Source organism: Heptranchias perlo, chromosome 30 (assembly GCF_035084215.1).
Source record: "Heptranchias perlo isolate sHepPer1 chromosome 30, sHepPer1.hap1, whole genome shotgun sequence".
In the NCBI taxonomy this organism is placed as follows: Eukaryota; Metazoa; Chordata; class Chondrichthyes; order Hexanchiformes; family Hexanchidae; genus Heptranchias; species Heptranchias perlo.
Window position 1 is genome coordinate 13,033,444 of NC_090354.1, and position 144,179 is coordinate 13,177,622.

Here is a 144,179-nt window from a genome sequence, read left to right on the forward strand (position 1 = left end):
GGGCCATTTCTTTAAAGGTTGTGTATGCCATTTGCTCCTGTACAGGCAAGAGGCAAACATAGGCACTGGATCCCCTTTCTTTCCTCAGCAGTCCTCTTTTCCATATTTATTTAATTTCTTGCTCTCTAACCCATTTTGCTGCTGTCTCTACTCATTCTCAGTGTCTTTCTACCCTGCCTTTGTTAAGTCTCCCATCATACCTGCTCATTCTCAGCCTCTATGTACTCTATTATGTGTCTGTTGTTTCCCATAGTCTCTGCTAATTTCAGTCTTCTTTCTTTTTTATTATTCATGGGCCAAGAATGAGGCCAGGCAAACTGTGGTGGATGCAGAGGCCTGGGAGCAAGTGGGAAGGAGGAACTGAGGTAAGGTGGGGACTATGCAGTAGGCAAGGGTCAAGGCCCATCAGAGTGGGAGGGCAGGGGATCAAGCAATAGAAAAGGTGCAACCTGGTTGTAGGAGGCCCAGGCATCCTATTGGCAGGGATTCTCGAGGTAAGTTGGGATTTATCTCTTTATTTTTGTATCTTTACTGGGCTGGCTGTAGAAATCAAAGTGGGAAGCTATTTTGGTGGCTGTAACTCTTGAGAAAAAAAGTCTCAACAACCCAAAACAGTAGAAATGCTGATCTAATGAGAAACCTCAGGTATAAACCTACAGACAAACCAACACAAAAAATAGATACATGAGCTTTGTACACTGTCTCTCTCCATTCTGGATCCCAGAAACTTGTTTACTTTTCAACAAAAATTAAAGACAAAAAACAAAAGCAGGAGAGAATAATGAAGGCAAAGAGAAAACGGAGGGTGGGGAAGGGAGAGGATGACTGTTTTTTCAAATAAAAAGAAAAATAGGAAAAGTGAGAGAGAATGAGGGGAAACCAGCAAAAAGGTGCAGGAATAGCAAAATGGGACCAAGAAGAAAATAATGATAAACCAACAACTTGCATTTATATAGCACATTTTAACATGCAAAAATGTCCAAAAGTGCTTCACAGAGGTTTAATCAAAAAATGGACACTGAACCAAAGAAGGAGATATTAGAATGGGCGTCCAAAAGTTTGCTTGAAGAAGTGTTTTTAAGGAGGGTCATAAAGGAGAACCGAGAGGTGGAGGGGTTTAGGGGGAAAATCCAGAGTGTGGGGTCTAGGTGGCTGAAGATATGGTTGCCAATGATGGAGTGATGGGAGATGGTGGCAAGGATATGATTGCACAAGAGGTCAAATTCAGAGGAACAGAGAATTCGGGAGGGTGGATGTAGGGCTGGAGGAGGTTATCAAGATAGGGAGGGGCAAGACCATTGACATTTAAACACCAGGTTGAGAATTTTAAGATGAAAGTCTTTGTGGAATGGGAGCCAATGTAGGTCAGTGAGGACATGGGTGATGGGTGAGAGTAACTTGGTGTGGGATAGGATATGGACAGCAGAGTTTTGGATGAGTTGAAGTTTATAGAGGATAGCAGGTCAGCCAGGAGAACATTGGAATAGTCAAGTCTGGAGATGACAAAGGCATGGATGGATGAGGCTTTCAACAGCAGATAGGTTGAAGCAGGGGTGGAGATGGATATTGTTACAGAGGTGAAAGTAGGTAGTCTTTATGATGGAAAGAAAATGGGGTCAGAAGCTCAGCTCAGGGTCAAATAAGATGCAAAGCTTGTGAACATCCTGAGACAGTGGCCAAGGACGGGGATGGAATTGGTGGTAAGGGTATGAGTGGGGGCCAAAGACGATGGCTTTGGTCTTCCCAATGTTTAGATGGAGGAAATTGAGGCTTATCCAAGACTGGATGTTGGACAGCCTGTCTAACAACACAGAGGCAGTGGATTGCTCGAGAGAGGTGGTGGAGAGACAGAGCTGGATGTTGTTAGCGTACATGTGAAAGCTGACCCCCATGTCTATGGATGATACCGCTAATGGCCAGCATGTAGATGAGGAAGAGGAAGGAACCTAGGATAGATCCTTGGGAATATGGTGCATGGGTGGGAAAAGAAGCCATTGCTGGAGATGCTTTAGAGAAAAGTAAACAGTGGCCTGTGCAAGAACAAGGGATAAAAATTTCTCACTACTCCTACTCACTGATCTGTCCTGAAGTGTCTTTATATATAATACATATGAATATTCAGTCATTGTTCAAAGTGATCATCTAATGATGACCAACTTATCCACTCCTCCCACACTTATCCTGCCTTCTTCACATGGCTGAACTTGCCCTTATTTCTAATAAAGTTTAATGATGAAGATGGGCAGCCTACGCAAGTGTGTTCAATGGGTAGATCAAAGAGTAACTGCAATAAATACCATAGTCTTTTAGCAGAGTTTTGTGGTTTTTAAATGAATGGTGTTGGTGGAAACACATGCCAGCAACCACTGGAAAACTGGAGTTTCTGAACTACTATATGGAAAAGGTCCATCTTGCATCATAATTTAACCCTTAATTAAAGACCTTTTTCAACTTTCCTTGTTGCTTTCATGTGTTATCTGCAAACATTGGCCTGGAATTTGCTCTGAGCAGCGAATGAATGGTGTCCGCCCCTCATTAGATTTAATCTTACCCACAAATGATCCATTGGTTTTCGTGCGGGAACTTCTTCTAATGGTGAGCTGCAAATAGTGCAGCGTCCTCTCCTGGGCATGTGTGAGCAGGGAAAGGATCTCTCTGTCCCTTCAACCAATCAGATTGAAGCATCATTGACAAGCTGCGCAGAGTCAGAACCAGGAAGTGCAAGCTACAACAATTACATCGAAACTACAGCACAGAAACAGGCCATTCGGCCCAACTGGTCTATGCCGGCGTTTATGCTGCATACGAGACTCCTCCCTCCCTTTTTCATCTAACCCTATCAGGATACCCTTTGATTCCTTTCTCCCTCCTGTGCTTATCTAGCAGGCTCGAGGGGCCGTATGGCCTACTCCTATCAAACCCTATTACTTATGTTCTTCCCTTTAAATACATCTATGCTATTTGCCTCAACTACTCCTTGTAGTAGCAAGTTCCACATTCTTACCATTGGATAAAGAAGTTTCTCCTGAATTCCTGATTGGATTTATTAGTGACCATTTTATATTTATGACCTCAAGTTTTGGACTCCCCCACAAGTGGAAACATTTTCTATACGTCTACCCTATCATTATCTTAAAAACCTCTATCAGATCACCCCTCAACCTTCTCTTTTCTAGAGAAAAGAGCCCCAGGCTGTTCAGCCTTTCCTGATAAGGATGTCCTCTCAGTTCTGGTATCATCGTTGTGAATCTTTTTTGCACCTTCTCCAATGCCTCTATATCCTTTGCATAATATGGAGACAAGAACTGTGCACAATACTCCAAGTGTGGTCTAACCAAGGTTCTATACAAGTTTAACATAACTTTTTTGCTTTTCAATTCAATCCTTCTAGAATTGAACCCTAGTGCTTGATTTGCCTTTTTGATGGCCTTATTAACCTGCGTCACTAATTTTAGTGATTTGTGTATCCGTACCCCTAGATCCCTTTGCTCCTCTATCCCATTTAAACTCTTATTATCCAAGCAGTATGTGGCCTCCTTATTCTTCCTACTAAAATGCACCACCTCACAGTTAATTCAATGTAAAATCAGTTAGAGAAATAAAGAGAGGGTAAGAAATATTGAATTAAAAGAGACAGAAAGAAGAAGCAAAAAAAAAAATTTTTTTAAATGTCCAACAGCAATTAAAATCGGAAGGAATGAGACTCCACATTTTTAAAAGTTAATTTTCAGTGCCAGAGACGGTGTTCGGCAGTCATTAAGACTTACCACGCCGTTAAAAGTTAGTTTAGACCTAAAAAACTCAGTGTACCTTTTTCTGTGTAGATTAGTTCATCTCCAGGTGGGCAGGAGAGCAACTTTGCGCTGGTCCATTCATTTTACCAGTGAGCTGCCCTTCCTGCGCAGCTTTCGGAGGAGGCTTGTATCTGGTAGAACATCTTCTGGATTTCCGTGTTTGACTGCGCTTGTGCGCTTGCCGGAAGTTGCTGTACCAGATGCACAGAACAGGTGAGCGCTGTTAGCGTCGTTTTGTGAGCAAATTCCAGGCCAGTGTTTTCCGGTAACCTCTTGTTCTATTTTACATTTTGAAATTGTTAGTTATAGTCAGCCTATGAGTAACCATTTTGTATAAAACTTGCCTTGGCATCATGAATGAGGACAGTACATTCTGGGTAGATTTCCCAATCATAATACCACTGGGCAAGGTTTTATAATGCCACAGGAGGAGAAATTCTGCACAAAATGTCAGCTGCTCCTAATCTGCAATTCTTAAATGAAGAGGTGACGGAGAGATGCTACTAAGTTTAAAGGTATCACTATATTTTTCCCTTTTTAATTTGTTGTGCCTTTCTTCAAGATATTGACTTACATTTGGGTAAAATTTCAAAGACACAGATTCACTGACTGTACCCTCTCTAACCCAGTATTGCAGAGGCCAATTATAGTGCCCTTACAAGGATCAGCTCAGAATAAGTCAAATTGAACATGGATCTTTCCGCTCTGTTAGGTATCTATTTATTTATCATATTTAGGATATTTTTTTTATATTTGTTCTTGGGATGTGGGTGACGTTGGCAAGATTGCGTTTATTGCCCACCTCAAGTTTCCCGGAGAAGGTGCTGGCGGTCTTTCTCCTTGAACCGCTGCAGTCCTTTTGGTGATGTTGCTGCCATGATGGTGTTAGATAGAGAATTCTAGGGGAATTGACTTGGAAATGGCTATACGTCCATGTCAGGATGGTGTGTAACTTGGAGGTGATGGTGTTCCCATAACATTCCTACCCTTGCCCTTCTCGGTGGTAGAATTTGTAGGGGAGGGAGCTGCTTTCAAAATAACCTTGGTGAGTTGCTGCAGTGCATCATGTAGATAGTACATACTGCAGCTGGTGATGAAGGGTGTGGATAGTGGGTCCAGTGGCAAGGGCCCTTGCAGATGGTGGAGAGGCTTTGAGGTGAGCCACTGAGCGCAGTGTTTCCAGCTTCTGCATTGCTTTTGTAGCCATCATGTTGATATGGCTAGTCCAGTTCAGCTTCTGGTCAATGGTTAAAAATGTTGATGGTCGGGGACTTGGTGACGGTGTACTATGAAGGTCATGGGAGATGGCTGGGCTTTCTCTTGTTTGAGATGGTAATTACCTGGCACTTACATTGCGTGAATGTTACCTGCCACTTGTCACCCTAAAACGTGGATATTCTTCAGGTCCTGCTGTGGGCTGGCAAGAACTGTTTCATTATTGGACAATTCAGTAGAATGCATTTGCCCTTTAGACTTTACATTTCTTTCCATGGTATTTTTTTTTTTGCCTTGCTGTGCTTCAGATTGGATGCTGTTGGAGTCAAGGGAAACATGGAGCCAATTCTGATTAAATCTGAATTGGCAACATTATAAATGTCTAAACTGAATGATAGGTAAAATGTAACATCTCATTAGTTGTATATTTTTTTATAAAAAGTTTAAAATGTACCTTTTTGATTTCTGTTAAAATGGAAAATTCTACAGGAGACAAGGCAGTTGATGAACCTTTTAAAAAGTTTGTTCCATAGTTGTGTAGAAAACAGGAATATGTACCAAAACTGAATTGCTGAATTTTAGATTTCTTCCCAATGTATCTGACTTCCTTGCTGTGTCACAGAGAAACAGAAATATTGTAACAGCAGGCAAAGGCCATGTCCACTGTGATACTCGGCCCTGTAGATCAGAAGGTCCTGGGTTTCATTCACCATTTGTGCTGAATTAGCAGATCTCAGCTGGGTGGCACTAAGTCAGTGGATCTCAGCTGAGTCAACAGTTGGGAGGCTACAATTGACCACAATGCCTGTGGGCTAGGGAGGGGGAAAATTAGCCAGGACTTCCGTTCCTCGTCGCTATCTAGTGGCTCCTGTTGGAGAGTGCATGTGTGGATATACGGTGAAAACAGGATTGGGTAGGGCTGTGTTGAAAGATGACCTCTTGGGTAAAGTACTGGAAAGACATCCTCCCCTCTGGAAATGGAAGTCATAAAGAATCAGCACCCTTGGGAGAAAATTGGAAAATAAAACCCTGTAATATTGTTTAAATATGTGTGTGTGTGTGTGTGTGCGCGCAGTAGAACAGACTATTGACAAAAGACATGAGAAATGTAACTTTAACAGCTAAATGATGACTAATAACAATAGACGGGGTGCATGAGATAAAGAATATGGTGCAGAATTACAGCAAAATAATGCACGTGTCACCTAATTCTAACCTTGTGTAAAAACATTTAAAAAGGAGTGTCCTCAAGATCATTGTCACTGTTGTCAATTGGTTAGGAGTGACATCATGGTGTAGAATATATTGCTGGCCTGGTAGAACAAGGGATTAGGCTGCCTGTCACTCCTATCCATCTATCACAATTGAAGTGAGATTCATTAACTCTTGCCTGGGCTGTTTTATTAGACACTGTGTGGAGACAAACCTAGAAGATGTGATGCAACTGACACCCAAGGGGCATGATTTTGACTTGGAGCCAGGAAGAGAGCGGGGGGGGTGGGGAGGGAAGTTTATCAGACGTGAATTCGGAAGTAAAGTTGCTGGGTCAGAATATGCGATCGCCGCCTAATCGAATGATAAAAATTTTACTTCTGGGTTTCGTGCCCGGCAGCTAGCCTGATTGACAGGTTGGCTGGCTGGTGGGCAGGAAGGCCTGCAGTAGCAGGCCAGAGCCAGGAATCAGAGAGGAGGGAGGGAGGAAGAGATCCTGGGCTGTGGAGAAGGTCGGTGGGGAGGCTGTGGAGAAGGTTGGTGGAGGGACTGTTGATGAGGGCTGGGGGTGGGGGGGGGGGCATTAAGAAGATTCTGAGAAGAGGCCTTGGAGGACATCGGGAGAAGAGTTGGTGATCGGAGGTAGGGAAGGGCCTTGGACATCGGGGGAGAGTCGGACATGGGGGGAGAGTCGGACATCTGGGGAGAGTCAGACATCGGGGACGAGGTCGGCTGATCACGGGGGTCCGATCACGGCGGGCATGCTTGTTGGGCCTGGAGGAAACACTCCTGTTCCTCCTGGCCCACAAGCAGTGCAATAAAGGTACTCACCTGATGATCCAGACCTTCTCACCTCCTTTTCACTGGGGAGAATTAGAAGGCCTGGGAAACCCACGCCGGAGAAGTTAAATTTGAACTTCTGTTAAGTTCAATTTTTTAAAAAAAAGGTCCTTGATGTCTCATAACGGTGTTAATTGCCCCACAAACGACCTGCCCGCTGGCACTAATTGGGGATGCGACCTCGGTGAGTACGTTCTGTGCATGCATCCAAACGCGCCCACATTAAACGGATGTGGGTGCATTGGGGCCAGGTTGCGGTCGCAATCAAAAAGACTTCAATTTTCACCTCCCACCAGCCACCAACCCACCTGTTCTTGGGGATTAAAATCCCCCCCCTTGTGTCTTTGCCTGTTGATGAGTCGAGCATTACTGAGGATCATGAAGAGCCCATTGCCCAGAGTAGGTTGGTTGCTTGAAGGCGGGCACACGTGGTACTTTTACCAAAAAATAATGGTGCACTAAGTCCATGATATGTGCTTTCCTGGTTTTGTGCACCATTCTGTGATTTTCTAATCTGCACATCAGGAGAACTATCTGCCTGGTTTATAGGGATAAAATGGCTCTTTCTCTGCTTCCTTAGATATGTAATTGTGATTCTGGTGGCCGATAGCTGATTTGATGTTTTAACTGCGTACAGTTCTGGTCTCCATGTTATGGGAAGGATGTGATTGCACAAGAGAGGGTACAGGAAGAGATTTACAAGGGTGTTGCCAGGACTGGAGAATTTTAGCTATAAGGAAAGATTGGATAGGCTGGGGTGGTTTTCTTTGGAACAGAGGAGGCTGAGGGGAGATTTAATTGAAGTGTATAAAATTATGAGGGGCCTAGATAGAGTGGATAGGAAGGACCTATTTCCCTTAGCAGAGAGGTCAATAACCAGGGGGCATAGGTTTAAAGTAATCGTTAGAAGGATTAGAGAGGAGCTGAGGAGAAATTTTTTCTCCCAGATGGTGGTGGGGGTCTGGAACTCATTGCCTGAAAGGGTAGTAGAGGCAGAAACCCTCATCGCATTTAAAAAGTACTTGGATATGCATTTGAAGTGCCATAACCTACAAGGCTATGGGCCAAGAGCTGGAATGTGGGATTAGGCTGGATAGCTCTTTTTTGACCGACACGGACACGATGGGCCGAACGGCTTCCTTCAGCACCATAAATTTCTATGATTCTATGAACTTCCTGATGCTAATGCCAATCAGAATATACTGCATGGGTGGCTTTCATGATAAAGTGAGCATGGAAGCGGTTTTAATAACCGATACACAGAAAATGACTCCCATAAAGAACAGTATGATTCTTTGCATTGTTTTACTTCATAATCTTTTAAAGGCATATATACTCAATATTCTGTGGCAACAATGCTGGATGAAAACTTTGGTTCACTGCCCTAAATCCGACACTTGAGCTTCTTGCAACAATGAGTTAGTTTGTCCGATATTCAGTCTACAGCATTCTAATAATTAATGGATAACTTGTGGAAATTATAAAAGATTTAAAATCTGGGCCCCAGGCAGTAAAGCGGAACAATATATATCAAAAGAGGGGAGCAGACAATTTGACAATAACATTTAATAAATTCAGAATTTGGAACTTAACAATTTGTTTTTTTAAAAATCCATTTTTTGAACTGTGCCGTTAAATTGATGTTTATTCTGAGCACTGTGCCATAGAGTAAGACTGAGGTTAGCTGCTTTTATTTTGTTTATTGTAACAAACAGGAACAAATTCACCAATAATTTGGCTCCTGTTTACCCTTGTAAATAAGTGGTTCCAGGAAAAACCTGATTCTTTGGTAGAATTCCAAAGCCGTAAGCCAATGCTGACTTTACTTTCCCACTTGGCCATCACTATAAACTGCGGCAGTGCTGAAACCAACTGATACTCACCAGCCTAGAATGGTGCCTCTCTCCTGCTCTCGTATACTTCCTGCAGGGGTTCTTGTCTAGCAATCGGGAGCAGGAACCCAGGTTGATTTCCGTCCCCTCCCCACTTAACCTAAGGGCACTTTAGTGAATTGTAGCATCCCAGGTGAGATCTGTTGGATAACTTTGGCCTGAATTTTTGGCTATACCACTTGGTGGGAATGGAGAGATAGCGTGATGAAAATCATGTTGGCACAGCACTTACTCTAAAGGGGCTGCAGGGACAGAGATCTGGGGGTATGTGTGCATAAATCTTTGAAGGTTGCGGGACAGGTTGAGAAAGCAGTTAAAAAAGCATACGGGATCCTGGGCTTTATAAATAGAGGCATAGAGTACAAGCAAGGAAGTTATGTTGAACCTTTATAAAACAATGGTTAGGCCACAACTGGAGTATTGTCTAATTCTGGGCATCGCACTTTAGGGAGGAAGTGAAGGCCTTAGAGAGGGTGCAGAAAATATTTATTAGAACGGTTCCGTGGATGAGGGACTTCAGTTATGTGGATAGACTAGAGAAGCTGTGGTTGTTCTCCTTAGAGCAGAGAAGGTTTGAGAGAAGATTTGATAGAAGCGTTCAAAATCACGAAGGGTTTAGATAAAGAAAATAAAGAGAGACTCTTCCCATTGGCGGAAGGGTCGAGAAACAGAGGACACAGATTTAAGGTGATTGGCAAAAGAACCAAAGGCGACATGAGGAAAAACCTTTTTACTCAGCGAGTAGTTATGATCTGGAATGTGCTGTCTGAAAGGGTGGTAGAAGCAAGTTCAATCATGGCTTTCAAAAAGGAACTGGATAAATACTTGAAGGGAAAAAATTTGCAGGGCTTTGTGGAAAGAGCGGGGGAATGGGACTAACTGGATTGCTCTTAGTAAGAGCTGGCATGGGCTTGATGGGCCGAATGGCCTCCTTCTGTGCTGTTACCATCCTATGATTCTACTGCTCTTTTCCTGTTGGCACTGGGGCGTTGCTATTTTGGCAGGGTCTCTGATATGGGCAGTCCAGGCACCCACTAAAAACAGGGGTGCGCCTCATTAGCCCATGTAAGTCTGGGTCCTATGATGTCAATAGGACCCCAATGCAATTTTCAAGTACCAATGGATGTAGCATGCACGGTGCAAGCTCCACCCATTGGTACTTGGCATTGAACAGCCTAACCAGAGGTTCTTAAAGGGGCTGCTGCAGGCTGCTCAGAATAATGAGACTAATTCATCGGCCTCTCGCCGGTGACATCTGTCGAGCAATAGAATCGCTCTGCACGCCCCCCCCTTCCAATGTCCATCATAACCGAGAACTAGCTTCTGTACCACTTTGCACTGCTGGTGGGGAGCCTCACCTGGCAGGATCCTACATCAGGAATTCGGACTCCCGCTGCCCACGATTTCCCAATCATTAATAATAATGGATGGACAATCATGCGCTGCACATGTCCAAATTTCCAACATGTGTTTTCAGCAGGTGAGGCTCCCCCGCCAACTGCACAAAGGCACAGAATGACTACTCGTCTTTGCCTGTAACATGATGAAGTACCTTCCACTGATGTCATGAAAGGGGACAGTGGATGTTGAATCTACTTTCCTGTTTTTGTGGCTGGAAGTTCATTCAAGACACTGCACGGGGCTGATGCAGAAGTTTCCAACATGGCAGCTATGAAGTCCTCTCTAGGGTTATAACAATAACATGCAATGACTCCTCCAATAGCTCAGTTGGTAAATACATGACCCACTGTGGAACAGACCAGGAAGGTCCCATGTTCAATCCCTCAACTGTGGTGAGTTAGCCAATTTCAGCCTTACTAGACTTAGTGATAGAGATGCTACAATTGACCTTGACACCCCTGGGCTATGAAAGGAAAATATCAGCCAGACTTGATTGTGATGCACAACTTGATTAAATGACCTGACATTCACTGTCTGGGCTCTTGCATGAAGAATAACCAGTTAAGATGAGGTACTGAAAGGCAGCCAAATGCCTCGGAAACAAACCCCAGCATGAATCAGTCTCTTCGGGGGAGGTGGGGGGAAGAGAAAGTAATCTAGATTGTATCATTGAGATTATTAAAAAATGTCAAACTCCAAATGACAGCAGACTCCACTGGACACCTAAACAAGGCTCAGTGTAGTTTCTGGCCTGCAAGATAATGTTTTCCAAGACAGTAATCTACTTGGATTCAAAATACCCCATGAAACAAAGTCTCAAACTTCTCCCTACAGCTTAAAAATTGTTTTTAATGATTAAAAGATGTCGCTGTAAAAATCGTAGTGGAGAGACAATGTTTAATTCTGGCTGCCACACAAAAATATCTTGAGCTTCTTCCAGTCTCCAATGAGAAATCAATTTACTCAAGTTTATCCTGAAAACCAGTCATGTGGAATGCACTGAAATTCGTTTGATTTGGTCCATAAAATGTGTGTTGTGGAACTGCTCAGGCCAATTTAGACACGTACAGAGTCACAGACAGGAAAACTAGCCCTTTAAATTGGAGTCTGAACTCTTTCCAGCTCATGCAGGATAGTAATATAATCTGTAACAAATTACTGAAAATTTACTTTGTAAAACTATCATTATGTGGATATGGACTAAAACAGTGTTTCCTTTATTGAGAGCAGTGTCTGTCCGGCCAAAACATCAATGGAAAATAATATGGGATTTTAAATGTGTTCACATGCTCTCTCATGGATTAAGTTAAGGATTACTTTTTGGGGGGAAAAAATTGCCCTTAATTGTAAGTGCTTATTTTTTTAAATAACAAATGAATTATTACTTTATCTAAACTGTTTAACTGTACTTTAATTTTAAATCACTTGTAGGTAATAGGACTGATTCCACACTTCCACGCTCACAGGGCGTGCATTGTGGCAAATCGCAGGTGCATAGCCATCATTTGTGCTCACAATTTCCCAGCACTCACTACTTGCAAGCACTGCCCCTGTTGGGACCTTAGGATCACTCCTAATGTTACCACCAGATAAAAGCTTAGGCAATTGAGCAGGCCAAAGACTTTTCAGGGTAGGTATGTTGGTAAACATTGGTTTACAGGAACTCTGGTGCCTCAGGAGGTAAATGCGCTGCTCAGTGGGGACTGACCCATACAGGACAGGTTTGATCCTTGGTTTGTGCGCAGTTAGCTGATATCATCTAGAGCTGTGGTAGGGTTGCTACAATTAGCCTGTGTTCTCTGGGATGGGGAAAGTGAAAATAAAGTTAGGGTCCCTGCACCTGATTGCTGTCCTGTCACTTCGTCTTTGCACCAGTGGAGGTAGAGTGAGGGCAGGATTCCACTCAACTGTGATGCTTGCCACGGTCAAATAGCCTACCAGCACTCACTGCATAGGCTCACACATGAACAATAGCTGCATAGGACAGCTGGCTTCTTTGATCTTGATGTGGAGATGCCGGTGATGGACTGGGGTTGACAATTGTAAACAATTTTACAACACCAGGTTATAGTCCAACAAATTCATTTTAAATTCCACAAGCTTTCGGAGGCTTCCTCCTTCCTCAGGTGAATGGTGTGGAACCTCCGAAAGCTTGTGGAATTTAAAATAAATTTCTTTGATCTTGGTTGAGTCAACGCATTCAGGTGAGGAAATCACCAGGAGATGGGAGGAGGAAGAGAAACAACGCAGAAGAAAAAAAATTAGTAGAAAGCTTGAAAGGGAAATGAATGAGAATGATAGGAAGAAGAGAAGGAATCAAATGAAAAAGAATCCTAACAAAAAGGCTGACACTGGTGATTGGAATTTTAAGAAGAAATATTTCAAACTGACAACTTGAACGACAATTCAGTAGCATCCACAAATGTTAGAGCATATTTAGAACATAATAGTTTCGGAAAAAAGATGTGTCAGCCCCTCCTGGTGATTCAGATGGACATGACACTATTTGAAGTGCTCGGAGTTCCCCTCATATTATGGGCAACATTCCTCCCAGATTAACTGGTCATTTATCCCATTGTGGTTTGTACGATCTTGCTGTGTAATGCATGTTTGCCTACATAACAACAATCTCTGCAGATCAAATGAATTCATTGTATGTGAAGTGCTTTGAAATGTTTCTGAGATGCAACAAAGAACAATATAAATCCAAGTCCCCCTTTTTTCTCTCCAAAATAGCTGATTGATGAATTTCAGTGTTTTGAATTTGAGGAAAAGTGAGATGGTTGTAAAACTCATCTTAAAAACCAACAGATCTGGTAATGACAGAGAGTGTATAATGATTTCAATTTATTGATTAATATTCATTTACAAATGTTGGCAACTACAACATTCGTAGTCTTAGTCAATTCATCGTTCAACTATTTTATGCAAAAATCCTTGAAAAAAAATGAGATTACATTATTTACATTTGCATGATCACTTTATCTTGACAAGCTACTCAGTAAAAGAAATAACAAAGGTACAGAATATCTTAGGCTCATACTATCAGTAAACAGTCAACTTAAATCTGCGTAACAGATATCAACTTCATATCAATCTATTTGGGTGGGGATGACAGTGCTGAGGAATGGTCACTTTCCTCTCCGCGTTCAATGTCAGCATCAAGCACTCCAGATTGAGATACAGCACAGGTTGATGCAGGTCAGAGCTCCCACTAGATCCTGTGCCTTAGCTTAATCCTCAGAACTTCGACTGCATCACTGCCATATTTTTTTTTTTGCCCACAGCGACCACTTTTATGGTTTCTGTGAGTGAAATTGGCAACCTGTGGACTCTGATGACTGGGTAAAAGATTGAGGCTCGTTTTGTGTACGAGCAAGCAGAGAAGAGAGACTTTCAATCCATCAGTATGGGATGCAATTGCATCCAGGACCCAGAAGTAAGAGAGCTCAGGTGTCTGTGATCTAGCCCTCTGCACCAGTCATTCCCTTTAAAAGGCACTTTCTTTTTAAAAAAATGCCCTGTTTCTTATAACAGCTGTACAAACTGTGACAATTGAGATGGAAGTCTACAATATGTACAATGCTACATAGTGACTGATTGCTGTGATATTGCTGCCATTATCCTTAATCAATGTCTAGAAAATGCCTTGTGCCTAAAATAAAATTGTGGAAGAAAATATATATTTTTTTCATGCCAATTTCTTCTCATCCCTTCCTGAAAGCATTGATTCCTTTCTGAGGCAATGTTCCACAGGTGCTGATTGTCCTGATTTATGTGTGAGCATTGACCGAGAATTTCAGCAAGCTATTCAACTGTAGAGGTAAGGCAGCGGAACATAACCTTGTCCTCATACAATACCTTTTACGTACACTTCCAGCAAGAGTCACTGGATAACAGTCAGGTGTGGGGAACTCTGGCTGATTCTTTTTTTCCACCTCCCCTCTCTTCCCAACTCTGGAGGGAAGGAGCTAACTATATTCAGCCTCTAGCACTCTGGCTGAGATTAACTAACCCAGCAAAATTCAAGGGAATAAAACCTGATCCATGTGGCTCAGCTACACACTCGATAAACCCGCCGAACCATCGGGGGAGCTTCACGAAAAATAATTCAGCGATAAACGTAACCAGGGTGACATTAGGAAAGGGAGGGGGTGTGGTGAAGTGGAGAAGAGGCTGAGAGGCCATTTACTGAATTTTCAGATGCCTGTGACTCAACTGTTCAGCTGGATGTGAATTTTACAACCGGCAACTTTGTTCCCTGGTCAAGAGCCACAAAATCTGACCAGAGCAGTGAATGAGTGTTCAGCACTTAGACAGATGCTGGTAACTTGGTTTTGTATCCCAGCACTGCCTTGTTTCTGCTGGTTTATTTCTCTGTCAAGCCCCTGTTGGAACTACTGTCAGATTCTATATAAAACATTCACTAGATGCTGGATAAAGACCCTTTGAGCAATTAGTTATTGAAAAATAAACCACATCATACAATGGGGCTGCACACTCACTGTGGGTTGTATAGTCCAAGGTTACCCTGTGGTTTGTTTTTCATTAAAACACTATGCTGTCATTTATCTAGCTGTCCTTTTAAAAACCTAGGAGATGGCACTCCCAATGCCTGAGTTGGCAAAGATGTGGAGATGCCGGTGATGGACTGGGGTTGACAAATGTAAGGAATCTTACAACTCCAGGTTATAGTCCAACTGTTTTATTTTAAAATCACAAACTTTCAGAGGCTTTCTCCTTCGTCAGGTCACCTGACGAAGGAGAAAGCCTCTGAAAGCTTGTGATTTTAAAATAAAACAGTTGGACTATAACCTGGTGTTGTAAGATTCCTTACATGAGTTGGCAAAGGCAGTTTATAGCTGAACATAGCAACCACAAGGTGCCAGGTTTTATTCTGTCAGCGCTGAGTTAACTGATGTTGACCAGGGTTACTGCTCCTGGATGCTATCAGTGACCCCCACTTGTGGACCTGATCACTCTTGGCTGTGATGCTCCCCCAGGTTAAATGGCCTGCTAACACTCACTGCCTAGGCTCACACGTGAAGAATTGCCACAGCGAGCGACCAGTATCCACCGAATCATATCCCAGCAGTCAATGCTTTCAGTGGCAAAGAGAAAAAGAAACATAGAAAACCATGACAATATTTTAAACTCAGTTCGCCTTTTCCTCCTTTGTTTCTCCTTTTCATTGTGTACATCCACTCCCTGGCATCAACCTTCAGCTGGCATGGCCAGGATAAACTGGCTGAGATCATCTTGCAACAAAAGGGTATTTCAGCTAAGATTACAGTAACACAATAACATTTAATGTAAAATAAAACACCCATTGCGTAGAATACAATGACATTGCATTCACAGTGGCAGTATGCAATTAGCTTGCTCACCTTTCTGGCTACAGGATGCCAGGTACATCAAAGTAAGCAGCCTCGGCCTTGACCTCAAAATAAAGGAAAATTGGTTCAAACACTAATTTATATATTTTTTTAATGGAGATCTTAACTATTGATTGTCCCTGTCCTGCATAATTCAGGTGCAACATGCTTAGAACTTGCCTACAGTGGCAATGTACCTTGGGGAGCAGGATTCTTTAACCGTGCATTATAAACGCTACGCTCCCTTTGCAAAGCTCTCATCCCTACAAATAATAGCAAAACTTACAGCTTATGTCTATCCTTAACAGCCTGTGACCACACTAGCCCTTTGTCCCTCAGACAAGCTGAGAGTCTCGCGGAAATAGGACAAATGCAACAATCAGCCAGCTTGCAACTAATGTGGTCACTGTGGCACAAGCCAAAAGTGATTAGTACATTACTGTGTTAGAAGTAGTCAATCTAGAATACGGAATGAATAATTTATATCTTGCTATATCCATTGCTCAACACAAAAGAAAGCTATAACCATTCCTCTGCCCTATAACTACAAGTACTCCACACTCTGCTTAATCACCTCTTCAGCGATGTTACACCGCCTCTATGTTGCTTAGTGTGCCCATTACGTGAGAGTAAATAAAAGTTTTAAACAAAACCTTGTATCCGGTAGAGACTCTAAACGAATGCTGGCTGGCAGAGTATTTACTCCTTATTTTCTGGTAGCACTCAGACTGCTACGGCTTTGCTCCTTGCTTTCGTGCCCTCAAACCCTCTTGTCCTAATATCTCCTTATGTGGCTCGGGGTCAAATTTTGTTTGATAATGCTCCTGTGAAGCGCCTTGGGACATTTTACTATGTTAAAGGCGCTATACAAATGCAATTTATTTACAACCTGCTGCACCGCTGTCTGCTGTGTATTATCCCATTTTTATGCTGTACTTTTCAATTTCACAAGTAGTTTATTTCTCCCATGAGGCACATGCTGGAGCTACTTAGCAACGGTATGGAAAGTGTGACATAAATAATGTGAGCGGCTCTTCGCTGAGCACACGACCCCATGACCCCGGGACTTCATAACCTGCAGGCACGGAGGGGCGAGCAAACTGACTTGGGGTCAGCCAAACTAAAGCTCAACTTGAGCTGGCTACATGGAAAGTACAAGATAACAACTGGGAACGAACATGTTCAACACAACCAGGAACATGTTGAATTTTGTGCTGATCAAGGTAAGGAATGTGAAGGGAATGGAATACCGTCTGTTTCGGACACCAGTGCCTGCATCAAGCTCTCCCAGGTCACTCGATACTGAGTTAAAGCTCCCTCCGTTCTGCTCCAACAATGGGGCTCTGCCCCAACTTCGGCAAATGTAATTGTTTCCATTTACCACACCAGCTAATCCAGTTGGCTCTCTGAGATTGTTAATTAGTGCCAAATTAGGGACAGTTGTGTGTTGTGGACACGTGCTCACTAGATACATAATGCCCAATGGCTTTTATTTTTAAAACTCCAGTCAGAATACAGATATCAAGGTTTAGCTTTGGCTTGATTCCAACAAATCCCTGAAATAAGAGCTGAGTTCCATGTTCACACCCAGCCAAAGGACTTGTAATTTAGTTTTCAGTGATCGGCTGCTCATCATTATTTATTTCCACATCTCTAATTCTATGTTTAATGTGTGCAACTGTAAAACATCTAACTGTAGAGCTACATAGTAATCACTGATAATAACTGACAAACCCCACAACCCATAGAACAGATTTCTAAGGCGAACCAAAGGTACTCTCCCCAGATTTTCTGTGGATTGTATAGGAAAATTACAAATGCCCAATATTTATACTGTAATCTGTTTGATCCTGAGTCAGGATCATCACAATTTAAAAATAAACTGTGCTTCCCCACTTTAAAAAGGTGTTCACATGTCCGAGGATTGACTAACACAACACCTTTATACGTGAAGTGAAGCACATTGACGGGCAGTCAGCTGATCACTGAGAACATGCACTGGGGGTGCTCGATCAGATTATGCCTTTTAATCATTTGTCTGGACCTGGAATTCTATCTGATAGGAAGTGATTTAGTGCATTCAAATTTCATGCATGGTGTGTTATGTGGAATTTCTACTGTACTTACACCGTTGAGTTAGTCCAGACCAGAAAATCGCCACTTGGTGACTAAGTTGCTTTTCTGCTCACTAGCTGTAGAGGAAAGCAACCCCCCACCCCCACTTTACAAGTAAAAGTTGAGTTTTGCTTTCCCTTTCTGATTTTTTCCAGACCTCTCTTCCATTACAGTCTACTCCTCTTGATTCAATGTTGCTTACTTCAGATTATCTGATTCATTTTTTTCAGCACTGAATTCCTACTTTGCTGTCATTCACATTCAGATGATTAGATAATTCAATTGTTTTAGCGCAAAAACCACTTAGCATTATTAGGATTGGACTGCATCTCCAACCTGTTCAAAGCAGATTGGTCCTCCCCTTTTGAGTAAAGTATTCCTCTCTCAAAATCCATTTCCTTTGGTGTGACTCCAAATTTCAGATTGTTGGTGAGTGCAACATTTGTTCACCAGCCACGTGTCAGCCCTTTCCTGCCACACACACATGTTTTATACGGTCTACAGCAGGAGAACTGTCACTGAGAAAATAACAGGAGACCCCAAAATCTAAAACCAACCCTGTAAATGGCTCTAATTAATGTTGATTAAACAAGCATCTTAATCGTCAAAGTGGTACCAAAGTAAAGATGCTCCCACTACAGAGAGAAAAAAACAGATTGAAGTGAGAAAATATCTGAGCACGCGGCAGTAATGAGCTTTTGAATGCCGGGTCATACCATATCTCATCGTCGAAAAATGCTATGCTGAGCAATCACAAAAAAACAATGTGGTGATGAGAAAATGGTTCTGAATTTACACTGTCCTTAAGTCATGCGATCTTGACTTGCTATACTTATCTTATGTTTAAATAAGTACAGTGGAACCTCCTTTATCCGTACTCCAATTATCTGCCAGAATGTTTGCAAGACTAATCTTGTTTGAGATGTGACTTAATTTCATTGCCTGGAACACCAACTTCTGTCTGATATAAATCAACTTCACAGCCCAAGCAAGATTAAATTCAGTTTATTTATACAGTACTTGTCTTCATTCCTATACTGAAGGGATTGTTTGCTGTACTATTTCTGTAAGACCGAAATGTGGGGATTCTCAATTATTCACCAATTCCCATTATCCACCAAGGGCTTCCCCTTCTACTTTTGCAGATAATGGAGGTTTCACTAGAGACTACTTTTTGCCAACACTAGAATTGCTCTGGTCGCTGTATAGAAAGAAAGAAAGAAACACTTGCATTTATATAGTGCCTCTCATGACCTCAGGACATACCAAAGCAGTTTACGGCCAATGAAGTACTTTTGAAGTGTAGTCACTGTGGTATTGTAGGAAATGCAGCCAATTTGCACACACAAAGATCCCACAAACAGCAATGAGATAACGACTAGATAATCTGTTTTTTAGTGATGTTTGTTGAGAGATAAATCTTGGCCAGGACACCGGAAAGAACTCCCCTGCTCTTCAAAATAGAGCCATAGGATCTTTTACATCCACTTGAGAGGGCAGACAGGGCCTTGGTTTAACGTCTCATCCGAAAGACGGATGCATGTTGCAACATTGTAAATGCATTCAAAAAGAACATATTTATGATTTCACTACACACAACGACCAGTGCAATCCTTCCCAATATGACATTACGGCATATTTCTTAAAATGTTCTGACTGATTTCATGAGGAAACTTAATGAAACTCAACAAAAAAAAAGCACAAAATAACAGTTTAAAAAAAAACACATATTGAAAAAAACAAGCAAGAATTTTTTTTGACGGGCTAGTGTCTTGATCAACTTGATGCTTGTTAGGGACAAATGAGAACTAAAAAGCAGCTCTGCCTCAATCTACAAAAGTAACTTGCACAATGTGTATATGTAGTGGGGGGGGTGAGATTTATGTAAGAAAGAAACACACAAACCAACCAATGTTCTAAAATCATATATGCTATGACTTTATATCCCCAGTTATTTGATATATGCATGTCTGAAGCAACAGATTCTAACTTATAATTACTATCAGTTTCTAATAGTTATTGGAGTGCAATTAGAGAGATTAAAAACCAAACATTCTCCTTGTTGTTGATCAATACATGTATCCTTTGTTATAGTGCTGTGAATTGATGCAGCCAGTGTCTGGCATGTAGGCGGTGTTCTCATCCAGGTGAGACAGGGGTACAGTGTCTTCTTCGTTCACATGCCGATCAAATTCAGACTTCAGCAGTGGCCGCTGATTGTCAGGGAATGCCAAAGAGAAGAGCGCTTCAGGTTCACAGACGAACTTGTACACGTATCGCTCGCCAGCCACCTGCAAACAGCAAAGGCCATTGGAGTACACTGGAGGACACTTATCTGTTTCATACAAGGGCAGCAGCAATGCTTCACTTCAGAGCTTGATGCTGGCTTCAAAGATGCTTTATTTTAATGAATCACTTAATTTGGTTTGCAAAGTGTCTCCCCATCTCCCTTAATAATTCATGCCAAAATACATTTTCCATGACTGCCAGCAGCCATTTTTCATGTGTGAGCTTAGACATGAGTTTTGGCAGGTGATCTGATCATGGAGAGCATCACACAAAGCTTGCTCATGTCCTCAGCCAATTTCCACACAAATGTGCACTTTCCAGGTGGGTCACTAGACAGTGAACAGGAATGAAACTCTGGCTAATTTCGCCCCTCTCTAGCACAGAAATTCTAAGGCCAATTGTAGTGGCTCAGATGAGATCAGATAATAGCACAGAACAGGGATCTAACCTGGCTCAATTCCACACTAGGTAGTGCACGTACTTACTGGAAGGCCACTCAATGTTTCAAACAAGTCTCGAGTGGAAAGGACCTCCACAATAGATTGCAACATTTTGGCATTTGAGCTCAGTTCCTGGGCCAGATAATTGGGTGAAAAGCTTTTTACCCTTTTCCTTCCCCTCCAAAAAAAATCATTAGTGATAAAATTAGGAAGCAGTCTCAAGCAAGTGGATGGGAGCCCATAGAAAATAAAGACTTTTCCACCATATTACCAATTTTCTACAAACTGTTAACAATTCTTATTTCTCGGTAATTAAAAAAAAATGCATTTCTTCCATCTTATTCCCCATCTGATTTCTCACCATTGTCTATTCCTGCCAATTTCTCTCATTGGACTCAGTTAGCCAACTGTTAGGTAAACTGGTTGACTATGACTACGAGCTCCAAAAGGACATGTTAAAAACTGCAAGGGAACGGCAGTTCAGCTGTGTAAAGTCACTTGGTACCCTTGTCTCATAATACGAATGTAAGGACTTGCACAACACCAGGTTATAGTCCAACAGGTTTATTTGAAATCACAAGTTTTCAGAGCTTTCCTCCTTCGTCAGGTGACGAAGGAGGAAAGCTCTGAAAGCTTGTGATTTCAAATAAAGCTGTTGGACTATAACCTGGTGTTGTGCAAGTCCTTACATTTGTCCACCCCAGTCCATCACCGGCATCTCCACATCGTGGCTACTATCATCATAATACGAACACCTCTAACTCTGGAGTTCAAGGGTGTCGGAACATGCTTGCTTTCTTAAGATCACAACTAAAGCTATAGCTTTCTCCAGGAGGTATTTATCCCGACTGCATTCCCTGTCCTCTTTCTTCCCTCCCCTGCCCTGACAAAATGGATCACTCTGCCACCATGCTACACCCCCCACATAAGAGTCCCAGATGAGACATGCTGAGCTTCACTCAATGATGGTATGGAAGATTCAAATATTGGAGATTAAACTGAACGCCATGAGCCACTGGGCTGCAAAGCCAGTGCTCTCCTTTGAGTATACATTGGAGCCGGCCTGTGATTTGGCTACTGGGAATTGTAGTCTTGTTGGGTGACGTGCAACCAAATGCGTTGCAGTTCGAGATGAAGACTGGTGTCAGGAGACCTCCAAATGCGGAGTGTTAGCTGGCTGGGCAGGGACCAGGAGGTTTAGAGGCCCGGTAAGGTGTGTCATGCTAGTTATGGAGGAAGGGAAGAATTTTTGGAGTTAAATTTATAGATAAACATTTTTTGTGAATATTTTACATTATAAGTTTTATTTTTAGGCTATATAGTGGGGGGGGGGGGGTGAGGAACTGTCTTGAACATTTAACCAATAAAGAAGGAGAAAATTGACATACTCAGCAGTCTTGATGCAGACAGTAATCACGATAAGCAAGGAATATCATAAAGATGCTCACTTTAATAAATGGATTAAACTAACCTTTTGCATGATGCCCTTTTCATAATAGTAGCGAAGGGAACGGCTAAGTTTATCATAGTTCATGGCCGGTCTGTTCTTTTGCATTCCCCAAAGTCTTGCCACCTGTAAAATAAAATAAAATCATTGGTATAACATGTGCATAAAGAATGAATGATTCTGGTTTTCACCATCAAATTATGGATGGGTGCTTCAGAACTGTTCTATTGTTCTGTAGACAATGAACCAGAGATTTCATAATAGTCCGCTCTTCTTGGCAGTGCAATTTCGTGGACTCAGAAGTTTGTGTAGGTTTAATCACCTCCCCCTCAGTAACCCTATAGTGCTGCTATTAAATAGGATAACAAAGCATACCACCAGAGGCCTAGAAACAGGCTATAGGAACCAAAGCATCTACTGTGTAAATGTACACAGGTTAGCACTTTGGGTGCAGACTCTTTCTCCGAACATTTGTTCTAATGACGAATCCAACTCGAAATGTTAACATACCTTTTTTCTTTACGGATGTTGATGTACCTGATGTGTATTTCCAGCATTTTTTGTTTTTCATGTTTCCAACATTTTTTAAAAAAAAATCTGTACATTCACTTAGCACTATTGAATATTGTTGCACCTCTGAGGTGGTGAGTACCCACCTAAAAACTTTAGATAATAAGTGTTGGCATTTTCACTCACTTTTGTGGCATAAGTAGAATATTACACTACTGTCATTTAGGGGAGATATCTGCTTGTGGGGTGTGGCCTACATAACCTACCCACATTACCATGGGTGTATGAGGCCAAGTTACTTAAGGGAATATTTTCCATATCCCTCAGATGAATATCCTTAATTTTACAGTACTTGTGCAGAAATCAACAAAACTAGATATGATCTGGAGCTCAAAGAATCAACAAATTGCTAAAACCTTGTCTATTAAAAGCATGGGTGGCCAGCAACAAGATATGAATGTGAATTTTGGGCCACAAGACCATTGATGAAGTCAAATTGTTATAATTAACATGGCAGGCACAAGTTAACAGAGGTACAGTAAGAAAGTAATGCAAAGGGGCTGCAGCTGTTAGCTGATCTGTAAAGGACAGTACATTGGTGTCAGTGCTGCTGGGTTAGAGGAGAGAGAAAAATAAATCAGCTGACTCCTTCTCGCTCTCCAGTGGCACCTGCTGGAAGTGTGGGTGTGCAGGCTTGGCTGTCAAATAGCCCGCTGACACTCACGGTCGAGGCTCACCCATGAAGAGTGGTCACTTGGGTAAGGTACTGGACAGCAACTGACACCTGTAGAACCAGAATCCTGCAAGGAGTTGAGAGCAAGGGACAATATTGGCATGGGAAAAAAAATTACAAAGGAAGAGATAGCCGGATAATCGCTCGGTGGTTAGTAACAGAAACAGCAATTCAATGCTGTCTGAGAAATGGCAAGTCAGGTGAAGTCAATAGTTAGTGCTCACTGTATGCAAAGAAATGGGTTGACGTCTTCAAGAATAATTTTTTCCTTCAAATTTTCTTCCTTGCTTCCGACCCTCTTGAAGGCACCACCCAGGGTACAGTTTGATGGGTACCCACAGCCATCTAATACCTCGTCCAAGGGGCCATTCTACAGGTGTGACCCTGGATAGTGAGTGTTCTAGGATATTTGACCACTGGGCCATTAATATTTCCCACAACTACAATGAACACATTGTAATGTAATTGGTTACATTACAGGTGTAAAGTCGGGTGGTTTGTAAGAATCTTTGGTGAGTAATATTAGGGAAGCAGAGATCAGAATTACCATTCACCTCTACTTGTATGCAGCATTAAGTACAAGTAAATTAGCTGTTACTGTAAAAGGACAGTACAAATGTAGATGTCCCAAGGGTTAAACCCTTTTACTGCATTAACCAACGTACTACCAAAAGCCTTAGTTTAACAATATGCCCCAGAATGTATATTGTTTTTTGTAAGCTTTGAGCACTAAGGGAGAGTAACTTTGTTAAATGGAGTCATCAATTACACATTGACACTAATGGGCATGTCGCTGATCTTATCAGTTTATTGCTTTGATCTAAATGTTATGATTTTTCAACTGTCAGCACCTGGCCCTGGGTAGAGAATGATGCCATTTCCATATCAGATAAAATGACATATAGCCTGGAGGAAAGCAATAACGCATCAACAGTTAAATCTGGGCCCCAGGGCGTAAGTGTAAAGGTGGACCTTGCTATGATAACAGCTTGTGGTAGCTCCCCTACTGGCTTAGTGTGTAGATACAATCACATGGTACGGTCCTGAGTCAAACATGGGTCCAATCGTCTATCTGTGTGAAGATAGTTCATCTCAGTAAGGGTGCTATTCAGAACCCCTGGGCCTGGGCACTTTTCATTGCTATCCAGTGACTACTGCCAGAAAGTGCATGCGTGTAGACAGGATAAGACGTGGCTGTGATGTACACCCACAGGTGAATAGCGTGCCAATGCACACTGTCTAGGTTCACACAATGGCCATTTTTGGTGACATAGCAGCAAGCACCAGCACCTTTGGGAGAGGAAGGGAGAAATCTTAGCACGGGAGGAGAAAGAGCCTGTATATCACAAGTGGTCAGGAGTTAACTAATATGTTAAATGTCAGGCAGTACAGTGATGCCAGTGTTACAGAGCAGTGGGGTGCAGGTCAATTGTCCACTCTGCTGAGTACTCAACTGGGCTGGTGTGGCAGAGTGGAGATCAAACACTTTCCCCACAGGAAAACAGGGGAAAAATTCAGTGGCAACATTGTCATTAAGCCTTTCCTTTGTGCTTTCTAGCAACCACCTCAACAGCAACACAAGCAGAGGTCTCGGGAGAATCTGCCAGCTATAGCCATAGCTGGTAACTGGCCTGGTGAGATGAAAATGGGAGTAAAACTAGGCTATATTGCTTGACGCAGTCCCATGGACATTAGTCATCACTAAGTGGTCATTCTTTGAGTAAGTGTTGCAGGCTGTTTAACCTTTCGGCATCACAGGATAGAGATTAGGACTGAGAACTGTAATTAATTCCCCCCACCACCCCCCCCCCCAAATTATCTGGCTTCTAGCAAGTGTCGCAAACTCAGTGAGTTACAGCAGGTTGGAAAATGCTGCTTTGAGTAGAACTCGCTGGGAGGAGCCAACTGCCCAGAAAAAGGAGTGAGAGTAAAGGGAAACATACATAGTTCAAGAAAAATGACAACTGAATGTCGCTGCTGCACTAATGGATATCATGGGGCAAAGTGTAAATACTTGGATCAGGATTACCAAGAATTGATAGGTAAATATGGAGACGAGTTAGAAGCCAGAAACCAGTTCAAGTCAGGAGGGATAGAGGATTCAGCTTTGATCCCTGGTCTGGGCTGAGTTACCTGGACTGGGCTGAGTTAGCTGATCTCAGTCAGGGCAACAGTGAGGGTTCTAAAATTGGCCTCAGTGTTTCTAGTTTAGGGAGGGAGTAAAAAAAAAGTATCAGCCAAGCTTGTTCCTCCTGATCACTATCCTGCGATTTTTGCTGGTAAATACACCTGTGTGTATGTTGAGTGGGGCAACACAGGGTTCAACTGTGGTCCTCCCAAGGTCAAAACTCATGCTAACCCTCACTATTTAGGCTGAGAATGGCCACATGGGTGAGGTACTGGAGGGCTGTGAGCATCTGTGGAACTGCCCCCGACCCCACAACAGCAAGCAATAGTCAGGAGAGGAGGTTTAGGTGGATTGTGACGAATTAATAGGCAGAGGTATTCTTATGTGCTTAGTTTTTATAGGCAATCCTGATCTGAGCAGAACATTTCTTGACAAACTACTTAAACAGAATCATTTATCAGAATTTAACTCTGTACTTTATTTCATGGTCTGAAAGTTCCTGCTCTATATCTCAAATTTACATTCATTAATAACTGTTTCAGCTATCTCTGTTCTCTCCTTGTCCTGAAGAAATTTATTTGAAACATAATATTATAATGAGTATTATAAATCAAGTAGAAAGCTAACTAATCAAATTGCAGTCTTGGCAAGAGTACCCTCCATAATAAAACTTTGCAAGAGTACCTTTCAATTGTCCTGTTTTAATCAGACCATCTGTGCATTAAACAGCACTACTGGGAAAATCAGCACTGTTGCACACAAATCCCAAGATGGCAAAATCAGCTGCTTTGTCAGTTAATGGAAATTGGCAGATAACCAAGTCTCCAAATTGTACTGCTGATTTCTGCTCTGACTGAATACACTGTCTCACCCTCATCCACCTGGCTCAGTTCTCCACAGCAGCACTCATCCCTGTTGCTCCCTGCCAGTAAGATCAGATGGTGCTGCAACAGTTGATCCATCAGCTGATCTGGTTCATAGATTTCCTCCAATGCACCCACCTGCAACTCTGGCTGATTGACTCTATAATGAGTCCCATCAATAAACCTCCCCTGACACAAAGCATGCGGGTACCCCAGCTGCAGAGGTAGGTGCTAAATGTAGAATGTGTGCATAATAGAAACACAATCAAAGTTTCGCTATAATATATGTGGATCTACAAGGTGGCCAACCTGAAGATTTTTTCCCCCCTTTTCCCTAAATTAAACAGAAGCTAATTCTATTTTCTTTGCTGTCCTTCCAAGAATCAGCAGTGTCTTTACGAGTTTCCCGGTTTACAATGGAAACATTAATTTTAGAAAACTGCACTTCCAGTGGGGAGCCTCAGCTACTAGGAGTGCAAATTGGGAATTCGGGCATAATAGATGGAAAATCTGGGGAATGCGTGGCCAAGTTCCCAAGATGCACTCCCAGCAGGTGTGATTTTATAAAGTCGGCCCTCGATTTGTTTATACTCAGCATTTGAAACCAGAATTCAGTTCATAGAATCATAGAATGGTTACAGCACGGAAGGAGGCCATTCGGCCCGTCGAGTCTGTGCCGGCTTTCTGCAAGAGCAATCCAGCTAGTCCCATTCCCCTGCCCTATCCCTGTAGCCTTGCAAATTTTTTCCCTTCATGTATTTATCCAATTCTCTTTTGAAAGGCACGATTGAATCTGCCTCCACCATCCCCTCAGGCACTACATTCCAGATCACAACCACTCGCTGTGCAAAAAAGTTTTTTCTCATGTCGCCTTTGGTTCTTTTGCCAATCACCTCAAATCTATGTCCCCTGGTTCTTCGCCCTTCCACCAATGGGAACAGTTTCTCTCTATCTACTCTGTCCAGACCCTTCATGATTTTGAACACCACTATCAAATCTCCTCTCAACCTTCTCTGTTCCAAGGAGAACAACCCCAGCTTCTCCAGTCTATGCACATAACTGAAGTCGCTCATCCCTGAAATCATTCTAGTAAATCTCTTCTGCACCCTCTCAAAGGCCTTCACACCTTTCCTAAAGTGCGGTGCCCAGAACTGGACACAATACTCCAGCTGTGGTCGAACCAGTGTTTTATAAAGGTTCATCATAACCTCCTTGCTTTTATACTCTATGCCTCTATTTATAAAGGCCAGGATCCCGTATGCTTTCTTAACCGCTTTCAACCTGCCCTGCCGCCTTCAATGATTTGTGTACCCCCAGATCTCTCTGTTCCTGCAATCCTTTTACAATTGTGCCCTCTAGTTTATATTGCCTCTTCTCGTTCTCCCTACTGAAATGTATCACTTCACACTTTTCTGCATTAAATTTCATCAGCCACATGTCCGCCCATGCCACCAGCCTGTCCATCTCCCCTTGAAGTCTATCACTATCCTGCTCACTGTTCGCTACCCTTCCAAGTTTTGTGTCATCTGCAAATTTTAAAATTGTGCCCTGCACACCCAAGTCCAAGTCATTAATTATATCAAGAAAAGCAGTGGTCCTAGTACCAACTCCTGGGGAAAACAACTGCAATCCAAAAAACAACCGTTCACCACTACTCTCTGTTTCCTATTACTTAGCCAATTTTGTATCCTTGCTGCCACTGCCCCCTTTTATTCCACGGCCTTCAACTTTGATGACAAGCCTATTATGCGGCACTTTATCAAATGCCTTTTGGAAGTCCATAAACACTACGTCAACCGCATTGCCCTCATCGAGCCTCTCTGTTACCTTATCAAAATGGTTAAACACTATTTGCCTTTAACAAATCCGTGCTGGCTTTCCTTAATTAATCCCCACTTGTCCAAGTGACTATTAATTTTGTCCCGGATTATCGTTTCTAAAAGTTTCCCACTACCGAGGTGAAACTGACTGGCCTGTAGTTGCTGGGTTTATCCTTACACCCTTTTTTGAACAAGGGCAATTCTCCAGTCCTCTGGCACCACCCCCGATATCCAAGGATGATTGGAAAATCCAGTACCTCTGCAATTTCCACCCTTACTTCCCGCAGCAACCTAGGATGCATCCCATCCAGACCGGGTGACTTATCATAGAATGATACAGCATGGAAAGAGGCCATTCGGCCCACCATGCCCATGCCGGCTCTTTGAAAGAGCTATCCAATTAGTCCCACTCCCCTGCTCTTTTCCCATAGCCCTGCAAATTTTGGACCTGCCTCAAAATGCAGGATAACTGGTGTCTATGAACACAAAATCAGCGCAAGTGTAATCTATGATTTAGAATTGAACCCCAGAAAGTCTATTCATATAAAAGCTGAATTTTGTACAACTTCTCTTTTAAACTATAATTAAAAATTTAGTTTAAGCATTCTTTGTATATAGTCAGGATTGTGCTCAACTATTTGAGATTCAGGCCAATGATCTATGCGAGATGTTTGACATTGTCGATTACCTCAGTTGCTTTTTTGGCTGATGGTGTGATTTTTCTTGTAATTGATTAATTTTCCAGTGCTAAACTGGTTATAATCCTTCAATCTGTTTTGGCTTTTACAAGGGTGACATCATAACAGATTTAAAACATTTACTTTTAATCATTCTTCAAAATTAAATAGTTTGAAATTCAAACTAGATTTTTTTTTGAGAGTGATATATAGAAATATCTCTCTCACATTCAGAGATCAACACCTGAAACAGATTCTGGGTAGTTAGAGGAAGTACAAACTCTGGAATAATTGAAGAAATTATTCCAGAGGGTGGGGGAGAACTCGAAGTTGTAGGAAAGCCCGACATTATTCGCCTCAGACTGCCTTTTGGCATTTTTATTTGGAATGATCTAACTGCTCACTGTAATGTTATCAACATAGATGATATATTATGGCTGTTCTAAGTCCCTAATGTACCAGCGGTACACTGACTGGCATTGTGCAACTGAGCTGTCAGGCCTTGTTTAATAGTTTCTTTATTATTTCTTTCAAATGTGTATTTTCTTTTCAACCTATATCTGTTTTATTTAAAAGTTTTGCCAATGTGCATATTTCCTGTAAGTGTCACACTTACCTCCTATTACACTGCCTGCTGCACCTATTTCTATCAGTTTTTTCATCATATCTCTCTCTCACATTTTTGTCATGATTAAACTTGCCTATTAATGTTGCTTATGCCTGAGTCCTCCACCGCTGGTCTCCTTTGGGATCTGGAAGCTCCAAGGTAGGGGCTATATTTTTCCACAGCACCCATCTGGAAGCAGCTAAATTTCACCCTGTGGCCCAATGCCTCCTGCCCACTGCCTCGCTCACAGATACTGTTCCCCATCCCTTCCCACTGTTGCGAATGGACCCCTGATCTGATGCAGTCTGCTGTTCTTTCCCACCGCTACCGCTCCCCTGCTGCAAACAGACACTAGTGCCAAGATCACACCCCAACCTCAAGCACTGAGGACCCCACCTACTGGACCAAAAGGGGTGTCCTCAGCAATTGCTGGAAATCATCTTAAAGTTCTTCAAACGTGTGTTGCACACTTGAATTATTTTAAGCTGGTTCCGGGCAATAACCAGGAATGTAGCTTTAGGGGATTGCAGGTGAACGGCTTAGGCCTTGAAGCCTGATGTTGCGGATCTGGGTCCAATGAGGGCAGGGTGGGTTTTGGCTAATGCAAGGGAGGGGTGTGGTGGTGGAGAGGTGTTATTAGCGAGGGAGATGGGGATTTGTTGAAACCGTTCTACCTCAGGACCTATTTCAAATAATACAGGTTTCCCCAGGTCATGCCTTTAATAATTCTGCCTCCCCCCACCATTACCACTCCCCCCACCTCAAACACCCATAAATTTCCCAATCCCAAGATCCAACCTACTGATTCTCATTGCTTCCACTCCCAGCTGAGCACTCCTGCCTTCCCTCGCCCAATGCTGATGTACCCTAGAAAGAAATCGCATCAGCGTGCTTTTGCCATCCCAGTGCTGACACATCCCATGTTCACTCTCCCACCTTGACCATACCCAGTAGACTCTCCAACACCCTGGAACACCCTTCCCCCTGCATTCAAAGACTCTCCCTGGTGCCATATGCAGACGCCCCTTCCACTCCCCCCTAGACCCTGGTATCCACTTCCGAGTGCTCTCACACATCACAATGGCCACTTCCAGTGCTCCTCCCCATTCTCCCAGACTCTTGCACTCTCCCAGTGCTACCACACCCATAACAGTCTCAAACTCCAGGACCACTCTACTAACCTGGGCAGCCCCACTACTGCCATATGTTGTTTCTATAAACTGGATATAGGAGATATAATTGACTATATAGTCAAACTTTTAATGGTAATCAAAGCCAGCGATTTACAGCTTCTACACAAGTACACACATAATGATAGAACTCACAACATCACTAACACTCACAATGCTCTAATAAAAACATAACTTCACTTAATTACTGTGATAAAATTGTATGTTACATGGGATAAAATAGTGACTTGCCAGGAGCAAAGCCACAGGAGGTTTGTCAAAATATATTTTTAAATTTAAAATTTTGGCAGTTGTGGTTCAGCTGAGACTTATACATGAGCTTTCTGATTGGTTCAAGGTAGGCTCATGTTGGAGCTTTCTAATTGGTTCAGTGTTTATACTGTGTTGTTTTTCACAGTAAAAATACTGAACCAAAATAACAGATGTAACAAAATAAAAAATTGAGCTCTTTTCCAAGGAGTTTGAACCTTGCAAATTTCTGCCCCATCTCCAAATAATATATTCACTCAAAAGTCTTTGAATATGTTGTCACCTCCCAAATCTGTGTCACAACTCCCTGTTTGAATCTTCTCCAATCAGGTTTCCACCCTTCCCATTGCACCAAAATGGTCCTAATCAAAGTCACAAAGGGCATCCTCTGTGACTGTGACAATGATGCATTATCCATGTCCTCTCTGCAGCCTTTGACAAAGTTGACCACACCATCCTCCTCCAACGCCTCTCTTCCGTTGTCCAGCGGGGGGACTGCCGTTACACGGTACCACCCTTACTTATCTGATTGTGGCTAGAGCAGCTCCAGCATTGTCGTTTACACCGTCACCTCCAGAGTGCCCCAATTATTCATCTTTGACTTCCTCCCCCTCCTCATCTACATGCTGTCCCTTGGTGCCATCAGCTGTAGACATGGGCTCAGCTTCCACATCTACGCTGATGACACCCAGCTCTACCTCTCCACCCGTGCTCTCTACCCCTGTGCTAATAGACTACATGTTCCACATCCAATCTTCATGAGTTGCAATTTCCTTCAGTTAAACACTGGTAAGATCAAAGCCATTGTCTTTGACGCCCACCACAAATTCCGAACGCTTGCCAACAATTTCCCCCTCCATGGCCACTGTCTCAGGCTGAACCAGACTGTTCAAAACACCCTATTCAACTCTTAGCTGAACGTCTGACCTCATAATTCTCTCCATCACAAAGACCAGCTACTTCCACCTCCATAACATCATCTGCATCTACCCCCATCTCAGCCCATTTGCTGCTACAACCCTCGTCCATGCCTTTGTCACCTCCAGACGTGACTATTCCAATGACCTCTTGGCTGGCCTCCCAACCTCCGTAAACATCAGCTCATCTAAAACTCCGCTGCCTGTATTTTATTCCGCCCCGAGTTCTGCTCATCCGTGATCATTCCTGTCCTCACTGGCAATGCCTCAAATGTAAAGTTTTCACCCTTGAGTTTAAATCCCTTTCTGGCCTCACCCCTCTCCATCTCTAACCTTCTCCAGCTTTTCAGCGCCCCCCCTCCTCCCACTGGACCTTGGTTCCTCTGACGCAGGCTGCTGGTACACCACCCCCCCCACCCCACCCACCATCCCTTTGCCCCATCATTGGTGGCTGTGCCTTTAGCTTCCTAGGCCCCTTCCTAAACCTCTCTGCCTCTCCCGTAACCTCTCCTCCTTTAAGCCTCTTTAAAACCCACTTCTTTGGCCAAGCTTTGGTCACCCCTCCTAATATCTCCTTCTTTGGCTCAGCATTCATTTTTTTAATTACACCTCTGTGACGCATTTCGGGATTTTTTTTACGTTAAAGGCAAGTTGTTGTTTCCCATTTACAGCTCAGCAAACACACAAAACGAAAGAGGCAAGTCCTAACTTATTTGAAGATCACCTGGAAGCCCATTACCAACCCCACGACCACCTAAACTATAGCCGCTCCCTCCTTCAACATCCCACTATCACTTTCCATTTTCTCGTTATCCAGAACTCCCACTCTGTGTGACGGCCTCAACTCTTGCGTGTCATTCATTCCATACCATGCCTATCTTTGCAGCAGTAACCACTCCCTGGTCTCATGCTGCTGCTTGATTCCCAGTCTGCTTCAGCTGCTTCCTCCCGATAGCTTCCAGACATTTCATTCCTTAGCTTATGAGCAATGCCTCAGAAAATGTACTAGTTGTCTTCCAAGAGAAAAAAAAATCTTCAAACCTATCTTCTCACCTCTTCTGGTTCAACAAGTTTGAATTCCATGCCTCGACCTGTCCAAGCAATGAAGTTAGAGTTGGATGGATCATCCAGGAGTGCAACTAGGAACTGCCACAGCTGGAGAGAACCCCGGCGCTGGTATAAAGGACCTTCCCGATATGTATTGATTTCCTGTTTGATATCACCTGTCAAACAAAAACAAAATACTAAGTCCACCTTGCTCAGTGAAACCACCAGACAGATTAATAGAACTATATTGTGAGCTGTCATGTGACTGCTCAAGTAACATATTAATAGTCTATTTTTCCTTTTCTGTACAGGGCTAGGCTATGCATTTTTTTTTATTGAGAAACCCAGGTGAAGGGCACAGGCCCATAATGCAGAACATACTACGGATAAAAAGAACATGAGACAGGATGAGATAGATGAAGTAGTCGTGATTTGGTGACACTAAGCTTGGTTGTTTTTTAAAACCCCGTAGATTACAGGAGAAAAGGAACACTGAGGGATGTAAGGAGTTCCACAGTTTTGAGGTCCTAGGGAAGAATGATTTAGAGGAGATAACAACTTATTGAATTTATATAGTGCTGTTAACATATAAAATGTGCCAAGGCACTTCACAGAGAAATAAAGGAACCGATGCTGAGCCTTGGGAGAAGGGTTAGGAGAGGTGGGAGAAGGGTTAGGAGAGGTGGGAGAAGGGTTAGGAGAGGTGGGGGAAGGGTTAGGAGAGGTGGGGGAAGGGTTAGGAGAGGTGGGAGAAGGGTTAGGAGAGGTGGGAGAAGGGTTAGGAGAGGTGGGGGAAGGGTTAGGAGAGGTGGGGGAAGGGTTAGGAGAGGTGGGAGAAGGGTTAGGAGAGGTGGGGGAAGGGTTAGGAGAGGTGGGGGAAGGGTTAGGAGAGGTGGGGGAAGGGTTAGGAGAGGTGGGGGAAGGGTTAGGAGAGGTGGGGGAAGGGTTAGGAGAGGTGGGGGAAGGGTTAGGAGAGGTGGGGGAAGGGTTAGGAGAGGTGGGGGAAGGGTTAGGAGAGGTGGGAGAAGGCTGGGTGGAAAGAATGAATTCTGAGAAGGTTTTTAAAGGAGGACAGAGAAATAGAGAGGCACAGCAGTTTAGGGAGGAAGCTCCAGCGAGTGTGGCCGAGGTGTTTGAAAGCTCTGCCACCGGTAATGTGGCGCAGTGACAGGAGTGGAATGCACAGGAGGGTAGAGGCAGAAGACCAACAGGTGTGGGAGTGGGTGTCTGGCTGAGGAAGTTGCAGAGGTAGTGGAGGGATTTAAAGACAAAGATTAGGATTTTAAATTGAATATGTTAGGGGCCAGGGAGCCAATGTAGGCCAGCGACGTTGGGGACGATGGACAAGCAAGACATAAGTGTGGACACAGTGCAGGCAACACTTCTTAAATAAGTTAGAGTTTATCGGAGATCAGCGATGGAAGGTCAACAAATAGAACCTCGGAATCATCTGGTGCTGGAGGTGACAAAGAACTTTTAGCATTACAACAGCACTGGGGTAACCTAAGGGTTACAGCAGCACTGGGGCTGATGTTGGGATCGAGGGGGTTAATGTTAGAGAGGTGAAAGTAAGCAATTTTGGTGATGGAGAGGATGTGGGACATGAAGCTCAGCTCAGGGTTGAACAAACACCCTTTTGTTTAGCCTAAGCGAGTAACCCAGGCAGGAGATGGCATCAGCTGAAGGTGATGGCTTTGTTCTTCCCAATGATCAGCTGAAGGAAGTTGGGATTCTTCCAAGATGAATTGACATTAGTGGTGGAGAGCTGGAGCTGGGTCCCACCAGCATTGGAATGGAAACTGACCTCCGGAGGTGATTCTGTAGGGGTGGAAAGAGAAGCCATCGCTAGAGATGCGGTGGCTGCATTGGAACAGGTAGCAGTGGAGGGCAGTCCCACTGAGCTGGACAACATGAGAGGCAGTGGAGGAGGTTGGCATGGTGAACCACGGTCACAGTCAGAGAGGCTGTTATTCATGGAAAATATAGGATACAGCATTAGCTAAATCAAGAAGTAGTGCTTAGGTGATGCCAGGCTTGGTTTTTAAAAGTTTATCAGATGTAGCAGGAAAGGAATAAGAGGGAGGTGTGGCCTTTCATAATTTTGAAGTCCAGGGAAAGTATAGGTTAGAGTAGGAAAATGTGAGGTGCGTCTTGATTTCAATATAGTGAGAGTGCAGGAACGAGAGTGTGCGTAGGAGCTTAGGAAGAATGTACCATCCTTTCATCATCAAATTCAACCACCTACTAGCATCAAGAGGTAGGTAGTGGATAAGTAAATTACAAATTTAGATATCTGGGTTTTAAACCTTTTTCTTCTTATATGAAAGTCTCAGAAGTAAAGAAACAGACAAAATCAGACCACATGTTGACGATCCAATCCGATAAACTGACCAGCAGAGGCCTGGAGGAAGTTTGAAACAGACACTTCCCTCATAGTTTATGCAAAATACAGCAATGGGGAAAAAGCTGAATATTACACAACACAATAGCTATGTTCACACTTCATTGTGAGGCTCCTGTGCTGGACTGCATTCAGTAAATAGTAATAAACTCCATTCCCACTGGAGTCAGATTGAGCCACTGTTTCCAATGGAAAATCCACTTGGGTACATTAAAGGAAATGTGCCCAGCCAGGAATAACTAGGTACAGCTTGGTTTGTGAAAGAGCTGCATTAACAGCTTTTACTTGGATCGTACGCAAGTTATAGGGACGATGGTGCCAAGGTAAAAATCTACTTGCACGACCTCCGCCCCTCCCCCTCAACAAGATTGATTGTATGGTGTAATTGGGCTATAAAAATAAATTAATATCTGCGTCGTATCCCTCTCCCTCCCATTCCTTCCACAATGACATGAACAAAAATATCATGACAACTTGATATTGAGCTTAAGGTAGGCAAGGCACTTATCAAGCTGAGCCAATTAAGCGTTTGATTGCGTTGGCTGACTTTGCATTGTTTGAACTGGATGGAGACACTACTCTAGGCCATTCATTCATTCATTCCCACAAATTAAATTTGATGTTTCAATGCTCAGTGTACACATAGAACACTGTGTTACTGCAGTGCACTCTGGAGAAAATGGAAAATTCTTGTAATCTGTATTGTTTGTGGATGTGATGCCAGAATCCTACCACAGTCCTCAATTCAAGGAGGATTCAAGGTTCCAATTCCAGGGCAACATCACATTCAAATTTGCTTGCCATAGTTCCCTAGTTGGCCATTGTGTGAAATGTTCCACCTCAGGCAAGGAGGGAAAATACTGACATTGTTACTGTGAACTTTACTCCCTCCTGTTCAATAATGGCTGAACACCATTTCAGGTTACTCATTAGATGATTTTTTTTTGCTTTAGAACTGGGGATAACCCCGTCTGAAAAGTCAGGTGTAAATAGCGCTCAATTCTTTGATTTAAACTCATTTGAATAATTATTCACAACTCAAGGTGCAAACTCAATTGGTACAGGGAAGACACTAAGGGGGTAATTTTCACCTTCGTCCCTTGGGTGGAGTGGATTGCCTCCCCTTTATAGAACCCACTGATTTTCTATTTATTTCTGCCAGTTTATTGCCCAAGTAGTGAAGGTGAAAATTACCCTTCAAGAGGTGGAAAATGAGAATTGTGTGTAAAATACATTTAAAAGAATGGGGACAATTAAAGAAGAGTGTCACAATGGGGGGTAAAAATTCAGCAACTTTTTGCAGAGCAGCAAAAGGCCTCTCAGCCCATCACCAGCCTTTGCCAGGGCTGAAGAGACAGACTAAAATGAAGGGAAAGGGTGCAGGCATGAGTCTGCAGACAAGTGACGGAGCACCCCAGCACCTGACCCTTGTTTAATGGCTGCTAAAGTTGAGGTGGTGCTGGCAAAGAGGTGCCACTCCATGACACCACTCCCAGAGGTCACTATTGCAGCATAACTGCAAGGAAGTGTAGCCAAGTTTTATGCCACAGCTGTCTGTTACTGTTCCTGCTAGTGCCAGCCTTATGCTTCAAGGTTTCTGGAAGTGTCTTGCAGCAGATGGCACACCTTTGCATCAGCCTTCCTGCTGACCCAGATCCTGAGAAGACAAGTTCCCAGCTTCTTCTCGGGTAGGTATACCAGGGCCTGACGATAATGGATGGAGGGGGTGACCAATCAGTTAACGCTGGCTCTTGATCACTCTGGCATGTCTTCTTGCAGTACTGTGTGAAATACGACATAGTGTAATTGGGATGTTTCTGTCAGCATAACAGCTAGGCAGGCATTCACATCTCGTAGTGATGTCACCGAGGTCTGCTGGTGCAGCTTCCTTTAGGAAGAGGAGCCTCAGTCAGCACAGTGTCCACCAAAGCGAGGTAATTTCACCTCTCACTGCAGATATGGAATGTGGGTATGGGCAGGAGGGCAAGCAGCAACTCTCGGGCAGCCTGACCCGCTTGGCATCTCGCTGCAGGCCATCCTCCTCTTCTAAACACATCAGTTTGGAGGATCCCTATCGGCAAATTTATCTGTGCCTTTTTAAGGGAGTGGGACAAAAAAATAAAGAATTAAATAAGTCATAAAATAACCCCTGAAATGTTTACAAAGTACTAACTGATTTCTTGTAGTCTACGGAAACACTCTGAGGCCAGCTGAAGGCTAATTGTGGTTGCGGAGGGAAGTTTCTCTAGGTTGGCAGCTGCTTGTAAATCCCTACCTCCTCCCCTTGGATAAGACCAGGTTATCAAGGTCAGAAAAACCAGCAGGAATAATTGTATTTCTCTCTCTTTGAATAATCTTTAATAAAAATATTTTAAGTCAAGTTTGCTGTTTTATGATTATGACATTTGAACTGATCAGATGAAAGTGTGATGTCTGACATCAAGTGTGATGGATGTGTGCTAGACACAAGACTATTTATAAAAATATATATACACATAAATCAATAAAAACTGACATTTCCTGTAATTGAATTGGAAATAAAACTTTTTAAAAAGCACAGTTAAATATTCAGGCTGTGTCCAAACAACAATTAGTCATGTGGTAGTTAGAGGCATAGGTTTCCCATTAATTGAGGAAACACAGTCTACTGCTCCTTATTAATCAAACTAAGGCACAGTGATGCTGAGATAAATCACGATAAACTGCCAGTAATTTTTCTGTAACAGGAGGGTCATTCCACTCAGTTATATGGTACGTTAATTTTTTTCCCACAATCCCAATTAGAGCCAGACTTGTCCCCATACCATAGCACAAAAGCAATTTATATTTACAACCGTAGAACAGTTTGCATGCAAAAGAACTCCTAGTTAATGCACTGGTTTATGGTTTACAGAAAAATGGACAGAAGTGCGGCCTGTGATCCTCAAAACACCAGTAAAAATCTCAGAATCCCAGTAATAAAAATGGAAACTTGGCCCTAATTATAGTGCAGTTATTCTGCACATTTTGTATTATCACAAAGCAAAATTTGCTTTGTAATGACACAAGAATCACAATGCATTTGCAGCTAAACTGGCATCAATTCAGCGTCAGGTGTGAGACCATCTCACACCACTTCAGCTTCACAGTGTAACTGCACTTGGTACAAAGTCAGCTTTTAAACAAAGATCAAAGTTAACCAGAGCACATATAGTCCTGTGGATCATCTTTAAATTGGAAATTTCACCGGCCGTCAGAGGCCAGTGAGTGGAGCTCTGCGCATGTGTTTAAATTATACATGCATACATTGTAAAGATGGACTGCTTTCCCGAGTGGAGAGCGGTGTGAGTGGGCAGTATAAATTCAATTTGTATGTTTGAACAACAACAACTTGCATTTATATAGCGCGTTTAACGTAATAAAATGTCTCAACTCTCCAGAGGAGTTATCAAACAAAGTTTGACACGAGCCACATAAGGAGATATTAGGACAGGTGGTCAACATAAGAACAAAAGGAATAGCAGCAGGAGTAGCCCGTACGCCCTTCGATAAGATCATGGCTGATCTTTGACCTCAACTCCACTTTCCCGCCCAATCCCCATATCCCTTGATTCCCTTAGTGTCTAAAAATCTATCTATCTCAGTCTTGAACATATTCAACGGCAACATCCACGGCCCTCTGGGGTAGAGAATTCCAAAGATTCACAACCCTTTGAGTGAAGAAATGACTCCTCATCTCTGTCTTAAATGGCCGGCCCCTCATCCTGAGACTATGCCCCCTAGTTCTGGACTCTCCAGCCAGGGGAAATAACCTCTCAGCATTTACACTGTCAAGACCCCTCAGAATCTTATATGTGTCAATGAGATCACCTCTCATTCTTCTGAACTCCAGAGAGGTATAGGCCCATTCTACTCAAAGGTAGGTTTTAAGGAGGGTAGAGAGGCGGAGAGGTTTACGAAAATTCTTTAGGGCCAAGGCAGCTAAAGGCACGTACGTCAATGGTGTCCAACCCTACACCTGTAGGATTAGAGACCAACAGTCCAAAAATATTGAGGAATTAAATGAATTAAGAGCTCAGGTTAACATTGTCTATGTACTGTGAAAACAGTACACTTCAATGAAAGATACCCTTAATATTTCTTCAAATGCTTTATACTTAATAAATATTGCTTTTAGAAAATTAAGTGCTGCTGAAAATAGAATTAGTAAAATTTGAACATTTCACATCATAAACTAGAGTTTTTGATTTTCAGCTTATTAAAAAATTTGTGTATCATTCACCCATTGTGATAGAGTTAAAATCCTAACCTTCAAGTTTGTCGGGAACCACAGACGCATCGTCTCTATAAGGTCTCAGCTGTTTCTCGTATGAAAAGCCTGGAATATAAAGCACCATTATCAATTTTATCGTTGTGTGCCTCAATCCAATGCCTTGTCAATCGCAACTTATTTGAACAGTGAAAGCTGATTGGTGAAAAATCAATCTTAGAGACTGACTGAAGACACTGTAGATGTGCTGAGGAAAGATTCGTGGTATCACAATGGTGGAGTGAAGTCATATTGAGTTTCAAGTCAGTGATTTATGCTGTAATACAATAGAATTCAATTGTAGTACTCACTTTTTGTAGTGTTCATGCAGATGTAGTGCTCAACTTTGAAATGTTGATTGCTAATTGTATTTGTACAACCATTTGTACTGCTCAAAACTCAGTAACAAGTACACTTCCAGGGTATATAGATAGATGGACTCGAAGAAATTCTTAGAATCTTGGTAATGTTCCTCTTGGGACATTTAAAATTTTAAGGGGATCTAATTTGACTGAAATGCAAACAATTTTTTTTTTTAATGAGAAGGCCTGGATTGCTGAACTCTTTGGAGGATATAAATTGCTTTTGACTCTGCTCTGAAGATTGAGTTGTGTTCTAATAATGGATTTCAAGAGATAGGTAATGTCATATTTGCGTATTGTGCACTTCAGAATATAAATAACTGGCCGGTTAGTGGCTTAACTTTAGATTTCAAGTCTAGATATCAGACTTCGCTAACTGTATCCTTTATATTTGCTTAACAATTTGTAGAATCATAGAAATTTACAGCACAGAAGGAAGCCATGCGACCCATCGTGTCCGTGCCAGCCGAAAAAGAGCTATCCAGCTTAATCCCACTTTCCAGCTCTAGGTCTGTGACCTTGTAGGTTATGGTACCTCAAGTGCACACCCAAGTACTTTTTAAATGTGATGAGGGTTTCTGCCTCTACAACCCTTTCAGGCAATGAGTTCCAGACCCTCACCACCTCTGGGTGAAATATTTTCTCCTCAACTCTCCTCTAATTCTTTTACCAATCACTTTAAATCTATGCCCCTGGTTATTGACCCCTCTGCTAAGGGAAATAGGAACTTCCTATCCACTCTATCTAGTCCCATCATAATTTTATACACCTCAATTAAATCTCCCCTCAGCCTCCTATGTTCCAAAGAAAACAACCCCAGCCTATCCAATCTTTCCTCATATCTAAAAATCTTCTGTCCTGGCAACATCCTCGTAAATCTCCTCTGTACCCTCGCTAGTGCAATCACATCTTTCCTGTAATGTGTCCAAAACTGTACGCAGTACTCTAGCTGTGGCCTAACTAGTGTTTTATACAGTTCTTGCATAACCTCCCTTCTCTTATATTCTATGTCTCGGCTAATAAAGAAAAGTATCCCGTATGCCTTCTTAACTACCATATCTACCTATCCTCCTACCTTCAGGGATCTGTGGACATGCACTCCAAGTTCCCTCTGTTCCTCTACACCTCTCAGTATCCTCCCATTTATTGTGTATTCCCTTGCCTTGTTTGCCCTCCCCAAATGCATTACCTCACACTTCTCCGGATTGAATTCTATTTGCCACTTTTCTGCCCACCTCAGTCCATTGATATCTTCCTGCAGTCTACAGCTTTCCTCTTCACTATCAACCACACGGCCAATTTTTGTTTCATCTGCAAACTTCTTAATCATGCCCCTACATTTAAGTCTAAATCATTGATATATACCACAAAAAGCAAGGGACCTAGTACTGAGCCCTGCGGAACCCCACTGAAAACAGCCTTCCAGTCATGATAACACCCGTCGACCATTACCCTTTGCTTCCTGCCACAGATCCAACTTGCCATTTTCCCACAGATCCTGTGGGCTTTTACTTTGCTGACCAGTCTGCCATGTGGGAACTTGTCAAAAGCCATCCCAAAATCCATGTAGACTACATCAAACGCACTACCCTCATCGATCCTCCTGGTTACCTCCTCAAAAAATTGCAGTGGTCAATTGCACTCATGATCATTTTTTGCATTTTAAGATTGATTTTGAAATTGCAGTTATTTGACATCAGCACTTCTATAAAAGAAAAATGGGAAAGGGTATGGGAATGGGACAAAATGTCAAGTTCTTCCAGGCAGCAGGCCAGATGGGTTGAATGGCCACCTCCTGTGCTGTAAAATTCTATCATTTTTAAATGAGACCTGATGTATAAAGGTCTCTAGCCTCATAATATCTGAATTTATGATCCATGAGTGGGTCATAGAAGACCGTATTCGGTCAGATATCTGCGCTAATTGCCAAATCAAGCACTATATCCATAGGAACAGCATTAGGCCATTCTGTCCCTTGAGCCTGTCCCGCCATTCAATTAGATCAAGGCTGATCTGTTCCTCAACTCCATTACTCTTGATACTCTTACCCTACAAAATCTATTGATCTCACCAATATCTGTAACCATCAGCACTTCATCCTATTGTTATGGAACTGAAAATGTTCTCTCCAGACACAACCCAAGTTTGGAAGGACAAAATCTGTAATTCTACAGTTGTAGTGGGCATGTGACATTTGCTTACTCTTAACCGAAATGCTAATAAAAAAAACAGCTCCAGAGTGGCTGTATGGAAATTTCACTTATACACTGTTACACTTTAATGCTATTCTAAAGACCACTCTAATATTACTGACTTGGTGTTTCAACTTTCCATCATTATATGGATAGATATATTCCCCTCCTTCAGCTACATCACATGCAACTCAGACCCTGTTTTGTAGAAGTTTATATTAAGAGTCAACCATCAGTGAACTGAGTCACTGGAGTGCGCGTTACCACAATAGGAAGTCTTGTATCTTACTGTTGGTGCCTTGTAAAATTTCTCTAAATTTTTCTGACCACTCAGCAACAATAACAACATGTATTTATAAAGCGCCTTTAACATAGTAAAACGTCTCCAGGCGCTTCACAGGAGCATTACCAATCAAAATTTGACATAGAGCCACATGAGATATTAGGACAGGCGACCAAAAGCTTGGTCAGAGAGGTCGGTTTTAAGGTGCGTCTTAAAGGAGGAGAGAGAGGTAGAGAGGCGGAGAGGTTTAGGGAGGGAATTCTAGAGCTTAGGGCCTAAGCAGCTGAAGGCACGGCCGCCAATGGTGGAGCGATTAAAATCAGGATGCGTGAAAATAACCTATCCTCCTTATAGTTAAGAGAGAAAGAACTTACATTTATATAGCACCTTGCCATGTCCTCGGGACATCCTGAACACTTTACCAACAATAGATTCCTCTCAAAGTGCAGTCGCTGTCATGCAGACAAATGCGGCAGCCAGTTTGCGCATGGCAAGGTCTCTCAAACAGCAAGGAATGATTAAGCAGATAATCAGTTTTTGGTGATGTTGGTCAAAACACTGGGATATTTCTCTGCAAATAGTGTTACAGGATCTTTTACATCAGGTTAAGCAGGCAGTTTTAATTTCTCATTCAAAAGACAGCACCTCTGACCATACCTTTTAATCCTGTTTGCAGCCTGTTGGTTTAATTACCACATTAGTCAAGAAAATACCAGGTGACATTTTCTATTGTTATCTTAAAAGGACCTGTACTATTTATAAACAATGCGATTGCCTGGTGGGCTCAGTCACTATACCTAAACTGACAACCTGCAGTTATATAAATAAATGGTTTAACCACAATCAATTAGGTGGGGCTATATAAAACCTCTCAAGAGTGGAATAGAAATTGAAAACAATGGAGTTGAATTCTAAAAGCATGTTGCATTCCGATTAGATCTCAATAAGCTGGGTGTGTTACTTCTTGGCAAATTACAGATAGTCCAGTTAACCGACCGAGGGACTTGGACCTCAGGGAGGGTTGCAATGGTAGTATGTGGGAAAGGTAGCGGGGGCCTGAAGGAGGAAATTGGCTGCTCCCTTGGCACATTAGCAGCAGCCTCAGAGGAGGTCATGGGGACAAGATTCAGTAAGGGGAAATGATTTGGAAGTTGCTCCACTATCATCAGCTGTTTCTCCAGTTGCCTAAAGATGATGTAGTACTTTCACTACAAACAACTGCAAAGAATATTGTTCTTTATTCCTTTTATTTGTTTTATTAATTTCTTCAAATGTTTTACCTAAACAGCTAACGCTGGCAGGAAGTAGTCAGTAAATTCAATGTTTTGAGCCAACTAAAGTAACGACAAATAGTCAATTTTGTCAGTTTTCTTTCATGCCGTCAGGCTCAGTAATTTCACTACAAATTTTTCCCCAGTGGGGCCATCAACACCCATTATATACACAACAGAAATGTATAATAAAAACTAAAAGAGGTTATTCAATGGGATGCATAACTTTCCTAACCTTCCTCCTGTGGAGTTACAACCACTTTTTAATATTTGTTTCTTTTGTAGTAGTTCCCCTCCAGTTACCGTAATACTACAGATCAGAACTAGATACACACAATCTCCAAGAGGACAGAGCAGCCTACCTCTCCCCCCTGAGTAATGACATACACACATTCTGAGATATTCAGCTTGTTGGGGTTTTCTGTACAATATTGTTTTTCAAAAAATCATCACCCTTGCTAAATTCCCCCAAACACATGAAAAAATATTGCTTTCTTACAAATTATTAGATAGATATTGCTTAAAAAAAATGAAGTTCTTCATTTTCAATAGATACATAAAAGGCCCAGTTATAAATAACAACCAATATATAGCTTAGCGTTGATTTGATCAGTAAGCAAATTCTCTTTCGGGTAAACCAAAGGAAATCTTTCTGTCAGCAACAATGTTTAAAAAAAGATTTATCTACAGTGTAAGCTCTATTATCCATTTACTTTACTTTACCCACCAGAATTTTTGCAGACTAAGCCTTCTGAGGGACATCATGTGCTTACATAAATGAACCTCACAACTCAAAGATTAAATTCATCTGTTATTTGTATTATACATGACTTCATTCCTATGCCTAGATTATTGCTGTACCATTCGCATAAGACCAAAGTTTGGGGACTTTTGACTATTCATCAATTTATATTATCCACCGGGGGCTCACTCCATTAGAGCAGGTAATGGAGATTCCACTATAACCGTTTTTAATAGATCACTGATGGAGACTCTAAACTCATGGCTGATGGAAAGAATGTAGTGTTAGGATTTAAACTGTGTCTAGCATTGTTGCTTGTGGGTTGTTACTCTGCATCCTCAGCCATGTCCCTCTCCCTCAGACAGTACTCTGTTCTGTGTGGTTGCCAGGATACTGATTTTTGCCAAAAAAAATGCATGAACTTGGAGATCAAGTGTAGGATGTCTGTGCTGGCAAGTGGGGCACTTCTGCCAGTTTTGTCATCCAGTGTCAGCATCAGCCAGCCAGCTGCTCAGCAAAGCACTCTTCCACTCTACGCCAACAATGTGCCTTGAGCACAACTTAGAAGAGCATCAATGTGAATTTTTACAGTTCACGTTCACAGTCTGTGTAAGATTGACAATTTTGTGCCAATCAGTACCAGATTAAGGGTAATTTTGTGCTGTGGACTAACTGACAGGGACTGAATTGAGTCTGCCCAAACTCAACTTGACTTTCATTCCATCAGTTTGGGCTGGATTTAAAACTGAGCTCCAGAGCCAAAAGGCCTGTATCTAACCCACCAGTTGCCACAGACTGATATTTTTAAAAAGTGGACCTGCTTGGACAATCTGATTTTCAGGTACCATCGGGTACAACTGCCAAGGGGAACCATGGATTGTGCCATCTTTATAGGCTAGTGAGGAGTTACGCTTCACGTGTTCTCTGACGAGTCTAATTTACATGGTAATGGATAATAAAGCAAATTGTGGCCCCTGATCAGAATGCATAGAGACTTTGAAATGATGTCAACAGTCTCCACCCATTGCTGTTAACGGTCGGACAAGTGCTGAATGCAGAGTACAGAGTTATTCTATTGCAAGTTAAGAAAAGCTGAGACATAAGGCGGTGTACTGAATCTACTGCTCAACATTAACATTCTCCTTTTATAATATGTTTATATGCTCCCCAGAAGCTCATTTGATAAATGTACTGTTCATGTAGGAATGAACTACACAAGGTACGATCACAGGTCTGTGCAGATCTCTGTTAGAACAGCAGTAGAGGTAGTATAATTGGCCTCATTAAGCTTGGGCCAGGGAGAGGAACAAGAAAAGCTAGGGTTCCCGCTCCTAATTACTATCCAGTGTGTGGACGCCAGTTGAAGAAAGGAATCAGGCTTGGCTGTGATGCCCCTTCGTCATCATGTAGTCTGTCAACACTCACTTTTTAAACTGATACTTGAAGAAAAGTCACTTGATCATTGGATACATGAGGCAACTCCTTCAAAACGGGAGGGGAGAAGATTGGAAAAAGTGGCACTTGTACATTTGGTTTGTTACAGAAATGATTGCACATCTTCAAAAAAAAAAACATGATTGGTTGGAAATATGCAGGAACCCATATTAATACAGAAAATTCAAAAAGAAAATTCATGAATGAACTGAAAGATTGCCTCAGTCGGGAGATTCACCACACCTGTGTCTATTAGTTTCACAAGTTAATTTTATATCATTCCTTCACATATGCCAATGAGCTGAAACACATGCAACCTTCTTATTAAATCCTATATTTAAAGTAGCACCTCCTTGAACAATGCATTTGTGTTAAATGTTAGAAAAATATTAGTCACTCTCTAACCAGCGAAACAGGACAAACGTGTATTGTTGAATAAAATTAAACAATACCAGCAGACACCAAATATTTACTGAGAGAAGAACAATAGTCAAAAATATTATACAGGTACATAGGAATGTACAGGACCAGAAAGGCCCATTGTGGTCCATCTGGCTGGTCCCAGTGTATATATACACATAAACACACACAATATGACACATGGATGCTGGACATTTGACACAATTTACAGACTGGTTCATTGCTCGACTGTGAAATGGCCATTCTGATTTTGAGAAGTTAGTATTCTGACAGAACATTCATTCCACTGAGTGTATCATTTTACCTTCAGGGTTGCTGGACTGAGTTGGATAACCTTCACTAGGCACATACATGGAAGGACAGCCAGGAATATCTAGGGGAAAGAGAAAGCATTACTGGTTATAATGAAGTCCTGCAGTTTCACCAGCAGGTCAGGAGCATGAGTAACTTTAAACCTGTCTATTTTAACAGACTGATCAATACACTGCATCTCAAAGTGGACTCTATAGTGGCTATTAATTCAGATCAATCTAAAGCAGTATAAAGGTGGCAAAAAGACAATCTATCATTAACACACAAGCAGTAGAAACAAGATACAAAATTGTTAGGTGTAAATGAATTGTATATTATATAATTCCACCCTTATTAAAAAGCTCCATTATACAATGAGAACAACTTGAGATTTTTATGTCATTGCGAAGCATTGTTTTGCTCATGGTGATGGTTATTTGCAATTGTGTAATTTTTTTTTGTTCTGGAGCTACAAGCTGTACTTGAGTGGTTTAGGTGTTTAACCATGCATAAAATCACTACTGGTGACTCACCAGCATTTTCCCCCTCGTAACTATGGAGAAGAAGCCCACGTTCTATGCCTAAGCATGTCTTTCATTTCCCCCTCCCCCACCAACAACGTGACCAACACTAGGACCTGCTGTGTGGGAAACTGTGGCTATAAACACATGTGACACAACCTCAACAAGACTGGACACTGCGGCTGTGCTGCAGACAGGAATCAGTCAAATATCTGAATGTGGTGAAGGAAGGAAGGAGAGAGCTGCTCCCACCCCCAGTCCGAAAGGGCCGATTGTATCTCTCTCTTTATGTCCCCCCCTCAACAGATTCTGAATATCCTTTGCAACTTTTTAAAAATGAGCAACTTCTCTGTTATAATATCTGATGATTTTTTTTTTGTTGAATGGTACAAAGCATAATGAGGCTCACTTGATGAATCAGCTAGGTAAGACAGTGAATACTTGAGCTGTACTGACCAGGAGGTCCTGAGTTTGATTACTGGTCTGTCTTAACTGCAGCAGTAGGGGTGTTTATAATTGGTCTCAGTACCCTTTGGTTAGGGAATGGGAACATAAACCAGGATTTCTTTGATTATTATCCAGTGATCCCAGCTGGAAATGCATTTGTGTGGATGTCAGGGTCAGGATCAGGATCTGCTGTGATGCCTCATGAGAATGAATAGCCTGTAGTCGCTCACTATCTAGGCTCATATGTGAAGAATGGCCACGTGGGTGAGGTACCGAAGGGGCCACTGCACTAGTGATTTGTGGAACCATAACCCAGCAGAGTCAACACCTTCAGGAAAGGAGAGGGGAGAAAGTTGGTAGAAAACGAGGGGAGTAGGGGGACAATAGTCTTTGTATTCCCTGAATAAACCCAGTGCAAATAAAAGCTGCTTTGATTTTATTAGCCATTTTAAAATTGGTTTCCTAAAAGTAACATTAGAATTAAACATTAAAGCTGTTTTTTTTTTAAAGTATTGAAATTCTTAAATTAGAATGATGAGTCCTGTACTTCAATTATCAATTTATTAATCTTAGTTCAGGGGTAGCACTCTCACCCCAAGTCAGAAGGTTGTAGGTTCAAGCCCTGTTTCAGGTACTTGAGCACATAATCTGAACTGACACTCCAGTGCAGTACTGAGGGAGTGCTGCACTATTGGAGGTGCCGTTTCTCGGATGAGACATTAAACCGATGCCCCGTCTGCTCTCTCGGGTGGAAGTAAAAGATCCATGCCACTATTTGCAGAACAGCAGGGGAGTTCTCCCAGTATCCTGGCCAACATTTATCCCTCATCCAACATCACTGAAACAGATTATCTGGTCATTATCTCATTGCTGTTTGTGGGACCTTGTTTTGTGTAAATTGGCTGCCGCGTTTCTCTACATTACAGTGACTACACTTCAGAAGTACTTCATAGGCTGTGAAGCGCTTTGGGGTGTGCTGAGGTCATGAGAGGCGCTATATAAATGCAAGTTTCGTTCTTTCTTGTACTGTAGCTGCTTTATAGGCTCATCTGTTTGAAGCTTGGTGAAACTCAGTCACATTAAAACTACAATGCAGACAGAATAAAATTGAGTTTGATTTAAAAAAATGAATCATAAAAAAAAACTAACCATAAATTGAAGTGATAGGTGAGAAAATACATTTAAGCACAATGGGGTACTTTTTACGAATCCAGAGGGGAGCTTCGACCACTGGCAGTGCATATTTCAAATTTGTAAGCGCTATTAATAATTTCTCAACAATTAAAATTAATGGTCAGAAAACCATTGTCTGCATTAGCCCCATTTACCAATATGCTCTGTCTGTAGGAGATACTTGTGAAATCACCCAACGTGTACTTCCCTCCTAATTTAATCCTTTTCCTCATCGTCTCCTGAAGGCAGTGACACATGCTATGAAATGGTGCCCACTGCCCACTGGGACATCACCGAGGTGGCCATCTTGATGTCCAAGCTTGGAAAGTGAATGATGGTGGGCTATCTGAGCGGGCTGGGTGGGGGTAGCACAGTGGAACTTTATACTCGTCTTGCCTAGTGTTCACGAATGCAAGCGTTCCAGTGGGCTTCAGTGAATAATAATCAGGAGCTAAATAATTGACCCATCCTGAGATCAATTATAACATATCTGCCACTGCCCCAGGTAAGCTTGGTTAACTCAGCACAGAACAAAACTCAAAGCTGAAGTTGGCTGTCAGTATGGTTCAGCACCACAATATATGGTGCATTTGTTTTCTAAGCCATTTGGGGTGCATATACCATGTACTTTTTAAAGCTCAATTTACTACAGTTTTTCAAGACCATTTTATTACTTTTACATTCCCAGTTTTATCCCTTCCTCTTCCGAGGAAAATAACTCATGCTGGGGTCCGTTTCCAAAAGCACTGACACCTTCAAGTACCGTGCCCAAGTGGCCCCTCTTCAAGTGGGAGCATTGGACAATGAGCATCAACAGGCTATTTAACAGAGGAAAGCATCAGAGATGAGCCCGATCCTGTGCTCTACCAATGCCCAAATACTTTCCTACAGGAGTCTCTCGATAGTGATTAAGAGTGGGGGGAGCTAACTGATTTATTTCTGAGGGACACTGGGGCTGATTGTAGCACATCTACTACTGCTCCTGATTGAAATCAGCTAGCTCAGCACAGAACAGTGATCAAACCTAGGAACTTGCAGGTCTTAAGGCTCAGGTCCATGTAGGGTAGTGCACTTACCATCTGAGCCAATGGGGGAACCTGAATTTACATTGATTAACAAAATAAATAGTCCAGCCCTATTGTCATCAAAGAGTTAACCAAGCTGTGAAAATTGAAGAGTGTTTCCGGACTAAAGTTGGTGTATAAACAGATGATGTATCCATAAATTCAGACCATAAAGGGAAATTATTCATTGCAAAGGTCACACAATAGGAAATTCCCCTCTAATAGCTCTCCATTCATAATGATTTTTTCTGCTAAGGCATAACACTGACCACAAATCAAACAATCAACTTGTGCTAGATTTGTATATCATTAAAATAAATGCTGTGTCCTGAAGTATAATTATGGAGCACTGTGGCTTAGTCATCGCACAATTATACCATCAGTACCTTCCAAATATGAGTCTGGAAGAGTTCCATTTGCACGATTCACTCATTTTACGTGGGATTGCAGGAAGAGTTCTAGTATTGGCTTTACAACAACAAAAATTTGCATTTATATAGCTCCTTTAACGTAGTAAAACGTCCCAAGGCGCTTCACAGGAGTGTTATCAAACAAAATTTGACACCGAGCCACATAAGGAGATATTGGGACAGATGACCAAAAACTTGGTCAAAAGGGTAGATTTTAAGGAGCATCTTAAAGGATGAGAGCGAGGTAGAGAGGCGGAGAGGTTTAGGGAGGGAATTCCAGAGCTAGGGGCCTAGGCAGCTGAAGGCATGGCCGCCAATGGTGGAGCGATTAAAATCGGGGATGTGCAAGTGGCCAGAATTGGTGGAGCGCAGAGATCTCAGAGGGTTGCAGGAGGTTGCACCATCCCTGACTGAGGAAGGAAAAAAGATGTTAAGGTTTCTGTTATGTTCCTAATCACTATCCAGTGACTCTTGCTGGCATTGGGGATGGAATTTTCCCGAGGTCCTGTGCAACTGCAGTGGGAGGCTTACCTTTTGGGTGCACAATCTGTGATTTTCCGTCCATTAATGGATGGTAATGCACCTGGGATTTTCTGATGAGCCGCTGGCTGCATGCGAAAAGCCCCTCCCCCCACCCCATATGCAGCGTCTCGAAATATTCTGTCCAAGAGTGGGCTTAGCCATAACCGTTGAATAACTTGCTGCCACACACTCCCTAGGCTCACACATGAAGAATGGTCGCTTGGGTGAGGTTCTCGGGGGGCTGTTGGCGCTAGAAGAACCAGCAAGGGTCACCATTTTCAGGGGGAGGGGTGGAGAGAAGAAACTGGGAAGTGTGGAGGGAGGGAAGACACTCAGGAACATTTTTAATGACATTTTGCAGGAGCATTAAGCAGAAATTATGTCCAAGTATTCCCTTCTCTGAAGCTGGTTTTTTGGGACCCAATTCTTTTGGGTAACAGTGCAATATCACAAGATCCTTAGAACTTGATGCACCTGATCTGGTGCAGGTCCCAGCTGACATGGACGATGGGAAAAGATGTAATATGATACGTTCCTGACATCAACGTAGAATTTCAACATGCCCGTCAATATTTGGGCAGACAATGTCCCTCACTTCCAGCGGGAAGTTCCAGAAGTGGCAGTGGGCCAACCAGAGCTGAAGATATGGCTATCTGCCACACTTCCCACCCCTGCCCGAAATTGGGCAACAGCAGAGCCTAAGGTCTTCTCTATGTGGCTTATATTGCAGAAATCTCTAGAGTGCATTTTTACCCTTCTGATTTTATCGTTTCCTCTCTTGGGGGTAGTAACTCATGTTGGAGAGTCTGTTAATGCTCGAATCAGTAAATGCAATAGCAAAAGAAAGCCATTACACCCACCAATGTGAATCTAGGTAAATGAGTGTCATCAGGCTATTCAACTGTGGAGAGCACCACTGCCTACCCAGATCTTGTCATCACCCAACATCCATGGATGCATATTCCAGCACAGGTCATTGAAAAGTAACCAGAAGCGGCAACTCAGCTTGATTTTATTTCCCTCTCTAGCCCTGAGATGTTGAGGCTAATTATAGAAACCAAACTGCTGGTCGGCTGACACCAGCTACCTCAACACAGACTGGGAGAGAGGAGGGGGAATTTTTGTTTGGTATGGGTTATGTTCCCTTCTTCCCTTACAGAAAACTCTGTAATGTCCTTCATATTCCTCCCCCACCCAAATTCTTAATATATGGCCGTGCTTTTTGTAGGGGCACTACAATTGGCTTTAGTATATCTGTGTTAAGGAGGGGAAAATCAACCGGGGTTCCTGCCCCGATTGCTATCCAGTGACTCCTGCTGAAAATGCTTTTGTGTGGACGGTCGGTGACTCGGGCTCTGCCATGATGCCTCCTGCGAATGAATAGCCCGTAGCCACTCATTGTTTAGGCTCACATGTGACGAATGGGCACTTGGAGGTGGTGCCAGAGGGAGTCTGGCACCTGTGCAACTATGCCCTAGCAAAAGTCAACACTTTCAAGAGCGAATAGGAGAAAATTGAAGGCGGCAAAATTGTTTTTATAAAGGAAAGCCGAAGCAAATCAGCTCCAGTGGGCTGTAGCTAAACTAACATCTGGTCAAGTCTTTAGTAGCTGGGCTGTTTAGTACCGTCTCCAGTTTCACTGGGCATGCTCATTTAACCCTGGTGAAGTCATGTGCTCTTATAGAGGAAACGTCTGGTGAAATACTACACCACAGAAATTCCAGCTGGGAATTCTAGTCTTTCAGCCCTCCATTTTATGAATGAAATGCTGCTGCCTCCATTCACAGAAAAACAAGCTCCGACTGGCTGGTCCCAGAGGAGGGGCAGTCTTTGAGGGCAATGTAACAAGAACTTAGTGGAGTGGATAAGTGCTGCAAGCTTCCATTACCTGAAGGGCATCAACAGCAGACAGACAGGCTGTCTGTTAACAGGCTTTCTAATTAAAGTGGCATCACAAATCTGACAGAAAACAATGGTATGCATTCCCTTAAAAAGGTGAAAAAATACAAAGGGATCAAGAAATGAAACCACAATCTTTCACCAAGCATAAACCTAAATATGTTTAAACCATAAACCTGGAGGTTTTTCTATGAATCTACAACATATGGATTTGAAGTCACCACTTTTGAGTACACAGGATAGAAATCAAATCAGAGCCACATTTCCCCATATTATCAGGACAGATAACAAAGAATTCTGAAAAGAATTACAGATTAAAAGACGAGAGCTACATGGTAATAACCGGCTGGCAGGGTGTTATAAACAGCAATTTAACAGAGCTGGGCTGATGACTTCACAAGTTACAAGAGAGAAGTTTGAGTGTTTTATGTCAGCAGAACCCTTGGATTAAATTACTACATAAACGGTCAGCCAGCCTTTTGATACTTTGTGAACAAAACGGACTAGGCATATCAGAGTGTGCAAGACACTGCTTTTAAAAAAAAGTATTAAAGGTGATCATGTGGTTGTTGATGGTGTTTGGCATCGTTTGAAATCAGATACATTTAGCTCTTATGTCACTAGGCACCATTATCAGCAACAACTGATTGCTGGTAAACACACCAGGCCCGAAATTCCACCATGTTCCACCTCCTTTGGCCTTGAACAAAGCATGTCTGATTCAGGCACACTTTGGTTCCCAACATTACACACTGGCAGAATTGGGGCCCATATTGCCCATTTCCTAGTGGCAACTACAAGATGAATCATTTTTAAAAGCACAATTTTCTGTTCGGCCAATTTTCCCGCCACCTTTAGAGTGACAAGATGCTGCTCTGGAATTCCGGGTCCAACCAGGGGCAGATGCCAGGTAATGGCATGTGTGGCTGACCCCTTTAATAACCTCGCCACTGTGAAATGGGGCAGGGTCAGCGCTGGGACAGGCTGGCAAATGTAAGCCTCACCCCGCTACACTTTCAGTGGCGCAGTGGCCTGCCCGGAATTTTGGGGCTGCTCATGGCGTCAGCCTTGGCTCGGTGTTAGCGCTCAGAAGGTTTAGTTCAAGCCGCATTTCATCTAGGCTAACACTTCAGCGTAGTACTGTGGGAGGTGCCATCCTTTGGTTGAGATGTTAGACCGAACTGATGTCTGTCCTCAGGTGGACGGAACAGCTCTTATGGCACAATTCGGAGAGGAGCAGGGGATTTGTCCCGGTGACCTGGCCAATATTTATCCCTCCATCAACATCACTAAAAAATAGTTTTTCTGGTCATCTATCTCATTGCTGTTTGTGGGATCTTGCTGTGTGCAAATTGGCTGCTGAGTTTCCCTACGTTACAACAGTGACTACACTTCAAAATACTTCGTTGGCTGATAAACATCTTGAGACGTTCTGAGGTGTGTGTATATATATTATATATATATATATATAAAATCTCACACACACACACACACACACATTTTTAAAAAATGTTTTAAAAATATATTAACCAGAACACAGGCTGGAGTGCGTTTCACAGATAGCAAATCTTGGGGTTCAAGTGATGGCTCAAACTGTTGGTCTTTGGGTTTATGATATTATATAAACCTCTCATGTTATAAAGGCAAGAGATTAGGTGCAGCGTGACAACTTATGATAAATCCCCCATATGCTCCTCCAGGCCCCACAAGGAAACCTTGGGCATCTCCTGCCCCAGGCTTCCCCTCCCGAAGCACTTACCTTACACCAGGGACCATTCTCCAGGGTCCTCGGTGGCAACGCACTGATGCCCTTTCTTAATCTTTTCATTGGGAGCTGCCGGCGTGACATCGGCCGTCTCAATTTCTCTACTCCCATCACTCACTCTAACCTACCTCCCTCTGAACTTGCGGCACTCCGTTCTCTCAGGTCCAACCCTGACATTGTCATTCAACCTGCAGACAAGGCCGGCGCAGTTGTTGTTGTTTGGCAAACAGACCTCTACCTTGCAGAGGCTGAACGCCAACTCTCTGGACACCTCCTCCTACCTCCCCCTGGACCATGATCCAACTGCTGACCATCAAGCCATAGTTTCCCAGAACATCACTGACCTCATCTTCTCTAGAGATCTTCCCCCCACGGCCTCTAACCTCAGTCTCCCAAACCTGCACAGTCCGCTTCTACCTCCTTCCCAAGATCCACAAACACGACTGCCCCGGTAGACCCATCATTTCAGCCTGTTCTTGCCCCACGGAACTTATTTCTTCCTATCTTGACTCAATGTTTTTCTCCCCTTGTCCAGTCTCTTCTGACCTACATCCGCAAATCTTCCGACGCCCTCCGCCACTTTAACAGTTTCCAGTTCTCTGGCCCTAACCATCTCCTTTTCACCATGGATGTCCAGTCCTTCTACACCTCCATCCCCCACCAGGACAGCCTGCCAGCCCGGGCCCTCCGCTTATTCCTTGAAAGGAGGCCCAACCAATCCCCACCACCCTCCTCCGCCTGGCTGAACTTGTTCTTACGTTGAACAACTTCTCCTTTGACTCCACTCACTTCCTCCAAATAAAAGTGTCGCAATGGGAATCCGTATGGGTCCTGGCTATGCCTGCCTTTTTGTGGGCTACGTGAAACATTCTTTGTTCCACTCCTAATCAGGTCCCTTCCCTCACCTCTTTTTCTGGTATATTGATGACTGTATCGGTGCTGTTTCCTGCTCTAGCCTCGAACTGGAAAATTTCATCAACTTTGCTTCCAATTTCTACACTGCCCTCGCCTTCACATGGTCCATCTCCGACTCTTCCTTTCCCATCCTGAACTTCTCTATCTCCATTTCTGGGGATAGACTGTCAACCAATATCTACTATAAGCCCACCGACTCCCACAGCTACCTTTGATTACACTTCCTCCCACTCCGCTTCCTGTAAGGACACTATTCCATTCTCCCAGTTTCCCCGTCTCCGTCGCATCTGGTCTGCGATGCCACTTTCCACACCAGTGCTTCCGATATGCCTTCCTTTTACCTCAACCGAGGATTCCCCTCCACTGTAATTGACAGGGCCCTCAACTGTGTCCATTCCATTACCTGCACTTCTGCCCTCACCCCTTCCCCTCCCTCCCATGTCCTCATGTTCCACCCCACCAGCCTTCACATTCAACGTATTATCCTTTGCCATTTCTGCCACCTCCAGCGCGATGCCGCCACCAAAGACATCTTCCCCTCCCCTCCCAGCATTCCGAAGGGACCGCTCCCTTCGCGACACCCTGGTCCACTCTTCCATCGCCGCCAATATCCGCTCTCCTTCCCACGGCACCTTCCCGTGCGAGCACAGGAGATGCAACACCTGCCCTTCCCACCGTCCAGGGCCCCAAACACTCCTTCCTAGTGAAACAGTGATTTACTTGTACTTCTTTCAATTTAGTATACTATATTTGCTGCTCATGATGTGGTCTCCTCTACATTGGGGAGACCAAACGCAGATTGGTTGATCCCCTTGCTGAACACTTCTGCTTAGTCCGCAAGCGAGGCCCTGACCTGCCAGTCGCGTGCCATTTTAATTCTCCATCCCACTCCCACTCTGACCTCTCTTCCTCGGCCTCCTACGCTGTTCCAATGAAGCTCAACAGAAGCTCAAGAACAGCACCTCATCTTTCGATTAGGCACTTTACAACGTTCCGCACTCAACACTGATTTCAATAACTTCAGATCACAACCACTGTTCCCATTTTTTCGGACAGCGGGTGCTGGTAATAGTTCTGCTATTGCCATTTAGAGCTCCTCTAGACCCATCTTTTGTCTCTTTACTTGTCCTATTACCACCCTCCACTGCCTTGCACCATCATCCCTTTTATTGTTTAATCGCTCCTGCCCTCCACCTTATCACAGGCCTTCTCTCCTCCCCTCCCCTTCCTCCACCACCCCACCACCCCCCAACACATTTGCCTTGCTCAGTACTTGCTTAAAAATTGTTGAATCTTTAACTTCTTCCAGTTCTGACTGAAATGTTAACATTTGTTTCTCTCTCCACAGATGCTACCTGACCTGCTGAGTTTTTCCAGCATTTTCTGTTTTTATTTCAGATTTCCAGCATCTGTGGTATTTTGCTTTTGATATAATATTTTGCATAATTGTCTCATTTGAATTAACCTCATCCTTATTTTCAGAACTCTCTGTACTCGCACTTTATTAAGTCATGAAACTTCTAGTTGAGGGCTCCTTGCTTTCCGTCAGCACAAGAAATATTTCTACACTCAATGCACTTACCTGATACTGGTCTAGATTTGTCAAACAAGTTTCTCTGCCAAACCACAACATCCAGTTGGTACAAGTCGTCATCATCTTACCTGGGTCATATGCATAGTCTGGAGGTTCTTGCTTGATGATCATGGAGTGCGAGAAACGCTGGGCGCTACCACTGCCGATTGGGTTTCCCTGCTCATACATTGGGTCGTGATACTCTTGCTTGTAACTTTGCTGCGGGTATGGCACACAGGGCTCAGACATTTGCCGCTGGTATCCCAGAGGTGCTTCCCTGTTCATGCCCTGTGAGGAAGGGAAACGATGGCAGAGCTCCAAAGGCTGTTGTTGAAATTGTGAGCTGGGGACAAATAACAGGTCAACTATTAAATAAAGTACCATAGCTCATTTCTATGAGTCGTTCTGGAGACTGGCTCCCGCTCCACTGAATTGACTTTAGGATCCTTGTTGTTGCTTTCAAATCCTTCGACGGCCTTGACCCACTCTGCTACCTCAGCGATCTCCTCCAGTCTTATGTCCTCGAACACACTCTCCATTCCTTGCTTTAACTGTCTCCAAAACCTTTTATAAAATGTTGTTCTAAATATGAATCTCATTATTTTGAGGAAGGCAAGAGCCTGGAAGAGTTATAAGAACATAAAGTCTCGAGTAAGCAAAGGCTATTCAGCCCATCAAGCCCACTCCAGCCACAGTCCTTGTATGATTATTCTTTCATAGACTTTCTCCCTCCAATACCACCTGTTGATCCCCAACTTTAAGGACCACAAAGTTCCTTTCCCTAATTTGCCCGAAAAATATCAAGCGTATGAAAATGCATATGAAAAACTAGCAGGTCTATCAAGCATGTCCCATACCATTATAGTGCAACTTAATACCATAAACCTCCCATCGCCCCCACCAGCAACCATGTATTCTCCTGGAAGAGGCAAAAATCAGGTATTAATTCAGTTATGTTATATTTGTCACAAAGTTATACATACGAGGAACAATGATATTTTTGACATGCATCACATCATCAAGGTTTATATGATCAGTAGAAAATGTTTTTAAAATGTTATGATACTCTGATACACCCGTTGTGACCTTACAGAGGCTATTCTTGAGGTTTTAAGAGACAAAATTAGGCTGTTCAGGAGCTTATTGCTCAGCTGCCCATTCTGGAACTGCTGTCTTCCCCACACAGCTTTTATCGATATACCTAAGACTTGGAAAAACAAATGCCAGGAAGAGTCGGCACGCCAAGGCTTCCATCAACATTGTTACTATACAACTGAAGAACAAATCTGACCTGACTGAGAGTCAGACAGAGCAACATTAGGTTTTCCACATGAAATAAGATGTTCCACTGAATATCTAAGCAGACACTAGGCGAGGGAGACAAATAACATGTCATTCTAGGATCAATAGAAGAGTCCCATAATAGGTTCTTGTGTAACATATTCCAGGCCTTCTCTAAATTGAACTAATACAAGCCTTTCCCAGTTCAGAAGAAACACTTAGGAGCCATATGCTGCAAAATAATAGGATCAGATTTACATTCAAAATTCCTAACCTACCTCAAACGCAACAGACCTACCGATAATGACTACTGCTTGATTCACTCCATAATGCATTATGTTAAACATATGTTACATCAAATTATGATAGGCTAATTAAAATACAACAAATGGTGCTAAAGTAATGGATTGCAAAACAACAATACATTATGGCAGGAAGAAGATATTTAGCATTAAACTGTTCAAGAAGCAGTAAAATTGTTCTTGAATAAAGTCCATAAACAAATAGAAATACAAAGAGAATTGGTTATCTCCGAACCTGTACCTGTGCTCCATTGGGAATCTGCCATTGGACATGGGCTGGGTGGGTGTATGGAGATTCACAAAGCCGTGGTCCCGTCTGGTGTTCACCGTGGATTTATTGCAGACCTGCTGTAATGGAGTATTCGAAGGGGTCCCTGGATTTGGGGAGTTGAGTCCAACTTGTGGTTTTTTCTCATAGGCACTACATAAAGAAAAGTGTTTTGGTTAGCCAAATGTCTTCTTTAATACCTCATTATGTGTCTGCTTTAGCTGTCCTATAATTATTCAACGCTTGTTTAAACACAGTTAATTTTTGTATTGGAGAATTCCTTCAGGAAGTTACACAAAAGACATTCCATTTCCTCCAACAGTTTCTTCCCCTGTGCTCATAGTTATCTCCAAGGCTTCATCTCGGTTCCCTCCCCGTCATTATTTATATGGTATTTTACAATGACATCATCCAGAAGTATGGGTCCAGCTTCCACGTATACACAAATTACACCCAGCATTGCCTCCTCCTCCCCTTTATCAATACCAAGGCTGTTTCTACACTCTCTAACCACTTGTACAGTATTAAGATGTAGAGAAGCTGCAACTTCATCCAGCTTCATGTTGGCAAAGTCTCTATGGCTATCAATAGCAAATATGTGCTTCTGGTCAGGATTCCAAGAGTCTCCCCAGCTGCCAACTCATGCTAATTCCAGATGTGTGGACCTTGGACCCTGCTCAACCTTGCACTTGGCTTCCTTCAGTTACCAAGACCATTTTCCCAACCTCTGCTACATCACCCACCTTCATCCCACCACATCCTCTCTACTGATAATACTCTTATCCACATCTTTTTCACCTCAAGACTTGGCTATAACAGTCTCACAACCAATCTCCACCTTTGAAAAATTATAACACTTTGTTTCTCAGCTTTACAAACTCCTTCATTCCCATCATCCCCATCTTTGCCTTGTTCCACTGGCGCCCCCTTCCCACCCCAGTGAATTGACTTTAGGATCCTTGTTGTTGCTTTCAAATCCTTCCATGGCCTTGACCCACCCTATCGTGGCAATCTCCTCCAGTCATATGTCCTTGCACATACCCTCCATTCCTCACTTTACTCCTTGTTCTCTATTCTCTCTGCTTCACCATTGGTAACCACCTTTTCAGCTACTGAATCCTTATTCTTTGGAACTCTCTCCTCAAATCCTTGCCTTGCCGATCCTTTCTTTTCAAAAGTCTCCTAAAAACCCTTCCTTTTTGATCATGCCTTCAGCCCTACTTTCTAACTTTTCTGTTTTCCTTCCTCCTCACTTTTTTTCCTCTCAGCCCTGTAAAATGTTCTAAGACACGAAGGGTACGATAGAAATAGTTTCTATTGTTTATGAAGCAGTGGCTCCAGACACTAAAGTTTATTTCAGTACTACCACTTTAACTGTAAGAACTGCTATATTTGGAGCACGAAAGCCTATGTCAGAATCACAGAGGTCCTCAATTTACCTTCCAGGTCTGGCATTCTGAGCAGAGCAGCACATACTGCTGATGCATAAAGGTGAGGAAAGATTGACCAATTAGTATTGTGACACGGAAATTATCATTTTAATTTATAAAAAGATAAATATAATCTTACCCAGTGTCCTTCGTGTGTGTGTGTGTAGGCATGAAGCTTAGTGAGTCTTCCCTTTGAGAGGGTCATAGTACCAGCAGCAGGAAAAAGTTTTTTGTTTGAGTAGAGTTTTGGCCCAATGCAACTGGACCAACAGTAACAACTTATTACTAATGGGACATGCCTGCAACTTGTTAAAAATAGGGACTGCAGCCAACAGATACACACACACACACACACACACACACACACACACATATATATCTGGGACTGCAGGCAAAACGCTACTATGCTATTATTGCCCTCATCAGCGGGAAGTTATTAATCTCAACTCAAATTTTTGGCCTGCTATAATAATGTGTTATGATATGCATGAAAAATTCCCCATTCATCCGTTACTAATATATCCTGCAGTGGATTGAATCACATTTAGATTTGGGAAAAGTACAGGGAGGTTTTTGATTTTTGGGTCAGTTTGGGTTTCTAACAGTCAGTGAGCTGCTGTTGCATCAGTATGCAAATCTTCAACAGAGTCCATTTTAAGGGGATGTCTTTCAGGTCGAAGTTCTAGCCACAGCAGACACTGTGACAGCACATGAACAATTTATCCATTAGGTTGAATATTGAAGCCATCACATTTTCTTTTCTCTTAAATGAAAGACTGGTTCAGCGTACTTGACCACAAACCTCTGAGCAAAGTAATCAATGACATGATAACACAAAAGGATACTGGCAGAGCAGAGAGATTGTACAATACTCCAATCATAACACATTATTATAGCAGACCAGATATATATGTGTGAGCATGGGGTCTGTTGGCTGAAGTCCCTATTATGTGAAATGCAGATTCACATAATTGAATAACTTCACGTTGATGGGCTTCTGTACCATTAAATCCAACGCTTAGACTTTTTTTTCCCAAAAAAGAAATGTTCCCCATCAATTTTTTCTCTCCTTCTCTCTTGAAGGGACTGACTCATGCTGGGGTAGTGTTCCACAGTCATTGACTGTCCTTGGAAACTTTGGTCGAGTGGCCATTCTTCATGTGTGAGCCTAGATAGTGTCTGCAGATTATTTTAAATGGAGGGCATCACAGCTGAACCCGTTGTCGTCTGATATCGTCAGTACTCCCAAAATTCTGAGGTCCCTGAAAAAAATTGAGATTCAAATCTGTCCTGGTTTTTTTAAGTGTTAAATTAAAATTTTACTATTGTGGTCCAGGATGCACTCCAGTCCCTGCGGTGCCCACCGGTCGCGGAAAGCCTCAAGCGTACCGGTAGACACTGCGTGCTCCATCTCCAGGGCCACCCGGGCGCGGAGAATTCCGCGGAAGAGAGGCAGACAGTCTGAGCGACCGCCCCCATGGGCCACGTCCAACCTGGACCTGTGGATAGCCACCTTGGACAGGCCCATGAGGACGTCCACCGACCTGCCCGCGCCCTCTCCGTCTGTTCTGTTTTTAAGTTTAACAAGGTGAGGTTAAGATAAAAGTGCTGGTAACTAGGCTGGTCCTTGTAACCATTGACTGAAGGAACTATTACTGATGTGGGCAGAGTATGGGCTACTTTAAACAGCACAAGGAAGTCCTGTCGAGGATGAGTTCTAGTACTGGGAATACTAGAAAATTCAAACGATATACTGAGTAAGGAAAGATATAATTAAAATACAGGAAGTAGTAAGGGAATTGAAACATTTCTATTCCTATCAAACCCATGAGTGAATCCCACTGAAGAAACAGTGCAGGTCTTGATAAGCATTCTGCCTGAGTAGTTAAAGTATTTAGGATATGAAAACCAATATGCATGGCTTGGGGAGGTTACAAGGCTGCAGATAGTTTGTGGTACAAACTTTGGCTGAATTAAGTTTTATAAAGGATATGAATTTTACAATGGTGCGTTCTCTCTCAGACTGCATCACCATTTGTGCAGTTGGAGCAAATATTCAAGTCTGTGTCTTGGGTCAACTGAAGCCTGAACGTTCACCCAAGTCGTGGTGTTATTTCTAAATGCTGTGTGTTCCGCGATCATTTAATGTTTAAAACGCTGATCAATGAGGGATTATGATGCAGGGAGTCTGCGTCACATGACGCTGGAGCACCATCTACACATTGAATGTGGTTGCGTTTTTATAACTCTATTTCTGTCATTTTGTCAGTGCGATTCCTTTCCCACCTGCACAGCATCCATTCCATCATCAATGGTCTGGACGATGAAATGCTTTAGATCACAGACACCTCCGCAAGTGTGGTCAATGCTGCTCTGAGGTCAACCTGCCAGGAAGTATGCTAAATGATACAAGAATGTGAATTCCCTCCATGCCCCTAGATGAGGCAGGAAAACTGTACCTAATGGGAAGCCCATAGTGCAAGAGTTGGTTGAGACGAAGATTGAAACTTGACTCTCCTGGTCCAATCGAAGCATCACTTGTGTAGCTAGCAGACTCCATTTACAAATCTTGTTTAAACTAGTTTCTGTACTAAATAAATACCACGCGTGACGGAATGCCAATAGCTATTTTTGTTATGCAGGAATACCCTGGCTCACATTCTATAACTGTTTACAGATTAATGTGAACGAAGTACCTCATGCATTAATCCCTGGCTATTTCTAGTAGAATGAAGTTGCCACCAGGTGAATAATAGAATTATCCACATGTTCCATTTCCTTGGGAAAAAACAATTTTTAATTATTTTTAAAGCTACTAATATCAGAAATAGTTACATCCATTGGAAATAAATTCCAAGGAAATGATTAAGGAGGCTCTTGTGCGGATGTGTAACTTACATTTACATCTAGATCCTGTGCGAAGGTCACCTATTGTTCTTTGATTTCCTTTGTAAAGGATACTTTTCCACACAGGCTGATCATGTATTTTTATAGGCTCAACAATAGGAAGATGGAGCGAGAAACAGAAATAGCCCATTTGGTCTCAATGTCAAATCAGATCATGGCATCGCCAACATCAGTGCTGTGGCTGGCAAATGAAAGTTCTAAAACCACTGACATTCATTCAGGACATCAATTAGGTGGAGGTTCCCCACCTCGTTCCTGCTCCAACATCAGTCTTCCTTTCCTTCTGCAATCCTCAAGTTTTTAAATGCTAATCAGGCTGTCACGTAACCACTACACCTCTACTTACCTTGCCTTGTAGCCCACTCTTTGCAGTCTTCGTGGTGCCTTTTACTTAGATTTTGCCATAAGAAAAAAAATAACAGCGGCTACATAATTTTAAGAAATGAATATTAAAATAAAAATGCAGGATCTAATGGTAATAATGGATATTGAAGTCCTTTACAGCAGCTTCCCCAGCATCAGCCATAGTTTGAATTTAGTAATGGGGGTAAAAAAAAACCTTTCACTTCATTTGCCAGATGCTGGATTGCATTAAGTATTCTCCTGTGTTAAGAGCCATCCAAACTTGTCATCGTTTTCACTAGGATACAAAGTACTCTTTTGTTTACTTTCCCAGCCTCTGTTCTATAAAGATGAAGATCGATGTTTTTTTTGGATAGCACAGTGTACATGGAACATTAATTCCTTCCCCCACAGTATTCTTATGATGATTATGCCATAACACAAACCTGGCATAAAGGCACTGCTCCCCATTGCTGTACTGGAATGGTTGCTTGTGACGGCAGGACAAGCTTGGGTTAGAGATGGGACTCTGTGGCTCCTTTTTAATCTTCAGTGTGGGGCTGTGAAACGCCACTGTTGGGAAAAAAAAATTAATGCCCGTTATAAATTGTCTTTACAATTCTATTCTATATGTTCAGCAGAATTCTGATCAATATGTGTCAGCATTACCTTAAATGAATGACTTCCCGAAGCCATGGGAACTTTAATGCTGCTGCTATATATCTCAGAAAGCAATAACCGAAAGCTAGCTTCAGCAGCAATGAGCAATTCAGTTTATTACTGTTATTATATTTAAAACGAGAGCTACAAAAAGTGAATATGCACCGATACCCCTTTAAGACCACTACATCCTGATCTCAGCTTAGACTGAAATTCTACAACTTACTCTTGTATAAGAAGCCAAACTGATTGTACAGTAACACCAAAACACTAAAATTAATTTATACAAGAGGAAACAAAGCAGAACAGTGCTGATTAATTGATTATAGTTAAGTCTAAAGGATTAAGTGATTCAGAATCACAATTGACAAGACATTTGCATAATTGGTTAAAAATTAATGTTTCGCAGACCCGTACAGGCAGAGAACACTGATTCCAGACAAATAGGACATGCTTATTGAGCCTATTATACGTGCTGCCATAAAACACACAACTGCAAAGTGGACATTCCCCGGTCTATTAACCAAATAATTGATACGTATTCTGGATGAAAATAGAATCTGAAGAAACTGAGCCGGCACATGCGTTCACAGACAATGCGTTGGGAAAATGCCATAATTTCAATATTTGATGACTACGCTTGGAACAATCCAAATGTTATTCCAGGCAGCACAATACTGTAGTAGTTGAGATGCACCCTTCTCATCCATGTAGGCCAAGGTTGTTAGCCATGGCTCAGTGGTAGCACTCTTGAATCACAGAAAGGTTACGGCACGGAAGGAGGCCATTCGGCCCATCGTGTCCACACTGGCTCTATGCATAAGCAATTAAGCTAGTCCCACTGTCCCGCCCTATCCCCGTAGCCCTGCACATTTTTTTGTTTCAAGTACTTATCTAGTTCCCTTTTGAAGGCTATGATTGAATCTGCCTCCACCACTCCCTCGGGCAGTGCATTCCAGATCCTAACCATTCGCTGTGTAAAAGTTTTTCCTCATATCACCTTTGGTTCTTTTGCTAATCACCTTAAATCTGTGCCCTCTGGTTCTTGACCCTTCCGCCAATGGAGACAGTTTCTCTCTATCTACTCGGTCTAGATCCTTCATGATTTTGAATACGTCTATTAAATCTCCTTGCAACCTTCTCTGTTCCGAGGAGAACAATCCCAGCTTCTCCAGTCTATCCACGTAATTTAAGTCCCTCATCCCTGGAATCATTCTAATAAATCTCCTCTGCACCTTCTCTAAGGCCTTCACATCCTTCCTAAAGTGCGGTGCCCAGAACTGGACACAATACTCCAGTTGTGGCCAAACCAGTGTTTTATAAAGGTTCATCATGACTTCTTTGCTTTTGTACTCTAAGCCTCTACTTATAAAGCCCAGGACCCTGTATGCTTTTTTAACCGCTTTCTCAACCTACCCTGCCACATTCAATGATTTATGTACATATACCACTAGATCTCTCTGTTCCTTCGCCCCTTTTAGAATTGTGCCCTCTAGTTTATATTGACTCTCCTCATTTTTCCTACCGAAATGCATCACCTCGTATTTTTCCGCGTTAGACTTCAGCTACCACGCGTCCGCCCATGCCACCAGCCTGTTTATATCCTCTTGAAGCCTATCACTATCCTCCTCACTGTTTACTACCCTTCCAAGTTTTGTGTGATTTGCAAATTTTGAAATTGTGCCCTGTACACCCAAGTCCAAGTCATTAATATATATCAAGAAAAGCAGTGGTCCCAGCACCGACCTCTGGGGAACACCACTGCACACCTCCCTCCAGTCCGAAAAACAACCGTTCACCACTACTCTCTGTTTAGTGTCATTTAGCCAATTCTGTATCCATGTAGCTATTGCCCCCTTTATTCCATGGGCTGCAATCTTAATAGCAAGCCTACCATGTGGCACTTTATCAAACGCTTTTTGAAAATCTAAATACACCACATCAACTGCATTGCCCTCATTTACCCTCTCTGTTACCTCATCAAAAAACTCTATCAAGTTGGTTAAGCTTTGCCTTTAACAAATCCATCCTGGCTTTCCCTAATCAATCCACACTCATCCAAGTGACTGTTAATTTTGTCCCAGATTATCGTTTCCAAAAGTTTCCCCACCACCGAGGTTAAACTGACTGGCCTATAGTTGCTGGGTTTATCTTTACACCATTTTTTGAACAAGGGTGTAACATTTGCAATTCTCCAGTCCTCTGGCACCATTCCTGTATCTACGGATATCTGGAAGATTATGCACAGTACCTCTGCAATTTTCCCCCTTACCTCCCTCAGCATCCTAGGGTGCATCCCATCCGGACCAGGTGACCTATCTATTTTAAGTACAGCTAGCGTTTTGAGTACCTCTTCTTTCTCAATTTTTAGCCCATCCAGTATCTCAACTATATCCTCCTTTACCGAGACTCTGGCAGCATCTTCTTCCTTGGTAAAGACCGATGCAAAGTAGTCATTTAGTACCTCAGCCATGCCCACTGCCTCCAGGAGCAGATCTCCTTTACGGTCCCTAATCGGCCCCACCCCTCCTCTTACCACCCGTTTACTGTTAACATGTCTGAAGAAGACTTTTGGATTCCCTTTTATGTTGGTCGCTAGTCTATTCTCATACTCTCTCTTTGCCCCCCTTATTTCCTTTTTCACTTCCCCTCTGAACTTTCTATATTCTACCTGGTTCTCACTTGTGTTGTCAACCTGACACCTGTCACACGTGCTTTTTTCCACTTCATCTTATTCTCTATCTGCTTTGTCATCCAGGGAGCTCTGGCTTTAGTTGCCTACCTTTCTCCCTCGTTGGAATCTATCTTGTCTGTACCCGAATCATCTCCTCTTTAAAGGCCGCTCACTGTTCAATTACAGTTTTGCCTGCCAATCTTTGATTCCAATTTACCCGGGCCAGATCTGTTCTCATCCCACTGAAATTGGCCCTCCTCCAATTGAGTATTTTTACTTTAGCTATTCTAAACCTTATGATACTACGATCGCTGCTCCCTAAATGCTCCCCCACTGACACTTGCTCCACTTGACCCGTCTCATTCCCTAGAACCAAGACCAGCAATGTGTCCTTCCTCGTTGGGCCAGAAACATACTGGTCAAGAAAGTTAGCCTGAACACATTTAAAAATTCCTCCCCTTCTTTGCCCCTTATATTATTGTTATCCCAGTCTATATTAGGATAGTTGAAATCCCCCATTATCCCTACTCTATGGCTTTTGCAGCTCTCTGTAATTTCCCTGCAAATTTGCTCCTCTATATCCTTCCCACTAGTTGGCGGCTAATAGAACACACCCAGTAGTGTAATGGCACCTCTATTGTGCCTTAACTCTAACCAAATAGATTCTGTCCTTGACCCCTCCAGGACATCCTCTCTCTCCAGCACTGCAATATTCTCCTTAATCAATACTGCCATCCCCCCCCCCCTCCTATCTTTCCTTCCCTAAGAGTCAGACGATTCCCTTGGAGTCAGAAGATTGTAGGTTCAAGTCCCACTCCAGAGACGCGAGTACAAAATCTAGGCTGACACTCCAGTGCAGTACTAGGGGAGTGTTGCACTGTCGGAGGAGCTGTCTTTCAGATGAAACATTAAACTGAGGCCATGCCTGCCCTCTCAGATGGATGCAAAAGATCCCATGGCACTATTTCAAAGAAGAGCAGGGAGCTCTCCCTGCCATCCTGTTCATTATCCCTTAACCAACATCACTGAAACAGATTACCTTGCTGTTTGTGGGAGCTTGCTGTGCGCAAATTGGCTGCTGCGTTTCTTGCATTACAATAGTGATTACACTTCAAAAGTACTTCATTAGCTGTAAAGCACTTTGGGATGTCGTGAAAGGCGCCATATAAATGCAAGTCTTTCTTTTTCTTTCAAGTCCTTCTTACATTTTCACCCTGTAGAGATTGAATGGATTTTTGATCTGGTGAATTGGAACTAAAGGCAATCTGAATTCAATAGGCAATCTCATTCATCTGTTCATACCATTCTGATGCCAATCTTCTGCTTCCTAGCTCCAGAGATAAATTTGATGTCAAGTGCTGGAAGCTTTTACTATGTAGTCTGATTACAGTAAATAACTCTGCAAAGTATATATTAGGTCAGTTTTCATGATTTTACTGTCATTTTTCAGGAAATGTAGTAGCACAAATGTGAACAGGCAATCAGCCCCTCAGCTGCCTGGCAGTCAAATCAGGCAATAATCAGTTTGTTTGACTTTTTCTTACCCACTTACCGTGACTTTAATCTGCAGTGTACCACCAAAGGGATGGGGACTGTATTAAGATGTGTTTCTACTATGGATCTGCTTTAAGTACTATTCAGTTTTGTAGTATCCTAAGCTGCTGGTGCTGTACAATATATCCTATTTATATTGCAGGGTAGATTCTACAATACTAACAGCAATAGACAGCCTCATAGTCCCATTGAAGTTTTGACTGATGACTTGATTTCCTAGTTACCACATCTTCCACATGAGATCATTTCCACTATAACATATCCACAGTAAGCCTGCAAAAAGCTTGTGTTAAACAGTGATTGGCAAGAACCTGTGAATGTTTGTTTGCAAGATGATACAGACTTTTGAATATGAAATAAGTAAACCAATGATCTCAAAGTTCTGTGTCACTTGGCTCAATAGGCAAAACTCTTGCTTTGGGTTAGAAGAGCATGCTTTCTGTCCCCATCCCAGGAATTTAAGCTCATAATCCTAATCCTAAACTGAGAGTGCAGGACTCCCTCAGTACTGAAGTGTCAGAGGTGCGAACATTCAGATGAGAAGTTAAACTGAGGCCCTGTCTTCCTATTCTAGTGATTCTGGCAGATAATAAAGATCCCATGGCACTATTTGATGAAGAGCAAGGAGTTCAGCTGGTGTCCTGATCAACATTTCCCCCCTCAAACAACAAAGACAGAAAAACTGCTACATTGCTACTTCTGGGATCTTGTGTGCAAAACAGATGCTGTGTTTGCCTATATAAGAGTAACTATTTCAAAATAAATGTGAGGAGACGCACAACACCCGGTTATAGTCCAACAGCTTTATTTGAAATCACAAGCTTTCGGAGCTTTGCTCCTTCGTCAGGTGAAGTGAAGAGATGCATATAGGCACAGCATATATAGTCAGAGAACAATGCCTGGTGATTACAGATAATCTTTCTAACTGCCCTTTATCACACCTCGGCAGAGAGATAATCACAGCAATCAAAGGAGTGAATGGTGTTCAAACAGGTTAGTCAGGGAAACATTACATCCAAGAATACTGAGGTGGGGTCACAAGGGGTCAAATGTAGCAAATGCTGGGGTTTGTATTAAAAACAGATAACTTTTTTTTGCTGGAAATCGCAGCAGGTCCGGCCGCATCTGTGTATGGAGAACAAGCCAACTACGACTTGAGTCTGGATGACTCTACGTCAGGTGGGGTTACATGTAGCGTGACATGAACCCAAGATCCCGGTTGAGGCCGTCCTCATGGGTGCGTCTCCTTACATTTGTCCACCCCAGTCCATCACCGGCATCTCCACATCATTTCAAAATAACTCATTGTCTGAGAAGCTCTGAGACACGTGATAACATGCTATAGAAACAAAAGTTTTACTTTATTTTACTGAAAGGCATAGTCTGCCAATGCTGGTGAAGATGGAAGGGACTCACAGAACCTGATCTTTTGACCTCAGGAGAGCAAATGGAAAGTGTTGTGGTAGTTAGATCTGTACCACACCAGAGAGCAGCACTACCAGTGGTCATTGAAAAGTTAATGATCTGGGCCATTTTCCCAGCTGAAGAAGGTTGCAAGCAGCTGTGAGGAGGGAAAAACCAGAAGTAATGTAAAGGAAATATAAAGAAAGGCAGATGAAAATATAATGTTACTGTGCTGAGAATGTTGGCTCCTATTTTAATCCAAAGTAATAGCAATCGCTGCCCTTGTGGGTACACAGTGTGGTATTGAGTCATTCAGACCAGGATGGTCTCGGGTTTGATCACCAGTCTGTGTCAAGCTAGCTGATCTCATCTGGAGCAGCGGTAGGAGCACTGCACTAGGCTTCAGTACTCCTGGGCTAAGGAGAGGGGTGAGGTGGTGGGGTGAACAGCCTGCTGCTGATTCCTATCCAGTGACTCCTGTTGGAAAGTGCATGCTGTTTTGACATTGGGTGAGAATGACAGCAAGCTTGGATGTGATGCCCTTCATGGTTCAAAAGGCTCACAGATGAAGAATAGGCATTTAAGCAATATACCAAGGTGGAACTACTTTCAGGAGAGAAAGGGAGAGACTACAATGAAAACAAGCAAAAAAATGACATATCCCAAAGTTCTCTCTGATCATACCCCAGTTAGTAAACTTTTAATAGTAGTGTCAAGTAACAAAATATATTGTCCTTCAGCCAGTTATCTGGTAAAAAGGTAATGTGCATGATATCACTATTTAATAGGCTGGCTCACTTATTTCAAATCTGTTTAATATATTTTGAGCTGATTAATTTGCCTGTCTCTGTTACTCTGCTTAATAAAGAGGAACTATGCAATGCTGGCGCAACAAACCCGATGACTAGGGCTTTGAGAGTTAATAAAAATGGAGATAACTATTTCACTTTAGTGCAGAATTGATATTGACTGGTGAGATTTATCATTTGGGTTGTTATTAGAGAGGAAAAGTCTTAAACCCAAATGATAAACAGATGGATTTGCTTCCTCCCAAGGCTCTGCAGTTGGGGGTCATACAATAAGCCAGTCAAGAATACACTCACTATTCCTACTACCATACACCTCAGAGTAAAAGGAAAGCCCTGGAGAGCATTTACTTCCAGTGTACAATCTCTGATTCAGTAACAAGATTTGGCCAGAGCTGGACTTATTCTAGACTTTAACAGACAGTGAATGTACACACTTGAAGTCACTATGGACTTTGATATCATGGTTTTTTCAGAGAGAGTTGGAGTTCTCTACCATCCAGGGACAGACTGTCCATATGGGTAATTGGCAGATATCCTGAGTGGCTCCGTGAATGTGCTGTATTCCACAGTGCTCCCCTTTATTCGTATAAATCCTGAGGAATCCCACAAGCTTTCAGAGGAGCCACTCTGTCCCTCCTACCACAAGTATCTCTGCACACGTTTCTTTGGTTTCAGAGCACATGAAGTGGGGGTGGGGGTTACTGTAGGTTCTTTCCGAATGAATGAATTAAAATGGACTTCCCCATCCATATCTGTCTCATGATCTTGTGAAATGAAGCAGAATCAAGGGCAACAATTCACAGTAACCAGATGGATCCAGACCACCAAAATATTAGTTGGCAACTACATTTTGAAAGACTACAGATCGTCTCTATAAGATGGGAGCCATACATAAAAAGTGTAACAAAAGGCAGGATGTTTTATCTGTTAGTGTAGGACACTATGCACCTAATATCAGAGCCTATGAAGTATGAGAGTGAAAGGCTGCTAGTGGCTCGGTTTGCTATTATTTTCACCCTGTTGTGATGTTACTGTTACAATGAACATTTAATTCAGTTTCTGTGGTAAAATCTGGCTGAAATATATTTGCTGTATTTATGAAGGCCAGGAGAATGATTGGGTGGATTTGTTTACCCGATAGCTCTATGGGTAACTGCAGAATGTGCTGTACTGAACCACACGGAGCATGAAGGTCCCAGGTTCCATCCCCCTACCTCTGCTGAATTAGTGGATCTCAGCCGAGTGGTTGCGGGGCCACTACAACTGTCCTCAGCTTCCCCCAGGACATGAAAAAAATCCGCCAGGATTGCCACTCCTGATTGTTAACCACGATCCTCGCTGGAATGTGCACGTTGCAGATGACGATAAGATTTGGCTTGGCTGTCCCCCCCCCCAAAGCCAAATTGCCAACACTATCTAGACTCACATATGAAGCCTTAAATCCTGATTACCTATTGTTCATTGTAATAAAGAGTAAATACCAATCTTGGGTTCAGCTGATGGTATAGCTTGAGATATAGAGCATTATCTAGATCCCCCCTCCATTGTATCAATTCTTTTCCCCACCTGAATTTTCCTCTCCTAGCCTGAAGATGCTGACTCATGGAACAGTACAGTTCCACAGGCACTGGTCGCCCTCCAGTATTTCACCCAAATGGTCATTCTTCATAATGTGGAGATGCCGGTGATGGACTGGGGTGGACAAATGTAAGGAGTCGTACAACACCAGGTTATAGTCAAACAGCTTTATTTGAAATCACAAGCTTTCGGAGCTTTGCTCCTTCGTCAGGTGAGTGCATTGTTCTCTGACTATATATGCTTTGCCTTTATGGAACCCTGCACTCACCTGACGAAGGAGCAAAGCTCCAAAAGCTTGTGATTTCAAATAAAGCTGTTGGACTATAACCTGGTGTTGTACGACTCCTTACATTCGTTCTTCATAGTGAGCATCAGCAGCCTATTTGACTGTGTGAGGGGATAGAACAGAGCCCTGTTCAATACTGTACTCACCTGATGCCTATACATGAGCACTTTCCACAAGGGTCACTGGCAAGTGGGGGAGGAACCCTAGTACATATAACCCTTCCCTAACCCAGGCTGTTGACACGCCTGTGTAAATCCCTTACAATCACTTTGGCTGGATTAGCCAGCTAAGCACGAATCACAGACCTGCTGGTTTGCATGGCTCAGTGCCTTTACCAACTAAGCCACTGGGGAACTGTATACTTGGGTCTTTTTATCCACCTGTAAACTGATTCTAAATTTGTAGCTTTGATAATACAATAAAAGTTTGCAGTCACTGTACTTATTTTCATTAATGTTAGTGATGATTGTTAATTGGGGAATGGAAGAAAACATTTCCTTACTTTGCCCTACAAACAGAGATGGTAGAAGATACCTTCAGTGATGGGTTTCCTATTGTGGATATTTAGAACAGATTTGATGAGGCCCTGCCTCCCTGCTCAAGTGGACGCAAAGGATCCCAAGATGCCCACATAACTGAACTTCAAAAAAGTAATTTGTTGGTTGTTAAGTATTTTAGGCTGTCCTGTGGATGTGATAAAGTGTTAAATAAATACAAGCTTGTTCTTTTCTCTATAAACTTAAGATGTCACATCTGGTTCTCCACTGATATGGTGGAAGTGTGTGACTACAGTAAGAATAGTTCTCAAGGTACTGTGGAAAATTAGTACTTTGTGTTAAATAATTATTAAACCTACATATCAATGAAATATTTAAGTATAAAATTTAATTATTGATGTTGATTTTTATATATATCTAATTGAATGCATTTTTCCCTTGTCAATTTTTACCACCAACTCCCCCATCCGCTCGAAACGCTGACCCTTGCTGGGTATGGTTTCATGGATGCCAAGCATGCCCCAATAACTGATCCAAGTGGCCACTATTTACATTGTGAGCCTTGACGGGAAGTGTCAGCAGGCTACTTGATGGTGAGCAGCATCAGAGACGAGCCTGACCTACCCTCAGCCATTTCTAGCAGTGGTCGCGGGACAAACAAGAGCAAAATCCTATGCTGATTGTTCCATCTCTAAATCTGAGACACTAAGCCCTCTGCCACTGCTCCAACTGAGATCATCTACCACAGCACAGACTAGAGACCGAACCTAGGTCCTTCATGTCTGTGCAGCTCAGCGACTCAAGTGTAGACTTGCTGAGCCACTGAGCGAGACAACTAAAGGCATTTTAATGAAATATAGATAAAATTAGAAGGATTTAAATTAAGTATATAAATAGAATAATTGGATTTATAACATGGCGGTAATTTGATTGTGTTATTTGCACAGAAACCAATAAAGACTTTTAAAATTCTCTAAAGGGCAATAGTAGCGTGGGATAAACCATTTTTTTTATATTCCTGACATCAAAAGCTTTATGAGCTCAACACTTCATAAACAACAAGAGTCACCTTGCAAAATTCTGTATTTTTCAAAATTTTGAAAAAGTCATATAGGCACTTGAGTTTTAGGTCTTAACCCTTCCCTGATGGTTGGTAAATGCAGTGTTCAGGGTGGAACTGAGCCATATAGACCAGGAAGGGTTCATGTCTGAATCTGCCAAGTTGGCTGATCTTAGCTAGGATGTTGATAGGGGCACTATAGTTGGTATTAGTGACCTCTGGATAGGAAGGGGATAAATAAATCTGAGTGAGGATGGGAGTAAGCTTTACTACGGTGTCCATAATATTAAATAGCTTGCCAGCACAGTGTAAAGAATAGGCACCTGAGGACTGCTGCATCCCATGGAATTGTAGCCCAACTTGATGTAACACCTTTGAGAGATGAAGGGAGAAGGAAATAAAAAGCACATATCCCAACTGATTTGTATTCCAATCCTTTGACAGGATAATTTGCGAATGGAAATCCGTTTCCAGTGGTGTGCCACAGGGCTCAGTGTTGGATCCCTTGCTGTTTGTGGTATATATTAATGATTTGGACTTGATCGTAGGGGGCATGATTGGCAAATTTGCAGACGACACAAAAATTGGCCTTGCAGTTGATAGTGAAGAGGATAGCTGTAGACTCCAAGAAGATATCAATAGGTTGGTGGAGTGGGCGGAAAAGTGGCAAATGGAGTTCAACCCGGAGAAGTGTGAGGTAATGCACTTGGAGGGGGCAAACAGTAAAAAGGAATACGCAGTAAACGGGAATATATTAAGAGGGGTAGAGGAAGTGAGAGACCTTGGAGCACATGTGCACAGGTCCCTGAAGGTGGCAGTACAGGTAGATAAGGTTGTGAAGAAGGCATACGGAATGCTCTCCGTTATTAGCCGAGGTATAGAATACAAAAGCAGGGATGTAATGATGGAACTGTATAAAACGCTGGTAAGGCCACAGCTGGAGTATTGTGCGCAGTTCTGGTCACCACATTACAGGAAGGACGTAATTGCTTTGGAGAGAGTGCAGAGAAGATTTACAAGAATGTTGCCAGGGCTTGAAAATTGCAGCTACGGGGAGAGATTGGATAGGCTGGGGTTGTTTTCCTTGGAGCAGAGGAGACTGAGGGAAGCATTGACTGAGGTGTACAGGAACCTGTTTCCCCTAGCGGAGAGTTCAAGAACTAGAGGACATAGATTTAAGTTGATTGGCAGAAGGATTAGAGGGGACATGAGGAAAAACTTTTTTTACCCAGAGGGTGGTGGGTGTATGGAATTCGATGCCCGAATTAGTGGTAGAGGCAGGGACCCTCAACTCTTAAAAAGTACCTGGACCTGCACCTGAAGTGCTGTAAGCTGCAGGGCTATGGACCGGGTGCTGGAAGGTGGGATTAGAATGGGCACCTGGCTGTTCTTTGAGCCAGTGCGGACACGATGGGCCAAATGGCCCCCTTCTGTGCTGTATCTTTTCTATGGTTCTAATTAATCGGGCCCTAGAACTGTGCATTAAATCCTTGTACAGGGTTTTATCAGAAACACAAACATTTACAAAGGAGTCTGGATAAGCATCATACCTGATCCCAGAACGCCCATTGCATTAAAAACTCTCAACCAAGCATAACCTTTCTTGTCCGATTAGTTATTACTTTCCAGAGGTTGTACAGTATTTGACATTGTAATATTCCCAGTTAATATGGCATATTATACACCACAAAAGTTCAACCCCATTATAATCTCTGATTAAAGAGTGATGTTTAAATCTCTTATGTGCATTCACAATATGACTTGGATGGATAATACTTTCATCATGCTTGGCAATTAACTTCATCCTTACTTTTAAATGACTGTCATATTTTGCGAGTGGGTGCAGAAATACTAATGTAATATGGGGTTAGCTGCCTGAAATTATATGACTTATAAAAGTGTCTGAGAATATTGGACTTATTTTTAGCAGCTAGGTGCTGTCAGAAATAATTTGCCTCCAGCGAAGTAAGAAAGGAACCTTGTGTTGTAAACCGGTTGTCTCTCTCTGCAGCACCACTTATCTCTCCCACCCTTTAACCAGTTCCATGCTGGATCTCAGGCATTTGTTTTTCTTTCTTGCCGTTTGTTGATGTTGAGCTACTGTTCGACACGTTCCAGCATGATCAAACTTGACCGACGAAAAGCCTGCCACCTGATAGGCAATCCTTCGCGTCTCTAGATGTCAATCTCTCTTTTATCTTTAAATTGGTAGAACTGTGCTCATTGCTTCTTTGAGCTTGCCTTTCTTCCAGCTCCTAAGCCCCAAATCTGATGCCCTTCCTGCTGTTCCTTCTCCTGTATCATCTCTTGTGCCGACTTCAAAACTCACTGCACTGTTTACTAATTGAATTCCTTTTTTTTCCCCCGGACCTCAGATCTGTGGACGCCCTCACCTTCTTCAATTTTCCTTCTTCCTTCAACCAACAGCTTTCAAAAGCCAAGCTTGGCATCACTTAACCACACTTCCTGATTTATGTAGTCTTCTTTCCTATTCTTTTCAAATTTGGTGGTGTCCTGAACTTTGTTCCTACGCCTCAATTTCTCAATAATTTAAAAAAGGCTGACTCAACAATAACAACTTGCACTCATATAGTGCCTTTAATGTGATGAAATAGCCAAAGTTCTTTAGAGACTAAACTGGAACCCAAGCAGTGATTAGAGAAGTGCTAGGGGAGGCAACTAAACGCATGGTTGAAGATGTAGGTTTTGAGGAGGCTTCTGAAGGAGGGAAGAGAGATAGCAAGGTGAAGGGATAAAGCGGTTTGGGAAAGGCATTCCAGAGTTTAAGGCCAAGATGGCTAAAGGCTCTGACTGAGTGTGGAGTGCAGAGAGGAGGGGAAGGATACAAAGGCAGTCAGAGTTGGACGATCAGAAGGTGAGCGCTGGCATATAGGGCTGGAGGAGGCTACAGAGGTAGGGAGACCATTTATAGTAGTAAATGGGAATTGATAATGCAGAGAGTTCAATTTATGCCGCTGAGTCATACAAAGAGAGAAGATCCCTGATTTGATCCATGATCTGAGATAAGTTAGCTATGCTTCTGTATTAAGGCAGATTTCAATATTGGTGTAAGAATATGCTAGAGGACACACATTGCAATTTCAACTGATGTAGTGATTTTCCAATTGGTCTCTTGGTTCCCAGGGTATAGTGAGTACAGGAGCAGGGATGTCTTACTGCAGTTGTACGGGGCCTTGGTGAGACCACATCTGGAGTATTGTGTGTAGTTTTGGTCTCCTTATCTGAGGAAGGATATCCTTGCCATGGAGGGAGTGCAATGGAGATTTACCAGACTGATTCCTGGGATGGCAGGACTGACGTATAAGGAGAGATTGGGTCGACTAGAGTTTAGAAGAATGAGAGGTGATCTCATCGAAACATGTAAAATTCTAACAGAACTAGACAGACTAGATGCAGGGAGGATGTTCCCAATGGCTGGGGAGTCCAGAACCAGGGGTCACAGCCTCAGGATATGGGGTATGCCATTTAGAACCGAGATGAGGAGAAATTTCTTCACTCAGAGGGTGGTGAACCTGTGGAATTCTCTATCACAGAAGGCAGTGGAGGCCAAGTCATTAAATATATTCAAGAAGGAGATAGATATATTTCTTAATGCTAAAGGGATCAAGGGATATGGGGAAAAAGCGGGAACAGGGTACTGAGTTAGACGATCAGCCATGATCATTTGAATGGCGGAGCAGGCCCGAAGGGCCGAATGGCCTGCTCTTGCTCCTATTTTCTATGTTTCTATGTGTTAGGTGCATCACCAATTTTCCATCATCTTCTTACACTCAAAATAAGCACCAGTAATGTCTGCTTTAACCTTTAATTAACTCATTTAGAAAAATACTGGTTTATAATTGCACTAATTGGGGAGTTAGCCCGTTACTTCATCACTCATCTCTCATAAGGACAATTTAAAAACATGTACTTTAATTCTGCTGATTAATGTTTAATGTGGTGTTAAATTGTCCAATTTAGACAAGCAATTAATGGACTTGGTTAAAAAAGAGCCATCTAATGTTAAAAAGTATGTGGGCTGCAAAAACTGCACACTTAAATGAAAAAGACTCATTAAAAACTCAAGTGAAAAATAAATAGAATTAAATTGGGAGGGACGAGAGACTAATGTTTCATATCCACCGTTGGAAGGAAGTGATTAACAAGTTGTCAAGTTTATTGGTATTAAAAGAAGGGGAAAAAAGCTTCAAAAGTTGGCACGGTGAAATAAAAACAAAGAATGCTGCAAATATACAACTGGTCTGTCAGCATCAATAAAGGAGAAAGACAACACATTGTGGGACCGGAAAGATAAAAGAAAAGTATGAGCTTTAGCAGGAACTTCTCCCCACTTTTTTTCCCACCCATTGGTATTAAAGTGCTTACTTCTCTCTCATTTTTCAGTTCTAATGAAGGGTTACACCCAAAATGCTCAGTTGTCTTTCTCTTTACAGATGCTGATGGACCTGCTCTATGTTTGTAGCCTCTTCCATTTTAGTCATTAGTACAATTAGGCTAATGTCTATTAGCTTAATAACAGTGATATAAAATTGAAATTGCCATTTGGTTATAAAGTAATTAAAAATGCAATGTTGTGTAGAACAGCACAGTCCCTGTATAGCAGACATAGACATTTGGGCAAACATAATAAACTACATCCACCCAAACAAATGCTTTAAAGAGAATGTATACATTGTTGGTTGGTCCAAAAGACTTTTGTCCGGGTATACAATGACATATGCATTATTCTTGGGGGTATCTTGTCTTGTTGCCGACAAAGAGAAAGGATTTACCTATGCTCCCAAATATTAAACTGGAAAAGAGGAGCACAAATCTTTCGAAAAGACAGCCTCCAGGAACCTTCTTCCCCCAAAAGATTACAAATTCTAGTTACTGTACTGCACTGACCAAGAGCATTTACTGTACTGTTGCTTCATATTTGACTAAAGGCTTCATTAAAAGGTGCCACCTTTGGCAGAGATACTACAATATTGAGTGGTAAAAAAAAATCAGGAAATGTACAACACATTGAATTATAGGACCTTGTAACTGAATTTAAGGCATAATTAATTGCAACACGAAGTATATATCAATACAGGATATATATCTCACAAAGTGGAAGCTGTTTCCCCATGTCAGGAGCATCATTAGAAACAACCATGTCATCTAAAGGAGCTGGAACTCTTGACAAGCAAAGGCACTGAAACTCCTCAAGGAGGGCTTTTGGTGTATGCCTCTGATGAAAGGTATTGACAGGGGCAAAATTAAATTGGATAAGTCAAGAGGAGGAACTTAGTGGATTTAATACAAGTAAAAAAATGATAATGGAAAAAATAATGGGACTCAGGTTAGACAAATCTCTAGGACGTGATGATTTCCACCCCAGGATGGTTAAAAGAAAAAGGTAAAGAAATTGCAGATGCATTCGTCATAATTTTCCAAAGCTCTCTAGCTTCAGAAATCATGCATTTGTATTGGAAAATTGCAAATGTGACTCCATTATTTAAGAATGGAGGGAGATAGAAACCGGGTAATTACATACCTGTCAGTTTAACTAAAGTTACTGGAATCTATCATCAAAGACAGAATGACTGAGCACTTGGGCACATATCAGCTGATCATGCACATACAAAACAACAACTTGTTTTTCTAAAGCACTCGGAAACATTACAAAGCACTCTATAAAGTGCTGGATAGCGAGTGGACACTGACCAGGAGGGTGAGGAGGGGGCAAAAGTGCATTTGAAGAGAAGGGTCTTGAAGAAAGAGAGGGAGAGGGGGAACAAAACAAGGTGGCGATGCTGAGGGAGGTTCAGAGGGCCAGGACACATGGCTGGAGCGGCCATTACTAACAGGGTGGAGCTTGAAAACCGCAATGTTTTAGCCTCAGCTCTTTAAACTTCATTGTCTAGCGTACTATTTGTCCTAAATCCATCAAGGTGCAGCCTTTTCTAACTCTACAGGCTCAGGAAGTTTAAAGAGCTGCTGGTGAGCTGTAATTGAATTTGCATTATTCACTTAGAGAAATAACTTGTATTTATATAGCGTCTTTCACAATCTCAGGATATCCCAAAGCACTTTACAGCCAATGAAGTGCTTTTGAAGTGTAATTACTGTTGTAATGCAGCAGCCAATTTGTGCACTGCAAGGCAGCAGCAATGAGACAAATGACCAGATAATCTGTTTTTAATGGTGTTATTGAGGGATAAATGTTGGCAACAGTGTTACCCTGAGCCACGGCTGACACACTTAAGATAAAAAGCTGGGGTTGCATGAAAGGAATTTGCAGACTACATTTGGCCCACACGCAGCATGCTGGACACTCCCACCTTAGGGAGTAAATGCATAGCCTGATGTGATACAGATCAGGAAGATCTTCAGTTCAGTCCCCCTGGTGTGGGCTGAGTTAACAGATCTGAGCAAAGGGTGGCAGTAATACTTTACTGTCAGTGTCCCTGTGCTAGGGAAGGAAAAATCAGCCAGGTTCCTGCTCCAGCCACCTTTTCATATGTGTGGAATGTCAAGTGAGGAAATGATTTGAGTTCAAATTTGAGGTTCTCATACTCAAAATCTACCAATGCTATCTAGGCTGGCACTAAGAATGACTAGTTGGGCAAGGTATCAGAGGCCTGCTAGTGCTGGTGGAACCATATTCCAGTATGCATCACTGCAGGAGAGAGGAGGAAATTGGGAAGAGGATAAACAAAAGCAGTCTTCAACAGTGATCAGCACAGTGGTCCCTGGTAGTTATTTAAACACTAATGTTTCTGCAGTAACTAAGACCACTTTGGCCCATTTACCAATTGCTGTTTAAATACAATGTTAATCTGGGTTATTGATAAACCTGTTGGTTTTTTCAAAAATAAAATTGGCTGCTCAGATGGGTGGCTGTTTAATTAAGGCGACCAGAAGATGAGATTTTTTTAGGTTTTATTCTGTTCATTTTTCACTGGAGAAGATATTTAGATTTATTGCTGCAATTAATTCACTGGTTTTCCTAAACCTCATTGGTGCTGACTCAGAGATTATTGGTTGACTGAATAAAAAGCAGTTTAGGAGAACAATCCTGAAAAAGAATTATTTTCTAATCAAATGGATTGCTTCTTTTAATAATGTAAACAGCCAACATTACAGAGACTGCAGCAGACATTATGAAATCGCATGTTTGACATGGCTCGCAGCCCCAGGAAGTGGGGAGTGCATTGTTAGCGACATGCATAATTAGATACAGAGCTGAATATAAAACCTTGTACCATTACTCAAATAACTCATCCCCCATGTGCAAAGTCTCCCTATTGTACCGTGCCGAAACAAAGCGTCATTGTAACCTGAAGCAAACATTGGTTTTGTCCACCTTACATCTGAATCAATGGGCCTTGCATCCTCACACCCCAGACTTACACATTAGGATGTTGACGTAGGGCTGCAAGCCAGCACCGTGTAAATAAGTGGGCACCTTTCTGAATTTTTTTTCCCCCCCTGCAGTATTTACATAGCAATGCATCTGGAACCCAGTACTGAAGTTTTGAATGAATTAAGATGTTGAGTTAAAAATGTAAAGCTACATTGACAGTGAGGATTTAACGTGGAATTAGAGTTGCTTCTATTACTGCTGTATTTAAACGCCATTCAGGCTCAATCCTTAGTCAAAAGCACCATTCAGAATCCGGCAGGAAATTATGCTTAGGCTATAAGTAGAATTGAGAACTGAATCAAACTCGGTCAGCTTTTTTTCTGTTGGGGAGCTCAAGAAAACAAAGCTAAACCTAAACTATTGCTGATTTATTTGGGAGTTTACTACTGTGTTGGGCCTGTTTGGAGAGTGAATGTCCTGTCTAGAACACAATTGGAGTGCAGACTATTTGCAAATACACCTGGATTTGACAGGACTTTAAAATTAAGTTTTCTTTCAGGGTTGTAGTGGTGTTTGTGGAACACCCTGCACAGGCACATAGTGGAGAAATTAGGGAAATTTTTCTTAAACAGGAAACGGCCAGATTGGTTTAAGTTTAACCAACCAAACCGCAGCTGGCTCACACAGCTAAATGCAGACAGAATGCAAGGATTTTGTCAATTTTTGTTGTGAAAATTACAGTGAACAGCACAGATATGACATTTTTGAATATAGATCACAACAATATCATGTCACTGGTGGTTTTTCTCCATTGGATATGACTTAACAGTAAAAAGGCACAGTTCACAACTCTAGCTCCACTTTACATAGGCCTGGCATCACATTTAAACCAAAGTGAAACCCAAGGCAGGGAAGGAAACTTTCAGTTCCAATTTATATGCCGAATTCATGCTTTGCATTTACACTACCCATTAATCTCATCTAAGCCTCAACTACTTTGGCACAAGGTGGCAAGATCCATTCCCAAATCCTTTCCATTTCCTACTATAAACAAGCTGATCTACCAATTCTGGGTTTGCACTGCAATTAGTGATACCCACCTCACTGGTATTAATTCAGATAAATGATCGTATAAACTTGCAGCCAGACGCACAAGCTGAATTCCAATCCTTCTTGTTCCTTCTCCAAGTATTGGTTAATGACAATATTATTTTTTCAGTAATAAAATTGCATCTTATCCGTATGCAATGTTTAAAAGAAAATACAAGTACATAGTAAAGTTCCCAAGGCAGGTCTGATGAATCCACCCATGCAGATTTGAGTTAAGATCTGGTGATGACTTAATGAATTTCGCCAGTAAATAGCTGAGCCAGATTGACTAGGAAGGTCCCAGATTTAATCCCCAGTCTGTACTGAGTTAGCTGATCTCCCCTAGGGTAGCAGTAGAGCTGCTAAAATTAGTACCTCAGGGTCATGAAGGGAAAAATCAGCCCTGATCACCACCCAACAACCCCTGCTGAAAGTGCATATTTGTGGGTGTTGGGTTAGGATAGGATTAGCATCTAGTGTAATATTCCCTGCAGCCGAATAATCTGCCACTCACTGTGAAGGCTCATACAAGTATAATAGCCACTTGGGTAAGGTGCAAGAGGATGCCTGGTGCTTGCAGAACTGTACCAGCGAGGAGCTTTCAGGAGAGGAAATTGGTGAGGAAAATAAACTAGTGTCACAAGATCAGGGTCTCACGAGCTCAGTCACCATAACTTGTCAAAAAATATATCTCTGATGTCTATGTTTACAAATGGACAATCAGGTGTACCAAACTGGATTTGGCTACAAGTTTGAAAAGCAGTGTTATTAAGAGTAAAAATTGCTGGTTGGAGGTTTGGAGCTCCCATTGTTTTGGCAGACTGTTTAGCTTCTTACGTACTAATGTGAGACCGTGCTAGCAGCTCCCATGCAGCTGAGCACAACCTGACTTAAACCTGCTGAATTCACTAAGGCCGGCCACCAGGCAGACCCAATAAAAGTGGATTCTGGCAAGTTTACTTTGGGTTGCAGCAAGCTGCGCAGGGCGAGGCCTGTGTGTTGGGAACTGGTGGCACTAGCATGGTCTGGCATGGTAAACCACCAGCTTTTAATAGCAGACCTTATCTGGCTACTGCACAAATATTTCTCCAGCAAGGATCGTGGAATGTTACCTCTAATACTCGCCTCTAAAACAACCCAACCCCATTAAAAAAATTTATGCAGGCTAGTCCCAATGGAGCACCAGCATGCTGCATGTATCATGGAGTGAGGTCACAGGCCCAAAGCTCTGCTTCACTGAATTCCCAATCTCAGCGATCACATCACATGGAAACACTCAAGGGAGGCCGGGCACTTTCCTACTGGAAACAGGGTAGCAAAACAGAGGGTTGTTCCCAGGACGATTTTGCAAACTTCTTGGTTGATTCAGGCCATCACTGATGGACAGTTGCCTGGGCTGCAGTTAGTGAACAGTGCAGGATGGCCAGGGAGAGAGGGATAGAGAGTGTAAATAGAGAAAACACATAATTTTTTAACAAAAAGTAAAATTACAGTAAGGTGATTTGAACCAAAACAGCTTTAAATTAATAAAATGCTTTCTTTCCAGATTGGCTATGGAATTGTGATTAAGTTAGCACACAAACCAGTGCCAAGTCTCAGTTATAAACAATTTTACAACACCAAGTTATAGTCCAGCAATTTTATTTTAAATTCACAAGCTTTCGGAGGCTTCCTCCTTCGTCAGGTGAACGACTATAACTTGGTGTTGTAAAATTGTTTACAATTGTCAACCCCAGTCCATCACCGGCATCTCCACATCAAGTCTCAGTTAGTGTTGGTGCTCTAAGACATTGAAAAAAAATCAATTCAATTCTAGAAAACTAATCTGTCAATATAGAAAACCTCTTGCTGTACAGAGGGTGAGCTGTGAGGGAAAAATATAATCCATCTGACTGTGCTTTTTAGCTTTTACAAACAACACACATGATGCAACAAGTCATTTCTCACTTGTAGATCTGTCAACCATTCATCACCAGTAAAACAAACTAATGACCATATATGGAAGCACTTCCTGCTGGTAATGACCTGTTGCAGCCAGCTCGTACTGTTACAGATTACAACCAACCCATTCATAAAATGCGAAGGGCTGCCTGCTTTCACTTCATGGGTCAGTGATGGGGGAGGGGCACTGGTGGTATGGCATATCACATGACAAAAATACCTCCTGATGGGAGAAAACAACTGATTGAGCAGATGTGGACTGGTCGGATTTTTGTTATTTGTGATGCATTTACACTGCAGAACGGCTGCAGGGTTCAATTCTCCAACACTAGCTGAAAGTTCCTGGTGCTGTAGAAACTCTCATTTATAGGTGATTTTTTATAACATAGGAGTGCAGCCTCAATTGTGTACATAAGCCAAGTTTCTTATCCCAACAGCATCTAAACTCACAAAAATGTAGGTTTTATGATGTAGGAGCAACCAAGATGGATGCAGAGGTGGAGGAGGGAAGCATGTCCCCTTCTCCCAATTTTATTGGCATGAATTATATTCCCCTCTTCCTTCCATTCCAAATCCCCAAATTATCCTGATTTCTGCACCCCCCCGCCATACACATGGTTGTATCCATGGTCTAAAGTCGTGATAAGGGAAGGAGTTTTAGTAATGTAAATGCAGGGAAGTGTTTTCTCTCTGTGGAGCCCAATTCTCAAACACTCATTTCCTGAAGAGATGTTTCCAAGTCACCAAATACAGTCAATGGCAAAAAGTGAAAAGAAAATTACTCACGGCTTTCACAGTGATAATCCGGCACAAACTGCTCATCGCTGTCTGGCACCTGAGCTGAAATATGGAGAATAAGAAAATTTTAGAACTGTAGAAACTTTGCTCCTTTTTTCCCCAAACAGCCCTCTGGTTAGACAGGAAATTTATTCTATAGGACTGCAGTACAACTGGGACCCGGCCCAATAGTACTGCGGTGACTCTTGTTCGGATCTGATTCTACAGGTGTATAGCACCCAAATGGCCATTCTAGACAGGCTATTCGACAATGGGGATAATCACTACTAAGCTTGACCTTGCCCTCGGCCAATATTTGCACACACACGCTTTCCACTAGTGATCAGGAGAGGGAACCCTTTGTTGACTCACTCTTGTCCCTCAAGAGTGGCTGATTACAATGGCTTTGGCAGAGATCAGCTAACAGCGCAGACCAAGGATCGTACTGGATTTTCCTGGTTGGTACGGCTTAGTAGGATAATAAGTGGTGCATTTAATCATTGAAGGAGTGGTGGATGTCTTTCTAATGCTGTTTAAAGAACACAATTCACATCACAAACTAGCAGCAGCCATGAACACAGCAAAACCTGGTTGTTACTAGGTTTGCAATATAAATTGCAGCTCCTGATCAACAGCTAGAAACTAAATAGATGCAGAACTCCAGTGTTTTTTGTAGAGATGCTGCCCGACAGGACCTAGCAATGAAATGAGCATTGCACAAGCTCGCTGGCAAGGCATCAGTTTGCCAGCAGCTATATAGTGGCACATCCAGTAACAAACTAGTTACATAGCCAGGAGTTTGGGAAAAGAGAGACTGTAAGAGAAAAGGCAGCCAATACTTTACATGGAACATGCCCCCTTCCCTACAGCAACTTTCTACTTAATAATATTAATACTATCCACTTGCGGCTATATGGGACTAAATGAAGAGATATCCTTTAAACCATATGGAGCATTGAGTTCTGGGAATGCCTCGATTTTAAAATTCTCACCCTTGTTTCAAATTCCTCCATGGCCTCGCCCTTCCTTATCTCTGTAACCTCCTCCAGCCCTACAACTCTCCTAGATTTCTGCGGTCCTCCAATTCTTGCCTCTTGTGCATCCCCAATTTTAAATTGGTGGCCATGCCTTCAGCTGCCTCGGCCCTAAGCTCTGGAATTCCCTCCCTAAACCTCTCCACCTCTCTCTCCTCCTTTCACCTGACGAAGGAGATAATCTCCGAAAGCTTGTGATTTTAAAATAAAATTGTTGGACTATAACCAGGTGTTGTAAGATTCCTTACATTTGTCCACCCCAGTCCATCACTGGCATCTCCACATCATTCTCCTTTAAGACGCTTCTTAAAACGTACCTCTTTGACCAAGCATTTGGTCACCTGTCCTAATACCTCCTTATGCGGCTCGGTGTCAAATTTTGTTTGATAACGCTCCTGTGAAGCGCCTTGGAACGTTTTACTATGTTAAAGGTGCTATATAAATGCAAGTTGTTGTTGTTGAATGCAGAAATCAAGACTCCATTTCAGCTTTTTACAGGTGCTGAGCCAGTGGACATATTTAAACGTAGCCCTAGAATAAGTATTTAAGTTATAGGCAATTTTCTCTCACCCCATCACACAAAGTTATAACACAGCAGCAGTCACTGTTTAGAAATACTTGCTGCAAAGTTATTGTTTAAAATGACAGCATACAAGATACTGATTTCTAATTGATGAAATATTTAGCTCAGTGGTGAGTGTTAATATTTGGACACATCTTTGGTTTCACCAGCCATATATGTAACATGAATGTCACACCCAATGATTTGCCTTTATGTCTTCATTCAGTATTGAAACAGCAATGCTTTTTTCTGAGGACTAGAAGATTTCCTAGCGCTTAGCATAAAGGGCCATGTTATAGGTGATTCCACTCATTAATGCAGTACAGAGGCAAACTGCACAGGGATGAGTGCACACCAGTAATGGAGTCTACCTGATATTCATCCCATTTTAATTAACAACAGGAAAATCTGCCCTTTGATTTTGAAATATCTTAACATTCACTAAATGGAAATAAGAATATGGGCAAAATTTTCTGAGATCCACAGTGCTGGTGGGGCCTCGCACACAATAAGCAGTTCATCAGATAATTGTGGATGCACTGCTTGTGATTTTCCATCCATTGAAAATCATGAAGAAATGAGATCTGTGCTTTTCAGCATTTCTCAAATGCTATTTCAGATGAAGTGGAGTTCTGCAGGTCTGAGGAAATTTGATACTCAGAGGATTGGCAAACTATTTTATTTAAAATTCAGTGAAGATGCCAATGCACTAGGGCCTGTTTGGGATCATCTGTGCTAACTTCCTTCTTAAAGCAATAATCCCTTTCTAATGGTCTGAGCTTCAGCCATTAATGAGTGGAATCACCTATAACATGTCCCTGTTCAATCTAATGAAATTGCTTTTTCTAAGTTTATAATAATATTACAAATAAACATCTGAAATTGCAGTATACACATAGGAAATACTTGAATAAATATTAATAGTCTTGTTCTCACTTTTTACCAAATGTTAATCGTTCAGTGAAAATACCTCCATTTAATAGGAATTATTGTCCAGCTGCACTTTAGCCAATGGTAATATCATATGTAAACTTTTTTATGCTGACCCAAACTGAATACAAACACACGCAAACAAAATCTTTAGATATACAAGAAATGATAGAAGCAATCAGTTTTATACTGCAGGACCATGTACGATCCTTTCAATAAATAAAACCAGCCCGCTTAAATAAAATGCTGAAAAGGAGCTGAGGAGAGAGAAAACCTGGGAATTACAGAAATTTTTAAAAAACATATGCCAAAAATCTGAACTAAAAACTGACAATACTGAAGTAAAGAACAAATCTACCAGCACTGGAAAAAAAGACAGATTAACAGTTTAGTTAGAATTCCTCATCTCCAGCTATGGCTTCAGACAACGAAAGACCTGCTATGTATTTCCAGCGTTTTCTGTTAATTAAGGAGTTTCCTAGGTCATTACATATAGCACAGTGAAATAAGATGTACATCTCTAAACAGAAGCCGAGCACCATAGGAGCCCAACAAGGCACGAATCAGGATCCAAATCTAGTTTAAATATATTTTCTCCCCTCTGGTGCTGAAAACACTGGCTCTTGTCCGGATTTATTTCCACAGGTGCTGGCAATTTTTTAGTGCCTCGCCCATTCTTTATCTGTGAGCCAAGACAACGAGCATCGGCAAGCTATTTGCCCATGGACAGCATCAGAGCCAAACTCGAACATGTCTTCACCTGACGTCCAAAGGCACACTTTCCAGCAGGAGTTACTGGATAGACGGACTTTCTCCCTTCCCTAGGGCACTGAGGCCAACTGTCATAGAATCTTACAGCACAGGAAGAGATCATTTGGTTCCTTATAAGGGACCCATGCTGTCTCCTTGGGAGACCTACTTCGTCCCACTCCCCTGACCTTACCCCATAGGCTTTTAAATTTTTTCTTTTTCAATTGTTTTCAACTTAATTTTCAAATGGCTATAACTCGGCACAGATTTGGAAGATTAATTATTCAATCCACATCAGGGATTTTTTTTTCTTTTAAATGTGACTGTTTCTTTGGCAGAGAAAATCAACAAGGCTTAGCCTTAGTACTGTATAAATAGACCACCTTATTTTCAATCTTTGTCACAGGGTGGGCAAATGTGCATAAAAAATTTCTTATAAAAAAAACAGAAGCAAACTTGAAAATTACCAGCAGAATTCATTACAAATATTCAGTGAAAGAGTTGCAAATAGGGACTGACCCGGCAATTTGTTTTCTTCCCTTTTTGAAAGGTCCTGATCCTCATGCAATCCTTTAAGTAATTCATCCAGAGGAAAGTTATACGGAAATAAATGTTAAGGGACACCTAGGTCTGAAAAGTTATTGGATTAGGAGTTAAACTCCTTCAAGGCGGGAAATGTTGGCTTTCATGGATTGTCTGAACTTATATTTCGTGTAGCTTTTGATTTTTTTTTTGACGGTTTCCAATTACAACCCAGGCAAAGCAACAATAAAAGGGGCACTTGTTCATTTAAACATCCCAACCTTCGCATCCAGACCGTTCCTACCCAAGTAGAAAATGAACTCATAGCGATCTGGCAAATTGGACCGTCTCATCCCTCACCCACCCACACACACAAACATTCTTTTAAGAACTTGTGTATACACAAACGCACACTTCCAACGATTTCAGGAATTCTCTGCAATTCCTGTGCACACAAATCTAACCATAGGGGGATAAAAAAAAAATCATTGACTTGCGTGGTGTCGGAAAAGGGACCCAGATTTAACTCACGTGTTTTCCACAAGTGTAACCATCCATCCATCACCCCCCTCCCCAAAAAAAAACTTCGCATATGTTTCCCATTAGTCGCAAACAGTGTGTTTGTGTTTTGAAATTCGTGGGCATGAAATCTTGGCACCAGAAAAGTCGATTTCAAGAGTCCTTTGGAAGACGCTAAGGATTAAAATGTTGTCAGTTTGAGAGACTTTGTGCAATTACTTTGTTACTTTACTTTGTTCCATTATTTCAGCAGCCAAGAATCTTAACTAACCGTGAAAATCAAAGTTTGTTGTAACTATCAAAATAGGGAAATGTTTCCTTATGGTGGCTTGTAAAATGCACGGGCAAGTACAGAGCAGGGCGGCCGAAGCACAAACCTGCTGGAACAGGGCGTATGGATGTTTTGAAAGGTGTCATTAACTACCGGGAAAATTATTAAAAATTGGCAACGAGTAGAAAGATGAAAAGGAGGGAGAACAGAAAGGATAGCGAGTAATTAAGCAAATAAAAGCTAAAGAAAACAATATTCACAGGTATCAGATTTTAGCTATAAATAAGGAATGGGAGGATAAAGGATGAAAAAACCACTAACATTCTTGATTTTAAAAAAAACTCACCTTCTGCAAGCCAAGTCTCTTGAAGTTGGCTTAAATCCTGGAAGAGATCTGAAAAAAGGAAGAATTTTTTTTTAAAATGAAATATTAGCAGGATTATGTTTAAAAATTCAGCTTTCCCGGTGTATTTTTGCTGCGCGTTAACTATTTTTAATATTAGTGCAAACGCTGATATTGTTACCTTCTGAATCCTGAGTTAATTCTTTGGTGATGTATCTTCTCTTTCTGGTAATCGCCGCTCGCTCAAACGTCCCAGTGTCGTGCACTTTCTGCAGGTTAAATAGCCAAGGAGTGTTTACCGGCTCAGCGAACTTTACCTGTCATTCACATTCATTGATGCAACTCACGGATTCAAATAGTAAGGCTTTAAATACGGTTAACACCCCCCGTCGTTTCTTGCTGACTCTTGTTAGTTTCAAAACCTTTGCTTCCATCGATCTACAACTTTCTATAATTTCTCAGTGATCTTACAGATTTAATCTTCCCCAGACACACACACATTCAGCAAGATCGCACGATTCGTTTTTTTTTTACCATTCAGACTTTTGGCTCCATTATTTTCAAAGCTCAACAGTAGCACTAAATTTCTCAGAATGACTGTACTCACATTTGGAAATGTGTAAGGCACTTGCTGATCCAAATAACCATCCATCCTGTGTTCCATTGTTAACCGTTTATGAGCATTTAGACTGGATTTGACAACAACAAGCTTCGATCAGCCTGCGGGGGGGGGGGGGGGGGGGAGAGGGGGGAGGAAGATCATGAATGAACGAGCGGAGCATGCATAAATAATAAGCTTCATTCACAAAAAAAATCCAAGAGAGCCTGCAGGCAACGAACGGCTGGTCTCCCAGAGAAACAGTCTCTTAAAGCAAGGATGTACCCATTTCAAGGCGGGCTTGTCCCACTAAGCATTCGACACATTTTCGTTGCGTTTTAATCTGAATATATAGTGAATCATCTCTAGGGCTCTTTAGATTATGCAGCCTGAGCAACTGATGGAAATGATCAATTTTCAGATGTTAGCTGTTCAGAAAGTGTACCTTTTTAGAAACTATTTGAAAGAACGTTCAATAGAGACCCTGTTAAGAATGCAAATACATTGGTATATCCATGGACTGCATTATAGTAAAATCACAGTAACAATATATGGCAGCTTGCCCGTGGTAACACTCTCGCAACTGAGTCAGAAGGCTATGGGTTCAAGCCCCAAACCAGGGACTTCAGCACATAATCTAGGCTGACAAGGAGGCAGTTCTGCATTCTCAAGGTGCCATCTTTCCATCAAGACATTAAACAGAGGACATAAAATGTTCCAAGGGAGATCTTCTAACGTCCTGTCCAACATTTATCTTTCAAACAACAATTCTAAAAACAGAATTAGCTGGTCATTTATCTCATTGCTGTTTGTGGGATCTTGCTGTGTGCAGTTTGGCTGTCACATTTGTATACAAAACAACAGTGATCAGACCTCAAAAGCTGCAAAGCATTTTAGGACATCCTGTGGATGTGAAAGGTGGTATATCAATGTAAGTTATTTTGTCTATGTTGACACGCATGCAACAGAATTACAGCCTAGGGCATGAAGGGGCTGTACTTGAAATGTTAACTTGTCTGTTCTCTGCACAAGTGCTGACTGACCAGCTAAGTGTTGATGGCATTCTCCACTTTTATTTTAGAGCCTAGAGTTTGGCCTCTGTTGGCCATTGTTGCTCACAATTAAATTTGGGGAATTAGCTAAATGTCTGTGACTGGTTTCAAAGTAAGGCAGTACACTACTTATAAAAAATAATCCTTCATTTTAAAACAAAATCTCCAAAAGTCAACCTATTGGAAAAGTTTAAATTCAATTAAATTTCTGTTAACAGAGAGGGGGAATCATAAAACTCACAACATATGTACCATCAAATGTACAGAAAATTTGATGGGATTAACTTGTAGAAATGGAACAATGGCAACAAATATAGACTCAAGTCTGTGCTGAGTGTTCCCAGCATTTTCTGTTTTTATTATAGACTCAAAGGAGCTTCAATAAGAGTAAAGTGAAATAAACAGGTGATAGGAATGGCTGTTGTACATCTTGATTTGGGCCTCTGAGTATAAGATTTCACGGGAGGACTTTTTAACAATAGACCAGTTTATACCAAATGTATGGGTTGAGTATCACTAGTTTACTTGTGAGGGGTATTTCTTAAACGGGCATTTTCTGTGACTCAATTACACAATACTTCATATGGCACAATGTACATATATTGCCAGTGGCTGCAGCCTTTAAAACTGTCTTTCCTTGCAGCAATACTTTTTGTCTGTTACAATTACTTAATCTTTGGTACAATGTCTATTTCTTGAAGATAAATCTAAATTTTGACCACTACTTGCTACCATATGTACATGGTAGAAAGCTTCCATATTAATCCCACCAAACAATGTATCATTGAGTTATGCAGCCATTTTTACAATGGTTAAATCCCCACAGAATAAATCCATTCAGAGTGTGGTATTAACAAAATACACAACAGAAATCAGTGCTTTATTGAAAAATAAAATCGCCAATGAGTGGGGTCCGCATAACCCACATATCTATGCCCCGCCTTCTGAGTAGTTTATTTTTTGATAAACGAGAGAGTCCTGTTGTGTGTCCCTTATATTCACCAGTGCCATTAACTAGGTCTTAACAGAGAATGAGGGTGAGATGAAAAAACCCCATAATAGCAACATTATATAGGAAGAAAGAACGTGCATTTATATAGCGGATTTCACACCCTCAGAATGTTCCAATGCTTCACAGCCAATGAAGTACTTTTGAAGTGTAGTCACTGTTGTAATGTGGGAAAACCTGCAGCCAATGCACAGCAAGGTCCCACAAACAGCAATGAGATAATGACCAAATAATCTATTTTATTGATGTTGGTTGCAGGATAAATATTGGCCAGGACACTGGTGACCACTCCTCTGCTCTATTTCAAAATAGTGTCATGGGATCTTTTACATCCACCTGAGAGGGAAGGTGGGGCCTTGGTTTAATGTCTCATCCAAAAGACAGCATCTCTGACAATGCTGAATTATGTACTCAAGTCACTGTTGTGAGGCTTAACCCACAACCTTTTGAATTAGAGGTGAGAGTCCTACCACTGAGCCATGGCTGATAGACGGCCAAATATATATTATATATAGAAACAACAAGGCCAGCCATTAAACAGGATTTTAATAAGCACAAGCGATACTGACTGGATAACTCATGAGGGCAAAATTGTAAATGAATTGGAATTAGCATCATTATGGAAATATAAATCAAATTTCATGATTGCCAATGGCATACTGTATTTATACCTTAAATTCAAAAATAAAAACTTGCATTTATACAACACCTTTAACATAGCAAACATCCCAAGGCACTTCACAGAGACAAAAACAGGCATTGAGCAATAATAGGAAAAGAATGAGGAGAGGTGACTTAAAGCATGGTCGAAACCTCTTTGAGGAGGTTAGAGAATGTGGTTAGAGGGGCAGAGGTGTTTATAGAGAGAGTTCCAGAGTGTAGGGCCAAGATTGGTTGAAGGCTTTGACACTGAAGATAGAGCAGAACAATGCAGAAGAGCCCAAAGTCAGAAGAGCAGAGGGTGTGAGCAGGCACATAGGGATGGAGCAAGTTGCAGAGCTAGGTTGCAGCAATTTACAAATGAGGATGAAGAGTTTGAATTCAATGCTTTCGGTGGTGGGGTTTTGGATGAGTTGGGAGTTTATGTAGGATGGCGTTCAGGTGGTCGACAAGGTGAAATGTTGGAAAAATCGAGCCTAGAAGTGGCAAAAATGTGGGTGCGGGTTTCAGCAGCAGTGAGGGGTGATGTAAGGGCAGAGATGGGCAATGTTGCTAAGCAAAACAAAAATTGTATTATATGCACAGATTTTAATTCATTTGAAAGGTGCGATGATCAATGTGAAATTATTTTAATTTACCTTCATATTACATGAACTGTTTCTCAACCGTTTCCTGGGGTGATTAACAGCCTTCTTGAAAATTCTCTTACAAAGAGATTAAAATCATTACTGTCTCCAGGTTACTTTGATGGAGTGCCTTTGATGGCACATTTTAGTATAAGTGAACCTGACCATTGAGGAGAGCTGAACATGGAGAATGCAGAGTTTCTGTTTGAGTGTCTCTCAGCTGGCATCGCTTATATGCAAGATAAAAATGCCATCACGTGCCATCAGAATATTGTATACCAGTGAGTCGTGGAATTACAACAGATTTTCAGATCTGACTCACTATATTCCTACTTGCGCTGTGACTCAATGCAATAACACATTTATTTGGGGTTGAAGAGTTACGTGAAGGGGGGTGAGAACTAAGATACAGTAAGAAATTACACCCTGTGGTTGCAGCTTAATAATTCACATTGTGAATATATCAGGAAAAAATCAATTGGAATACAGTTCCCAGACCATAAATAGAAGCCAAGTGATGTCTGAGAGTGAAATACCCATTTATACTTCATTCATGCAGAGAACTTGGGAGCAGCAACAAATTAAAAGGAACATAAAGAATAAACAAAGCCAAATAATCTACCAGAAAGCAGATTCTATGCTGCTGGCCAGTTATAGAAACTGCCCGATTTTCCCCCAGTTTCTATAATGGGTGCCTGACCCGCAATGCTGATTTTATGCTCCGGTGGTAAGTTGAAAATTACCTCCGATATGTTTACTCTATGAAAAGATAAACGGGCATATGAAGACTGAAAATTATTTTAATGTGGGAATTCAATCAACCAGATATAAATTTAAATACCCAAGTGGTTCAGAGTAATGCATAATTGTGTTGTGACCTAATGCGTCAGGGAAACCACAAGAGGCAGTGCACCTTTTGACTTGATAATGATGTAACTAAGATAATATACAGGGAATAGATGTCATGACACCTGTGACACAATCAAGTTCAAAATAATCTGGGATTCAGAAATAATTTCAAAAGATATGAGAGAATAGTTTACGTAAATTGATTGGGGGGTTGTTCAACAAAGGACAAGTGGAACACCTTTAAAGATATAATTCCGAGCATGCAAGGTAAATATATACCTAGGATCAGGAAGCAGTAACTAAACAAATGCGACCCTAAATGGATTAACAAATTAATCAGAAGTGAACTAAGGGGGAAGTATGACCTTTAGGGAGCAGCAAGATAAAGGGATTCACTGGAATGAATATACGAACATGCAGAAACATTTTAAAAGCACAGTCAGCGGAGAGGATATAAACATAGCTGCAACTGCAAAACATTAAAGTAAGAAATTATTTCAGTGCTACAGAGCAATCGGAGAAGGGGTAAGACTCTTAAGATACAAACAGGGCTGAAACCGAAGAGGGACACATAATATATTAAATGATTACTTTCTCACAGGTATTCACTAGGGAAAACATGAGCAAAATATCCTCCCAATGTATGATAACCGACGTTGAATTAATGACTTTGGGAAAAGATTAAGAAGGTTGATCAGGCAAGATCTTTCCCTACTGATTCTATGTTAGCTGCTGTTTACTAAATTATCATCTAGAGTTAATCTTCAAGCTTACTCCGAATAACCGCTTCCATTATTTTGCAATGTAGTGAAGTAAGAATAATGAGTTGCTGTGTCTGCTGTCACCCTTTTAAAAATTGACATAAAGTGAGCCTGCTTCTAATCCACCAGGACCTCCTAAGGTTTCATTGGCTCCTTCATAATGGCACTCAATGCCCTATAGATCATCTCCATTGTCTCTCTTAGTACTCGGAGATAAATACTATTTAGGACTCAGAGGACTGAGTTTTGAGGAAAGACTAGAGATATTTGTGCTATTCGGCCGTGAAGAGAGGTGGCCTTAGAGAGGCTTGAAAGATAGTAAAAGGTAAATTCAGAAAATTACTTCAATTTAAACTTTTTGGACTTAAACAGCCCAAAACAAATAAATCTCCATAGATAAATAGTATTTATTTCAGTGTACTAAGAGAGACAAGGGAGATGATCTATAGGGCATTGAGTGCCATTATGAAGGAGCCAATGAAACCTTAGGAGGTCCTGGTGGATTAGAAGCAGGCTCACTTTATGTCAATTTTTAAAAGGGTGACAAAGCAGACACAGCAACTCATTATTCTTACTTCACTACCATGCAAAATAATGGAAGCGGTTATTAGGAGTAAACTTGAGGATTAGCTCTAGATGATAATTTAGTAAACAGCAGCTAACATGGAATCAGTAGGGAAAGATCCTGCCTGATCAACATTCTCAATCTTTTTGAGGAAGTATTGTCCCAAGAGGAGCATGCATAGCCCTATGATGTAATGCAGCTAGATTTCCAAAAAGCATTTGATGAAAATCTATTATCTGATCTATTAGTTACGCTCAAAGAAGTGGGAGATTCAGTGTAAAGCTTGAAAATGGATAAGAAATTGGCTGAAAGGCAGAAAGCTGCAGGTATTTGTTAGTGGATTTCTGTTGGGATGGGCGGAGGTGCCTCAGGGATCAGTGTTGGGATCCCTATTTTTCTAATGTACATTAGTGACTACAGCTCAGAAACTCAAAGCAAAGTGTTTAACTTTGAAGACGACACCAAACTAGGAGGGGCTGCTGATTCTGAGAAAACTGCTCAGAACTACAAAATGAGTTGGGCAAAATATGCAAGTGGGCAGAACAATGGCAGACAAAAATGTATTATGGAGAAGAAGTATAAAGTACCGCACATAGGAGGAAAGAAATTAGTGGTAAAAGTTCCTCATGAATAGTGTCAAAGGAATCTAAGGGTTTAGGTAGATTCAATGTTCAACACCTCCAACTACTGCGAAGCAGCAATCAACAAAGTAAACAGAGTGCTAATCCCGATAGCTAAAACAGTATAGCATTTCAGAGGAAGTCATGTTCAAACTATATAGTGCTCTGGTCAGACCACACCTTGACTACTGCCTCCAGTACTCAAGGGAGACATTCAGGCCCTTGAGGCAGTTCAGAGAGGAACTATGAAGCTGATCCCTAGCCTCAGAGGACTGAGTTATGAGGAGAGGCTGGAGATATTTGGGCTGTTCAGCCGTGAAGAGAGGTGGTCTTAGAAAGGCTTGAAAGATAGTAAAAGATAAATTCAGAAAATGACTTCAATTTAAACTGAGAGTGGGACAAAGGAACATAGGTTCAAACTAATACTAGGACAGATGTGAGGAAGTTCTTCACACATATATGGAGTAATTTTAACCTAACTCGCTGGGCGGGAAACTGACAGGATCGGGTGGAACACCAGTTTTACACCCCGCCCAATATTACTCTCCATTCACTTCAATGGAGAGTAAAGTCGGCCGGGGTGCAAAACCAGCATTGCGCCCGATTCCATCAGCTTCCTGACGGGTGGGTTAGGTTAAAATTGCCCCCATAAAGTGAGCAACATGTGGAATGGACTTCCAGGTAGGTGGTGGAGGTGAAACCCAGCAATTATTTAAGGAACAGTTGCATGCCATGATGGGGGGTACTGTGGGTCCTCTGGAAGAATGAATCAAGATAGGCTGAATGGCTTCCTCATTCATACTTATCTTGTGATCCTGTTGTGCTTCAATCCTATGGGCAGTGGCAATACCAAATGTGCAGAAAATAAAATATAATCCCTTTTGCAATACAATGATGCTCTGGAGGGTTAACAGTACAATTTACAAAGTTCCTTCTGGATTGACTGGTCTCCTCCCAAAGAAAGTCTGCTACCTCTGTCCACAGATTTTGTATTGGTAAAATGATAGTGTTGCCACAGTGTAAGAGTGGGTCTGGAGTGACACCAACATTTGGCATTGATTTGTGCCATCTCCAGGGAACAGGAAACATCAGAGTGGAGATGTGATCTTTCCACAATGCTATGCTTTCTGGGCAGCTATGTTACTGCATTCTGAGGTCTGTTATCTGCAATTGTAACCTATAAGCTGGAGTGAGCTCTATCAGAGGGACACTAGTTACAATTCTAAGGCAGACATTACAGGATGCAGAAAGCAAGTATCCCAGACACTACAGGGATTGCTGTATACACAGGAAAACATGGCTTAAAATTTGGTCTGCACAGGAACAACCTTCAGATATGACCAGTTCCAGACAGTTCTTTTTTTGGTGGGTGCAAGATCTCCAACTCAGGAGGTTCTCTTCACTATGGAGGATGGGTTTCTGTGACACAAGGCAATGGGGAACATATTAATTTTCATAGTACACAACACAAACAAATATAAACCCTGCACACTCTGTTTAAATACAATGAAACCTCCATTGTCTGTACTCCAATTATCTGCTTACCCAACTATCTGCCAAACCTTTTGCATGATAAAACTTTAAGAGATTTTACCTCATTACGTAATCCACTAGCACTAATCTCCTCCTGTCTGACAGCAGTCACCTTTAACCCAAGAAAGGTTAAATTCTGTTTCTGTCATTTGCATTCTACTTGTCTTCATTCCTGTGCATTGGATATTACTGTATTTGTGTACGACCAAAATTTCAGGACACTCAATTATTCATCAGCTTCCATTATTGGAGGGAGGGGTCTCATTTATTATGGTAGATACATTTATATAGCAACTCTAACAAAACAAAATGTCCCAAGATGCTTCCCAATTCCCATGGAGCTTCTACAGTAATGGGAATCCTATAACTTACTAATCAGTTTTTATTTTTTAATAGCTTCCCTTGCTGATGGTTTCTCTAATGTTGTTACGCTAGCATTTAAATAAAAGTGCTCAAGAGATTTATTTAAAAAGGATGATTACAAGATCATAAGATAGGTTCTGATGAATAAGGCCCTTCAACCATTTGATCTAATTTTCATAACACCACCCCTACCGTCATCCCATTATAACATCTAGTTATTCCTTAAATTAAACCAGTGTCCTGTTAATAACCACTCTCCCAGGCAACTCATTCTAGCTGTTAACACCTTTGTAAAGAATATTTCTTGATGGTTTGTCTTAAATTTGCCCTTCACAACCTTGAACTTGAGACCTCCTGCCCTGGCATATCTAACAGTATTGTTCTGAATTTACTTTATCCAGTTAAGGTATCTAAATACTTCCATAAGATTCCCTTTGAGAATTCTCTTTTTACAGAGATTTTAAAATACATAGTATACAGCACTGCGCTATTTCTTGGTAATGGATTGCAGTTCAAGCCTACTAAACTTGGTGATTATGTTACAATCATTAATCTTGCAGTAAATACATCAGTATACCTCAACTGGGTGGAATATTAGAGCAACAACGTCCACCATGACACCGCTACCAGCAAAACAAAATAGAACGAAAAGAAAATAAACCAGCCCCCACCCTCTCTGTAATGCATTTATCAAAAATACTAGATATACCTGGAGGGATTCCTAAGCAGTAATCACAGCAAGGAGGTCACATGACAGTTGTAGGCCAGGTGAGCTTCAATCTCGCAATCTCTGATGTCACCCGAACCCCTCAGCGAGTCTGCTGACAGTAATGACTCTCCCAGGTATCCATTATTCTCCATGTTACGGAAAACTACAGAAAGCCCCTGAGATACACGGAGAATTGCAATTTGTGTTACTACATAGGGATGGAGTGTTGGGTAGGACTCAGCACAAGCAATGTTGCAAGGCATGGTCTCTATTGTCTGGTACCGATTATAATCTGATTTTTTTCCTCCCCATGTTGATTTCTTGTGTTAAAGAAAAACAATTGTGAGGATATTGCCTTGAATTCAAACCTGACAAAGCACCTGTTTGGGCGATCAGTGCCACTGAATGAATTATGGAAAAAGCTTCCCCCCCCCCCTCCTCCCCCCCTCCTCCCCCCCCCCCCCCCCCTCCTCCCCCCCCCCCCCCCCCCTCCTCCCCCCCTCCTCCCCCCCCCCCCCCCCCCCCCTCCTCCCCCCCTCCTCCCCCCCCCCCCCCTCCTCCCCCCCCCCCCCCTCCTCCCCCCTCCTCCCTCCTCCCCCCCCCCCCTCCTGGATTAGGGAGCTGAAAATAATCAGCCAGAGTTGCCACTTCTGATCACTATCCAGTCGCACCTGTTAGAAGTGCTCATCTGTGGATATTGAGTGAGAACAGGATCAGGCTAGTGCTTGGCATTGCTGCCTCTTGTGGATGAATAGCTTGCTGACATTGTCTAGGCTCACACTTGGGTGAGGTATTGGAGGGCAACCATGTAACTGTACCCCAGAAAGGAGCCATGGCCTTCAGGAAAGCAGGAGAGAAAAGAAGAGGAGAAAATTGGTGGAAAAAAAGACGGGGGAAAATGGAAATTTCTCCTAATCAGGCTCTAGAATAATTCTGCAAAGTTACATTTATTTTTAAAATTGAGAATTTTTTAAGGAATGCAAGAAACTGATGGGGACTAATCACTGCAATATTTTTGTTGCCTGCTGTCAGTTAAGTGGAAGAATGCCTGCTGTGAATAAAGCAGCAAGACAAAGCAGCAATTAAGATATTGCATTCTTTTTATTGGATCTAGAGAACCCCTCAGTGCAGCTTCCCTTGTGGAATTTCATTGCCCTTTAAAGAGTGAAATAGTGAAATAGTTTATTTCCCCCTTGTCCAGTAGGGAATCCTTAAAAACATATTGATGAATTATTTTTATACAAGTTGAGAAAAATGTAACAAGCTAAAAATATAAATGTTTCAATATGTTTGCACATTCATACAGCCTACTGATAAAAAGAGTAAAGTGACTTAATGAGCATAACTGTTAAGAGGGCCACACAGCAGCATTTGAAGAATGAATCTGAAATTTGTCTGCCTGCTTTCGAATGTTCCCATCAGCTCTCCATTCTCCATTGTAGCATAGAATGCTTGGGAATGTCTGTTATGGTAGTAGATAAAGGTAATAAATGGACTAACCATCAGATAGGGCATTAGTGCGTGTTACTATCAGGTGCATGTTAAAGACACTATATAAATGCAAGTTATCGTTGTAACTTATTGAAAAACTCCTGTATGGATAGATCAAATGGGTACTGCAGAAATTCTTAAAGGACCTGCACACCATTGCATTCTAAGGAAATATCTGAAATTTACAAAGAATTAAAGCACAAAATCCACTTTGTTCAGCAGAAAATACAGCAGTACCTTTATTACAGCCAAAGCATAGTCACCTCGTGAGTCTATAAATGAATCATCACCATTTCTTCTCGCAAAATAATGGTAAAGTATCTTCAGTGGTTAACTCCTTTAGTGCCACAAGTCTGAAAATACTAAATCTGAATAAAGTGAAGCTAGATTCTGCAATGCATCTCTGATCCCCTCCCCGCATCAGAAGTAGTATCTTCCAATGCTTAATTTACATTCTGTGTCTATGTGGCATATTCACAAGCAATAAAAATTAGAGACTAATTAAAATGAGTATTTTCAATTTTCAATACCATTTCACTATTTAATAATGCTTTGATACAAATATGCCCTCAATGGTGTATTACTGAAAAGAATGTTGCTGCTAACACAGTGACGTGAATGGTTTTGCTAAATCTAGATTTGATTACATTAATATACATTCCTCTTCCCACTAACCTATTGCATGCAGTAGGACTCTAGTGTGTTATGTTGCTGTGTTAATATTGTTAAATCTCCTAAAATTATCAGAAACTCACAAAAGTTTGGCAATAAGTTTATATATTTTACACAATGGTCCCCTTTTTGAAACAGCCATAATCATTGTTTTACGGTGATTCCATTTTTATTACATGGGGTGCTGGGATTTTTACAGTTGTTTTGGGATCACATTCCATGACCCTGTTCATCTTTCTGTGAAAAATACAAATCAGAGGCTTTGCCGAAAATAAATCGACCAGTGAGAGGCAGGAAAATACGGAATATAATTCCAGGCATCAGAATAGAGGCAGCAGGCAATGCACAATCTGTACCCAAAAGTGTAGGAATTGGAAGGCTGGGTTGCTGCTGTTGTCTGATTAATTTTAATAAATATCGAGGGTCAGTGACATTCATCGTAAAGCTCTTGTCTAAATTCCTGGACCTTTTCCTCATATGGTTGATTATGATCACTGACAATGAACAGCAAGGATTTCAAAAATATATTTAAATATTATTGTTAAACAAAAGATTCAACTGGATAATTTAATTCAAAATAGAACAATTGCAAATAACATTTTCTGGTGATTTTTAGCAGGCTTTTCAAACTGTCCCTCACAAAAATTTTGTCAATAAAAAAATGAGTAGATATTTAATGGAACTCAGTGAACAGTGTGAATGTTTCACATGGTGTAAAAACCGTGTGAAATCTTTCACTCTCCAGCCCTATGAACACTTTGACCGTTCACACTACAGATTTATCCTCTATGTGTTCAGCTCGTGCTTGCTGTTTTCCTCCTTTGCGCAATCAATACAATCTCACATTGGTGTGATATTCTAGAAGGTTCTACAGACAACGCAGATACAGTTTCCTATAGACTTTACCAGAAAGTCTGAAAAACACGATTACGTGATAAAGTCAAATGAGAACGTAACTCCTCATCAGTCAGAATCCAGCACCATGCCCAGAATCTCTCTGATTTAATGTGCCAGTGAAGGAGTTAGAGGAGCCATGGAAATGTCTCTCTCCGAAGACCACAGTAAAAAGGTGAACATGGAACTTTAATTAACATGGCCTGACATTTATGAGCAAAAGGACATTGTATAATATTAAAAATTTACATAAACTGTCAAACACGTTTTCTAATGTGGTTCTAAAAGATGAAAAGGAGAAACATTGAGTTATCTGCTAACACAGACATAATTAAAAAGGAAGGGGGAGTATTTAATTTAGGGAGTCTTTACATTGTTTATGAGATTTTATAATTTACATTTACAATTAGATTGAGTTTTATGAAATCCTGACAGATTGAAATTACTGGTAATGTCCAAAAATTTTTTTAAAAGCTCAGTTGGTAAATTCACCAGAGCGTGACTCTGAGCTATACAGATTAAGAAGGACCTAAATTTAATAATTGTCTACGCTGAGTTAGCTGAGCTCAGCCCAGTGGAGGGGTTAAACTGGCCTCAATGCCCACGGACTAGGGAGGGGAAAAAAAGAGCTCCTGCTCTTTACAATAACAATGACAACAACAACAACTTGCATTTACATAGTGCCTTTAACATGGTAAAACTTCCCAAGGTGTTTCACAGGAGCATTATCAAACAAAATTTGATGCCGAGCCATGTAAGGAGATCTTGGTCAAGGCGGAAGGTTTTAAGGAGCATCTTAAAGGAGGTAGGAGAGGTGGTGAGGTGGAGAGTTTAGGGAGGGAATTCCAGAGCTTAGGGCCTAGGCAGATAAAGGCATGGCTGCCAATGGTGGAGTGATTAAAATCGGGGATGCACAAAAGGCCAGAATTGGAGGAGCGCAGATATCTTGGTGGGTTGTCGGGCTGGAGGAGGTTACAGAGATAGGGAGGGGCGAGGCCATAGAAGAATTTGAAAACAAGAGTAAGAATTTTAAAATCGAGGCATTGCCAGAACGGGAGCCCAATGTAGGTCAGCGAGCACAGGGGTGATGGGTGAACAAGACTTGGTGCGGGTTAGGATACAGGCAGCAGAGTTTTGGATGAGCTCATGTTTATGGAGGGTGCAAGGTGGGCCTTGCTGGAAAATGCATCCATGTAGATATCAGCTGGCTGAACTTGTTCTTATATTGAACAACTTCTCCTTTGACCACTCACCTCCTCCAAATAAAAGGTGTTGCTATGGGAACCTGTATGGGTCCTAGCTATGCCTGCCTTTGCATAGGATACGTGGATCATTCTTTGTTCCAGTCCGACTCAGGTTCCCTCCCTCACCTCTTTTTCCGGTACATTGATGACTGTATCGGTGCCGCTTCCTGCTCTCGCCCCGAACTGGAAAATTTCATTAACCTTGCTTCTAATTTCCTCCCCTCCCTCGCCTTCACATGGTCCATTCTTCGCTTCCCTGCCTCGACTTCTCTTCCTCCATTTCTGGCTGTCAACCAATTATCTACTCCCAGCAACTCCCACAGCTACCTTGATTTTATTCCATTCTCCCAGTTTCTCTGTCTCCATCGCATCTGTTGTGACGGTACCACCTTCTACACCAGTGCTTCCACTAAGTCCTCCTTTTTCCTCAACCGAAGATTCCCCTCCACTGTAGTTGACAGGGCCCTTGACCGTGTCCGTCCATTTCCCGTACTTCTGCCCTCACCCCTTCCCTTCCCTCCCAGAACCACGATGGGGTTCTCTTGTCCTCTTCCACCCCATCAGCCTTCACATTCAACGGATCATCCTCCACCATTTCTGCCACCTCCAGCGCGATGCCACCGCCAAACACATCTTCCCCTCCCTTTTCAGCATTCCTAAGGGACCGTTACCTCCTCGACACCCTGATCCTCTCTTCCATCACCCTCAACACTCGCTCCTCTTCCCACGGCACCTTCCCATGCAAGCGCAGGAGATGCAACAGTTGCCCTGTCACCTCCTCCGTTCCCACTGTCCAGGGCCCCAAACACTCCTTCCAGGTGAAGCAGTGATTTACTTGTACTTCTTTCAATTTAGTGTACTGATTTCGCTGCTCACGATGTGATCTCTTCTACATCGTGGAGACCAAACGCAGACTGGGTGATTGCTTTGCTGAACACCTCCGCTCAGTCCGCAAGAGTGGCCCTGAGTTCCAGACGCTTGCTGTTTTAATTCTCCGTCCCACTCCCACTCTGACCTCTCTGTTCTCGGCCTCCTACACTGTTCCAATGAAGCTCAACGGAAGCTCGAGGAACAGCACCTCATCTTTTGATTAGGCACTTTGCAACCTTCTGGACTCAACATTGATTTCAATAACTTCAGATTATAATCACTGCTCCCATTTTTTCAAATGTAAGGAGTCGCACAACACCAGGTCATAGTCCAACAGCTTTATTTGAAATCACAAGCTTTCGGAGCTTTGCTCCTTCATCAGGTGAAGTCCACCCCAGTCCATCACCGGCATCTCCACATCATGCCCATTTTTTCAGACAGTAGGTGCTGGTAATGATTCCGATGTTGCCATTTACAGCTCCTCTAGACACATCTTTTGTTTCTTTATTTGTCCCATTACCACCTCCATTTGCCTTACACCATCATTGTTTTTGTCATTTAATCACTCCTGCCCTTCATCTTATCACAGACCTTCCCCTTTGTTCTTTCCTCCCTCCCCTTCTTCCCCCCCCCACCCTTCCTCTGGCTCTGTACTTGCTAAAAACTGTTAAATCTCTGACTTCTTCCAGTTCTCAACGAAAGGTCATCGACCTGAAACGTCAACTCTGTTTCTCTCTCCACAGATGCTGCCTTACCTGCATTTCCAGCATTTTCTATTTTAGAGATCAACTGACAACGGGATGCCCTACACAGTCAATTGGCCTACAGATACTCATTGTCTAGGTTACCAGAGGGCTGCTGGTACCAGTGGAACCATCCCTGAGCATAACAGCAGCTTCAGGAAAGGAGAGTTATAAAGGGTAGAATGTTCCTGCTAATATGGTCATATGGTCAACCTTCCTTTATCTAGATATAATGATATAGAATCATACAGCACAGAAGGAGGCCATTCAGCCCATTGTGCCTGTGCCGGCTCTCTGAAAGAGCTACCAATTAGTCCCACTCCCCTGCTCTTTCCCCATAGCCCTGCAAATTTTTCCTTTTTAAGTATATATCCAATTCCGTTTTGAAAGTTACTACCTTCCTATATCTAGATTTAGTGACATCAATGTACTTTCCTCTCATCCCCCAAGTACAATAGGACTCTAATGTACTTTGTTTCAGCAGGCTGGAAGGAGCTTAATGCTCTAGTGACATCTGGGAAGAACACTTGAGGTATGAGGCTCTGTGTAGGATTAGACATTGTCAGCAATTAGCATTTTGCAGAAAGAGCAATTCCTGTTTCTTAACAAGGCAACCAACTGGAATCAGTGGGTGGCCAATACTTCTGAAGAGCAGGAAGGGGATTTATATGATGTCTGCACCGTTCAAAACTCAACTAAAAAAAATCTTTACTATTATGATCATAATACACATTCAGGGGTAGGAAGAGGAAAATTGACCAGGGTTACCACTCCTGATCACTGTCCACCTTACCCTGCAGGAAGAATGCATGTGTAGATTTCGGGTGAGGATAAGATCGCATTTGATGCCCCAAGTAGTCAAATGAAGAATTACAAGAGAACAATGAGTACTTAGATGGGACACCAGAGGCTGACTGGTGCCCAGCAAAGAGGGAGAGGAGAAAATTGTAGTAAAAAAAATTGGTGAGACAAAAAAAAGAGATTGTAACAAATTTCCATTTCCACTACCATATTGTTTAGCAATTTGACCCTGGCTGCTAAATGAGGCGGCCTAGTCAATCTGAAGAGATTATCATGCAGCAACAGGCACCCAATCACCTTCTACTGAAAGAGATAGGCCCTTTAAGACAGTGTTGAAACAATGAACCCACTTCATGCTAACATCAGCACTTACGATAACATCAACAAATACATGAACAAAGCTTTTACAGGACTTATGCTGCACTTTCAGGCACTCTTTTTTAAAAAAACTGCTTATGTTACTAAAGACGGGGCTGTTTAAGATCCCTTGGAGACCACTGCTAAAATCAGTCTGTTTCACATCATGACAGTGCACTTTTCCATCACTTGTGGATTTACTACCCCATGTTTCCCATTCTAAACAGAACACTTGTCCCTGAAAATAATAATTATGGCTAAGGCCTGATTTTTTTTTTTACAGCCCTTGGGCATTCTTCAGTGAAACAACTGAACCTTAATATTTCCCGTTCCTTTGCTCCTTTCTGTGCTCTTACTGGTTTCTAGCACATCCACGTCCCAACTATAAAAAAACAATTTCTTCAGACACCTCAGTATCTGCACAGTGAGACATCCAAAGTGTATCAGACAGAGGAAGAGAGAGAGAGAGTGCAGCACCGTGAGATCTGACTGAACAAAAGCAGCTGTGAGGTTTTAGTATCATAATCATAAAGGGTTATGGATTAAAATTTACCTTCAGTCCCAATGACAGTGAAATAAAACAACAAAGGCCTGTTCCTGTCGTAATAAACAAGTATTTTATTTTTAATGACTGGGAGCACAATCTTCAGCCACCAAATTCTCTAATCAGCCTACAGCTGGATAATATTAAAAGTTATATTTAAATACAATCTGCAATCTGTACATTTTCCATCTGTACGAGTTTAGAACGGAATGACTAAAAACCGATGAGATACTAATCAAATTACCCTAAAAATATGAATGAGCTTATGGTATCTAATACAAAAACAGCAAGAAAAAAAGTTCCATACATAATTCCTTCACTCTAAAGATTGTATCTGACTATACTTTGAGTCGATTTGCGATAGCTATAAACTAAATAAATAAAATAAATGAATATAAGGTTTTATTGGAACATTTGGTATGGTTTTAATAGGTAGCAATCCCAAATCAATGTGAAAAGAAAATTGAGCTTTGATTAAATTTACAGTAAATTAATTTTTTTATGGGGAGGAGGATTAGGTAACTATCTCCTAACAATATATTTGCAAACATTTTTAAAACAAAATTCGTTATCTCTTTTTCAGTATCGTTAAAAAGGTGAAAAAATAGCTAACGTTTAATAAAAATATAGAAAACACTGGAAATACCCAGAGGGTTAAAGATGCAATGTTACTTTTTTTAAAAAAAATTGAAATGACAGTTGATTTTAATGCGCGGTCTCTTAACCAGACAGTGCAGCTTTAAACGCTTCCCGTGTCATTTACACAACGCGGTTCATGTTTGCTGATCAGACTAATAAAACAAAGCAGATCATCGCGTGATAAGCACCAAACGTCAGGGGGGTGGGGGTGAATAAACTGCTGCAACAAGAAATTAAACTTCATCTAAAAGTATGATCTCACCTGATTTATGGAAATGCTTTGGGTGATACAACATAAATCCCCGGAACCGGCAAGCTGCATATGTAAAGTTTTCCTTTAATAAGTCTGTGCAGCCGACTTCAGTGATGGTTTCAAAAGACTTGTTTTTCTTGCTTCAGTCAGTTGTTTGCCCAAGGGATTCGGCGATTGGTTCATTTCCTCTTTCACGGGCTCAGATTTCTTTCCTTTTTTTTCTCTTTTTTTTTAATGAATGACCTGACTCAGTCAATGACATGACATTAACAAAGATTCCAGCCTATGAGAGGTGAGAATCGAGGTGTTATATTACCTGGAGGTGGAACACCCCCCTCCGCTCAGGAACCAATCAAAATCCAGGCGCTCTGTTCCATTCATAGTTCTGATCCTCTGCCATGGCCTCTCATTCACAAAAAAAACGTTCAAGGGGTCATTCATAAAATCTGGAAGCAGTGGCAGTAAGTATTTACTCAGACAAAATATATTAAACCATATATTTTTTTTAGGAAGGCCGAACTGGGATTTCTTTAGAATGGTATTTCGCAAAGCAGAGTTCCTATATCAAGTTTCTTAGTTATAGTTTCTTTAATAAGTTAATAATCAGTTTACAGGTATCCCAAGCTATTTGCTTCAGACCTATCCCCAACCTGCATACACACTGGAGCACTGTTTACAGAGAAAATCTGGAGTCAATTTGGATTAAGTCTTGGCTTAAATTACACGGGGTTGTGATGCATATGCATCAGGCATGCATAAGAGTTGCATCATACAAACATATCTCCTCATTTTCCACAGGCAGTACTTGATACATAAGCCATGGGACTGTTAACCCTTTAAATCATCCTACATGCACGGATTTGCGAAGAATACCTTTGTGAAGAAGTCCTTAGAGCTTTTAAAGTCTGTTTTCATGGTGACTCAGTGGCAACATTATTGAACCACAATCCTGCATGTATCACAGATGGAGCAATGGCATATTAACAAATAAGATTCATGTACGTAGATACTGTACTGTACAGATAACATTAACCTTGATACTGGTTTAATTGATAATTTATTTGAGATGTAACATTTAGAGCACAGAGATGGGAAATATTTTTGTTATTTATGTTTTAAAGCAATACACTTTAGGGGAGTTGGTTTTAGTGCAGTGAACAGGGAAATCCACAGGATAATTTTGTTGGGTTCAGGGGTTAGAAATGTCTTCAGAGCAAACATTAACTCTTCAAATGCTGGTTGCAACAACAACTTGCATTTGTAACGCACCTTTTACTGTTAAAAAAATACACCCCTAGGCTTTTCAAAGAAAGGCTTATGGAAAACAAACATTGCACCAGAAAGGCAGCTGAGGAAGGGTGATCAAAAACTTGGTTGAAGAGACGGGTTTTGAGAAAGAAAGAAGAAAGAATGAACTTACATACCTATAGAGCCTTTCACGACCTCAAGACGTCCCAAAACGCTTTGCAGCCATTTAAGTACTTTTTGAAGTGTAGTTGCTGTTGTAATGTAGGAAACGTGGCAGCCAATTTGCACACAGCAAGATCCCACAAATAGCAATGAGATACATGACCAGATTTTCTGTTTTTAGGTGATGGTTGAGGGATGAATATTGACTAGGACACCCCTGCTCTTCTTCGAGAGAACTTCCCTGCTCTTCTACGAAATAGTGCCGTAGGATCTTTTACAACCACCTAAGAAGGCAGATGGGGCCTCAGTTTAACGTCTCATCTGAAAGACATAGAAACATAGAAAATAGGAGCAAGAGTAGGCCATTCGGCCCTTTGAGCCTGCTCTGCCGTTCAATATGATCATGGCTGATCCTCTATCTCAATACCAAATTCCCGTTCTCTCCCCATCTGACAGTGCAGCACTCCCTCACTACTGCACTGGAGTGTTAGCATAGATTTTGTGCTCAAGTCTCTGAAGTGGGACTTGAACCAACAAATTTCTGACTCAGAGGCAAGAGTGCTACCACTGAGCCAAGGCTATTCAATGAGGAGGGTGTGAGAGAGAGAGAGAGAGAGAGAGGTGAAGCGATTTAGGAAGGGAATTCCAGAGAGTAGGAGCCAGGCAGCTGAGGGGTCTGCCATCAAATTTGGAGCGAAGAGAGGGGCACACACAAAAGGTCAGAATCAGATGATGGAGTGTTAGAGGGGAATATAGGATTGGAGGAGATTGCAGAGATAGGGTGGGGCACAACTGTGGTGTGATTTAAAAATGAGGATTAGTATTTTAAATTTAATACTTGGGGAATAGGGAGCCAATGTAGGTGAGTGAGGTCAGTGTGACGGACAAGCAGGACTTAGTATGAGATGGGATGTGTATGGCAGAGTTTTGAACAAATTGAAGTTAATGGAAGGTGAGGGATGAGAGGCCAGCAAGAAGAGAATTGGGGTAATCAAGCCCGGAGGTGTGAAAGGCATGTATGAGGGTTTCAGTAGTGATGCAGTGAAGAGGCAGACAGTGTTGCAGAGGTGGAAGCGAGCGGATCTCTGTGATGGAAAGAATAAGGGGCCTGAATCTATGCTCGCTGTCGAAAAGGACACTAAGATTGCAAATGGTCTGATTGAGCCTAAGATATTGGCCGGGGAGGGAAACAGAATCTGTGGTAAGGAAGTGTAACTTGTGGTAGGGCCTGAAGGTGATGGCTTCGATCTTCCCCATGTTGAGTTGGAGGAAGTTGTGACTTATCCAAGACTGGATGTCTAGCAAACAGTCTGACAGCACATAGGCAGTTGAGAGAGGTGGTGGAGAGGTAGAGTTGTGTATCATACATGGGAAAACTAACTCCATGCCAGTAGATAATATCACCAAAGAAGAAAGAGCCAAGAATAGGTCCTTGGGCGATTGTGAAGTATCGTTATGGAGGAGCAAAGAGAAGCCATCGCTGAAGATGCATTTGGTTAAGTAGGAATGGAATTAAGCAAGGGCTGTCCCACAAAGGTGGCTGATGGACGAGTGGTGTTGGGAGGAAGATGACAAGGTCAACTGTGTTGAATGCTATGGAGAGGTAGAGTGGATGAGATATTTATTGTGGTAACAATATGAAGTTCCTATTTATTCAGCAGGTATAACACCTACTCCAGTGCAGTAATGATGGATTACTGCATTGTCAGAAGTGCTGCCCTTCACACAAAATGTTAAAACTGAGGTCCCTGTTCAGGTGGATGTCAAAGGTCCCACGTCACTATTTAAAGAAGAACAAAGGAGGACTTGTAGTGCCCTAGCCAACATTCACCCCTCAACCAACACCACCAAAAACAGATTAACTGGTCATTCATCTCATTGTTCTTTGTGGGATCTTGTTGTGTGCAAATTGATTGCCTGCATACCAACAGTGATTGAATGTCAAAGGTAATTTACATGAAGCACTTTGGAATATTTCTCAGAGACATGATAAGATGCTATATAAATGCAAGTATTTCTGTCTTTCTGTCTTCCAGGTTAGCAATGATGCAAAGGGAAAAAAACACAAATAAGAATCCTGAGGCACAGGACAATAAAAGATGATCAACATTCGGGAGCATATCTATAGTTCGAAAAGCCTGAATTTATAATTGTCATTCTGAGAAAGGGAATATTTCTCAGACTATTTCTTAGTATGAGGATGTAGGATTATATAGTTATGATGAACGCTATCGGTCAGTTATGTGTAATGTAAGAAATGGCCATGAGGGGGAGAGTAGTCAGTGAGTGCAAATAGAGGGGCAGTGTGGTAGTGTGGTAGTGACTGGTTACAAGGAGAACGCACAAGACTGGGAGACAGGTAGAAACTATAAAATTACTTTTATAGTGCTACTTATTTAGGTAGGCGTTCAGGAGACCAACATCTGTGAACTGGTTTCCGGCCTTTACACTACTAAATCTGGCTTTCTTATCCTGGCGGTGAAGTCATAGACCCAAAAAAACCTGGGTCAAGTATCATGTTGCCATCATAAGAGAGTCGTATATGGTATTGTAACTATTGGGAACCAACTCACAGACACCGGTCTCCCAGAATCCAAACCAAACAAACACAGTATAAAAACAGCATAAGAGAAGCACACAGGAATAAAATACTGCTTTTCATATCACTGATCTGAATCTATTTTATTACAACAAAACTGAAATCCTTTTTCCTCCTCAATGCATTTCCAAGTTTTCCTTCCCAGAATGGTTAAGTCACCTTCATGACGAAGCTCTAAGTCCCCTCTTTATGTGCTCCTGGGTTTCTATTCTTCGACTTCAAAATATTGTCCCAAGCATCTTTTCCGAGCCTGCAATTTGCTTTGCATCTTTTTCCTCCCGGCACTCCAATATGCCTTTATACACTGCTCTCTCCTGCTTTTTCTTTTAATATGAAGGATTTAAAGAATACTATGTAAAATTACGGGAATATTCCAGTCTCTGCATGCTCTGAAACTAGCCTATTCCTCCCCTTGTGAATAGGTTGTTCAATCAGCTTATTGATCAGTTTCCATTATTTGTCAATCCATTGGAGAGTTGCAAGTCATAGAATCTTACAGCACAGAAGGAGGCCATTCGGCCCATCGTAACTGTGCCAGCTTTGTGAAAGAGTTATCCAATAAGTCCTACTCCTCCACGCTTTCCCCATAGCCCTGCAAACTTTTCCCTTTCAAGTATATATCCAATTCCCTTGTGAAAGTATTTAGTTGAAGTATTCATTTGATGAGTTTCTGAGGCAATGTCAACCAATTTCTCAGTCTTGGTAGCTAATCAGCAAATAAACTACCTTCTGTCATCGCGTTGCTCAGTAAAATAAGTAGTGTTGGACTGACTAGTTGATGGTAAGATTGTCACTGCACATTCTCATGTAAATTGTATAACTGCCCAAAACCACAGATAACAACAGAAATGCAAGTCAGCTGCAATTTTTGTAATTCTGTATTAGTGTTTTTTAAATACTGATCTTTCTGAGAAGCAACTCAATGGAGGTTGGACTTTCACATCTCTGCTGAAATCTAGTTCTTGCAATGATCAGGCATAGATGGGAGTGGGATGGATGGGGGTGGGGGGGAGATGGGGGGAGGGATGAAAGATGGTCCACTGCCATCTCTGTTTGCTTGCAGAGAGGATTTATTTTTTAAGCTTTTTTTTTTGCCTGCGAACAGGAAGTCCCTGGCAATCCTCAGGCTTTAATGACTTTCTGCAAACAAAATGTACCAGTTATATTACTATTTGACAAGCTATGCTTGCAACATTCGGTTTGAAAGATCAGCCAAAGTACAGGCCCATATGGCAAAGTAATGCCTCACCCATCAAGGCGGCAGTCCCAGTTATTGTGAAAATGAAGACATTGGGAGCTGCTGGACACGGAAAATGATTAATCTGAAGGAGTGGATGCCACCAGAGGCTGCACTTATATTCTTCATGATCATTTCTGAAGTGGGGTAAGCAGGAATAGAAGATGATTGACTAGTGGAAAGTGGACTGTGCCAGAAATAACCATTTTTAAAATAAAATAAAAACAGGAAACAATCATTTTGTGATTTCACAGGCCTCTTAGTAAAGGGATAAATGAATATTTTTCTTGGTACACTTTCTCAGTAGGACTGACCTTGTTAAGCAGCACAAAGTAATGACACTGATCAGTAAAATTCAAACTGTAAAATATTCAACTCTTGTTTTATAGTTTGAAGTTTTAATTTGCTAATATGTACAAAATGCTGTAGTGATCAATATGAAACTACAAAGTAATATGGTCTAATACCTAATATAGGCCACACAGCATCATATCACTTCAATTAGATGTTGCAATAGAGTGCCAGCCAGTCTACTCCTGTGCTATCACTCTCAGGCTGACGCCAGCTTTTGCTTCCTCCGCAGTCAGTTCCCGTTCACTGGTTAGATCTTTAGTCAGATCCCAAGCCCTATGACCTCAGCAAGTTTTTTTAATATAATTGTGCTTTTGTGAGTCCTACATATAGATCTTTGAAGTTAAAAGTCCTTTGTTTCGCACATTACACATTAAATCTGTAGGTTGATACATCAAATCCATCTGTAGAAGAAAAGAATCAAGTGTCATGTTTTTCTCATTGGCTTAAATAAGCAATGCAACATTGCTGATTCGCTTAATATAGATCAGCAAAGATTGCATGGAGCCTCAAATAAAAGTAAACATTTGAAAATTCAACCAATTGCACTGCTGAATTAATTTTTTTAAGTGGTTCAAGACACCATTTGTATTTGTGATCATGCTAAATATCTTGTAGTATTAATAGCACTTAAAACAAGCACACAAAAATATCCTACTAACATCATTAAACATCATGAACCATACTGTTGCCTATCTCATGATATTCCACATCCCTTCACTGTAGTTTGTTGAGGCTTACCTCTATTTTAGGGACCTGAGAATCACTTTTTCTCCTTGCCTGCAGCTTCATTTCTTTAGCTGGTCTTTGTTACCATTTCCTTGGCCTACACTCGGGCACAATCACACATGTAGGGCTTTTCATAAAAGCTAGTATTATTTAACATTTGGGACTTTTTATGACCGTTTTTAAAAATGTAGCCAGCTACATAAAGACAGAGGGTGATTTTCAACTGCTGCCGGCCATTTTTAGCCTGAAAAATAAAGGACTGGCAGAGGAAAATCGGAAGGGGTGGGGGACCTCGGCAACCTCATGGATGCCCCAAGGCCTGCTTGATGCAATTTTCAGGTTGACCTGTAAATGGGCACACAGCACGCTTGCCTGTTCTGGCTGAGAGGCTGTTTAAATATGTAACTGGTGGTTGAATGTCATTTTAGGATCCTGATTGCCATTTTGAAGTACAAATGGGTGGAGTGTGCAACTCGCTGGCTGCATTTAAATGAGGCCCAAACCTGAAAATGATTCACCTTCCCGCCACTGGCAATAACCTTACACCCATTTTGGGTGAAAGTTGAAAATCCCTCCAGAGAGAGAGAGAGAGCGAGCCACGCACACTAATGGTAACATATAATATTCGGAGCAGGAAGAGACAATGATTTAAAACTAGCTAAAAATTGAAACAAGTTATCAAATATAACTAGAGAAGACAAGACTAAGATGACAGAGAGAAAAAAATAATTGAGAATAAAGTGGCAACAGAAAAATATAACGGAAAGAAAAAATGTAACAGGTGGAGAGAGTTAAAAGCGAGAACTTTGTAGATATTAGAAACGGTGCTCTGAATTTTGCCTTGCAGTATAAATAGGGAAAATTCTGTGTTTAACACTTTTGAGCATTTCTATTGGCAGCTCTATAACATGTTAAATAGACGTCACCATAACTGCTCTGCATCTGGACCCATGTCCCTGGCAATTGTTTATTTCCTCACCTATCTTGGACTGTGTGATTTCTTCCTTCATTTTGTTCTCCTTTGGAGAACGTATAAGAAAAGCCCATATAATCCATCCCATTCACTCCATCATCCAGATTTTAATTCACAATCTAACCTGATTTTTTTAAAAGAAGCTTCTTTTATCCCTATCATTACATCCCTAATAAGGACAACATTGATCCAATTCCCTGTTGAATGTTTCAATGAAGTCTGTAATCACTGCACTAGATGGAATCAATTCCAAATATTGATGACTCTAAAACCTGAATTTTCTGATCGTCATTATTTTAACATCAGCAGCAATAGATTACAATCGGTATTTAAATAATGCTAATTGGAAAATCTGGCCTTAAACTCGGAGGACTTCTTAAATAAAGTTCAGATTGTAGCTTCCTCGGCTCTGATTCTTCATCCTGATTTTGAATTAAGTACCTCATTATATCCAAATTTCGGATTCCCTTCATTATTTCAAAAACTTTTCAGATTTACGTTGCCCTCAATACATATGTGCTGCACTTATTTATTTTTAGTTTACAAAACTTCAATGAATCCCAGAAGCTCAGCTTGAAAGAACATAAAAACTGCACTCACACATCAATAAGTTTTGTCCCTGGATGTGCACTGGCTTGTAAAAGGTCATGGAGCACATCGTTTTAATCATGTTACAATGTGATATCACAGAAAGCCCAGGTCAGCGTGGTTTTGCAATAGTTTGACCGGATGGTGTCTTAACTTCAGGTACAGTTCTACACAGCCAGATTTTGTTTGCGTGATGTTGGGGAGGGAGTAAGGAGGGTATTCAGGAACATAGGATTAGGAGAAGGCCATTCAGCCCCTCAAGCCTGTTCCACCATTCAATTAGATCACAGCTGATCTATATCTTAACTCCATTCACCCGCCTTGGTTCCGTAACCCTTAACACCCTTACTAACAAAAATCTATCAATCTCAGTTTGAAATTTTCAATTTGTCTAGCCTCAACAGCTTTTTGGGGGAGAGAATTCAAGATTTCCACTACCCTTTCTGTGACAAAGTGTTTCCTGACATCGACCCTGAATGGCCTAGCTCTAATTTTAAGGTTGTGCCCCCTTGTTCTGGACTCCCCCACCAGAGGAAACAGTTTCTCTCTATCTACCCAATCAACTCCTTTAATCATTCAAAATATTTTAAGTTTAGTCAACTTAATCATTTATTACATGAAAGCAAATTTTCTTCCCAATTTTTCTTCAGAGGTGCCAACTGCCCTCCTGTACCTTACCCAAGTAATCATGCTTTATGTGTAAGCCAAGAGTGTCAGAAGGTTATTCAACTGTGGGTAACGTAAAGTTCAGCCTGATTCTGGCCTTGCACATCATCCAGACAAGGGCACATTCCATCTGATAATCTTAGGAGCGATACACTTTTCCCCCTCTCTAGCATAAGACCAATTGTAGCACCTTGCCACATCCCTGAGATCAGCTGACTCAGCACAGGTTAGGGATCAAGCCTAGGACTTTGGTTTTTATGGCTCAGTTGTACATTAGACAGCGCATTTAGTTATCAGTGAAACAAGGGCAGTATATTTCTGCGATGGTATTTTGTTTCAGTTCAGGACACAGCTCAGCTCTGAAGATTTGGGCTTAGGAATTGGTTCATGTCTGGCCTCGGGCGCGCCAAACGAACCACCAAATGATGCCAGTCACTCCCCAAGAGACAGTGCGTCGGCCTAGAATGAAGACAAAGATCAGCCAGTGGGAGGCGTGGGCACCAGAGCTATTGTAAGTCCTTTAAGGACCACTGGTTTGGCTGCTGTTCCACTGAGAAAACTGAACGCAGCATGCAGTGCATGCAGCGGTCAGTCGCGACCCACTATCGGAAAGGAACCTGAAATAGGATTTAGGCTTCAGATTCGCACAGGCATTGAACCAAATGCATGTTTCAGGCGGGCACACTGGAGGACTACAGAGCACCCTATCCAATATGGTGTATGGTCCATACCTGGCATGGAGTGAACCTGCGCACCTAATATTGGACCCTTCAGTGCCCAGTTTTTTGCCTGAGAAACAGGCACTGCACGATCCAATTTCTAGGCCTTGTTGTCTAGAGTACCCTAATTGTTCCATTTTTAAATTCTGCCAAAGAGCAAGGATCAGTCTTTCTTGCAATCATTTTGGGCTGCAACTCAGTGATTTGTGAAGTGTAAAATAACATAAACAGCTAAGTTTGTCTCAGAAAATATTAGAGCCGATTCCACACTCATGCGCTCCAAATGGGGAGGAGTGATCATGAGAAATTACAGGTCCACAGCCCATAATTTTCTGTGGTCTTCTTTGAAGTAAGTCTGTTGTGTATTGGGTTTATTTCATAACATTTTTAATCTCCCCGCTCTTTGTTTTAGAGTCAATCTTGTCTCCTCAGGTGCCCTCACACCATGCACCATTCCTTGTCCTGATGAGTAGCCAGGTTGTCTGATTCTGTATCTCTACCAATGCCATTGTTAAACCGGTCACTAGAAGATTAGGGTTGTGCTTGTCTTGACCAACATTCCTCCCTCAACCAATGCAACCAGAAAAACAGTTAAATTGGTCATTCATCTCATTTGGGAACTTGATGTGCACAATTGACTGCTGTGTTTGCCTTTTTCACAACTTTGGCTGCACTTCCAGGGGTGATGTCAGAATGCACTTCTTCACACAAAGGATAGTGGAAATCAGGAAATCTCTCCCCCAAAATGCTGTTGAGGCTGGGGGTCAATTGAAAATTTCAAAACTCAGATTGATAGATTTGTGTTAGGCAAGGTTATTAAGCGTTATGGAACCAAGGTGAGTAGATGGAGTTAAGATACAGATCAGCCATAATCTAATTGAATGGTGGAATAGGCACAAAGGGCTGAATAGCCTTCTCCTGTTCCTATGTGCTTAAAAGTAACTGGTTGTGAAGCACTTTTGGATGTTCTGAGGATGTGATAACGTGTTATAAAAATGCAATTCTTTCTTTTCTTTCTCAGCTAGCAATTTGAAATTTGTACACAGACTAGCTATTCTGTTGCCTCCAACCCCCAGCCCAACATGATTGAGATCTAAGCACAGGTACCAACCTTATAGATGTCACCATAAGTGTTTTAAACATTTCCGTAGATGTATTGTTCAAATTGAGGAGGTGTTGAATGAATTCACTACTTATTTTCTGAACTAAGTAACATGAGTCAACTTGAAGCAGAACTTAATATCACTCTGAGCACATAAAATTAATCTTTGAAAACAAAATAGGTGTAATTTGCCAGCTATTCATTAGCCCTGTGGTTTTAATAAAATAAACCTTTGCCCAATGGCTCAGATGTAACGTCTCGGTCTCTGAGACATGCAGATCAGGACGATCCTGGGTTCAATCCTGGATCTGTGCAGGCTTACTTCAATTGGCTACAGTGCCACAGGTCAGGACATGGACTATCAGCCAGGGCTCCTGCTCCTGATTGCTATACAGTGAGTCGCACTTTATGTGGATGTGCGGATGAGGAGTAAATACAGTATCAGGCTTGGCTGTGAGGTCTTACAAGACTGACATATGAATAAAGGGAATCCTTTCCAACCTTTATTTTACTGTCCTAAGCTGGATGCCTCTACTTAACTGTTCCAATGATGGGAATTGTGGTTTCAGGCACGAAACCCAAGATCCTGTGATTTTCTTTCCCTCCATTCCTGCCCTCCATTCTGCCTGAGATCAGAAATGCACTGTGTGAGAATATTAGGGCAGTTTTCTTCTATGCACTATCTGTAACAAATTTGTAAGCCTATTGATAAATAAGCTGGTTTATGATTTTGATGCACATGACACACAGAGGAAATCTTACCCCTTCATGTTTCCAAATACTGTCGTTGAAGGTCATTCATAATTACTGGATAGAGGATACTTAATAACAATTCCCCCGGTGGCTCGGCTGGTTAAGACAGTAAGTAGTGGAGTTGTACATGCAAGGAAGTCTCTGATTGGATTTTGGTCTGCACTGAGTTACCTGATCTCAGCCAAGGCAGCGGTAGGGTTGTTACAAGTGGCCTCAGTGTGCATTGGTTAGGGAGGGTAAATTGGCCTGGGTTCTCACTCCTGATCACTATGCAGGAAACCCTGTTGGAAATGGGTGTACGATAGGTGAGGACAGAATTTGGCTTAATGTGATGCCCCTCATGATTGAATACCCTGCTGTCTAGGCTCACATGAAGAATGACCATTTGGCCAAGGTATTGTAGGCCAACCATTACCCAAGAAGTGAGAAAATAGCAGAAAAAGGAAGGGAAAAAATAGAGGGTGTACATGTTGAAAGGCAATGGATCAGAATCAAGAGGTTCATATATAAGAACAAACTTCTAGTGGCTTGTTAATGATCTGAAGCTGAGTTTGGGTTACCCCCTGAAATCTTGCACCGATGACCATTACTGTGTATTTATTGTGTGGATTCCATTGATGTTGGATTGATGGTAGTTGCTCTTTTTGATATTGTTGGCTATTTAAAATAATTCTGAACAACATCAGACTTCACAGAAAATGACACAATACTGCATGGGATAACAAACTTTGCAGAATACAGTGCTACCTTACTTTGGATGCTGAATTCACCATCCTCTGCATAACACAACAGAGTCAAGCTGACCATTCTATAGGCCTCTAACTGAGATACACATTTCCCAGTTTCTTGTTAGCAGTGTGCACTGGTAGAATTACCCCTATAATGTGCAGTATTTAGTTAATTTCTATCATGCCTAAAATTCCTTTGATATTAGTTAATGTCCAACATGGATTAGCATATGTCAGAGTTGTAGTATGAAATGAATCCATGCTTAAAAAATGGACACAACATTTAAGGTGGTGTAAACATGGGATTGTGAACACACCCACTTTTTTTTAAAAAAGCACTTTTTACTTGTGCTTTGAGCCCTGATAATATTTGCTACAGTAAAATTGTTTTAACAATTCATGTTTGCTTTAATGATAACTGATTGAGTGAATGCAATGTCTGGTGTGATACTTAGCTTAGCACAAGCTGGTGATTTAACCTGAAGCGTCTTAAACTGTTTAACTCAGTATCACTCCAAGCAATTTGTGTATCCGTTAAACCATCAGGGTGCTAGAAAAGTATTATTTTTCACTTTTTGGTGAAGATGTTATTTAATTATTTTTTAAACTTCAAAGTTGTGCATGGATTACCATGAATTCTTGCTGTGAAAATAATCTAAATGGTAGAGTACAGTATTAGGAAATTTCTCCCCAGAAAACATCATTACTTGTGGTAGAAGGACCTGTACCAGGTTTACATTGGCCTACTTTGCTTTGTTTTTTGTTGTCGTACATTAATGAGTCTGTTATATTTGTGCAGCTGCACTCATTTAATTTTCAGTTTACAAAACCTTAATGAATCCCACAGGCCAATGTTTAACACACGCAATGACAAGTCACAAATGACAGTGGTGCAGCTGACTTCACTGGGTTTAAACAAGGAGCCTTTGAATTCTTAAAAATAGACATTGTTGCTTCTGTGTCACGTCGTCTACTGTACAAAGAAGCTAAAAATCTGTATAGTGCTACAAAGTGAAAGAGCCTAGAGTTGCCAGTGGAAAACAGATGTTGGCTATGCAGCAAGTATGGAAATTATGAGTCAGTTACCAGGATGGTGGTTTCATGCTTCAGTTGGTCACAAAAGTTCTGTTTATAGAGGTTTGGTTATTTTAGCATAATCCTATTAAAGGCAGATTCAAATTAATATCCACAATCTGAATGATACTAAACCAGGGAGGGGAAAATTGAACTTGAAGAGGCAAACAAGGACATACAAAATGTCCTAGATCAAATATGTAAATACATGGATCACTGGCAGATGAAGTTTACTACTGACAAAGTCTTGCACTTACGGAGCAAAACTGGGTCACATTAGTACCCGTTGAATGGTGTTGAAATAGCTGAGGGTGAAAATAAAGAGATCTAGGAGTATTATTAGACTCAGTGCTTATAACATGTGCAGTCATTACAGAGCAGCAGTCAACATGAATTAGAATGCTGAACTATATAGCCAACACACTGGAGTCAGAGGATACTGTGCTAAAATTGTCCAGTGCTCTGATCAGACCACACTTTGAGTATTGTGCCTAGTTTTAGTTACCAAGACAAAAGGGAATCGTACAAGATTTGGAATTGGTGCAGAAAAGAGCAACACGAATGATCCCTAGCATCCGAGACTGAATTGTGCGGAAAGACTGGAGAAACTTGGGCTTACCAGCCTTGAAAGGCGATGACAAGAAGGGGACCTTATAGTGGTTATATCATATAGCAGATGATATAGAAATGGCAAATCTGGAACATTACTTCAAGTTAAATTGTTGCAGTGGGACAAGTGGACTGTGATTTTTAGAATGATCAAGATAAAAAGTAAGGGATAAATTCTTGTCTTTAGCACTACTAGCATAGAGCTTTGTGCACTGGGAGCAAGTATAGGAAATTGTTATCCACTGCCCAACTCGCTGTCCCACAATTTTACATCCATTAATTTTAATGGCCCTCTGGGGGGTAAAATTAGCCTTTAGAAAGGCTGTAAGTGTTTCCAAAGGCTGTTTGGAATGCAAAAAATGACTGCCAAAACGCAATGGCTGGCAAGAATAATGTGAAGGCAGGAAATGGAGTCTGCGAGCAAGTTATGGAGCCATGCAGTAGCTGAATGCCCTGTTTGATGACTAGCGAAGTGAGATGCTGCTACATGGGGTGATTTGGAGAGCTTGCTCAGCTTGGCACATCATCCCCAGAGGACAGCAGTTCAGCATGACTAGCAGGAGCTGGTGGCCAATAGTTGAGGAGGAGATTACCTTGATTATGAATGTCAGTGTCGTTGTTATGGCGGGGGTTGGTTATACATTTGATGGCACAGGTCTGCAATTGGCTTCATGCTGATTGGGAGCCTGTGGAGCCAGTTCGTCACAGTCATTGCCAGGTAAATGTGCTGGGGCCTGAAGATATGCTCAGGTGTGGACAGTCTAGCTCTGGCACATATGATCTCCTTGACATGCTTTCTTTCACCTTGTATTTGGGGCACATCCAAGACTACTACCATTATTAATATTAACTTCACTCACCAAGGGACTTTGCAGCTTACACCTATATACCCATTGGCATTGGTATTGGAAGAATCTGTTTCGTGTGGTCTCTTTTTTTCTTCTGTTCCTGTTCTGGTAAGGTTCTGTAAATGCTTCACTGACCATCCATCTTCCATCACAGAACTATCAAACCATTTAGTTTCATGTACCTGCTTCCCAAAGAAACCCTCGAAAGGAACCACACTTGGATGTAGGACACACAAGATCAGTGTTACGAAAATTCAGCTGGCTAAGCTTTAGCAACAGAAAATCATCAGCATTTCTACTCAAATTTTTTTTTAAAATGTTAAATTGACATTTAATAAAGTTACCGCTAACTTTATTAAAGTTACTAAAGAATTAAAGCTGGAGTTTTGAAAGTCATGGGTTTTTGTACAGTGATCTGATGAAGACCATTTAAACCATTACGTTGTCAAATGTAAATTTAATTAAAAAGGAAAGTTAGATGTGAAATGATTTTCACTGTCGTTGAGTTGCTCTTTAATACTGCATACAAGCGTACAAGGGTGGTTCTTTTAGTGGGTTTCTTTGAGAAGCAGGTATATGAAATGTAAACTAAATGGTTTGATGGTTCTGTAATGTTTCAATCTGCAGTTACAACACAGGCAATGTGTTTTTTTTTCCATAAACCAAATACATTGCTGAAGTCACTGGCTGATTGTATGGTGCCCTTTATGCATTTTGGAATATTGCTGTAAAGCCTAGTGTTCTTTGATCTTTATGGAATTACCAAGCCTTCAGTTGATACTGATGAAAACAATACTCTTTATTGGTTAGTTTTGAAAAGATTTAATTTACTATCTTAAAATATTTTCACCTTGGAGCTTCTCATCCTGGCCAGACATTGAAGAAATCGAGCAGGTTTCATTTCATTCCCGGTGTCTCTGAGCACTGCTGGTTTGAAGTTTTGGCCACTCTGTTGGTGGAGCTGCTAGAGATTAGTTTTGTTTGCTGTAGGACTCTTTCACTTTGTAGTACTGTGTCTAGAAGCCAGTCTTTTGGGATAGCTATAGTTATAAGGGTTAGTTTTGTGAGGTACCACTTCTGGTATGAAGCCTTGCTAGATGGAAGTGTGGGTCACTGAATCGTTCCTGTGGTGTTATTGGGATCAATTTCCTTGGGGATTCTCCTGCTCCGCTGCTGTAACTTCCGCGGAACTTGTGCCAAACTTCTGCCGGAAGTTACAGTGGCGGAGCAGGAGAAGCCCTGGGGAAATTCAGTCCCATTGTCCTATCTCCGACCCACCCACTGTGAGCACGGACTGGCAGAACTACCCCATTGTGCTGTTGTTGTTGTGGGTGCCCCTTCGCAGTGCCTTTCCTGCTTGGAATGTAATGCCCCTATCTTCCTGCCTCGCTCCTTGCCTGCCCCATCCCTCTCTCCTGTCCTCGTTCACAGTGTCTCTCCTTCCATTCACACTTTCTCACCAGCATGAATTTAAAACTGCTGCTGCTGCTGAGTTGATTGGTTCAGTTGGATGTCAGTTAGTTTATTAGGCTTGCTCTCTGTGCAGTGATTACCCCATTTGTTGGTCCTGATTCCATGCGCCATCCTAATTACTACTCGAGGCCTGGTTCTTGTGGCTGTGGTTTGGATGACTCTGAAAAATAAAACTGTACGCCCTGCCATATGTCTGCTGATGCCTATTTGCTGTTCTGCGCTATGATCCTTAGAATAGAAAAATGTTTTTTGCTTTTAAAAAGATGGAGTTATAAGCTTCCCCAATGGCTTAATGGGCAAACACATGATCCAGTGTAGTATAGGGCCTTACAGACTGTTCCAATCTTCACTTCTACATTGTACCACACCTGGAGTACTGTGTAGTTTTGGTCTCCTTATCTAAGGAAGGATATACTTGCCTTAGAGGCGGTGCAACGAAAGTACACTAGATTGATTCCTGGGATGAGAGAGTTGTCCGATGAGGAAAGATTGAGTAGAATGGGCCTATACCTTCTGGAGTTCAGAAGAATGAGAGTTGATCTCATTGAAACATATAAGATTCTGAGAGGCTGCTTCCCCTGGCTGGAGAGTCTAGAACTAGGGGGCATAGACTCAGGATAAGGGGTCAGACATTTAGGACTGAGATGAGGGGGAATTTCTTCACTCAGAGGGTTGTGAATCTTTGGAATTCTCTACCCCTGAGGGCTGTGGGTGCTCAGTTGTTGAGTATATTCAAGACTGAGACTGATAGATTTTTGGATTCTAAGGGAATCAAGGGATATGAGGATTGAGCAGGAAAGTGGAGTTGAGATCGAAGATCAGCCATGATCTTATTTTTTAAAAAAATTATTCATTCACGGGATGTGGGCGTCACTGGCAAGGCCAGCATTTGTTGCCCATCCCTAAATGCTCTTGAGAAAGTGGTGGTGAGCTACCTTCTTGACAACTTAGTGGCTTGCTAAGCCATTTCAGAGAGCTGTTAAAAATCAACCATGTTGCTGTGGGTCTGGAGTCACATATAGGCCAGACCGGGTAAGGACAGCAGGTTTCCTTCCCTAAAGGACATTAGTGAACCAGATGGGTTTTTACGACAATCCAGTTTCATGGTCACCACTACTGATACCAGCATTTTATTCCAGATTTTTTATTTTAATTAACTGAATTTAAATTCCCCAGCTGCCATGGTGGGATTTGAATTTATGTCTCAGGATTATTAGTCCAGGCCTCTGGATTACTAGTCCAGTAACATGACTACTATGCTAACGTACCCAAACATACCCAACCTTATTGAATGGCGGAGCAGGCTCAAGGGGTCATATGGCCTACTGCTGCTCCCATTTCTTATGTTCTTATATTCTTATGGGAGGGTATTGCAGATGGGTGTTTAGATTATATAACTGAGTCCAGATCCGGCATAAATGCCAAGAAGTGATAGGGATGTTTGGCAGTTAAAAAATATTGTGGCGAATGGAGAGTAAAAGACTAGGCAGTTGGGAGTTTGAAACTGCAGTTGCAAGTAATACGGGGGAGAGTTTTTTGAGACACTACTACTACCTGATATCTTGCTGAATTTGTTAGTGTTCTCAGGATAATAAATAAAGCGTAACTTAATACTGGAGCTAGTTTTTGAAATTTTAATTTTAAAACAGTCAGTGATTTTACTTACAGATTAGTGAACAGCGTAATGGCAGTAATGAATAAGCAGATGTGTGTTTATGAATTACCAGTGATCTTAGCATTTTGACCCATGCTGCAACAATGACTGGAATGGAGGCCTACTGTTACATATTTGGATCTGTTTACTTTTTTGCCTCCAGATATTTTTGACTTCTGTACTGCAGACTGCTCTTACAGGTCTGCCTTTGCTACCTATGTCTTCAAGAGTGTTTACATTTGCCTTGATATCTAAGTCATTTTGATAGAGTGCCCAAGATAATAAACAGAAAACTCTTCTTTAGATTGCTTCAGCCACTGGTTCTTTCCCATACCTCCACAGGATCTTCCTCGTCTTTGAAAAGTGGCAGAATAACATTGCACTACACCTTGTTTTAGGCTTTAACTGACAAACAAATTTATTGAACAGTAAATTACTAAACGAATAAATAGAAGAGACTTCACATGTATTTTCACAGTGGTTGTTAAAACTTTGGTAACTCCATCAAGTGTAGAAGACAATAAATAATTCACAACTCTATCCTAAATTAAATGAAATCAACCTCTTCTTGTAGTGAATATTTTTGGATTTCCTCAACTACAGGAGTAAATAATACTCGAAGTCCCAGATAAAGTGTCTTTGAATGATAAAACTTATTGATTTGTAGAGTTCAAGCTAATAAATACCTCCGAAATGGTTACTGGACTTTGTGAATTTTCATAATTGTCTGTTAAATTCAAAAGGAGCTGCTAATCAGACGCATATCTAAATGGCATATTTGTGTTTGAAATGAGTGGATTGGCCCCTCCCTCAAGCAAACTGCCTGCAGACAAGCGACTAGTCATCGAACGGGCTGAGACATGATTTCTGAAAGTAAAGCTGATTTTTATTCCCTTATGTATCATGGCTGAACTAAAAGAGCTATATACCAAGCTAAGACAAAAAATGTTTAATTTCTATCAGACCTACCTCCCCACTCTTCAAATAACCATTTGCTTTCTTATACACTGCTGTCTATAAGAGCTTTAAGTTCAGATCCTTAGTTACACTGAGGCAGATATTTTGTGCAAAACGTACTGTGTGTGGGACAAAACTTGACTGACAAAAGTGGAAAATTGTACTCGCTAAATAGCTTGGAGCAAATTATCTTTCAACTTTGACAAGCAGCAAAACAACATCTCACCATCTTGTGAGTACAGAAGAATTGGTACGCTGAACACACAAGCTTAAAATATGTAGGAACAGAATACTTTAAATTTAAATCCCAGATTAATGATTCACACATTAATATGTAGGCAAGGTGTTTGTTGAAATCTCAATGTGTATCACAGATGAACTTTCCCCTTTTCACCAACACGAAGGGAAAGTGGATCAGGATTTACATTGTGTCTGGAGTTAATAAGTGGCCCCTAATTGACTCTCTAAAACTGTCCTACGTATAATAGTTAAGTTAGCAGTAATTAAATCACCGTTCAGTAACAGTGAGATTGCAGGACCAAGTAGGGTGAAATGCCAGTTAACTTTTACATTGCCAAAGATATCAAGAACTGAACAGGCCACAATGAAGTATAACTGGAAACTGTTTTATTTCATTACTTATAAGCAAGTAAGCACAAGATGGAGGGTTTAATTTTAACCCCTAGCAGGTTTCTGGAGGGAGACTGTGGGAGTCCAGTAATGAGGCCATGGTGGTTTTAACTGCCAGACGTCATTAATGTGCTGCTGGCCGACCTCCTACCTGGAATGGACAGGAAGTGGGCAGGAAGTGGCTGTTGGCCTGTGAAAACTCGGGCGGCTTATTGCTGCCCTGCAGGCAGGTGTGGCGAAGTGGGTTCCAGGGGAGTCTTGCAGTGGGGAAGGGAGGATTCCGGAGCAGGGGAGGCCTAAATTTTCCTTGTAGGCCCCAGTGGAGCACTCCCGCTTCTCCTGGCCCCACAAAGGAAAGTAAAAACTTTACCTTGAATGGTCTCTTCTGTTTCAGACCCTCTACTGACGGGTCTTCACCTGGCAGGAAAACTGCTGCAGCTTCGCTGCTCAGGCTGGAGTTAAATTTGCAGTCGGGGCGAATGAGGTCATCGGACTCCAATCTGCATATTTAAAGAAGGACCCTGCCGACTTTGGGCGGGCGGTTTTGCAGCCTGTCCAGAAATGTCGGTAAAAATCGGCAATGACGGGAACTGGGCTGGACTTCGGCGGGTAAATCACCTGGTGGATTTTACCTGCTTATCTGCCAGGTTTCTGCCCCAAGTATAAACATATTTATTTATTATAACCATTCCGCCTCTGAGCAGTTTGACTTGCTGGTCTCAGCAAATTAAATGATATGAACTGCGGTGGGGGATTTCAGCATTGACAGAACATAGCAGTGCACCATTTTGTGGAATACTTGCAGGAGTTATATTATCTTTGAGGGCAAGTAAGTTTTGCGTGAAGAAAAATGAGGTGCTGTAATAATATTTTATAAAAGTAACTCTGCTTTCTGTAACAAATAATTAAATCAGAATGAAGGGAAAGCTTTGACTGATGTGCAATGTGACTGCAAACTGGCAAGTCAATGGGAATGGTTCATTCCAAAAATGGATGCTGCATCTTTGCATATCAACTATGATTTGTGTAGCTGTCAAGTAATGGAAAGCAGGTTTGCATTCCTCAATGTTGTCAGGAAAATTATATAGGTAACGATTTAAATCGTGGGTTACAGTTTATAAAATACTGTAACAGATACTCCACAACTGTGTGGTTAGGGGCTTTGAATTGTTTCTGTGGACTTGTTCTCATTACACATTAGGATTTTGAGTTTTCCAGAAACCAGTGGACTTTGAGTCTGTTAAACCAGCAGATTGCAATTCCCTGTCTCACTGATGATTGAAGTAATATTCCCCAGAATCTTTGCTCGCCGTTGGAGATGGCCAGTTTAATTCTATGCTGTGGTCAGTGATTCCACTGTCTACAGGGTGAGATCTTTGTACGTGTAAAATATTGCCTGATAACCCATACCTTAAGCTTCAGAATTCTTTTTCATCTTGCCAATTTTTTTCTCTTTACTCCCCTCCTCTTCTGAAGGTGTCGATTCGTATTGGTTTACGGTTCCGTGGGCCATGGCCACCCTCTTGTCCAAGTCAGCCTAGATAGTCAGCGAGGCTATTCAATTATGGGGGCACAATAGCCAAGTGCAATCCCACACACTTGTACATTCCAGCAGCAGTCACTGGATAGCAATCAGGAGTAGGAACCCTGGCTGATTTTTCCTCTCCCTCAAATGGATCACTGAGGGCTCTAATCTCACATCATCTTGGCTTCACACTGGCTGTGGTGTAACTCCAGCTGCTGTTAGTCAATTCACTGCAAACATTAAAATGAAACTGGCTTCCGGTTAAGGGCTCAGGGAGAAATTTGCGATCCTTTTATTTTTGGAAGGTTTGCCTGCTGTTGTTTGCCTCCCTCAGGAGATGGAATGAATTGGGTAGAGATTGTACATGATCTGTGGAAGAAACAGTAATGGGCTGAATGCAGTGTTACATTCCAAAATAGACAGAAAATCAGGGGTAGCACATTCCCTTATTGCTAATATGCTTTGTTGGCTGGTGAGAATCCCCACCAGAGTTGCAAACTCAGAAAATTAACCCTCTAAAATGTGCAGATGTTTTTCAACACAGAATTGTAGAAATCTAGAAGGAGGCCATTCTGCCCATCGTGCCAAGGCAGGTGCTAGCTCCCCTATTGAAGCTGTCTCGTCTAGTCGCATTTCCCTGCATTTTTTCTGCTTATCTAGTTCTCTCTTAAATGTTAGGATTGACTGCTTCTATGGCTACAGTCATAATGCATTTCACACCCTAACAACCCTTCGTGTAAAAAAAATTCCTACTAACCATCCTTCTTTATGCTCCAGTAGTATTCCTTGTTACAGATTCAGTGACTAGTGGAAAATTTTTTTCATTATTTACCCTCTCAAACCTTTTTGTAATTTTGAACAATGCGATTAAATCCTCCTCTAACCTTGTCTGCAACATTGAATGCAGCTCTAGTTTTACAAATATCTCAACACGACTATATCCTCTCATGCCAGGTTTCAAGTCCCACTCTAGAACTTGAGCACATAATCTAGCCTGAGGGAATGCCCTATTGTTGTGATGGCACTATTCAAAGAGGAGCAGTGAGTTCTCCCACTATCCTGACATTCTAACATTCCTCCCTCAACCAACACCATCAATACACATTAATTGGACATTCAGAAAATGATGAAAAAACACAGCAGGTCACTCAACATCTGTAAAGGGGTTGTCTTTCTATCGTAACCCCTTATCAGAACCAGCATTTGCTGTATTTTTATTTTTACTTTAACTGGACATTTATCTGATTGCTGATTTTGGGATCTTGCTGTGTGCAAGTTGGCTGCTGCGTTTCCCTAAACAATAACAGGCACTGCATGTCGCAGTAATTCATTGTAAGTGAAGTACTTTGGAACATTTCTGAGAGACGCAATAAGGTGTTCAATAAATTCAGGTCTTTCCCTTTATCATCCTAGGTTGTGTCTTTTCTATGATGAGGTGTCCAAAACTACTCACAGTACTCTGTGGTCTAATCAATGTACAGGTTTATCATCATCTCCCTGTTTTTATATTCAATCCTCCTGTATATAAAAGCATCTTTTATGGCATTTTCCATCTGCAAGCTTGCTTTTAAAGACCTGTGTATCTGCATTCCTACAGATCTTTTTTCCTCCACTCCATTAACGATATTGGATACATTTTTATTCTCTTTTTCCCAAAATGTACTACTTCATATTTATCTATATCGAACTGCATTTGTGACATGTCTGCCCATTCCTCTAACCTGACTGTATCTTCCTATAGTCTCCTGAATTCTTCCTCACAGTTTACCAAGTTCCCTAGCTCGGTGTCATCTGCAAATTTTGGTATTGTTCCCCCCACCATGCCCATGTCAATATCATTTCTGTATTTATCCCTGGTCATCTACATCTTGCCAATCTGAGAAATAATTATTTACAAGCTCTTTAAAAATGTTCATTTTTTAGCTGAAAGAAGATCATTTCTATAGTTAGCTTGAAAATGCTTTTTAAATTTTCTCCTACTTGTTAGGAACATAGGAACTTTGGAACAGGAGTAGGCCATTCAGCCCCTCGAGCCCGTTCTGCCATTCAATTAGATCATGGCTGATCTGTACCGTAACTCCATCTAGCCGCCTTGGTTCCATAACCCTTAATACTCAGTTTTGAAATTTTCAATTGACCTAGCCTCGACAGCTTTTTTGGGCGCAGGGGCGGGGAGAGTTCCAGATTTTCACTACCCTTTGTGTGAAGAAGTGCATTCTGACATCACCCCTGAATGGCCTAGCTCTAATTTTAAGGTTATGCCCCCTTGTTCTGGACTCTCCCACCAGAGAAAATAGTTTCTCTCTATCTACCCTATCAAATCCTTTAGTCATCTTATACACCTCAATTAGATCACTCAATCTTCTATATTCAAGGGAACACAAACCTGGTCTTTGCAACCCGTCCTCATAATTTAACCCTTTTAGCTCCGCCATCATTCTGGTGAATCTGCACTGCACCCCCTCCAAGGCGAATATAACCTTCCTGAAGTGTGATGCCCAGAATTGAATGCAGAAAAATCTTTAATCTCCTTCTGTCTGAAGTCTGGAGTTTGGAAAAGAACCACTCAGCAAGGAACAGCGGGGCACATCAGCAAGCAGCTTGCATGGCGTTAATATCAATCAACATAGCTTGAAGCTGAACAGGAAGCATCAGTGACTTTTTTAAGTCAGTACCAGCTCTTTGAAAGCCTCAATGGGTAATTCCAGCCAATAGAGCAGAACTAACATAGGGAATTCTATTGATCACATCATAAGTGGGTTATGTCTCGTGAGTCATTCATACTCTGACACTCTTTGCACCAGACACCTTTTACAATGGTACACACTACAACTTGGATTTAAATAGTGCCTTTAGTGTGGAAAAATGTTCCAAGGCACTTCACAGAGGCATAATTTTAAAAAATGGACTCTGAGCCAAAGGAGAAGACATTAGGAGGGGTGACCAATTGCTTGGTCAAAAAAGATGGGTTTTAAGGAGGGTAATAAAGGAAAGGGAAAGGAGTTTAAGGAAGGAATTTGAGAGCGTGGGGCCTAGGCGGCCGAAGGCATGACAATGGTGGGGAATGCACAGCAATCCAGAGTCAGGGGAACAGAGAGTTCGGAGAGCGGGGATTTTATAGGGCTGTAGGAGGTTATAGTAGATAGGAAGGGGAAGGTCAGAAATGGATTTAAACAGGAGTTTAAATTCGTGGATGGATTTTGGGTCAGGACAAGTTTGGGTTTGTCTGCAATGTCAACGCAATGGAAAAGCTTGTCAACACTCATTGCCCCGGCCTACATACGAAAAATGGCCGCTTGGGTGAACAACTGGAGACCTGTGAGACTATGGCACCGAGGCTGGGAAAGGTTTTTCTTTTACAAAACATAAAACTACAGCACGGTGCAAATTATTATCTCATTTTTCCATTGATCACTTTTGTACACTAGCTTGTCGATGAATCATCAACTGTCTTTGTGTAATATATCATAAGCACAGGCAGACATAATTCAATGGAGGGGACAGCTTATTTTGGGACAGAGAAGGAATTAGAGACTGGCTTCAGAGTCGAAGCAAGAAACCTGATATCATTAAATATACCTGGTGTCTAGGATTCTAGGCAGTGTTCCCAAATCATGATCACACTTTTCCTGTGGCCTATAACTTTTTTCCTGTATTTTGTCCTATGTGTCCAAAAGAGTGAAAACACACCAAGAAAAATATGAAAACAATGAAATGAAAATATTTTGTTAAATAGGAAAGAAATCTAAGAAGAAATCTAACACATGGTTTAGGCTGGTGTTCCCCATACACCCATTTCTGCAATATTCCCCCCTCCCCCCCCCCCATAGGAAATTGTAAGCTTGTTGGCGCCTGGCTATATATCCCGCCTGCTTAAAGGGACAGAACCCCAGGTTTTCCTTTGCTTACAACCTGATTTTTGAGCAATATTCAGACGGGTGGTGATGGGTATCTGTTGTGTCGGATTCCCACCCATTTTAGCTTGCCCATTTCCACTGGCACTTCCGGAGGATGGTGTAAGTGCCCACCCTAAAATGAGCGGCGATGCCATGTGTCCCACTTCCCGTCATTATCACCTCAATTGTGCCCAGTAATGGTCTCGCCCATGTAAAATGGGAATCTAGAGTCGCCAGGTGCTACTGAAATGGCGGGAGTGGTTTTAGGGGGCCAACAGGTCCATTGCAAGGCTTCACTGTGGCCTTTTCTCTCGTGTGGTTTGGGTGATGTTTAATTTCTTTGCTTCTAACAACTGTGAGCCTATCATTTACCCTTTCCTCCGTTTGTAGGAAGGGTGCAATGGTTTTCCCTGTGGGCATACCTTTGCATCTTTATCTTTCAGGGGTAGAGGACAGCAAGGCACACCTTTTCTCATTTCCTTGTAGGTTAGGTGGTTTCTTTAATTTCCTTTTTCTATCTTTTGGCTAAATAACGTGAACACAGACAAGGTGAGGAAACATTAGCGAGTGGGCAAGTGGGGTTTCACCCCACTCCGGGCCTTGTGTGGCTCCACGTCTGCTCAGACAGGGTGGTCCTGGCAGTGTAAGCAACGCTACCACGAGTGACAAAAAACAAATAAACTGTGCCACTCTGAACCATGTCGTGGGGCTGAACAGCTAACTGCAACATGCAGCAAGAGCAGACAGTGACCTTTAAATATGGAACATTCCAGACAAACGAATGACTTGTAATGGCCATCTGGTTGTGGGCCCTGGCAGCTTGTTGGAGGCTGAATTGAAGTTGTCCTGCACCTCATTCCCTCCACGGGAGACCTCTTGCCTTGATCCCTGGTGTGTGTCTGCATTCTGTAAGTGGGATATTGTCTGCAGACAACAGTCTTAATTCATGAAATTTAGCAAGTGAAGCTGTTGTGAAGGATTCCCTCGGAGTCAAGTGCTCTGGTACTGCTCATTCTTAATGGAACATTGTGATGGCTGGGAAATCGCCCAACTCTTTTTTTTTTCCATTTTTATTTTTGGCAAAGAATAACTGGCAACTACAGACATGAACTGCCACCACCATCGAGTACCTGCAGCTGTTGGTTGCTATGAGGACCTGCCTGCAGTTAACTCTTTGAAGCAATGGCACTTTTGTCAAACAAAAGAGACTCCTTTTTATTCGCTGATCATTGTGATTTAAGAATTGCTTGCAGTTTGAATTGTTTTCTAAGACGTAGCTGTGTACGTACCGTCTCGCTGAATGTTGCACCACTCAACTATCATATTGAGCTGGGGCGTGCAGACTGGGCTAATAAAGCCCTTGTGGCCTCTCTGTGCTAGGAATCCAACCAGCTGAAGAGTTCACTGCTCAGCCAAGATCTAACAATTATACAATGGCTTGCCTGAACTATGTGAGTGGGAAGAACAACAGACAGCCTAGTGAAATAGGGATTGAAGAATGATGATTATGGAAATGCAAGTTTTTTTTGTCTGATTAAGCTCCTGTAAAGCGCCTTGGGACGTTTTACTACGTTAAAGGTGCTATATAAATGTAAGTTGTTGTTGTAAAGTTGCATTCGACTCTTACTGTACCTGACCTAAGGCATGCTTGATGCTGACACTAGATGCAAAAAACAAACAAAATATTCCATTCACAACATTTAATCTCTCACAATCATAAAATGCACTTGTCCAAAATTAAAATAAACTGGTCAAAACTATTTAAATGGCTAGGTTCTCATGACTCCGTCTTAAAGAAGAGTGTTAAATCTGAATTTATTTGCTCAACTTCTGTGCAGTAATTTGTCAATAGGCATCTCTTTAAACAAGAAATGATGGAGCATCCAGGCCCTCCATAAAAATAGCAGTAAAGCTACTAATTTAGTCTTTCTAACTCCTACCAAAAATTGGGTTTAAAATTTGACACAGCGGGTCTATCTTTGTCTGAAAGCGGCAGGAAGGTTAGCATTTCAGGTGGGGACCCTTCAACAGAACTCAGATTCAAATAGTAGCTTGTTTCAGATGTTAGCGTTCTCACTTTTGATTAGAAGGTTGTAGATTCAAGCCAAGCTTCAGCCTCTGAACCCATGCTTTAGGTTGACATAAATCAGTGCTGTACCGAGGGAGTCAGAGATGCCATCCTTTAGATAAGATGTTAATCCAAGTCCTTGTCTACCTGTTCTAGTGATTTGCTGGAAGTTAGAGGAATAGAAGGATATGTCAATAGGGTGAGATGAAGTAAATAGAGTGGGAGGAGGCTTGATTGGAGCATAAATACCAGCTTGGACCAGTTAGGCCAAATGGCCTGTTTCTGCGCTGTAAATTCAATGTAATTCTATGTAAATATACCATGGTATTGTTGAAAGAACAATAGGGTGTTCTTCTGGTGTTTTGGCCAACAACCCCCTCCCCCAACCCCAGCTCTCAAAAAACACCACCAAAAATGGATTAACTGGCCATTCAGCTCATTGCTGTTTGCAGGATGTTCCTGTCCACAAACAGTCACTGCTTTTTAAAATAGTTAACTGTACGTGTAGATGTTTGCAATGTGATAAGGTGCTTTATAAATCCAATGCCACAAATTTCCTTGGGGCTTCTCCTGTTCCGTCGCTGTAGCTTTGGGGAAAACCTTGTTTACGTGTGTAGACCAGGTTTCCGCCAAAGTTACGGTGGAGGAGCTGTCAAAGCCCTGCGGAAGATCCTGGCACATGTTTTTCTTACTTAAGATCAACCTGCTGGATATTCTCGTTTCCTGTTTTTACTTCAGATTTCCAGGGTTTGATTCTATATCTATCAGGTTTACTTTGGGTCTGAAGCTAATACTTTTGGACTATCCTGATGCAAACAATCTAGCTCAAATCTCTCTTCTTCACCTTGCATGTGGATATATCACGGCACACATTTTAAATGTAATTTGATACTGTACCTTTCAGTGCATCAACAGCTACAGGGCAAGGGTGGAGTGTGGGAGCCGCGGAGATTTCTCAGCCTGGATCAATAGCTCTGAACTGCTGATCTCATAATCTAAACAGCTATAATTTGAATGTGTAGCCAGGTAACCAAGTAAATTCATACCTTAGGGCCACATTTGGGCTGAGGTGGTCTGTGAAGTCACCAGACTAACAGAAAAATAATGGTTTGAAAAGTTTTACTTGATGCGTTCCGTAAAAGGGAACTGATTTGTCATAGAATCTTGTTATAGGAGATACCTGCATATTTACTGATATTTATTAGTTGCCTTCAGGTATTCTGGGGGGGATTTTAACCCTACCTGCCTGGCGGAAACCAGGCGGGTGGGCAGTTAAAATTGCTCAGGTTATTTAGCTGCCGAGATCTTACGGTTGCCGATTTTAACATGGTCTACTAAGCAGGCAGCAAAGACACCCGCCCAAAGCCAGTAGGATCCTTTTCTATATATGCATGTTGGATCTCAATGATGTCATCGGGACCCGACTGCAATTTTAACTCAGTGACCTGGGCTGGAAGCCACAGTGGCTTTCCTGCCAGGTGAGGACAGCGGGGAAGGGGATCCAGGGCCAGAAAAGGCTCAAATAGGTAAGTTTTTGTAATTTGTTTGAGGGACCAGGAGGAGTAGGCATGCTCCTTCAAACCCCACAAGGAAAGCTTAGGGCTCCCATCCCTCCCACGATCGCGAGACCCTCGCAAGATGGCCCACGCTGCTGCCCACCCACCCAAAACTGGTCCGCAGTTAAAATCGGGCCTTTTGTTTTATGTTTTAACAGTCTGATTTATAGTCAGAAGGGCACTAGTCATAACCATACTGACCATATTCTTCACAAGACCTCACCATCACATTCTTTCCTCTTCTAGCTCCTGTAGTTATAGAATCATAGAATCATAGAATCATAGAAGTTACAACATGGAAACAGGCCCTTCGGCCCAACATGTCCATGTCGCCCAGTTTATACCACTAAGCTAGTCCCAATTGCCTGCACTTGGCCCATATCCCTCGATACCCATCTTCCCCATGTAACTGTCCAAATGCTTTTTAAAAGACAAAATTGTACCCGCCTCTACTACTGCCTCTGGCAGCTCGTTCCAGACACTCACCACCCTTTGAGTGAAAAAATTGCCCCTCTGGATCCTTTTGTATCTCTCCCCTCTCACCTTAAATCTGTGCCCCCTCGTTATAGACTCCCCTACCTTTGGGAAAAGATTTTGACTATCGACCTTATCTATGCCCCTCATTATTTTATAGACTTCTATAAGATCACCCCTTAACCTCCTACTCTCCAGGGAATAAAGTCCCAGTCTGTCTAACCTCTCCCTGTAAGTCAAACCATCAAGTCCCGGTAGCATCCTAGTAAATCTTTTCTGCACTCTTTCTAGTTTAATAATATCCTTTCTATAATAGGGTGACCAGAACTGTACACAGTACTCCAAGTGTGGCCTCACCAATGCCCTGTACAACTTCAACAAGACATCCCAACTCCTGCATTCAATGTTCTGACCAATGAAACCAAGCATGCTGAATGCCTTCTTCACCACCCTATCCACCTGTGACTCCACTTTCAAGGAGCTATGAATCTGTACTCCTAGATCTCTTTGTTCTATAACTCTCCCCAACGCCCTACCATTAACGGAGTAGGTCCTGGCCCGATTCGATCTACCAAAATGCATCACCTCACATTTATCTAAATTAAACTCCATCTGCCATTCATCGGCCCACTGGCCCAATTTATCAAGATCCCGTTGCAATCCTAGATAACCTTCTTCACTGTCCACAATGCCACCAATCTTGGTGTCATCTGCAAACTTACTAACCATGCCTCCTAAATTCTCATCCAAATCATTAATATAAATAACAAATAACAGCGGACCCAGCACCGATCCCTGAGGCACACCGCTGGACACAGGCATCCAGTTTGAAAAACAACCCTCGACAACCACCCTCTGTCTTCTGTCGTCAAGCCAATTTTGTATCCAATTGGCTACCTCACCTTGGATCCCATGAGATTTAACCTTATGTAACAACCTACCATGCGGTACCTTGTCAAATGCTTTGCTGAAGTCCATGTAGACCACGTCTACTGCACAGCCCTCATCTATCTTCTTGGTTACCCCTTCAAAAAACTCAATCAAATTCGTGAGACATGATTTTCCTCTCACAAAACCATGCTGACTGTTCCTAATTAGTCCCTGCCTCTCCAAATGCCTGTAGATTCTGTCCCTCAGAATACCCTCTAACAACTTACCCACTACAGATGTCAGGCTCACTGGTCTGTAGTTCCCAGGCTTTTCCCTGCCGCCCTTCTTAAACAAAGGCACAACATTTGCTACCCTCCAATCTTCAGGCACCTCACCTGTAGCGGTGGATGATTCAAATATCTCTGCTAGGGGACCCGCAATTTCCTCCCTAACCTCCCATAACGTCCTGGGATACATTTCATCAGGTCCCGGAGATTTATCTACCTTGATGCGCGTTAAGACTTCCAGCACCTCCCTCTCTGTAATATGTACACTCCTCAAGACATCACTATTTATTTCCCCAAGTTCCCTAACATCCATGCCTTTCTCAACCGTAAATACAGTTGTCTGGGCATTATCAATGTTCCATCCAGGTATTCCCACAGATAGTCCCCCATCTCAGCCTTGGTCTTCCTCTTGGTCTTATCCCAGCTGGCACCCATTCCATCACCTTTTGACAGTCCTGATCTTCAGTCATACGGCACATATTACAGCGTGCACAAACCACTCCTCGTTATTTCTGTGTTGGTCAATCTGTCCTCCCAGCATTCTCCTTGAACAGGACATACCAAAAGCATTCCAGCTTCTTTTATAGAATGAATGGGCACATCCAACGCAAAGTATCTGAATTGTTTGAAATCCAAGTGTTCAGTGAATAACCTGAACCAGTTCAATTTATGTTGCTTCTGATTCACAATTTGGTTTTGGCTCAATTCAGCAGTTAGCCGCTTAGCACCTCTGTTTAGATATTTTATTAAGTGCAAATTTTACAGGCTCATTCTTAGATGTTGTAGAATTTTAAAAATAGTGTAGAAAACACAGCTGCATTTCAGGGAATTGGGCATTTTCTGTTTTGTCCCTGGTAACTATGTAACTTTCATAGTACTGCTACTCATTGTATTTTGAATGATGCGATTGGTCCATGTCAACAGTGTGACTGAAAATTCTCATTGATAAAAACTGGTCATGAATCTCTGGTAACCATGTGACCATATCAATGGATGGCATCACAATGAGAAGGTGATGTCATGGAGCAGTTTCAAATACAAAAGAAATTCCTTTCAAAAATATGTTATCAAGTCCATTAGTTGAGATGGGAGGGTTAAACATCTTCCTATTTATTATAAAATTGATTCTGTAGTATAGGCAGATAAGCAATAGAATAATATGAAATACATCAATGTGTATATAGTATATTGTATATATAGTAAATATATTATATTATATATTATATATAACACTGTTCATATATTGTAGCCAAGAAAGAAGTTGCATTTCTATAGCATCGTTCACATCTCAGGACATCTCAAAGTATTTAACAATGCATGGATTACTTTCCAAGTGCAGTTACCAATGACGTGTAGGCGAAAGCAGCAGCATTCCACAGCAAGGTCTCTGCAAACAACCAACACATTTCTTTTTTGTAAGTGTTGTTTAAACAGGGATGTTGACCAGGACACCTCGCTGCTCTTCAAATAGTGCCATGTGATCTTTTATATCCACCTCAGCAGGCAGACAGCGTTTCAGTTCAACATCGCATCCAAAAGACACCTCCTCTGACAATGCAGCACTCCCACAGTGCTGCGTTAGAGTGCCAGCCCAGATTATGGTGCCAAGTCTGTGGTGAGGTTTGAGCTCACAACCTTCTAACGCAGACTATCAACTGAGCCAAATGGTCACTTTCAATATACTGTTAAAAAATCGTCCATGAGCAAGATCATGGAAGATCAAATGGTGCAATAAACAGTCAGTGGGGGACTGGGACTGAGTCATACAGAACAGGAAGTCTACTTCTGTACTGTTAACTGATCTTGGCTCAACAGGGGGACGATGCAGTGCACACACTACATTTGGATGTAGAGGCCCTGGTGCAGAGAGGGGAAAAACCAACTAAGATTCCTTCTGTTGAATATCCAGCAATCCTCTCCCCGGCTATAAAGCGTGAAGGTCGGTTGAGAATAGGATTGGGTTCTGCTGGCCCCAAACTCATATAGCATGCTGACACTGACAGTCCAAGCTCACTTTTGAGGAATGGTAACTTTGGTAAGGTATCGGAAGGCCTTTACCCATGAGCCAGCAGCTTCACATGAAGAGAGGAAAAAAATTGGGGGAGAGGGAAAATTCATGAGGTTTCGAATATTTTTGGTAATCTTGATAGGTGAGCACAGTCCTAAAACACTGAGTTCTCTTCTAGTTAGTGTCATAGAAATTCCAAAGTCACTGACATCAAGTTGATCCAAAGTGACTCCTCTATAAAAGAAGGCAGAACTGTCGAACCATTGCATGCAAGCTTCTTTTGTAAACATAACCTGCAGTGCTAATTCAGAGAAAGCAGATTAGCGCAAAGTCAAAGAGTAAACAAAAATAGGATGTCAGCCAGTTCCTTTCTAACAGGTACAATGCAATCTACCCATCATGCTTGAAGACACAACTAATAAAACTCAATCAATGCGATTCCTTTTAAGTCGGCAGATTCACTGACCCAGAAAATGGCTCCTCTGAGGAAAGGAAATGATTGCCAATAAAGCACAAACTATATGGCAAAAATCTATTAAAACACGGGTTATCAAACGACCTTTGATTTCAACAGATACATAGGAGACAGGACCCGGATGGCCATGTGACTGGTGGATAAGTAAGTGTGCTACACTGAATGGAGCTGTCCTGAAGGAACTTTGATTTTAGAGGGCATTTGTAATCCTGCAGGGAGGGAGGACAGGTTTCAGAGGCAAGCTTATCGAGTTATCTCTGAAAATGTAGGACCACAGACCTGCTCCATTTTTGTTGCGAGTAGCATAAATCTGTTGTAGCAACGACACCAGGTGTAAATTCCAAAATATACATTCGCGTTAAACCTGCGGCCACATAAGGAGTAGAATATTATGATAGTTATAGAATAATATGGTGAACTGACACTGCTTTCAACTACCAAAACAAATCCATTGGTGTAAACTTAGGTAGGGTATCTCACCTTCAAGACTGCTAAAAATCAATTGGTCACAAGTTTTGAATCACCTATTACTTGATTTATCTTGTCTTCTTTCATGCTCTTTTCAACTTTGATGGTGTCCTGCACTATGGGACTTGACTCTTCACCTAGATTTCTTAGGGGAAAATATCTAATTAATTTTAAACTCCTGTCCATTATCTTTTTTTGAGGGTGGGATACCCTTTCTTTAAAGGTGTACTGTCGTCTTGCCCATTGCTGGGTCTTTGTCCTGATGCCATGCACTATCCCAGCCAAGTAAGTGTGAGATGACCCAGCCCTTGCAACAGTGCTGGAGTGTCTAAAAACAGCTAGTGGCTGACCACTTCCTCAATTTTCCCTCTCTCCTTGAGGGAAGTGTTTTGTTTCTGCTCTGTAATTCCTAAAAATGGCATGGCTGAGATCAAGACTGTTTTTATATTGGTGTCAGTGGGGTGTAACAGCTCTTCGTGGACGCTGGCCTTAGCCAATCTGTAGGCTTACATTGGGATTGCTGTTGGCTGCACAAGACCTGCACTTCAGGAACTGCCAACACCAACTCCCACTGACTGGGGTTGGCAACTCTGGTTGAACATATTCTTGGAGATTTCATCACATGCCTTCCTGCCTCCAACTGCTCCACCTCCACACTCCCACCATTGGTCGCCCGACATGTCCATCCTCATGGTTAATTACCTTCCTACGCCAATCGGAAAATTAATAGACTCTTCATTACCCGATTAGATGATTCTTCACGGTCGGTTAACAACCTTTTTTACCCATGTCTAGTATTTTTATAACTAATAAATTTTTTAAAAGGCAATTTTTTATTACCCCTGTGATTTTTCTCTTGGGCTGCTCATGGCAGTGTCCTGGAAATTAGTCTTTAATTTCTGGAGACTCCAGGACAATCCTGGAGGGTTGGCAACCTTAACACTGATGCCAATGTAAAAATCAGCTCAAATGTAAAGAGCAGGGGCACCAACCATTTTATGGCACTCTATAGAATTGAGGATCTTACACACTTTGGCACCACCACTCTTTTTTTTCTGCCTACATTTACCTATTTTTGGAGAAACGTTTGACCAGATGAGTATAATGGTGTTACCATACAGGTGGACATTTTGAACCACTGCAGCAGCACATCACCTTTAAACATCCACCTGTGATCATTACCTCCTATTCTCCTTCCCTTCTTTGTTTGGCCAGATCAATAAAAGAGTTCATCTGCCTTTTTTGAGTTCTGACAAAGTTCGAGCCATAAGTCATCGATACACAAGTGGAGTCAAGGGGCCTCTGGGAGAGAAAGTAAAAAAAAACGGGGGAGAGAAGGGAGGTTTGTATCCCCAAATTTGCTGGATATTTTTTCCCTCTCTAGCCCAGAGATGCTGAGGCCAATTATAGCAATATGGCTGACATCAGCTAACGCAACACAGATTAAGGATTGAATCTGGGAGCTTGCTGGTCTGAATGGCTCATTACCACACAGTGCATGTGCACACTGAGCCATCAGAGAGGCTTCCCAATAATTGATCTTTATTTCACTATTGAGCTTGTGCTATCTTATTTTTGGGAAGTTCTCATATGTTCATTGAGTCTGATCTGACTTTTTGTTTTCCCTTGTTCAAATATATATAATTAGAGGTACGTACATAAATCTAAATGAAACTTTGAGAATACAAAAAGTTGTGGTCTGTTTTATCTGTTTATATCCAATACCATCCAAAACCTACTGATGCTGGCCACATGTCAGTTATTTGGTGTCTGTGACTGTATCAGTTCATTTAAAGGTGTAGGTACAGTTGCTTGGTAACTACTGTACCACCTAAAAGTCCAAACTCATGAGGTTTCCAAAAGCTTCTTTATTTTCTTAAAAATATCACCTAGCTGCTATCTTTTAAAACATTTTAAAAAAAATTAAGAGCATTAAATGATTCAAGAATTCTGTTTTCATTTTAATGAACTGCAGCAAACAAGGATTGTGCTGTACAGTATATCATGTGTTATTTGTTTCCTCCTGTACAGTCTTTAACACTACCATATGGGGAAAAGATAAATAGTTCCTAAGGCAGCATCTATCTATAAATGATAAAGAGTGAGGCCCCAATCACCAAGCAACAGCAGAAGAAAGGTTTACATACTCACTGCGCAAACATCAGGTTGTTATACAGGTGTTTGTTTAAACCCAGCAAACCTGGCAGCTACATCACCCAACAGCTGCCTTATTGTATATTATAGTTCCCATTAACTTTGTGTGGTCTGTGATCATTAACTGATTATAGCAACAGCAGCCTTTGTAAGTGATAGGGTTTTTAGTGAAAGGTAATTATAACATTTGTGAGATTGCAGAAATGATAACTGGAGGCACGGGTATGCACCTTTACAACCATCTCAATTCTTATTTCATGTTAAGGATAGCTCAGGATTTTAAAAAAATACTTCTGTATTTTAATTCCCCACCATCTCCCTACCTCTTTGGAAAGATAAAACAGTCTCTGTTATCCACAGATATTAGCAAAGTCGCCCTCTAGGGGTAAGAAGCCTAAGTGTGAATATATCAAATCGCAATTGGGATTCCAACTTGAGTCTCTTTGTCAAGGATCCTCTAGCATGCAATCAATGCAGTTACTAGATGTGGTAATACCTGACATTCTTCACAGTCTTAGAATTTTACTTTTGAAGCAACACAATTAAATTTGTGTAATAACCAAACTGATATGTGATATAAGTGCAGAAATTACCAATGCTGATATGAGCAGACAAACGCTTAACATGTTGCTATGACATTTCTCCATCTGTCGTCTTAACGCATTAACCCATTTATTTTAATGCCTTCAGTAAAGTAGTGGGCGAAGGGACGTGAGACAAACTCATTAGACTTTGCCTGTTAATATCGCCAAAAGTAATTTTTTAGGATATGATCTTCTTGTCATCGCAATATTAAAAAACCATTTTCCCCCCAAATATCCTCACTGAGCAAAGACCTCCTGGGGTCTTCCTGGTCACTGTGGCTCAGAACCATACTGGGAGGTGGCTTTCCATACTGAGTCATCACGGGAGTTTGGTCCGGATAAGATTTCTTTCATGTGTTTGCAATTTCTTGGAACACTTCAGCACTTTGCTGTAAGCAGCTGTCATTGAATAGGATGCAATCAATTACAGTGCGCAGTACTAAAAGGATGCTTTGACTGACATCAAGAGGCCATGAAATGGTGTTGGTAACTGTTCTGTCTCAGACTTCCTGTAGTAATCTGATTGAATGGAGTGCTGTGGCAGAAAAAAAGAAGGCAGCACAAAGGGAAAGAAACTGAGAGAGAAATCAGTGCCAAACATTTACAAAGTAACCTCTATAACTGTCTTTCTGTACATTAATGTGTGTGTTTTATACAGTTTGACTGTTAATTATTGAGCTATAAATAATGTCTGTAGACTCTTGATGGCTTAGTAGATAAATGTATGGTATGTCACTAAGCCACAAGTATTCATCCATATGCCAGAATGTTACCAGTCAGTGATCTCATTTGGGGGATTCCAACTGGCTTCAATGCCCCTAGACTAGGGGGGAGGGAGGGGGTATCTGCCAGGGTTCCTTGTCTTGATTGCTCTCCACTGACCCCTACTGGAAGGTATACATGTATGAGTGTCATTGTGGACAGAATAGGGGCCCACTATGATGCTCTCCATGAACACTCAATAACTAGGCTCACACATGAAG

At 41.8% G+C, this 144,179-nt stretch overlaps 1 protein-coding gene across 2 annotated transcripts; it reads right to left on the minus strand.

The window, feature by feature from the left end:
- Positions 1-15,155: 15,155 nt before the first annotated feature.
- etv4 (ETS variant transcription factor 4) lies at positions 15,156-107,972 on the minus strand. Of its 2 annotated transcripts, XR_010958009.1 has the most exons (14): positions 107,741-107,972; positions 90,486-90,598; positions 90,060-90,147; positions 89,882-89,929; positions 84,957-85,010; positions 63,711-63,837; positions 58,559-58,738; positions 56,824-57,077; positions 46,459-46,527; positions 39,451-39,519; positions 32,768-32,937; positions 22,045-22,146; positions 15,742-20,135; positions 15,156-15,635 (listed from the first exon to the last, which is right to left on the minus strand). XR_010958009.1 is itself a non-coding variant. In XM_067968940.1 (13 exons), exons 2-13 carry the CDS (start codon positions 90,540-90,542, stop codon positions 19,914-19,916), a joined length of 1,440 nt encoding a protein of 479 aa, XP_067825041.1. In that variant the 5' UTR covers positions 90,543-90,598; positions 107,741-107,972; the 3' UTR covers positions 15,156-19,913. The 2 variants fall into 2 exon arrangements, 1 of the variants encoding a protein (XP_067825041.1); XM_067968940.1 differs by having other exon boundaries at positions 15,156-20,135.
- Positions 107,973-144,179: the final 36,207 nt, after the last annotated feature.

Bases quoted from the DNA above. Each gene is read 5' to 3' on its own strand.
- etv4 (XM_067968940.1), bottom strand. From the start codon at position 90,542: ATGGAACACAGGATGGATGGTTATTTGGATCAGCAAGTGCCTTACACA. The intron at 32,938-39,450 runs GTTAGGATTTTA...TTTGTTTGACAG, and splicing joins GGTTCCCGACAAACTTGAAG to GTGATATCAAACAGGAAATC. The intron at 20,136-22,044 runs GTTAGTTTAATC...TGCTGTTTGCAG, and splicing joins AAAAGGGCATCATGCAAAAG to GTGGCTGGCGAGCGATACGT.